The sequence below is a fragment of the Dipteris shenzhenensis genome, chromosome 5, assembly GCF_047967505.1.
Source record: "Dipteris shenzhenensis isolate YYH24624 ecotype China chromosome 5, Dip_SZ_1.0, whole genome shotgun sequence".
NCBI classification, from domain to species: Eukaryota; Viridiplantae; Streptophyta; class Polypodiopsida; order Gleicheniales; family Dipteridaceae; genus Dipteris; species Dipteris shenzhenensis.
Genome location: NC_141600.1, coordinates 2,650,990 through 2,795,168, shown reverse-complemented (window position 1 = coordinate 2,795,168; position 144,179 = coordinate 2,650,990). Strand labels below are relative to the sequence as shown.

General features: G+C 46.6%; 1 pseudogene; it reads right to left on the bottom strand.

The window, feature by feature from the left end:
• Positions 1-24,637: 24,637 nt before the first annotated feature.
• On the bottom strand, positions 24,638-138,828 carry LOC147901493 (endoribonuclease Dicer homolog 3a-like; annotated as a pseudogene).
• Between the last annotated feature and the right edge of the window lie 5,351 nt (positions 138,829-144,179).

Here is a 144,179-nt window from a genome sequence, read left to right as displayed (position 1 = left end):
CATGAGAAGTGAACTTAATCATGGGGTAATGTGAAGTGAAATGTAGATGCTCTTGTAATCATTACTCTATATGTGGATGACCTCATTATATTGGGAAATGACAATAAGTTGATCAAGGAGGCTAAGGTCACTCTTTGCAAAAAATTTAAAATGTAAGATTTGAAATTCTTGCATTATGTCTAGAGTGTTGAGATAAAACAAACAAAGGAATGAGCAAAAAAAGGTACATGGACTCCACGTTGGCATAGTTTCCAATGTTGGATGCCATATCCCTAAATACATCTATTGAGATTGGGCACAACGTGCAAAAGTGGGAAAGTGCATTATTTTTAGATCCTCTTATACCAACAAGTGGTGGGTAAGCTCACCTACTTAATGACATCGATATGGCCTGATATTGGATATGCAATAGGGCTTGTGAGCCACTTCATGGCAGAGCTGTATAGAATGAGCTTCTCAAGGAAGCACCATGAGCTATAGAATCACACAAGCGTCACATAAGCAAGTGAACTTGCCATACGATCCATGGTCCATGGACTCGAGTTTGTCCCAATTGACCCTCAAACTCTAGTTAGTCTAATGCAAAGGGAAGGGGGGCCTATAAAAGGTTAGCCTCCTCCACCTTGGGAAAACCTCTAGACTCTTAAATTAGCATTGATAGCATAATGTGGTGATCAAAGATGTTAGGGTTAGTAACATTCACTCTAACCCTTAAGACCTATCCATCTCGACTACGGAGGAAGGAACTGAGAGGGGAAACCTTTATGACCACTTTGAAGGAGGATCCAATTGTGGCTAAGAGTTGTGGTAAATCTAAGGAATATCAAGGAATCTAGAGTTGGTGGTAAACCAGAGGAATATGGACAAATTTGTGTTGCTAATGGTGTCATGGAAGAATGGGAGGCTCTTCCTACATCAATTTACTCCCACTATTTGGATCCCATTGTAAGTACTTTATGGGGACACCCCCATAGAGCTATAAGATCCCAGATGGATGTCCTCTAGATGGGGGTTTGAATACCAGCTAGAAGCTAAAAAGCACCACTCCATGTGCTCCACAATTTTGACTAGCTCAAAACAAGCATCCATGAGAATATCCTCTAGTGATTGGAGCCATCATAATGTAGACAAGAAAAAAGGGTTGGTTTCAACTAGGCTGTAATGCAAGCCAGACTCTGTCATCGGTGTGATGAAATTATTCCATAATGGAAAGGGAGTGTTTGGATATAATCTAGTCCTTGGTAAATTCCAAAATTATGTGCTGGGCAATATTTGGTGAATAAGCCACAATCCACAAGAACGCGTTGTAGCATGTTGAATACTATTATTACAAGAATTTGTCTACAGAGTTGTTCACCTAGAAGTTAGTACTCGATTGCTTATTATCTTAGCAAGTCAAAATTGAAAGAAGTTTCGATGGAAGGAATACCCAATGAATTATCAGATGCAGCATGTTTGAAGTGGAACCTATTCAAAGTATGCATTGGTATAATTGGATGATATAATTTTTGACAAACGGTGTCTTTTCAAAGAACATGTCTAGATTAAAGGCAAGGACTTGCTTGAAGCAGATTTTGAAGCTAACAGTTTTAGAGAATAGAAAGGATTGGAATATGAAGCTAGATTTCACATTGTGGGCCTTTATAAATGACATTCAAGGTTAGTATATGAATGACCCAATTTTGGTTCGTTTATCGGGTTTAGAGGCAGTTGTGCCCATGGAATTCATTTTAAACTAGCTTACGTATTGCGGCAAAAAACCTTAGACTGCAAGATTCATGGAATTCCAATTGTATCAATGGATCCTAAAGAAGAAGACTTGGACTTGATGTAGAAATTCAAATTGGGCAAATTTCTCAAAAATTTGAAGCTTAGATATGATAGACCATTCCAAATTGTCCAAGACATGGGACAAGTAACTTTTTGTATTAGCCTACATGGAAATATAATTGGTAAACTAGTAAATGGATTTTGTCGAGATCTAGAGTGATCTGACACAGTCCGTAGTTGTTAGATCTACTTTTAGAATCAAATATAGGTAGATTCATTAGAATTTTATAGTTGATTGGTCACACGTGTTATCGCATGTCCCATATTTTGATCTCTGTGTTCGAACTTCAACCTCAACTCCTATTATCTAAAAATGTGGGGCACCTATTGATGAACTATCTAGGGAAGGAGCCACAGGTAGTGTGTCATAAGCCTTTAGTTGTTATCTGAAACCAGTGCTTCATTAGTAGTGATGGGGAAGCACAAGGTCACATTTTCTGCTAGGAAGTGTCTATGAAGTTAGAGTGACCAGGTCCATAGCGAGTAACAAATCATTGTGGATTTGGTGAGCACTCTCCAAAAAGGTTGGCAACAAGAAATTTCAGTTTGAAGACTTTAGGTATCATCTAGATGAACATATGGCACAAATATCACCTGGCTCCAAAGGATTAGATTGTATGATTATCATATGTTACCATGGTGCAATTTGCAATAAATTTACACATTGTAGAGCAATTTAATAAAGGCTATTTGACACTAGTTATGCCAATCATAGCATAATTAAAATTGCAAGTCTTTAGATTCAAAAGCACCAATAAAAGTGGGGGTTAGGTTTTCAAATGAAGTGATGGACAATGAACTGGGTAGGCTAGTGCACACAAAAGAGTATTTCATGGTGAAGCACTATAGAAAGAACATAAGGTAGATTCATTTTCTTTGTTACTTGGAGAGAATACTACTTCTCACTAAATACAACTATATGAGTAAGGATAACTACCCATTGCTACATTAGAAAAATTCAAGTGGGCTCAGGTGCTACATGAGAGAATTATGAGTGAGATCCTAGGAAACTAGGAAAGGATAAAAGGAGAGCAACATACCAGTAACCACTCAAAATTTAGGAGTATTTTGAAAGCCTTATTTAGTTATGTTCAACATGCTATGAAGTCATAGAAAGCTTGTTGTATCTAAAAAAATAGACTCTTCAACACATAAGAGAAGAAATCATCAAAAATTACAATCAACAAGACACTATGAATGCACTAAAGAATGTGGTTATTCAAAGGAGGCAATTACATTGGCTAAGTCTGAAAAAAATATAGAGAAGATACATATGCGCTCAGTAGGGAGTCATAAGATCATACCCCAAGCAAAAGGAATATTAAGTTCTGCCTTTTTCTAGTCACAAACCACTACTTTAAGCTCCCGCCTATGTACTCCCTACTCTTTGCCCACTGCATTTCACTTCCTTCTGCTCCAGTCGCTAGTCTCTTGTAAGGTCTGATCTCGCCTTCCTACAGCTCCTTGACGCTCTTCTTCACCACCTCTTTGCTTTGCGCCTTCACCATCATGCTCCCCTTCTGGTAGCTTGACCTCATGCACCATGTTAGCTTTTTCTCTGACCTAATTTACACACTAAACTACGTCTTCTACGTAATGTCGTCTACCTTTACATCTTCTACGTAACTTCCCTCCTCACTTCTCTGTGCTAACGGGAAGAGTCTACTTCTCTTCTCCTCACACTAATGACAAGAGTTTGTGATCGCTGCTGCTCCTTTATTCACACCTCGCCACTCTAGTTGTGGGCCTTATTAAAAACTTGATTTGGAAACTCCTTGGCTGCGCCTAGCTCTCAAGTAAGTAAACCCTGACCTCGGAGCTTGGACTATCGAATGGATTCTACACTTTTATAAACCTACCTTATTTGGCTGTAATACCTTCAAAATAAAATTATATCTCATTTCTTTTAAATGTTTAAATCTCCATATTTGAATTATTTTTTAATTTTAATTGTTTAGTTTAAGGATGAATCGATTGTATGGTTCAATTATTGAGGAGAAAATGAATTCTAAACACACACACAAACACACACACACACAAAACTATTACCGCTTTGCTAGTTGTGCGTACGCATGCGCACACGCACACACACACATTTGTTTTCCTTTTTTCTAAAAGAAACCTCCATTAAGGAAATTTAACATTTGTAGCTGTCCCCAAGTGAAACAGCTACTACTCAAAACTAAACATGCATTAGGTTTAGCTAGTCTAATTGATGTTACATATTTATTCCAAGAAAGAGGTTACTAATTTCATGGGCTTTCAAACCATGAACTAAGAAATAAATCTTATTAGTTGGAAACTTAGTAAAATGAATGTATCTACTACTAGAGGATGGCAAGGGGTGTAAAAACATTAAATCCTTAGTTGTTTAGGTATGTATAACAACGTTACATTTGAAACACAATGTTACATCAAAAAATGATAACTAAAAGGATTTTTTTGGAAGATCCTCAAAAAAGTATTTAAAAACAAGCCATTTTATATATTTAACCTTTTCTTTGCATGCAAGTCTCTAAAAAATAAGTGAACTTGAAGATAATAAGACTTTTTGTATATGACAACATTGAAATTGCATTTAAAAATGACATTTTGTAAAATGTAAAAGCTTGTAAATAGTGTCAAAATCTTCACTCTATTCTGAGACAAACCAAATAGTTCTTCTAATGTCCTAAAAACACAAAATTATGTACATCGGTGTAAAGCATTTCTTTCATAGTTTTGGTAGTACGATGATGACATCAATATTTTAGTTTCAACCTATTTTTGGAAAAATATTAGAGGGGGATGGGGTTTTTACTCTCTTGGTTGATGCTAGCATCGAGCTGGATATTGCCAAACCTTTTCTTTTTGCCTGATAGAAGATTGCTACTAGCATCAAACTTATGATTCATAAGTTTTTCCTTATTTTACGTAGGGGATGCTAGCATCACCTATATGATTGCATGTGCAAGATTTTAGGTGATGCTAGCATCACTGATTTTATGGTAAGGATATGTAGTGCCAAAATTGTTTTTCCATTTTTTTGATTCATCATGCGATGTTAACTTGGTCCGAGGGATTAGATGTGTGCAAGTATATGTACCATTATAAGTGTTGTTTCTTGTGTGATTTGGCATGTGATTCTAGTGTCACCCAAAAGGTTACAGCCATGATAGATATTTGTATACATACAAGTTACCTATACTACATACTTATGTTCATATCATGCACTAAGCTATTCCATTCCACTTAGTATATTGATTTGCATTAATTTATGCTACTTTGCACTAATGAAATACTAAATAGTGATGATTTTACGTTCTAAAAGGCTCTTATATGAGTTTTGATATTTGAAAAGTCTCAAACATAAATTTTATCCAAAATATGTAAGTCATAAATGAAAAATATCAAAAACTCTTTGCTAGTGATATTTAATTTTTACTAGATTGGAAATACCTTTTCTATTTTCAAGCATACGAAAGTTAGCTTCTTTTTAAGATTTTAGACAATTGAAGGATAATTGTTCTTCGTATGTCAAGTTTTTTACAAAGAGCTGTGAATCTTTCAAACCTTTATGTACACAAGGGCTCAATGCCTTTGTAGTTCCTAGACAACTGGTTGTCGCTGCACCATCCCAGCAGTGGATTAAGTACAAGTAAGTTAGGATGATGCCAATGTATTGGATAAATTAAGCATTTATTTGACCCTTGGTTGGAATAAGAAAGAATCAATGAAAAACTTACGTCTTCAAAATTTAAGAAATGACAAACCACTTGAGAGCATACCGATATTGATCGTAATCGTCTTATAAAGGAGATATTGAATGCGTCTTTGCAAGATGTTGAAGCATTATACAAGGAATACCTCTGAATGTAGGTCATATTATATGAACAAAACTATTATAAGAATAATAATTCCAAAGGGACGTAATAATACAATTCCTCAAGCATAATAGTAAGGGTATTCTATAAACATGGATGCAATATTTTAAATTGATGTTATATGTGAAAATATAATAGAAAGAAAGCTCTAAAAAATAGAGCATGGATTAAATCTTCTTAACTTGAATACATTTTGGAGAAATGTATGTGTGAAAATGATTTTATTAAAAAGTCTCTATAAATTTAATATTGATGTTAACGAGAGTAATTCTGTGAATGTTTGGGGATGGAAAGATGATCTATCATGGTTAAGAGATGGAAAGATATTATGTTATGGTTAAGAGAACTATTTATGTACTCTGTTGCAACCACCTTCAAGTCATGTTCAAAATAGAACTTTTTAAAGGAAATTTTCCAAGACAAAACATAGTTGTATCAAATGATTACTCCAAAGCGTACTGGGAGTAAAGGAAAGTATTGATATCTTGCAAAGAAACTCAAATACATCAATAATCCAATTGAAAGAGAGCATAAGCCCTTCACAATACCTTTTGCTTTATTTTTGACGCCCATGAATTAACCTGAGTACCCAACTAACACGTTGACCATACTCAATAATGGTTTTTGAAGTACATGTGTCATAATTGTATCGTGTAGATGTAATGTAAGTGAAGTTTTCTCACCAATGATGTGATGTAAAGAAACTTTGTCTCAATAACATGAATTTTAGACTTTCCTTTTTGTAATCTCTCTAGGAACATAGAGCCATGAAAACTTTATTGTGCTTATAGAATATTATGTAATTTTTTTTAAAATTCTAAATTTTGATGCCTTTTACAGAATACGTTGTGCAACTTTGGATTCGTGGAGGCACAAGTACGTGTCCCGACACCATTAAGGTGCCACTACTACCCTATAAAGACCCTTAAGTGTTTTTGTTAAAATGATATGATTTCTTAGATTTTTTTGGGGATCTTTAAAAATTCAAAATGGCAACTAAGTAATGTTGCCATTTTAGATGTTAACAATGTCTGTATGTATTAAAAGGCACAAGTAAGATCTAATTTGAAGTAGGTATTGGCATAGCATTGAGACCTACACACTAGCAAAAGCATGCTAAGTTACATATTCCAAAATTGATTATATTAGGCAAACTCATAGTCTTAAGTTGATCTAGCCACTAGGATATCAAGATGTTGATACTATATGGAATATAACCTCATGACTTTGAGACACTTGTTGGCATCAAGTTAGGATAGCAAGCCTTCTAAAAAGAGACTAGAATTAGATGTGTACAGACAACATATAGGCCTTAAAGCAAAACTTCATAGCCATGTCACGCTTTTAATGAGGGCTTGTAGTATAGGATGCAAGTGCTTATTGTCGTAGACTCAAGTTAGAGAAATTCTAGACTCCAACCCAAAGCTTTGCTAAGCTTATGGCTAGTTGATGAGTGTCTTACCGATCGTGCTCATGTTAAGCTGGGGATTGATTGTAGAATTCTACACATAAAGTGCTTCCTACTCATTTTAATTGAGCGAGAAGCTTAGGTGAAAGCATCCTACAATAGATACTTCCGATTTGAAGTCCAATGTTATCAAATAAGAAGGTTGTGAGCATTGCTTCACAAGGTCGACAAACAACTAGGCTCTAAATATAATTCAGTATTGGATACCTATTCAAATGGTGTAAGGGCACCTTATAAGGTACATTCCATTGAAGATAGGGGATTTCATGATGACTCTTAATCATTCAATGCATCAAGTTTAGTTCAAAATCCTTTCTTATTATATCCAATTGGATTCACACACTTACATAAGGCTTTGACTATTCTAAAAATTCAACACCATGAACTAAAACACACTTAAATAGTAAGGTGTCTTACCAATGCATCAAGGTTTTTTCAACAAAATATGTAGGGGTCTTATTGATGCATCAAGTTTAGTTCAAAACGTGTTATTATTATATTCGCTTGGATTCATAAACCCATATAAATTTTATGATTACCCAAAAAACTCAACATCACAAATTAAAAGAACAACATTTTAACCTTCAGGGTTCTTATTGAAGCAAAACATATATGGAATGAGTTAAAACGGGTGCATTGTAAATAGCATAGCTTCATTAATAAACTCTATTTGAAAGCATTTCTAACAAAGTTCTTCCTTGCTGATCAAGGACAACTCTATATCATTCCTTAGCTCTTTAGCAGTGGTGAGCATGCGGCTCCACGTATCCAGGCTCCATGGCGGCTCTCTGATGTGATGCAAAGAGCTCACGTATCTGCACTTGTTGGGATGCCTCTCGTGGTGGTGGAGGGCGTGGTCTCGATCTCTGGATCCAATGGGCTATGTCCAAGGTGACGCCTCGCCTCAGTCGATTTCCCCTAAGGAGAGCTAAAAGGTCGAACCTCGATCGTGTGTGCTCTGGTCGCCTGTTGTGCCATGTACGGTATCTGTGTCCCTCGCCTAGCAGTGTTGTGTCGGATCTCTCCACCAATCCATATATCTCTCACTCACCACTCCCCAGACCAGAACCTCTGGAATCTGCATATCTTGTAGTCTCTCGATCATGCAGGATCGCAGGACAGTGTCGAAGGCCTTCCGAAAGTCTACAAAACAACTGTAGACTTTTTGGCGTCTCGACCTCGCCTCCTCATCAATGATAGTCCTCAGGGTGAAGATGTGGTCTAGAGTGGAGTGCTGTCTCCGAAAACCTGCTTGCCCTAGAGCACGCTGCCCATGTGCCTCTATATGGCTGCTGATCTCCCTCTCCAATATTGATCCATAGGTCTTGGCTAGCGTGTGGCCAATCATGAGAGTGTGATAGTTCCCAGTATCCATGGGGTCGCCTGCCTTGTGTATCGGTACTATGGTGGTGGTACTCCATGAGGGTGGGAAGCCATGACATATGGCGTGGTTGAACATCTATGCTAGTACTGGAGCCAAAACCTCCTGTCCATGATCGAAATGCTCATTCCGTAGCCCCTCATGGTCCTGTGCTCTCATGTTATGAAGCTGGCTGAGTGCAGCCCACACATTTTGTGCAGTGAACAAGTGGCAAGTGGTGGGCCTGGGCATAGTGGACATATCAGGTGGTGCTTGCATCGAGACATCATAAAGAGAGCATGCATAAGTGTGCCAAACACCTGGGTCTATGATGGGTATAGGTGGCTTTCCCTCCGATAGAAGCCCCCAACTATTGGTGGGATCCCCCTCTCGAAATGAACTGATCACCTCGTCCATTCTGTGGGTGAGGAAGGCCTACTGCTTACGACATGTCAATCGTCGTGAGATCCGTTGTGCCTCGGGTGATGTCAAGTGGCCAAGGGCTCGCTCGTGTGTGAGGTGAGATCTCATCTCTCTGCACTCATCATCATACCAAGGATTCTATGGCATCTTCCCTAGTGAGGCACGTGCAGATCGAGTCGTGGGGAAAGACCTGATGGCTGAGTCCATGACTACTGTGGCAAGAGTGTTTGAGGTCTATAACATCTCAAAGCAATAGGGCTACAACATCTACAAGCAATAGGGCTGGAAGTCCCTTCGCCAACAACATCTCTAGCAATGGGCAAGGTCTACAACATCTCCAAGCAATAGGGCTAGAAGTCCCTTCGCCATGTTGCTCACATAGATGGGATCTAGGGCACGATCAAAGTGAACCTGTACACAAGTGGGTGTGGGGGGGACCCTCCGTGTGACTGGCATAGTTGTAGGGATACAAAAGGCTAAGTACGAGTGATCAGCACTGAGTGGAGGAGGGGGCACAATAAAGTCGTATATCCGTGAGGTAAAGGCCAAGGGACCCAATAGGTAGTCCATTGTGCTTGTCCCTCCACCATGTGGGAAACAAGTGAGACCACCGGATGATGGCCAGCCATCTTTGTAGACCATTGTAAATGATCAAATCATGAACAACCCCTAGCTCAAGTAGATGTTGTCCATACTTTTTCACCTGTGGTGCATCTGCAGAGTGTCCAAGCTCAGCTGCATCTAGTTCAGGTACTATGAGGGAATCCGATGCAAAGTCCAATAGGCCCACTTGCCTATTCCCTGTGCGTGCATTGAAGTCACCAAGAAGGAGGATGTCCCCCTGCTTGGAGAATTCAGTGATATCATCCTGAATTGACTCATACGGGCTGTGCCCTTCTGTGGTGACCTCACGTGCATAGGATGAAGTATCTGGGGGGAAATAACTCACTGCTATGAGAATCGGTCGTGCGCTGGTAGCTGGACTCGTATCCACATGTGTCGCACATGCTCCTCTTTCTGTGCCACTGATATGAGAGGTCTCATGTGTGATCTAAAGAGGATAGCGACTCCCCCTAAACTCCGCACACCAGTGTCTCTCCTCGTCTGCTTCCTATGAGATGACTCCCATGTATATCCCGCCACAGTGGGCAGTCCCCAGCTCGCATGTGTCTCAGTATAGAAGACCATGTCTCTGTCAGTGTATGTCTCCGAGAAACCACTTGGATCATACCAGAGTGTGCCATTGCAATTCCACACTGCAATTCTCAGTTCACTTTGTGTCCCCTTGGCCCGACACCGTCATAATTCACCCTCTTCTTTCTCTTCCTTTTCTTCCTTCTTCCCCCGGTCCTGATCTCCTCTCTTTCGGATGATCACCCTACCAGCTCTGTATGCAGCCAATTTCCCTGCTTCTCTCGCTGCCATGACGTGTACCATACCTTCCCTCCGGTGTTCCTGCTATAGGAGGGTGAGGTCATCGTCTAGGTGGATCCGGGTTCCTTTCAAGGTCACCCTCGTGCTCATGAGGGTCTTCCTATCCATGGCTTCATCACAAGTGGCCTTGTGGGTGCGTTGGGCTTGCCAACTCTCCAAGCTATCTCACATGTCAGGTTCACACCCATTTTGGTGAACAAAGCATTTGCATCTGCCATAGGAGTATCTCCTACTGTGAGGCCTTGGACTAAGACATTTAGGGCTTTATTGTTTCTCCTTTTATCCTCCTCTAGAGCATCTGAAATGAACTCTTTGGGACAGCAGTACCTTTCGTGACCACATTGCTCCATTCCAAGATTGCAGACTCTTCCTTCTTGATTTTCTAGGTGAATTCAGCATGTTTATCCTTCATAGTGTCTTGCAAGAATGCCAAGTCTTTTATGAGTTTTTCATTCTCAGATTTCAGTTCATCTATGATCTTGCATCCTTCTTGTGAAGTCCCCTTTGCCCCTTTGAGCTGCTTCATTTGTTCCCTAATGATGTTCAACTCCTCGTGTAGGGATGGCTGAAGCTCCCCTTCATCTCCGTGTGTATTTGCCTTCAATTTTGCATTCTTGTCTTGAAGACTAATCACCTTAGCTTCCAAGCTCTCTATCTTGGATGTAAGAAGACTGTTTTTCACGTCCATATCTCGCATCATATCCATTTGCATTTTCCCAATTTGTTTTGACCATTTTGCATGCATTTCTTCTTGCCATCCCTTCATGTCGTGGGTAGAGATTTTGTATGAGGATTGGCTACAATTTTATTGAGAGTGACACCAATTCTCGGTCCATTAGGAGATATAGAGCAATGGATTTGAACTTACCCTATCAAAATTGTTTCAGTCCATGGTGTGGCAAAAATAAACCAATATGCTACGCTACTTGAAATGAAATAAAAACCTAGCCAAAATATTTATACCATCATATATTAGAGTCGTACTAAGTTTCATCTTCTTTCGACCATCGGTGTCCAACATGGTTATTGAAAACCAATGTTGGTGACCCACACATGTTCTAGTGTGTGCGACGAGGTTCTTTAAAACAAAAAAGCGATGTATAGACCTATTTATGGGACAAAGCTTGAGACTGGTAGAGTGTCCTCTCAACTGAGGCTCCAAAATAATCAATACTCATCTGAAGTGGATATCCCAGTGGAAACGCATACTAACCCACCTCTATCTAGATTCCATTCATCAACATTAAATCTATTAAACCGTGTGTGGATAGGCATCTACAGCCTCCTGTTTGACCACAAAACATGAGTGCCTATGGCTGAGTGTGAAAGGCATCATCAAACCATGCATCTCTGCCACTAAACCAAAATAGGAAGGCATCCGAGGCTGCTCTCTCCAAGAAGTGAATGCCACCCTCTCAACCCACTTCTTATCTGAGGGCAACTCCACCATGTTGAAGTCACCTCTAATAACCCATGAATCTACAATGGGGGTCCAAGAGAGCAACTCCATCCACATAAGGGAACGATCCCCTCCATTATTAGGGGCGTAAAGGTTGAGGAACCCAACCTTATGTCCCCCAATGAAAAGAAGGATCCACTAAGCTCCATAGGGGATGATGACTCCATATCCAGCAACCAAGGGAGAAAAGAGCGTGAAATCAAAATGCATATAGCTCCCCTAGTGCCTACCGCAGCTGACCAAGTGTATACTGAAAGCATCTTACATGACTTGGCACAATCTTTGGCATCCCATTTGTGTTCTTGAATAAAAAGAATATCACTAGAACCTCCAATAATGCCTGGATGAAGCTGATTACGAATCAACAGCATACGTGTTGGCTATGACAAGCAATGAAGCAAGAAGGAGAAAAACGAGATGCTGTAATAGATTACTCTGCAAAACTGAGAGTGGAGGCTCAAGGGAGAGCCAACATAACAAAACCCTAAGGCTAGCTGCACTAACTGGACTAAGTGTCCTAACTGACCTAGGTGGTACATGTACTAACTGTACCAATAGTCCTAACTGACTATAACTAGGCCTACAAGGCACATACCAAGGAATAAGTGGCACCTATGGATAGCCCATAGAATGGCCTACAAACCCCCCTCCATGGTATGGGCTGAAGTATCCTAAATATGGCTCAGGATACCTAAATATCTAATGTCATGGTTGCACATGTTCGTCCCATAGGGATATAGCAACCTATGACTGTATAGAGAATAGATCAAGTTTTCACGTTCTCATGCTTCACGGATGATTCACAGTAAGCCCTTTGTCTTACATCAGATAGTCCTGGCTGAGTTCGGAGCATTCCCTCTACAGCTCAATGCGGCCTTTTAGGTTATCACGTATCTATATTGCATTAGATAGTATGGCTCTTGCACCACAAGGCAACGTTGGCTTCCTTGGTTGGCCTTGTCCTCCTTCATGGCACTAGCGGCAGAGGGTGACCCAAGGTGCTGGTATGCACTCACATGCAAATGGGTTGAGAGCCTAGGACTCAACATAGATGGGTTACCTCCCTTTCTGTATAGCGTCAAGGCCGCCTCGATCCCACTTACATATCACAAGGTGAAACAGGTCATCCAAGAGGATCTCTTACAGCTATACACATTTAGGACTTTGCTAGTACCACCAGGACTAGAGACTCTGGATTTGGGAGGGTCGCTCCTTGACAGAGGTGGAGTGGGACCCAGGGGAGTGGCACTGGCCACCACTGGAGACCTCAGAGAACCCTACCCCCTTCTTCTCATACAGCGCGCGTACCGGTAGGCGTGCTCTTGGGGCTCTCCAGCGCAGGCTACCCACCCAGGCACATAGTTGGTATGCCCAAGGGATATCTTTGGTTTTTCTTCGTACATTTTGAAAGACTCTTTGGGCAAGTTGGCGGCCGAGGAAGATCTCTTATTTTCTTTGGATGGTGGTCCACAAGGGGCTACCAGTTGGGAGATGGCTGAGGTAGATGGGGCAGGAGGGGCACTGCCAGATGTGTTTTCAGGAGGAGTCGTCCCTGAAGCACTGCCTTTGGAGCTGCTCGCATGCTCGGACAGTGTGGAAGGGAGTCATGGGGATCTTAGCGAGGGCTGCACCTGAGCTAGGACCGGTCACTTGGGGAGCCGTTTGCTGGTGCAGCACCGAGATGGGACATCACTTGGCTTATGAGTTCTCCCGGTAGGATCCTGTTTTCTTCATCACGCAGGCCACCTGGGCATACATGGACAGCTTCCCTTGGCATCTGACAGAGACAAATGCAGGAGCAATGACTCGACACCTAGTTTGGGAGATCATAGGGAGTATTGTAGGCTAGCATATATGGACTTCCAGATGTGCGCAAACCCTAGGAGATCAGGTTTCCTCTGCTACCCAGACCCTAGCAGACATCTGGAGCATGATCATTCACATGCTCAAGGGTCAATGGGATCAGATTCAGGGGGAGACCCGGGCAGGGAAGGAGAAGCGACGGCGCTTCCTTTGCGACTAGGACCATCAAGAGTTATTCTTCTAGCACTCTGCTCAGAGTCTTCAGTGGCATTACTCCCCCCCACCGTGGCTGTTTGTCCACACTCAGATGATTATGCCCTGAGAGGCTTGTAATTATTTTGTTACCACGGGCTGTATCCGTTTTGTGATTACAGCCCGCTGGCCTTTAGGCCTTCTTGTACTCTCGTTTTCAAGCAATATAACTAGCACTACTTTTTGCGCAAAAAAAATCATTCAACTTGGTGCGTGTCTTCTGAAGGCACATGAGCATAAGCTAAGCATCCAAAAGTCCTCATGTGGGAAATGCGAGGCTTACGACCCATCCAAGCCTCATAAGTTGTGATAGTCTGCAATGCCTTTGTAGGACATCTGTTCAAGATGTAATTAGTACACATGACCACATCCAACCACAACTTATTAGGCCAATGTTTGCCTTTCAACATGCACCTAGCCATCTCCATCACTGACCTATTTTTCTCTGCTCAGCCACGGGATTCTATTGAGGAGTATAAGGCACTGTGCATCGATGATGTATGCCACGGGAAGCCAAAAAAACAGCAAACTCCTTTGACATGTATTCACCCCCCCTGTCTGTATTAAGGTGAGCAATGTGCAGCCCACTCTCATTCTCAGCCAAGGCAATAAAGTGCTTGAAGCATGAAGAAACTTCAGATTTGGATTTAAATGCAAAAATCCAAGTGTACTTGGTGAAGTCATCAATAAAAGTGACAAAATAATAGAACCCCCAAAGAGCTGTAACCCTCATGGGTCTACAAACATCACTATGAACCAGATAAAGCTTGCGTGAAGCACCAACTCTCCCATCCTTGGGAAACGCAGCACGGTGCATCTTACCAAGCAAGCATGGTTCACAATCATGCTTTGAAAGCATATGCATTTTGGGAAGATCAACAACCATACTATCCTTATATAACTTCACCAAGGCTCCAAAATTGAGGTGCCCAAACCTCTCATGCCACAGATGGGTATCTGCCATGGTAGAATCAAGAGCAAAGGCATGTGCATCTGCAAGTGTAGCATCATCATCCAAACATCTATCATAAGCATCAAGTTGATAAAGACCTCTAGTCAATGTGCCAGGCTATGGCTGAAATAGAGATGAGGTTCTTGCGAATGCCTAGAACATAAAGCACGTTCTTTAGAGTGACAACACCACCAGAGACAGAAGTAAGAGCAACTTGCCCAATACCTTTTACGGTATATGATGCATTATTGGCACATGTGACACTGCCCACCTGATATGTATGCTCTAATGAGCTGAATAACTTCCGGCAGGAAGTGATGTGCTTGATAGCATCACTATCAAAGAACCAGGCATCATGAACATCTGAAACTACCATACAAGCATCATGAACATCAGGATTATATAGACATGTAACCAAGAAAGCCCAATGCTGGTCTTGTGTGAAATTAGCGGACTCATGTCGATCTCCTGCACTAGAAAAACTAGATATTGCAAGACCAGACTCTTTCTTCTTCTTTTCAGATGCAATGTGTTTTCTGCATTCAAAAATATCACGCCTAGGTTTCCTGCAATAATTACATCTCTTCTTCTTTTTGTTATCCCCTGAAGAAGAGGTACCATGTGAATGATCAACATGGGAATGAGAGGGTTTTCTAGCTGAAACCTTACCGTTACCTTTGTGTTTGTGATGGGCAGCAAATGCTTAATCACTAGCCATAGAAGCATTGCGATTTGCACGACTTTACTCCTTCTGAAGAAGAAGAGCAACTGGCTAGTCAAATGAGAAATGATTGGCATCACCCCCTGCAACCAACCTCAATGTAGTAGCAAAGCTTTGATATGAATCAGACAACCCATCAAGGGTATTAGAAACAAGCTGAGAATCAGGCATAATCTCATCAATGTTGGCCAACTGCTCTTTCAAATCCTTCACATTAGTGAGATAGGCATCCATGTTACCACCCTCTTCAAGCTTCAAGTCTTTCAACTGCTTGAGGAGATAGGCAACCGTCATTCCGCGCCTAATACAAAGATGCAGGCTGATCCCATGCTTGCTTAGCTGTCTTGCAAGACCGGATATGAGGGATAATAACCCGTTTCACAGAAAGAGCAATCAAGGCATGTGCTTTGCAATCACGACCATCGCACTGAATCTGCTCCTGTGTAGGAGGCAAAGTACCTGTAGCAAGAAGTGCAGGTGTTCTGGAAGTAGCATTAGAACCATCACTTGAAGAAGAACCAGAGGCAGTAGGTGCAGCACCACAAGTGGCAGTACGTGTAGGCATGGCCTCAGAACCTGAAACAATATGCCATAGATTCTTGGCAACCAAAACATGTCCCATCATGTATGACCACATGGGATAATTGGTGCCATCGAGCTTGTCATCAGCCCCAAGCATTCCAAACAAATCATCTTTGCCACTAGACATGGTGATGAAATTCAAGACAAATGCACCAACTGGCAAAGCAAATGAGAGAAAGGCATCCTCTCAAAATCAAGTAACAAAATTCTGCCCAAGCTTCAAAGCTTATGCCTGCAAGAGACTCTGCTATCCCAAGGTGTACCTGTTGCAAGAAAAAACCCCAGAGGCAACACAAGGTCTTTTCCAAAATGCAAATGAAGGAGAAACCGGAAAGAACCAATGCAACAACAGCTTACCCAATGATGTACGAAAGGACAGTAGTGTAAGGCTTTGAATGCGAGCAAATGAGGGTTGGAAATGAGAATTATAGCAAAAGAAAGTGCTCCCACGAAGAGGAGAGCACTTAGAAATGGAGAGAAAGAGATCCAATGGAGGGGAATTTGCAGCCCGAGGCATAGGGATGCCAAAAGAGGAAGAATGGGCTCAAAGAGTAGACTCTAGATTGTTGGAGGTGCAAATCTCTCATGGACAAAGGGGATAAGAAGAAGGAGAAAGGGTTGAATTATCCCACATACAAAGGTGTGTGGAAGATGAAGGGACATAAATAGTCCAAGTTGCCCCTCCTATCTTCAATTCCCCCAAGCTTGCCTTTTGTGGAGGTTGGAGGGCTGGCTAGGCAAGGGTGCCTTATGGCAGGGGTGGGGACCTGCCATACACACATGCCAGAGCCTCCGTAGTGGCCATGAAGGTTGTGCACTTCCGTGAGGTGCTAGCGGTCTTGGCGGGGGGCACGCTAGGCACATGCTCTTGGATTCTAACATGGTATCAGAGCTCAGGCTATCTGAGTAACGACTTTATTGCAAGTTCAACGAGCTTTGTTAGCAAAGGCTACTAGGAGTGATGGCTGCACCAACCCCGTTGCGAATTCGTCCACCTGCCTTCAATGAAGGCAAGCTCGATGGGACGAATTATACTTTGTGGAAATTCAAGATCAGCGCGATCTTGGATTCATATGAGCTTCTGGATACTGTTCTGGGATTGGATCCAGAACCGGTTGGATCACCGAATCCAAACAACCCCAACGTCATAACGCCACCGAATGCAGATCTTCTTCGGGCATGGAAACGAAGGAACGCAGATGCACTCTGCGCTCTTGTTACCAGTTCAAGTGATTCTGTTTTGACTCTGATTCAGCATACAGACAAGGCAAGTGAGGCTTGGAACATACTGAAAGGTCAGTATGAAACGCGGAATCAGACCAGAATTCAAAATCTGGAGAATATGCTTGCTGCAGAGAGGTGCTCTGATGGAGAATCAGCTGAGACATTCATCACACGGATCAAGAATCTACGTGATCAGATGGCGGCGGTTGGGATTACAAAGACCAGCGAAGAGTTGGCCAGAAGGTGCATTCGGATCCTTCCACAAAAGTACGATGCGTTGGTCACGACACTCAACACGCAGGTAAGAAATCCACCCCTCACTTTTGAAGAGTTCAGCGCGATGCTTCTAGAGGAGGAGATGCGAATGAAGACCCGCGATGGCGGAAGTGATGCAGCATTCTCAACCACATCCAAAGGGAAGGGTGGAGAGAAGAAGAATGGTAAGAAGAAGAAGTTTTCAGGTAAGTGCCACTACTGCAACAAAAGCGGTCACATGATCAAGGATTGCAGAAAGAAGTAGCAGGACGAAAAGAATGGCACTACACAGTCTTCTTCGAAAGGCAAGGAATCTGCCAACACAGTTGAAACTGAGTTGGAGCTATGGGTTGCAATTGAAGAAATATGCTCCTCAACAGAAGTTTCAACAACGAATGATTCGTGGCTCCTTGATAGTGGAGCGTCCCGTCACATGACCAGAAAGAAGGACTGGTATAGCTCTTTCAAGCCTCTACAAGAGCCCATGAACGTGACGGTCGGTAATAATGCAAAATGCCCTGTGGAAGGTACAGGTACTATCTCTCTTTCCATTCAAGAGGGTGAAACTAAAGAGCTTTCTGATGTATTACTAGTTCCTCAGCTAAAGAAGAACTTGCTTTCGGTTGCTGCGATAACTGATCGCAACTTGGAGGTGCGTTTCACGAGGACCGGAGCAGAAATCCTTAATGCAGCGGGCAAGGTGGTCGGCAAGGCAGTAAGGAAGAACAATCTGTACGAGCTGACGGCACTAACAGTCTCTTCAGGAGTGGGCATCAGTAAGGTATGGCATGAAAGATTTGGTCATCTTAGTTATCCTATTCTTTTGGAAATGCAGAAAACAGGGATGGTTGCACACTTGCCTGCACTCTCAAAGGTGCAGGAACCTTGTGAAGCTTGTATGATGGGCAAGCAACAAAGGAAGGCTTTTCCACATGAGAGCGGCTATCGGGCAAAGGCTCCTCTAGAATTGGTTCATGCTGATCTCAGTGGGAAAGCTCCGACTCAAGCTTTGGGGGGATGTAACTACTACATGCTTATCGTCGACGACTACAGTAGATACATGTGGGTGTATTTTTTACGAGATAAGGCTGAAGCTCTTGGAAAATTCAAACAGTGGCAAAAGATGGTGGAAAACGAAAGCGGGCTGAAGGTAAAGAAGCTTCGCACGGACATCGTCAATCGAAGCTTCACAAAGGCCTTGACGGGCAAAACACTTTTGGAGGCTTACTCAGGTAAAAAGCCTTCCGCTTCTCATTTCAGAACATTTGGATGTGAGTGTTTTGTTCATGTTCCAGATAGCACCAGAAAGAAATTAGATCCAAAGAGCAGAAAGTGTATCTTCATGGGCTATAGCCAGGAGTCAAAGGCGTACCGGCTATATGATCCAGAGGCAAAGAAGATCGTGGTCAGTCGTGATGTGGTGTTTTGGGAACAGCCACATACAGTGGAGGAGGAGGTATGCCCTTCCACTTTATCATCAGCCGTAAAAGTAACTCACCTTGTGCCCGTATCTAAAGCAGAGTTGCAGAATGAGGAGGAGTACTTCGAGGAACAAACTCCACCAACACCACAACATGCCTTGGCTCCACAAGGTAAGCCACTTCCAAAGTGGGCAAGGCAGCTCTTTGATGAGAAGAATCCGGTTCCAGACTTGGCGGAGTCATCTGCAGATGGACTTCGACGATCAAAGAGGATAGAGGAGCAGAAAAGGGCTTCTGAACACATAGTCAATATGGCCTTGATGGCTGAGATTATGAAAGTTCAAGAGCCTATGAATTTGGATGAGGCAATGGCGGATCCAAATTGGAAAGCTGCCATGCAAGAGGAGTATGACAGCATCATGAAGAATCAGACTTGGGACTTGGTTGATCGTCCAGAAAAAAGGAAGATCATTGGTACCAAATGGGTATGGAAGGCCAAGTACAAATCTGATGGATCTTTGGAAAAGTACAAAGCTAGGCTTGTTGCACAAGGATACTCTCAAGTTGAAGGCTTTGATTTTGAGGATTCATTTGCTCCTACAGCAAGGATGACAACTATTCGGGTGGTACTTGCCTTGGCTGCTCATAAGCAGTGGCCGGTGTTTCAAATGGACGTGAAATCTGCGTTCTTGAATGGACATCTCAAGGAGGAGGTATATGTGTTCCAGCCACCAGGATTTGAGGTGCCCAATTCAGAGAACAAGGTTTGCAAACTAAAGAAGGCATTGTACGGGCTGAAACAGGCCCCAAGGGCATGGTACCAACGGATTGATAGCTTTCTCATATCTATTGGTTTCTCAAAAAGTGCTTCTGATGCTAACCTGTATGTTTGTAAGCAGGATGGCAAGTATGTGGTAATAGTCCTTTACGTGGATGACTTGATCATCACAGGAGATCATGAGAAGATGCTGCAAAAGTTGAGGGAGTCGTTGAGTTCCGAGTTTGAGATGACAGATTTGGGGCTCATGCACTTTTGCCTCGGCATTGAGGTTTGGCAAAAACCTGGCAGGATTTTCATCTCTCAGCAGAGATATGCTCGTGAGATCTTGAAGGCATTCGATATGACCGAGTGTAAGGACGTGGTCTCTCCCATGGAGGTGAATGGTAAGCTCTCAGTGGAGGATGCATCACCACTTGTCGACATCAAGGAGTATAGGAAACTTGTGGGGAGTCTCATTTTTCTGTGCAACACTAGACCTGATATCAGCTTTGCAGTTGGTGTACTTAGTAGGTTCTCAAATCAACCTCGAGAGAACCATTGGAAAGCAGGGATGCGTGTGCTAAAGTACGTGAAAGGTACACTGGAGTATGGCATTACCTACAGAGCAGGGAAGACCTTGGCGGGTTACTGTGACTCAGATTGGGCGGGAGATTGTGATTCTAGAAAGTCAGTTTCTGGATATTGTTTCTCACTTGGTTCAGGAGTGTTCTCTTGGATTAGCAAGAAGCAACCAACAGTGGCACTATCTTCGACGGAAGCTGAGTACAAGGCAGCATGCATTGCTGCTTGTGAAGCAGTTTGGCTAAGGAGGATCTTGCAAGACATAGGAGTTCCAATCGAAGATGCGACGGTTCTAAAATGCGACAATCAGAGTTGCATGGCCATTGCAAAGAATCCTGTGTTCCATGCTCGTACAAAGCACATAGAGATCCAGTATCACTACGTACGAGAGCTCATCGAGGATGGAGTCATAGAGCTGGAGTATTGTCCCACAGAGGACAATTGCGCAGACATCTTCACGAAGGCTCTTGGGAGTGATTTATTGTTGCGGCATCTACATCGACTCGGCATTGGTCCGAACACGTAGTTCATCTTCGGGTGAACATTGAGGGGGGGTGTTAGAGTTAGCTCAAATGTCCACCTCTCATGTAACCCACCAATATTCTGTGTACCCAATGTTGTAAGGCCCCCATATGAGGAGAAGCCATGATGGGTATCAGATATTGGGAGGGATCCCCAGTTTAGACACTGGAAGGGGTCTTAGAGTAGACCAGATGGTTATGAGACGGCTTAGGAGCCAAGAGTAGATACCCGTCTGCACAAAGGGGGGGTTCGGGGGGGCGATAGCCCCCCCGATAGCAGGGGGTCCGGGGGGCGCAGGCCCCCGGTGGGGGTCTGGGGGCATGTTTTCTTCATCTGCCCGACGGCATGTTTTCTGAAGGGTCGGTTGGTCTTCCAAGCCGACTGTCTATTAGGCCGACTGCCTATTACAGGGCCGACCGTCAACCACTTACACTATATAAGTGGCCACCCCCCCGATAGCAGGGGGTCCGGGGGGCGCAGGCCCCCGGTGGGGGTCTGGGGGCATGTTTTCTTCATCTGCCCGACGGCATGTTTTCTGAAGGGTCGGTTGGTCTTCCAGGCCGACTGTCTATTAGGCCGACTGCCTATTACAGGGCCGACCGTCAACCACTTACACTATATAAGTGGCCACCCCCTATCATCAGATCACCAGTTCTTCACGCTCATAGTCCTCCGTCCAGCATCTGTCTAGATCACCATCGAAGCTCTGTCTGTAGAGCGCACGGGTGGACAGCCAACCATCAGTTGTATCAGCAGTTTGGTATATCAGAATTTTTTGTATTCTCTCCAGCTTTCCATCGTGTACTTGCGTTTTGTTGTTATCTTCCGCTGCGTACTATTTTCTTACATGGTATCAGAGCCCGGGTCTGATCCCCGGCCACCTCTCTCCATGATCGATTGGAGGGGGGTGTTGGAGGTGCAAATCTCTCATGGACAAAGGGGATAAGAAGAAGGAGAAAGGGTTGAATTATCCCACATACAAAGGTGTGTGGAAGATGAAGGGACATAAATAGTCCAAGTTGCCCCTCCTATCTTCAATTCCCCCAAGCTTGCCTTTTGTGGAGGTTGGAGGGCTGGCTAGGCAAGGGTGCCTTATGGCAGGGGTGGGGACCTGCCATACACACATGCCAGAGCCTCCGTAGTGGCCATGAAGGTTGTGCACTTCCGTGAGGTGCTAGCGGTCTTGGCGGGGGGCACGCTAGGCACATGCTCTTGGATTCTAACATAGATCACTTCAACACGCTCCAAAGAGCTTCAACAGCCGGCACGCAGCTCGAAGCATCAAGAAAACTGCTCCAAAGGGCTTCAACACTGGCACACAGCTTGAGGCAGCTCCAAAATGCTGGCACGCACCACGAAACAGCTCCAAAATGCTGGCACGCATCCCGAAACAGCTCCAAAATGCTGGCACACACCCCGAGACAGATTGTACAGCTCTAAATATGAGTTCTACAGGTCCGTACGGTGCTGTGACAGTTCCGTACAGTCATAAATGCATTGTACAGAACCGTACAGCATTAAATGTAGAAAAAAATTATCCGTACAGCCTTCCGCCGGCACAAAAAACGATGCAGCAGGTCCGTACATTGGCACAGCAGGTCCGTACAGGGTGTATGGACCACACATGTGAAATTCTTTGCAATAAATGCAGCCTGCAGCATCCGTACAGTCCCATACAGAGTGTACGGAATCTGTACAGCTAGGTATGCTGTAGAAAAGTGCTCAAAATTGCTCCAAAATGCGTCTCCTTCGCAGTAAGGGCTCCAAAATGCAAACTCCTCACGCCAAAATCAAAGTTTTCGCGATGGAAAAGCTTGGAGAGGCCTCAAACGGAGTGTGAAAACCAGCAAGACCAGCAGGAATGAGGGTTCCAGAGGCTGCCAAACAGCTTGGGAAAGCTGTCAATGGCTGAGGGAATGGATTCCCAACCTGCTCTGATACCACTATTGGCTCTGACAAGCAATGGAATCTAAAAAATGGAAGCAAGAAGGAGAAAAACGAAATGTTCTAATAGATTGCTACAAAACTGAGAGTGGAGGATCAAGGGAGAGCCAACATAACAAAATCCTAGGGCTAACTGTCCTAACTGACCTAGGTGGTACATGTACTAACTATACCAATACTCATGACTGACTATAACTAGGCCTACACGGCACATACCAAGGAATAAGTGGCACCTATGGATAGCCCATAGAATGACCTACAATACGGAGGCAATGTGGCACACACCACCGAGACCTTGTTTTTTCCAAGTAGCAATCCTCATCGGTGGGAGGAGGTCAAATGGAAAACCTTATTTGTAGGTTTATGTTCAGAAGAAATTCTATGGGTTTATGTTGTTGGCTCTATAGCATGGCTTTCACGTCTTGCTACATGTTAAGACCTTTTCCCAGTATTTTCTTGATAGGGTTTGCCCTCCAGCTGTGTGAGTGTTTTCACATTATTTATCTATTTCTCTACACGTGTGAGGATGTTTGCAGTTTCTCTCAATCTTAATACTTTGTCTTCCTCATGCCTTGCTTCCAAATGTTCAATATTGCTGCTACTCTAAACCTGTCTATTGGACCTCAAGTCACCTCTAAAGGAAGAAAGGTTTAGTGATTTAGACGATGGAAAAGGGGAGGGGGAATGCAATTTTCTGCAGTCTGCCTTTAAATCAACGATACTGAAGCTCTTAAAGCAAATAAAGAATAAATGGTAAAACTACTGGGCGAGATGCACTTCAATTTTCCATCTGCAGTCCACCTTTAAATCAACGATACTGAAGCTCTTAAAGCAAATAAAGAATAGATGGTAAAACTACTCGCCTCCACTGCTAATTCCTTCTAAATTCTGGTTGGAATTTAAGCAGCTTTGGAGACATCGCCGTATTGCTGATGTTCAATTCATCTCCTGGTCTCGTTATTTCATTTTTGACTGCCACATAAAAGTCTCAATGTGCATAAGCTTAAAAGAATATTCAAAGAGCCATACTTATCTGATGAATAGCACAATGGTAGAATTGAAAAATGATGACCTTCTTCCAACTCAGGGGAAAGCCTCAAGTCTATTAAACTTGAAGGTATATTAGAGGCCTCGGAATGAATCGGATGCTCCTGGTCCACCACATCAAAACTTTCAGGTGCATTTTCTTCAACTGTCATACCTGTGACCACTGCAATGCAAGAATGCACTCATAACTACAGCCAGTATGCCTTTAAAACATAGGGCCTTTCTGTTTCCAAATCACTTCATTTTTAACATGTTAGGGCCAAAAATAGCCTCCCTGTCCATGAATTTCAATATAAACCAGGAAAAATGGTAGCCAGAAAAACTTTAGCAAGCTCCTTTGATCAGTTTCTGGCAACAATAATATTCGCATCGGAATTCTAGGCCTTTGGCATGCCTAAAAGTAAGAAGCATGCTTCATCTGTCACCTATTATAATACATCTGACATCCTTTTTATAGATATAATTCAGCAGTGACCAATGTAATTTAATAAGCTAGTTAGGGGCACTTTTCCCTCTTTAAGAGGTTTTTCTCGCTGGTAAATCAAGCCACAAAATCCCTGCAGATTAAATTTTCATCCTGACCCAGGTCCTACCTTCAGGTTGTATGGATGACTTTTCACCTTCTAGATCATTTAACAAGTCTTTGTCGATGTAAATATTTGTGTTCATGTGATATTCCTTTCTTCATTCTGGAGAGTTGTGCCACTGCAATTACTGGCTATGTTCATAACCCCACTACAATGCACCGAGGAGCTTGCTGTCTTCAAAAACATTTCCATTGATATTAAGGATATCACCATTAAAGTGGTTCTTTTCACCATCCTGATTTTCCTGTTTAGTATCAGAATCACTTGGTGGAGTGATCCTCTCTGCAGTGATACATTCCCTTGCTCCAACCTGTCGTTGAGGATGGTGAATTCCCCTACTCTGTAATTAATTGATTCTTTAATTGTATACTCTCATCATTGTTCAACAAAGCAGACCTTGAAAGCAGAAAAGCTCAGAACAAGAGATAGGAATTAAAGCACCCTATACTAAGAGCGTACCATCAAAACTAACAAAACCTTTTGGGCAGCATCCTTCTGAGCTGTTTTCTTGTCTTGCGCTCGTGCAGTCTCAGTGATAAGATCGCTTTCAAGTTCTACTTCAGCTGTAGCAAAAGCCATCTGCCCCTCTCTCCCTGTCTCCTTCCAACAGAAAGAAAATCCTTTGTACTGGATCAACTCATGCAATTCTCGAACAGGATGAAGGGGTAAGGTCAAAGGTGTTACTATGGGTGACAGAAGAGGCTTCATAACTTCCCATACCCTATCCAAATCAAAACCACTGTCAACTAATATTGCTCCAGAGATACTTTCAACAATGTCCCCGAGAACCTGCATTACCACGTAGCGGTCAGCAATCCATGCAAGCAGTAAGAATTTCAGGGGAAATCTTGATAGAAAACAGGTTATTTAACTTTGTTAGTAGACTACCTTTGGCCCTCGTGCACCTTCCCACCCAAAAACTTGGCCTTGGCCTTGCTTACTTCCTGTCTTAACAGCCTTAACAAAATTAGTTATCTGGTATAACAACTCCCTGGAACCATGACAAAGGTATCTCTGAAGGTTATGCTTCACAGCGCATCGAGCAAAACATTCATTATTAACTGCTGCAGAGCGAAGGTCTGAAAGGATGCCTGGAGATAGGCCAGGGTGAGCTGAGAAAAGATGGCGAGTGATAAGAAAGTCAAGCACTGCATCCCCAAGGAATTCAAGTCGCTGCCAATTGTACAGAGTTTAGACACTTCAAGTATAATTACTGACCATCAGCCTAAAAAAGGCCACACACTGTATATTCTCTAGCACTAAACTTGGCCTTAATGCAAATAAGGGACTTGTCATATTTTTCACATGTCTCCAGGAAGAACGTTCACAAAAAATGACCATCTCTTGCACAGTGGTGGAAATTGAACTTTTATATACAGTACCATTTGTTTGCCAAAGAGGAAACTTTCCTTTTTGTTTTTCTTATAAAAGGACCTATATTATGCTTTGAAATTCAATACAAAATTAGCTATGTACCAGAGACCTTGCAATCTGCTTCTCCGGGTTTGGCCTCTATGCCTGAGGTAACCGTAGAGCATGTGCCAACAACCAATGTGATGGCTAAACAACCAATCTATTTCTAGATCCATGTGAGGATACACAAAGAGGGCTGAGTTCTCTTACCATGCACGAAGTCTTTTTGGATGCAAATGGGTGGAAGAGTCAACAAGCACTTCTTCTCAACCTTGGGCACTTGCCGTGGTAGAGAATGCATTAAACATCTCCTTGACTCTGATGGCATAGTCTGAGAGTCATGCAGATTGCTACTAAGTACTATGCCTCTCTACTTACTGCAAAGCCTGACACCCCAGGTAAAGATAGGGCATGGTTGACGGTCTAGGACACTATCCCCTTGTTAGTCACTCGAGATGAATCATGAGCCTTATCAGTTTGAGGATGCCAACTTGTCCCTTGCTCATATGGTTTGAAACCCTCTTTCTTACTCTTCCGGACAACGTTGATAATTTTTCTTCATGATATTTGCGACTTAATAATATGCCTTTGGGTCTCTTTCAGGGTCTCTTAGTGATATGCCTTTGGGTCTCTTTTAGGGTGTCTAAAGGGAGGTGTGCTTACTTCCAGAGGTGTTACCGGAGGCCTAAGGCTACTGATGTGAGAAGCGTGAAGTGGGTGATGCATGGACCTATGACACTGTACTACACTACGTGATGCGTGAACCTATGACACAACACTACGTTGTGCAAGGATCGCGCGTGGTGACATGGGAGGTGCTATGGAGTGCTGTGAATTGTGGGTGGTGACATGGAGGTGCTACGGAGTGCTGTGAATCGGAACAGAAAGAACAAACTCTGAAAGGATACAAGAAAGAACAACACTAAGGACAGGTAATGGAGAAAATAGTAGACAAAGAGCATAATGCGAGCGAGGTTCATAACATAGGATGAAAGGGATCCTCGTACACCAATCTCTCTGAAGCAGAGATCACTCACGATAGCAATATAGCATAATAATGCAACAAGCGAGCTCGTAGCTCTCACTCTCAATCCCTGTACAATGCTGAATGAATCCCTACGCCCTTCATCTTTGCTCTTCACCCTCGCCTTCCCTAGTGGAAAATTCCCTCCCTCTCTCTATTGGCTGTCCCCTCATCCTAAGCCATCCCACTGCTGAGTCTCTTCATGTATTCTGCAACAACAGGCAGCTTGTGCCGAGTTGGTGCATCGTAACTACTCCATGTGCACCACCTGCAGCCATGCTATATCTAGCAAGGCACTGCCGGATGAAGCATCTATGCCACCTATCAGCCTGATAGAGGTTGGCAAAGGTCGACTGCGTGACATGAAGATCCTTGACGCATGGCCATGTGCTTGGGTGATATGTCCTCCTGATGACCATGTCCCATGTGACTATGCCATCCTGGTGACCATGTCCTCTTCATGACCCGTGTCACCTCCATGTGACTTGTGTCATCCTTGTGATCATGTCATCTGTGACCAATGTTGTCGCTTGACAACCAAGTGACTAGGACAACCACCTTTAGTTCACTTAGATAGTTCGTCCCTCTATATAACAGTTTCCCCCACCTCTATCATTCATTGTCCCAGTGAATAGGTCATGTAGGTGATTCTCTGTCTCTGAAGGGCTTGGGAAGAAAAAGTAATCACTGTTGCCGAAGAAATAGGCTGAAAATATAGGGCTAGAAAAGAATGATTGTGCTTAATATAGGAATGCTTATAGGTGAAGCAGAAATCCTATCTAAAACATATGAGAGAATGACCCGATTTATAGAAGTATCACCAATCCAGATCGACTGAGTTCTACAAAATGACAAAACCCCGCTGAAAACTCTATCAAATCAATCACTTATAAAACTTTCTGAGCATCCAACAAAAACCAACGCTATACAAAAACCACTTGAGAAGCCAAAAAGCCAACAGAAGCCTCTTGAGGAGGGAACCGAGCCAACTATATACAAAAACCCCCGGCTGAAAAAGAGATAGCTCTACTCATCCAGACAGTGTATCATCTTCTTCTTCTATGGTGTCCATCATGTTCCGGAGGTCTTCATACTTCCCCTTGTAGCGGTGGTATTAGATTTGTACAGGTCATGCTTTGATTGCGAAGTAACATGCTCTGCCTATAGGGAACTGCATGAACTATGGCATGGGTATGTTCCAAGGCGGCCTGTAGGAAAAGTAGCTCTGCATGAAATGTGGCATGGGTATGTTCCAAGGTGGAGTATCAATCCTGGATCCCCTTATGGTTCTGCTCCTGGAGCCTTAGGCTGAGACTCCAACTCGGCCACCCTTTACGCTGATGTAGCATGTAAAGTGATAAGAGGGTCATGGCTGGCTTGGAGTACACTTAGGCCCTACTCTAGCTTATTGTGCTTTGCTGTATGAATGCGAAGTATGTCTTGGAGTTTAGATTCCCTCTACTGCAGTTCGAGTGCATGTTGCGCTTTCAGGGTATCCATCTTCGTGTTGTAGGCTCTCTCCTTTTCTTAGAGCTGTTGTGTGCAGTTTTGCTCATGATCTCGTGCTTCCTTTTCTTTCTCTAACTGCAGGATACCCTCTCCGTGTTGTGGGCTCTCTCCTTTCTTGGAGTTGTTATGTGCGTTTTGGCTCATGAGCTCATGCTTCCTTTTCTTTCTCTAACTGCAGATGTTGTTTTGGGCACGGTAGCTTTTGTGTATGCCCTGTTGCATTGAAGAGAGCAGCCCCTAATTGGGCAAATGTGTCATCCATGATGCTCTGATGTAAGTGCAATGATTGTTTGGCCCGGGCATACCTGTCCCTAAAGGACATGTGATCATCCATATTGATGATGTTTCCTAACTCTTCAAATTTGGCCTGCATACCTTTTTGTTCCAATGGTTCCAAAGTAGCCACATGTCCCAGATCGTCTAGGCCGATGTAGTCTCAGGTGCCTGGTAGCATGGTTACTTCTTTTCAAGGCCTCATGCAGAGGAATGATGAATATCTGGTCTATATCCTTCTCTTTAGGGTTCATCGGAGACCTTTTTCTTTTCATCCCACTTAGAAGGCGTTTGTAATCTTCCTCCTGCATACTTGTCTATGCGACCGTGGAGAATGATTGCCCCAATGATGAAGCAAGATAAATGGACATCATGTCATTCTCATACACGTGAGGACACTCCATAGCCTTAGACAAATAACCACCCTCAAAGATATAACCTGAAATAGAATCGACCTGTGTAGCAGCACTGGTACATGTGACATCGGAAGTAGTAGGTCCTACGTAGCTAGTACGTGGTCGTCGAGGAGGCGTGGGAATTTGAGGGTAGTTGGAGGGACAAGTGGGGGGCTTGTATCTATGAAGAGGGACTCTGAAATGCACGAGGCCCATGAATAGCACTATCACTGCTAGGAGCGTCCATACCCAATGTAAGGTTGAGATCGAATGAATGAGTGAGCTATGGTGGACTAGAAGTAGAAGATACATGTGGTGTGCATGATGTAAGAATGTGTGAAACATGGGATGAATCCGCACCAACCTGGCCCTCATGTAATGGCGGATCATGTGGCTCCATAGAATCCTCTCCCTCCCGAAGAGTATCAATAATTGAATTAGTTACCGTGTTGATTACTGAGCAGACCACTGTGAGGAATAGATGGGGTCATTGAAGAAGATGCCAAACCCTCTGAGGAAGCATCCGGCAAAAGAGGATGACTCACAACCTATGCAGATATGACCACCAACTAGGCTCCGAAAGCCCATGAAGAAGTGGGATCCACATGAGGAGAGGCATAAGGAGAGCTGGTGGTGTGGTGGATGTAGCACTGAGGAAAAGAGGCTGTGATGTTGGAGAGGAAACAATGGCACTGGTAAGGGAGGTGGAAGAGGGTGGGAATGAAGATGCCATCACAAAAATAGAAGGGGCCAGGTGGTGAGATGGGAGCCGTGCTGCCACAATAGGAGGGGCAACTTGCCACTGATGGAGAAGTTGGGTAAGATGTGCATGTATGTGTCCTCCCACGACGTTTTCACAGAGTGGCACGAAAGGTGGAATGAAAGTGTTTGGAAATGGAGTCAATTTGAGTGACTTTTTTTTTGCCGAAAAAACAGTGCTAATTATATTACTTCGAGAACAAGATACAAAAGGTCAGCATATAAATAGCTGACGGGCTGCGTTCACAAATCGGACACAGCCCTAAAAGGTAACACAATAAATCACTCTCTCACGTCGGGATAAGGCGAGTGTGAATGAACAGCCATCGCGGTGGTGAGTAGCACCACCGAAGGCCCTGCGAAGTCTGCTCGAAGAAGAGGCCCTGAGTGTTCCAAGCCCGGAGGAAGCGTCTCCGCTTCTCTTGACTGGACCGGGAATCTCCCTGAATCTGGTCCCGCTGGCCTCTGAGGGTATGAATAATCTCGCACCAAATATCAGTCATGATGTGGGCAGTCGATAAGGAGGTGCCACCGAGGATCTGCGCGCAACGCGAGGTCCAAATGTGCCACCCTGCTATGCTGCTAATAATCTCCCAGACTGGCTGCCTCTCTTGAACTCCCGTATCCGCCTCTGCTAGGTGCTGCGGGATACCCTCGAGCGGCCCCCATGTACCCTGCGTGATAAGGAAAGTGGGGTCCTGCTGGCATGCCTCGAATAAGTGATGTAGACCAAGTGCGGTGCTGCACCAACAGAACGCGTCCCACGTGATCAAGCCTAGCTCTGGTGCTGCGCGAGTGAGAATCCCGAAAGTCCACCTCCACACTTCTTGGGTGCGAGTGCAGCTCCACAGGCAGTGTTTCGGTGACTCCTCAACCTCATGGCAGATCTGACAGCGTCCGTCCTGGCCTATCTGTCTCAACCAGCTCCCCACCGGAAGACCTTTGTGGGCGAGAAGCCACAGGAAGTAGGAGATCTTCCGCGGCCGCCAGCTCTCCCACAAGGCCTTCCAGAAGGCCTGCAAAAAGAATATGGAAATACCCTGTGCATACCAACTGGGCCGCTGGGTGGGGGGGCGGCTCTGCATCCTCCCAAGAACTCGCCTGCCCAAAGTCGTGCTGTAGGCAAAGAAGGAGGTCGGCCCCTGTCCTGTCACAACCTCTGGCCAGCTCCACTCTCTTGGGTCCCAATCAAGCTCTGACAAGGCCCGCCCCTCCCAGAGCCAGAGTCGCCAAAGCTGCAGCTGATCCTGCTCAATGCTAGGATCGGTACGCCAGACCTTCCCCAAAAGACCTACGATCCGAACCCTCTGCCATGGGAGTAGGGGGTCGATGAGTGCATCCTCTCTCCTGAGTCGTCCATCCCCCATAACCGCGAAGAAAGAAATAGAGGAGTCGTCCATACGTCCTGCGACCACCAGTGGGATGCCACGGGGGGTGAACTGTCCCAACCAACGGTCGTCACCAGGCATGAGGATCTGAGGCTCAGGTGGAACCAACCAATCAGCTGGGATCGCGCCGTCGATATCCATGCGTCTCGCCTGGGCTCCACGTGCACCTCCAGCTGCGTCTGCGAGATCAGCCGTCTCCAAATGTCTGTACGTGTCCCTCCAAACTCGAAGGGACCAGGCTGGCCCCCTCATCCAACCATCCCACCTGATATGTGATCTCTCCCCAAACTGAAGGCCCTCGGCATCTCTAACCTGATCATTCCAGATAAGCGGCTGGCGATCGATCTCCTCCTGACAGCGGGGAGGGGACTGAATGAGACTGAGGCGGAGCCGCCTCCAAACCATGAGGAGGCTACGAACGAGTGGGGAACGGGGCTGAGTAAGCGGGGCGGAAGTGAAGATCCACCCGAGGGACGGGAGCCACTCTCCACCTCAGCGCGGGACACAAGAACCGACCCCCTGCTGAAGTAGCATCTTCCACGTCTGCCCCCCCGGGGTCAAACCACGGATGACTAACTTGCCTAACAAGGCCTGACTCTGCAGCTCTGGATCGATGACTCCCAGGCCTCCCTCAGCCTGCGGAAGAATAACTGTCTACCAAGCAACCCTGGCTCTGGTATCTCTGAGGCCATCCTCCCCGGACCAAAGGAAGTTCCGAACCAGCCTCCTAAGCTGTGCCACACTGGATCTCGAGAAACACCAACAGGAAGCCACGTACCAAGCCGTGGCAAGGAGGACTTGGTTGACTACCAAGGCACGACCTGCAAGGGAAAGCTTAGCAGTGCTCCAGAAAGCCAGCTTCCGTCGAATGGAATCTAGCACCGGGAGAAACTGCTGAGCTGGCGTGATGTCCAGGCCGACCTGAAAACCCAGGTATCTAGCTGTCTGTCCCCGCGGGATCCATCTGAAACCCAAAAACCTCCCCCACTGAGAACGCGCCCCGGGGACTGTGAGGAAACCAACTAATTTGTTCCAGTTGATTTTCGCACCAGCAGCCGAGCAGAAGACCTCCAGGGCCATCCTCACCCTCTCCAGCATCAACTCATCGTCCTAGACATACAGGGCTGTGTCATCCGCGTACTCCGAGTCCAAGAGCTCCGTGTCCTCCCGGAGGGGAAGGCGAACACCCCTGATCCCTGTAGACCTCGCCCGGAGGTAGTAAGTCATAGCCTCGGCGAAGAAGAGAAACAGGTAAGGAGCAAGGGGGCAGCCCTGATGCACTGATCTCTCCAAGCTAAAACGCTCACCCATCCTGCCTCCAATGATGACTCTGCTAGAAGCTGTCCTGTACAAAGCTGAAATACCCTGAATCCAACCTGCTGGGAAACCTAGCCGCTCCAAAGTCCCCTCCAGAAAGGACCAGTCCACCCGATCGTAGGCCTTCTCAAAGTCGAGAAGTAGGATGGCAAGGTGTGATCCGCTGTGCTGAGCCCACTCCGCCGCCTCTGAAAAGATGAAGACATTATCCAGGATACTGCGATCCTGGACAAAGCCTGTCTGAGTGTCATGAATGAGGTCTGGAAGTAGAGGCCGAACTCTGGCGCTGATCATCTTGGCTAGGATTTTGTAGGCAGTGGTAAGGAGAGTGATCGGGGGCCACTGACGGATCTCCTGTCTATCTCCTCCCTTCGAGATGAGGCAAATCAGTCCCGAGGAGAGGCTCTCTGGCATATAACCGCTGCTGAAAATCCTCTGAAGAGCTGCTAGGAGGGGCTGATGGATCTGGTCCCAGAAGGAGGTGAAGAAAGCCTGGGATAGCCCATCCTCACCTGGGCACTTCTGTCCATTGATGGCCATCAAGGCCTCCAGCATCTCATCCGTGGTAAACGGTGCCAACAGCGTCGCCTGCATGCTAGGCTGGACCAAGGAAGGAGTGTGTCTCCACACCTCCTCATGGGCTCGACGAGTACGAGGAGCAAGCGGCTCCTGCTGGAAAAGGGTCCTGTAGAAGTCGGTGGCCAATCCCAAGACCTCTCCCGGATCCGTAACGATGTGTCCCTCCGCTGTCCTGAGACTCCGAAGCTGATCACCTGCAGCTCTCTGGCCATGTGTCCTGAAGAACTCCCTGCACATCCGGTCACCCTTCCGAGCCCAGAAGGAGAGAGGCGTGATAGGAAAACTCTGAGCGACGCTGGAATGTCTCCTCAAGAAGGGCTCTGGCTCGAAGGGCCTGGATCCGAAGCTCCTCCGAGCCCGTGGATGCCTGCTGGAGCCGCTGAATGGAGGCGAGGTCCCTCCGAAGAGCTCGCTCTCTACCCCACCACTCCTGTCGAACCTGTAGGGCTGCGAGCTGGCAGATCTGGCTGGACTCCTGCAAAGCCTGCGCCACCGAATCAACCAAATCCGCGTACTCGCCCCAGTCTCTATCCCAAAGACTACAAATACTGCTGCGCACGTCCTCCCTCGAGAAAATGGAGTCGGGAATCCGGCATGAGCGGGGGGGAAGGGCCTGAGCTGCCGAATCTAATGATAAGAGCACAGGCGCATGGTCGGAGAGTGTCGTCCCTGGAACTATACCGGCCTGACCGCCTCTGCTGATGGCCCAATCACTAACATAAAATCTATCTAGCCTCTCCAGGAGTCTGCCTCCTTCCCTACGGAAACCCCATGAGAAGTCCAAGCTCCCGTGCCAACGCCGGAAGGACGGGTCTCGCCAACAGTCCCTTCCTCCTGTCGCAAAGATAAAAGAGTCCCAAGCGGACTGCTCTGCCTGAGACAAACCTGTAAACTCCGGTCCTCTGCCCTGCTGGTCCTCCAAGGTCTCCAAATTGTTGAAGTCACCTCCAACAATCCAGGAATCCATGTCTGGGAGAATCCCTGTAAGTGTCCTCCAGAAGGTGGCTCTACAACGGAGATATGTGAGAGCATAAATGTTGAGAATTCCAACTCTGGAGCCCTCCAATTCCAGGCCTACCCAAAGGGCACGACCTGGAATCAACGTGCCATGACCGAAAACTCCCTGGGCTAGCTGCTCTCCCACGGAAGTACAGACACCACCACTCCTTCCCAGTGCGCCGATCGAGGGCTAATTTGAGTGACTTTTAGTGTGTTTCTATTGAGTTCTAGAGTAGTACTATACTACTTTATATCCTAGAGTGCCATGTGTCACTATGAGACTTATCCCATATGCATTGGACACTAAGAGTGTGTGTGTGCCTATCCTATAAAGACATTGTACTTTCTCATGTCAAATCACTCAAGCCTCAAGCCTTTCTTGGTGATGTAAGTACTTTACTTCGGTTGTACATTTCTTTCTAGCTTTCTTTCATTTCCATTATGTTTGGTTTTTTGGATTACATTAAACAACTCTACAGTCTAGGTGAAGTTATTTGAGAATAACATCAATGCATGATCGTGTTACATTTAATTGGGATGCGATTAAAGTTTGCCTAGATTCATATATTGAAAAATTTGACGTGTTAGCAGAATTGTTTTTGTCCATATGAGGTATGGGACACATTATGATTATTTTCCTGACATGACTGACACTTTGAAGCACTTTATTCAGGCCATCATTTCCTAGGTGTGTATTCAAATGAGATCATCATATGATCGATTTGTTTTATATAAGAAACTAGCAGAGGATGGTGCTCTTGGAGTACTATTATTGCCCTCTTGGTCTACTGTTTTCCGCAGCCTTCCATTTTGTACATTCTAAATTTTTGTGTATTGAATGAGACCATCATATGCTAGATTTATTTCAAACAAGAAACTAGCAGAGGATGGTGCCCTTGGTGTACTATCATATTCCAATTGGTCTACGGCTTCTCAATCTTACATCTGTACATTCTAAGTTTTTGTGAATTGCACGTTTAGCAAACTGCTTACGGATAACTTGATCTATAAACCTTGTGAGTTCACTTGTACGATTGACTTATATGGCAGGTTGTGAATGATGGTGATATGGTGATGTGGCGGCAGCTTGGTGTAAGTTAGTCTTGCTTTCACTTTCCATTCCATGGCTTGCATCTACATGTCGTATCAAAGCTAGGCTTCCTTCCAAGAGGTTGAGGCATTGTACTTTCTCATGTCCAATCACTCAAGCCTCAAGCCTTTCTTGGGGATTAAGTACTTTACTTGGGTTGTACATTTCTTTCTAGCTTTCTTTCATTTCCATTATGTTTGGTTAGTCCTGCTTTCACTTTCCATTCCATTCCATTCCATGTCTTGCATCTACATGTGGTATCAGAGCTAGGCTTCCTTCCAAGAGGTTGAGGTAAGAGATTGAGGACATTGAAGCCTCTCTCCCTCATTCCCGTTGGAGGAATGCCTTCTCCAATGCCACCTTGAGCCTCACCATTGGAGAGCTTCACCAACGTCCTCAATACTCTTCTCCAACAAAGCTCTACTCCAACAAATATTTCTTCAGCTTGTGGTTTCAGCCCGTGCTTCAGCTCGTGGGATTCAGCTCCTCGGGATCTCCTCGGCATTCAGCTTGCCATTCCAGTCTCTACCCAGTTCCTACACGTCGGCATTCAGCTCAGTTCTGTACATATCTACACATCACCTCAGTTCCATCTCTACTCAGTCACTTCTCTGCCTGCCATCAGTTCTGTCCGCCTACAGTTCTGCCCGCCATCTCAGACAGTAGCTCTTCCTCTACTACTGCCATCCATTGTGCCGGCCATCTACAGCTGCTTCAATCCTTCCATCACTCTTCTTATCCCTATGGGTTCGATTTCCACAAACTCTCTACTTGTGGACAAATTCAAGGGGGAAGGATTCCCCACATGGCAAACAAAAGTGCAACTCCTTCTCATGAAGGAGAATGTTTGGGATGCCATCGAAGATGATGAAGGACTTGAGAAATCAACGGAGCCTCAAATACGCAAGATTTGGAAGCAACACAACTCGAGGGCCGTCACAATCATCGGGCTTTGCCTAGATGATTCATTGATTCATCATATCAACTTCAAGTCCATGGCTAAGGAGATTTGGGCACGCCTCGAGAATATATTTGGTAACAAAATCACCAACCCCAAGGTTTTTTTGAAAATGCAATTTTATAAGTTGAAAATGAAAGAGTGTGATACCTTGAGTGCACATATAGCAAAAATTCAATCTTTAGTTCAACAACTCTCCAACTTGAAGTGTCCCCCAGATGACGAGGACAAAATGGCTGTCCTCATGACGAGTATGGAAGAGATCTCTCGCTTTGAGAATGCCCTTGAAGTGCTTCGAATTGCATCGACTACCTTCGAAGATATGGTGTCTCTTCTTCTTGAAAAGGATCGCCGCAACAAAGAATCTCCATCCTACTCATCGGATACTACACAGGCTCTTGCCTCCACCAACAAATTGAGACCTAGGTCATCACCTCCACCAACACGAGGAAAGACATTCAAACCGTTCAAGTGCACATATTGCAACAAGCTTGGTCATGCGGAGGACAGATGCTACCAGAAGCTTGCCCAACAACGATCGAAGGATCATGCCAGTTGGGTGGCATCCGCCACCACTAGTGATGATGCAGACGAAGATGACCATTCGACACAGAATCATGCTCTCACTACTCAAATCCGACATGTCTGTCTCCAACATCTAGAGGATGATGGAGATGATGATTCATTTGCTTTCTGAGCATGATGTGTTTGGGCTCTTTGCCCTGGGGGTGTTTCCAAAAAATGAATGCAATAAATCATGTGTGTTGAGTCAATAAAGGTACTCTGCCTTGGATAGTCCTCCTAAAATAATGTATTTCTTTTTTATTTTTGTTGTGTGGCTCCATGTTCCTCATTAGTCTTTGGAGCCAAGAGAGGATGTACTGTGGGAGCCATATGTTTTGGCTTTGATAGGTCTATTTGTTGGTGCATTGGTCTCGTAGACCTCTAAGTTGATCATGCATCCATGCATGATGAGCCTCTGAGCCATGCTAGATGAGCATGGGTCACTGGGGAGGGACGTGAAGGGGACCCCTGTGAAGTCATTTTTGCATAAAAGGAATAAATAGCTTGTCTTTGGGCAAGCGAGGTTTGAATTTGGTGTGTTTCTCTGGCATAAATAAGGGACAAAAGGACGAGATGGCAAGGAGGAGCCAAGTAGCATGAGCAGGTTGCTGCAGGAGGAGGAGGGGACCCGTGGAGGGTTGGCCCAAGAGAAGAAGAGGGGATGAAGATTGGAGGGGTGCAGCAGAAGTGGTGGGAGAAGATGGCTCAGGAAGGGCCAGGAGGAGGGGAGGTGCACAGGAGGGGAGTGGCGGCGGATGACTATAGTCGCAGGAGAGGGGGGGGGGGGGGGGGACTGTGGGCGCAAAGAGAGGAGGTGGCGAGGGGGGCTGTAGGGCAAGGGAGAGGGGGGGGTATAGGAGGTGAGGGGCTTGTAGGGGCAAGGAGATGTAGGCACAAAGGGGGGGCACTGGAGGAGCAAAGAGGGGAGCGATGGAGGGAGAGGGGGTTGTAGGAGATTGAGGGGGGGGTTGTAGGAGCAGGGAGGGGAGCGATGGAGGAGGAGGGCACTGTAGGAGATGTAGGCGCAAGGAGGGCTGTAGAAGTAGAGAGGGGGGCGATGGAGGGAGAGGGGGGTAGGGGGAGAGGCAATGATTGAAGGAGGGGGAGATTGAGTGGAGGGGCCGCCTCAAGGGAGAAGGGGGCAGGAAGGAGGGGCGCTTGAAGGGAGCAGGGAGGAGGGACGATTGCAGAGGAGGGCAATGGAGGGAGGGGGAGCTGAGGTAGAGGGGGAGGTATGGAGCAGCCAAAGTTGCAAAAAGCAACCGTGCGAAAAATAGCGGGTGAGGAGAGGCACTCACAAGAGAGGTGAGGGATGTAGAGAGAGGTGGGAAAGAGGGGAGAGAGAGAGGGATGAAGTTAGAGAGAGGTGGGGATGAAAAGCGAGAAGTGATGGGATGGAAAGAGAGTGTGCTTGTAAGAGAGAGGTGATGGAGTGGAGAGAGAGTCAATGAACACCACCAAAGCTAAGTGTCTTGAATTGACCTTTTGCATCCACCACTGAACCTAGAGGATACTGAACCTCCTTGTTCATCCACCACCGAAGCTAGAAGACATCGAGCCTCCTTGTTCACTCCACCACCCGAAGCTAAAGGACTTCGAGCCTCCTCATTTACTCCACGAAAGCTAGAGGACACCAAGCCTCCTTGTTTACTTCCAAAGCTAGATGACACCGAACCACCTTGCTCCCTCCACCGAAGCTAAAGGACACCAAATGTCCTTTTCACCTGGTGGAGAAAGAAGGCAAATGTCACTTGGAGAGAGAAGGGAGTTGTGCACCCATGGAGAGAGAAGATAAATGTCACCGTGGACAGAGAAAAAATATATCCAAGGTTCTTTGGCACCGGGGAGAGAGAAGGTTGCGTTTAGAGAGTGCACTAGAGAGATTGAGGGAAGGGATTTCTAGAAAGAGAGAGAGTGTGTGTGTGTTTTGAGAGAGAGTGAGGAGAGTTTTAGTAGAGAGAGTGTGTGTCTAGAGAGAGAGTGCATCTAGAGAGAGTGTGTGCATCTAGGGAGAGAGAGTGAGAAAGTTTTCTAGAGAGAGTGCGTTTAGAGAGAGTGAGATAAAGTTTTCTAGAGAGAGAGTGTGTGTCTAGAGAGAGGATGCATTTTGAGAGAGAGACTGAGAGAAAGTGTGGATATTGACACACATCTTCTTTCAACGTCTTCTGGCCACATGGGTAGAAAACCAACTTGAGTCATGAGATGTTTGTGTTCCCAAGCTTGTACGGTGATTGCTGTCCTGTTGCACCTAGAGTGACTGAGTAATGATATGTCATATTGTGCAAGTTGGCGAGTGACTGTGTCATGCTGTGTCCTCCGCCCAGAGTGATTGATTCATGATATGACATATGTCCCAAGTTGGTTGGGTGACTGCACTATGTTGTGTCCTGTGTCAAACAGAGTGACGGAGTCAAGATATGACATATGTCCCTAGTCATAGTATGGATAGGTAGGTCTTGTTGCAATATGAAGCCAAAGTGAGTCTAAAATAAGTGTTCTAGGTGGTCTAGGAGTGGTGGTTTTATAGTCTAGTGAGTCCTAGACATGCCACATGTCATATTGGGAGATATCCCATAGACATTGTGACTTTCTGGAGTCTAGTGACACTATATAGTGTTGTACTTGTCTATTGTCTATCAAATCAGTCAACATCAAGCTCTTTGGTATCATATGAGTACTTGTCCATTGCTTTCATTTTCTTTCCATTTCATTTCCATTATGCTTGTTATCTTTCCTTTCCATTCCTAGTGTTAGCTTGCTTCTCTCCCTACCACCATGATCTTTCATGTGGTATCAGAGCCATGTTCCTAGCTCTACTCTCTCTTTCCCTTTCCCTTTCCCTTCCCCTTCCAAGAGGTTGAGGTGAGGGAGCTCCTCCTCCTTGGAAGGCTGCCCTCTTCTCTCCTTCCTTGAGCTCTCTTCTTCACACCATGATCTCCTCTCTTCTCCTTCCTTCAGCTACATCTTTCTGTGACCTGCGGATCTAGAAGTAGTATCACGGATTTGTGTCTTCAGCAAAGTTGTAGAGAACATTAAGTACTACAAATTTCGTTTTTACATCATTGCAATCCGAGTTTTCTGTGAAAAGTTACAGCCCTTGTAAGAAGTGACGAAATTTTTTTCTGTGCGCGAATTTTGTTCTGGAGCTCAATGATTTGACAGCCCAAGCATGATGCAGCCAGCTCAATGTGGAGCTGTCCATCCTCTTCATCAGTGACCTTTGCTCCAGCCCGCCATTTGCTCCTTCTGCCCGACATTCTCTTGGAGCTGCTGTCCGCAAGTTGGTGCCTGTATTTTGTTTGTTATTCTCTTGGAGCTGATGTCCACGCTGCCTCTATCTTCTCTGCCCATCACTTGATGTGAGCTCGAGTCGTTAGACCCGTCATCGACAGGTTTGGGTCAAAAGCAAAAGTGTATCAACAGAATCAACAAATTGTAGTTCAAGGAGAAGGGGGGATGAGGAAGATGAAGGTGCAAGGAGGAAGGAGAAGGGAGGATGACAAAGAAGGAGAAGGGAGGATGATGAAGATGAAGATGCAAGAGTTTCTCTTGAAAAACTGAGGCTGGGTTGAGACAGGGCCTGGAAGGGGCATTCACTGACGTGGCATTGTCATTCATCTTCGTCATCCTCCCTTCTCCTTCTTCCTTGCACTTCTTCGTCATCCTCCCACGTCAGCGAATGCCCGTTCCAGGCGCTGTCTCAACCCAGCCTTAGTTTTTCAAGAGAAACTCTTGCATCTTCATCTTCGTCATCCTCCCTTCTCCTTCCTTCTTGCACCTTCATCTTCGTCATCCTCGCTTCTCCTTCTTCATCATCCTCCCTTCTCCTTCCTCCTTGCACCTTCATCTTCCTCATCCCCCCTTCTCCTTGAACTACAATTTGTTGTCAGCGAATGCCCCTTCCAGGCGCTGGAGGAAGGAGAAGGGAGGATGACGAAGAAGGAGAAGGGAGGATGACGAAGAAGGAGAAGCGAGGATGACAAAGATGAAGGTGCAAGGAAGAAGGAGAAGGGAGGATGACAAAGATGAAGATGCAAGAGTTTCTCTTGAAAAACTGAGGCTGGGTTGAGACAGCGCCTGGAAGGGGCATTCGTTGACGTGGGTATTAGCAGAATCAACAAATTGTAGTTCAAGGAGAAGGGGGGATGAGGAAGATGAAGGTGCAAGGAGGAAGGAGAAAGGATGATGACGAAGAAGGAGAAGCGAGGATGACGAAGATGAAGGTGCAAGGAAGAAGGAGAAGGGAGGATGACGAAGATGAAGATGCAAGAGTTTCTCTTGAAAAACTGAGGCTAGGTTGAGACAGCGCCTGGAAGGGGCATTCGCTGACGTGGCATTGCCATGTCATTGCCTCCTCATCTCCACTCCATACACGAGTCGTTACGACGGGTCTAACGACTCGTGTATGGAGTGGAGATGAGGAGGCCTTATCCTTCTTCCTTGCACCTTCATCTTCGTGAGAAGGGGGGATGAGGAAGACGAAGGTGCAAGGAGGAAGGAGAAGGGAGGATGACGAAGAAGGAGAAGCCAGAATGACGAAGATGAAGGTGCAAGGAAGAAGGAGATGCAAGAGTTTCTCTTGAAAAACTGAGGCTGGGTTGAGACAGCACCTGGAAGGGGCATTCGCTGACGTGTCTCAACCCAGCCTCAGTTTTTCAAGAGAAACTCTTGCATCTTCATCTTCGTCATCCTCCCTTCTCCTTCTTCCTTGCACCTTCATCTTTGTCATCCTCACTTCTCCTTCTTCGTCATCCTCCCTTCTCCTTCCTCCTTGCACCTTCATCTTCCTCATCCCCCCTTCTCCTTGAACTACAATTTGTTGTCAGCGAATGCCCCTCCCAGGCGCTGTCTCAACCCAGCCTCAGTTTTTCAAGAGAAACTCTTGCATCTTCATATCAGCAGAATCAACAAATTGTAGTTCAAGGAGAAGGGGGGATGGGGAAGATGAAGGTGCAAGGAGGAAGGAGAAGGGAGGATGACGAAGAAGGAGAAGCGAGGATGACGAAGATGAAGGTGCAAGGAAGAAGGAGAAGGGAGGATGACGATGAAGATGCAAGGAAGAAGGAGAAGGGATGACGAAGATGAAGGTGCAAGAAAGAAGGAGAAGGGAGGATGACGAAGATGAAGATGCAAGAGTTTCTCTTGAAAAACTGAGGTTGGGTTGAGATAGCGCCTGGAAGGGGCATTCGCTAACATGGCATTGCCATGTCATTGCCTCCTCATCTCCACTCCATACACGAGTCGTTACGACGGGTCTAACGACTCGTGTATGGAGTGGAGATGAGGAGGCCTTCTCCTTCTTCCTTGCACCTTCATTTTTGTCATCCTTGCTTCTCCTTCTTCGTCATCTTGAGGGGAGTTTTAGTAGAGAGAGTGTGTGTGACTAGAGAGACTATGTGTGTCTAGAGAGAGAGTGCATCTAGAGAGAGAGAGAGGGTGAGAAAATTTTCTAGAGAGAGTAAGATAAAGTTTTCTAGAGAGAGTGTGTGTGTGTCTAGAGAGAGGATGCATTTAGAGAGAGAGAGAGAGAAAGTGTGGATATTGACACACGTCTTCTTTCAAAGTCTTCTGGCCACATGGGTAGAAAACCAACTTGAGTCATGAGATGTCTGTGTTCCCAAGCTTGTACGGTGATTGCTGTCCTGTTGCACCTAGAGTGACTGAGTAATGATATGCCATATTGTGCAAGTTGGCGAGTGACTGTGTCATGTTGTGTCCTCCGCCCAAAGTGATTGATTCATGATATGACATATGTCCCAAATTGGTTGGGTGACTCCACTATGTTGTGTCTTGTGTCAAACAGAGTGACGGAGTTAAGATATGACATATGTCCCAAGTCATGGAAGTATGGATAGGTAGGTCTTGTTGCAATATGAAGCCAAAGTGAGTCTAAAATGAGTGTTCTAGGTGGTCTAGGAGTGGTTTTATAGTCTAGTGAGTCCTAGACATGCCACGTGTCATATTGGGAGATATCCCATAGACATTGTGACTTTCTGGAGTCTAGTGACACACTATATAGTGTTGTACTTGTCTATTGTCTATCAAATCAGTCAACATCAAGCTCTTTGGTATCATATGAGTACTCGTCCATTGCTTTCATTTTCTTTCCATTTCATTTCCATTATGCTTGTTATCTTTCCTTTCCATTCCTAGTGTTAGCTTGCTTCTCTCCCTAACACCATGATCTTTCATGTGGTATTAGAGCCATGTTCCTAGCTCTGCTCTCTCTTTCCCTTTCCCTTCCAAGAGGTTGAGGTGAGGGAGGCCAATGAAGCTACTCTACCTCCTCCTCCTTGGAAAGCTGCCCTCTTCTCTCCTTCCTTGAGCTCTCTTCTTCACACCATGATCTACCACCTCTCTTCTCCTTCCTTCAGCTACATCTTTCTGTGACCTACGGACGATGTGACGCTTCTATCCGGATCTAGAAGTAGAATCACGGCTTTGTGTCTTCAGCAAAGTTGTAGAGGACATTAAGTACTACAAATTTCGTTTTTACATAATTGCAATCCGAGTTTTCTGTGAAAAGTTACAGCCCTTGCAAGAAGTGACGAAATTTGTTTCTGTGCGCGAATTTTGTTCTGGAGCTCAATGATTTGACAGCCCAAGCATGATGCAGCCAGCTCAACGTGGAGCTGTCCATCCTCTTCATCAGTGACCTTCGCTCCAGCCCGCCATTTGCTCCTTCTGCCTGACATTCTCTTGGAGCTGCTTTCCGCAAGTTGGTGCCCATATTTTGTCTGTTATTCTCTTGGAGCTGATGTCCACGCTGCCTCTATCTTCTCTGCCCATCACTTGATGTGAGCTCTTGGCATTACATTGCGGTGACTCCTTCACGTGACTACTACAAACTTTGGTGAAGACTTCCCGAGCTAGATGTGAGTTCTCTTATACTACTCCGACACACTCCACTACAATGATCTCTCTGATTAGTGCATTACATCGAGCTTGATGTCCCCATGAAGGCAAGGTGAGAGACTACTGGAATGGAGCTAAGAACAGAACATGACAATGAAAGTCATCAAACCGTGCACCCTATGTAACTCAGAGGCTAAAGTCTAAGCGTGTTTAGAGGTCGATCCAAGCAGTCTCATGGCTTGAGTCAGAGGCTCACGTTATAGCATGGCTACATGACCAGCTCATTGGTGTAATAATACACCACCATCCTGGAACTCGGCCAGGCCTGATAACGAGACCTATCAAAGCCAATACATATGGCTCCCACAGTACATCCCCCCTTGGCTTTATAACAGGACATGTTAGGAAGCCACACACCAAAATAGGAAAACCAATACATCTTTTTAGGAGGACTATCCAAGGCAGAGGACCTTTAGACTCAATGAAAACCAAACACTCACTACATATCATTTTAGGGGGACTACCCAGGGAGAGGACCCCAAAATACATCAAGTTGTAGTAATAAAAAAATAGATCTCTTATGATAAGAGATGTCCTCCAAGTAGCCACTGCACATGTGTGCACATCCCTGCGAGTCGATGACGATGTCGATGAAGCGCTAGGTAGGAATGATCCAAAATATGTGTCGATGAAGTCCATGGAGCAGCTACATGGAGCACTCACATGATGACTCTCAAAATGCCGGAAGGAGAGTCACCAATGTTGAAGTAGAAGCCTCAGGTACCACGACCAATCGGGAAGTCAATCACTAGGTCTGCTGCCTCCGGGTATAGGTCGATGCGGCGCTCCCTTTAAATCTTTGTATGACCAAGAAAAGACATCCACAAATTCTTGGAAAAAAACAGTTAATGTAGCAAGAAGATACTCATGCTCCCAGACCCAACTTGCTACCTTCAAATGTCAAGGGTCATCCTCAGTCCAGATGTTGAGGTACCTACTGCCAAGCCCGTGCCTAATCCCACCTGTGGATTACTTGTGGATGTGGGGTGGGGGTTGCCCCTTCTTCCAACCCTACATGTGCGGGGGTGTCTTCGAGGGGAAAGTCCCCGCTCACTTCCCTCAACCAAGATGGAGGAAAGGATGCTGGTGTGATCTCCGGAACTGGTTGAGATGTACGAGCAAAGGATGCTAGTGCCCATCCAATACTCTTCAGGTCCTCTATCCATCCAATCCTCAAGAGCTAGGTCCAAGGTTGACACACGACATCGGCAGCACCAACCCTTAAGAGTTAGGTCCAATGTTGACACATGACTTGGGTAGCAACAACCCTCAAGGGAGCCATTCCAGGTCCTCTGCGTCCTCTATGTCCCTATCACTGGTCTCCATTGTACTATTAGAATCATGAGTCTACTCATCTGCAATGGTTGTGGAATGGTGGCTCCCTTGAGGGTTGTTGCTACCCATGTCATGTGTCAACATTGGACACAAATCTTGAGGGTTGGTGCTGCCGATGTCATGTGTCAACCTTGGACCTAGCTCTTGAGGATTGGTGACGCCCATGTCGTATGTCAACATTGGACCTACCTCTTGAGGATGGTTGCCGCCCATGTCATGTGTCAGCATCGGATCATCCTGATCATTGGCTCTGGTCATGCTAGTGATCTCAGCATCACCTTCCTAGATAGTTGTGGAGAACATCCTCTAACACATGTGAGGATTGTTGCAGAGATCGAAGGGCATTGTGTGATAGGGGTCAGAGATGTATCAGGGCGTTGGAGGCTGGTTATCACGCTCTGTAGAACTTATTTCCACCATGTTAACGGACAAGGAGCCCAAGGCACCCATCCAATCTAAGATAACAGCTTCATCTTCATCTGGGACAGCATGATTTAGCGAGTAGGTAAAGCTTTTGAAACCCTCCACCACTTGTGCTTCCTCTCCTCTGCTTGGTTATCCCCAATGGGCCAGTTCCAAAGAGCCCAACGCTCCTCTTCCACTTCAGCTTGCTCTTCAAAATCCTCTCCCCCTAGTTTGATGGGTCGGTGCTGTGCCTTTCCCGTAACTATATCTTATTCTAGGGACGTGGGTCCGAAGGGCAACCGAACTTCATCTGTTGACCAATCTTGAATAGTCTTTGCTGATCGCAACCATGGTCTACCAAGGAGTAAAGGATAGCTTGGATCAAGGAGTAGGGCCGGGTAGTTGCCTTTTGTGGCCTCATTCTCCTATTTTCTATCCGAGGGTCAAAGCTCACACGAGATGGAGGGTGCAAATGTTAATGCCCAGCAATTGATTCATATAATGGTTCTTCCATCACCTGTCGTACCATGTCTCAATGGCTTCCCTCCTCTATGTGAAGTGTCCTTCCTTAGGGAAAATTGAAAGGTCCTGCTTGCTCCTCCTTATCCTTGTTCTGTCCTAGGGTTGTCACCTCCTTTGCGAACCTCACTATTTTGAACTTTCGAGAAGGAAATTGAGGTGTGCTTCCCTCGTCCTCTTAACTAGATTGAAGATCTTTGATGACACTCTTAACCACCACCTGGTACCTTGAAGGCATAAATTGATCGCGTGAAGGTAGGCCACTTTTAGAGCTAGTGACAGGCTTGGAGGGATATGAGGACTTCAGGGTTCTTTCAGATCCCCTAATAGGAGAGGATGAGGGAGATGTATTTCTTGGCCCACTGTCCACCCTAGAGGGAGGCAGGGGATGCATCGCGAGGGACAGAATTGATACTAGTCGGTGAGCAGGCCTGTGGTGTTGAGACTGAGTCGTCCGTACAATTGCCACCTTTTGTTTGTGACCTTGTCATAGCTCCCAACACAGCACCAATCAAATGGGGTGTGTCACCCTCCCGCCACTACCACATCAACCATGTTGACTTAGGATGTTCGTTCACCTCTACCATTGGGGCAGTCTCTGCTGTAGTGATTGTTTGTGTTGCACTGTGTACAAGAGGGTCCTCCAAACGGCTGTGTACAAATCATCTTGGTAGTGGCTCTCCACATCGATAACACGTGATAGATCTTCGAAGGTTGGTCCCTCTATCAGTGCCTCCCCGGCCTCCTTGAAAACCACCCCATCGACGTCGTTGATAGTATGGTCCATACCCACCTCTTGGAGCAGGTGGTTGGTACGGTGCATAATAGGGCTGAGGATAAAAGTATGGGGCTCCAATCAGACTGGCTATAGGAGCTTGAAGCAAGGGGGGATTGGGCAGTAGGTGGAACAGTAGGAGGGCTAAGTGGTTGTGATGCTTTTAAGGGAGCAAGGGTGATAGGTACGAGGCCGGAAGTGGCCTGTGTGGCTCTTTAGAGTGTAGCAACTAGGGGCTCACTACTAGAATATTTGAGTAGAAGCTTCCGCAACCCCTGGAGATAGCGACACTCAGAGGCATCGTGTCCATGAATTTCACAGAAGATTGAGAAAGTGGGTACCTTATGTTTTGAGGGGCATTCCAGTGACCATGACCTGCCCCTTTGCATAAAGTCCACTTCTGAGCTGAGTCTCAAAGGATGAGGGACCCTCTCCCCTTGTTCTTTCTTTAATTCCTTCTTCGATCGTCTCCAACTCTTTTTTGAGATGCTCCCACTCTGATGAGCCTTAGCGATTGGGAGTTTGAAGGTGTTATGGTGCAAAACTCAACTGGGACCTCGCCTCCTACGCCTTTTCCTACCTACTGCCTTTGCTGGTCATTTTGCTGCTAGTCCCAGTTTCGACTCGCAACCAGCCAAATGCCTTTTTAGACAGTCGAGTGCTTGGGCAGCCTTTACCCTTGCTTCTTGACCATCTTTCTTTAAGCTTTCTTATTACACTCCTCTTCCTTCCGCGTAGCTTCGGGTTAATTGCTTACACCTCGGAGAAAGTAAGCTTGGTGGTGACACTTGTCTTGCTAAATGGCAACACCTTCGAATCCTACAGCCGTCAAGGTTATCCTTTCTCCAGCAGACAAGCAACAGGTGCAGCATGCAGTCCAGTTACTTCACGAAAAGGCAATTGTGGGCACAATAGTGGGCCTCACTCCCACAAGGACATCCTTTGATAGGGGTAAATCGCTTTCACTATTCGTGCCCATGCCTCACCCAAATAAAGAATGCTAGGGGCCTCAATAGAACAAGAAAAAATCATCCAATTTTGGCTTGCCATGGTCAATTTGGCTTGGTTTATTCAATTTTGCATCCTATCAATTGTGCTTGGTTTATTTGCAACAAAAACCAAAATCATCGAATTTGGCATGCCGTGGTCAATTGGATCTGTTAGCCCACTTTATGTCCTTATCGTATGGAGAAATCATAGGTTCTTCAGGAGCAAACCATAAAAGAAAACACATAGTAATGCCCGTGTGGCAAAGCACATGTATCCTATAAAGAACATGCCCTACATTGCTCTCAAACAAAGATTGAGTGCCAAGTCAAGTTAGAAGAGCGCTTTAGAGGGGTCATAAACATGATTACGTATGATTTAGGTATGTTTTTGTTGAATCAGGACCCAAGATCCCAGATATGGAAAAGACATTCAAAAACTGCTGTTATTAAGGGGAAAACACATTTTAAAGAAATGGTCCACTGTAGAATTTATTTCAAACTAGCAATTTTAATAAATATATTTTCAACGTAGTCCAACATGGGAAGATTCGAAGACTAAAATGTACTTTTAAAAGATGGAAAAGGAGGGGAAAAGAACATAAAACCTTGTACATTGCATACATCATATTATGTAAGCTATAGGATCAAGTTTGTGCATAGCTAAAGGTGCAACCCTATCTACTTAAGGGACTCTGATACAATGCCAAAACAGTAACCAAATTAATTTGGGTTAGGTCTGTTGGAGGGTGGTCAGATCAATTATTGCTAGCCTAGGTATGCAAGAAGCTAGTTCACCTGATTGACACAACACAAGTCCAGGACAAATGCTGCCCATGTAATGAGAGAAGTGCATGGAAGAGAAAGCACCAAGGAACTTGAACAGTGTGAATACACAAAGGAATGAAAAACTCTTTGCATTAGAAACCCAATAAAGCATTACCTTTAGGTGATCTCTTGGCTTCAGCTTGTAGCATTCTCCTCCTAATACTCACGCACCCATTATCCTCCCCTCCTCCCACTGCTTGTCCCCTTCTGCCCCCTCTACCGCCTCTTATGGTATCTATCTCCTACTCCATTGTAAGGTTGAAAATGCTCCTTTGTTGCTTAGCAAGACCTGCTTCCTCGTTATTGGCTACCCATTACGGCTACCACTAGTCTAGGATACAACACAAACGTACACTTCTCTATTGTATAACAATGTTGAGAGAATTGGGAGAAGTTGTGGGTGAGAGGAGGATGGATACAGCTACCACAACTCTAGGATACAACAAAAATTTACACTTCTCTATTGTGTAACAATGTCCTACCTTGGAAACCCTAATAGGCAGTTTCCACCTGATCTTTACATGTCGGACATGCCCATTTTTACCACTCTTGTTACATATTTCCCTAATGCAATTTACATCCCCTCTTAAATTGCAATTACAAGGTGAGAAAGAAAGAAAGAAAGAAGGAAGTCTATATAATGTCCACGGGAGACAACCAACAGAAAAAAAACCAGCTCATACATCCGTTTAGGGAGGGCACAAGGCATCTCCCAAGGATGCAAAATAAAAACTGATGCAAGAGCGAAAATTGCAAAATATGATACTGCTATTAACATGGCTGCAAAAAATTGGACCTTGAAGCAACTTATCATCCTTAACTCTCCCTTTTAAGTTGGCAAATACCAAGTCAATTTCTGAAGTAGAGCTTGTCAAAGCTCAAGGGCTTTGAGCAAATGTTTACCACCTTCTCATTGGTGGGGCAATAAACCAACTCAACTTCTCCAGAAAGTACCTTTTCTCGGATGGAGTGATGATGCACTTAATGTGCTTGGTACAGGCATGAAAAATAGGCTTCCTTGCCAAGTGAACACTACTCATAAAGTTAGAATATATGGGAGTTGTATTCCCATCAAACAAGTCCACAATTGTGATGAGTCTTTCTAACAGCACAGCTTCACAAGCTGTGTTTGTTGTAGCATGATACTCAGCTTTCTTAAGTTTATATATTGCGTCAGTTTGGTGAAGTGGCATATTGTGACAACTAGATGCATCACTCAGCTCAAAAGGCCTACAAAGAATTTTATATGGACTTGGGTAGATGGTTTGTCAGACACCAAAGCTAGGATGGCTTGGGAGAACTTGACCCTCCCCACGCGGGAAGGGGGCTCAATATCATAGATCCAAGCTTCTAGAGTAGGGCCTTGCTATGCAAGATGGTTGTCAAGGGGCTTTTGCCAAGACGAACCTTGGAAAGATTTTTCTTTCAAATGCATACAATCTCGTTCTCCTTCCATGAGTGGGAATTGGTTGATTAGAATACATGGGATTTTGCTTCACCCCATCTCAAGATTCCCTCCTCCCTTGTTATGGTTGCTATCTTGAAAGATTGGGCCAACTTCACGAGTACTCTTCGGAGAGTTTCCCCTTCCTCATGGGAAAAGATCGATAGGCAGCTTGTCATGTGGAATGACAATATTCTTGATGATCATGGTAGACCACTTGATACTTCTCACTATATGCAGTGGTCTAGATGGTTTAGATGGGAGAGAGGTCTCGCTTCATCTATGGACTCTTGGAAGGATTTCAAAATCTTCCAAATAATCGTAAACTCCAATTAGCAAGTCACCTCAAAGAAATTCAACAGATTGATGCAAACCTACCCTGGATTAGGTTGATATAGGTGACAAGCCGCTTTATTGGTCTACTTGGCTAGGGGCCTTTACGAGATCAGGTGTCCCACTTCAAGTCATAGCACTGCTATGTTCAGACAGGGATGCCTTGGTCTTTGATGTTAGAATGAGGGGTAGGTTCTCCAGGTCCACAAATGATATCCTTGTGGGCATTGTATTTCAATCTGTTGAGGTTGTAGGACATGTGAAGTAATATGCTTTGGCTTCAGGATAGTATCTAGACCCTAAACCGGATCACATTCCCTAGGGTTCATGGAGGATTTGGCTCTATGAAGGTGTCCCCATAAAGTATTTGTAGTGGGACCTAAGGGAATGGGAATGGATTGAAGTAGGGCACTGAAAGAAGAGCCTCCCCTTCTTTCACTACACGGTCAATAATGCCAAGAAATTTGAGCTCAGCATTGGATGTCGAAAGCCCTCTAGAGCTTCTGATTGGGAAGATTTTTCAGTCGTCTGCTAACTTGTAGAAGTACTTTTGGAAGGGATTCAGAAAATGCCTTAGGAATAGAAAAATCACTCTTTTCTTTTGGCTTTCTATCCAGGGAGGGATTAAAGTGAACTAGTGGAGGTCCTTATTCGGTGCAGCCTCTATTTTTTCTCATTGCTAATCTATTGAGGAGTCTATTCAACATTGTTTATGGGACTATAGATAGGCGAGGATCATCTGGAAGGGGATTGCTAGTGTATTAAGCATTTTTGTTCCTTCTCTCTTCTTCTACCTGGGGCTCTGTGGGCTTGGCTCTTTCTTTTGGAGTCTCAGGTGTTTTATGAGAGACATAATCTTCTTGGGCTCTTTTAATCTGATGACACATAGTTGAGTGTCATCAGAGTAAAAGAGCTTTTAATCTGATGACACATAGTCGAGTGTCTGAGGGTGACATTCCCAGCTCTGCTTACAAACCTGCACATGTTCTTGAGAGATTCTGGCAAACATTTCAGTGTGGTAAATAACAGCGCTCATCCAAGAGAGCTAGAAAAAATCCAAGGTTGAGGCTGAAATTGCACCTCAATCCTACAAAGGACTTCAAGAAAAATGGGGAGCCACTCCACACTCCAAGAAAAACAATCTTGTTGGTAGAAGCCACTCAAGAAGACCCTTGCATGTTCACCTAGATGGCCATCAAAGTGTGTGCAATATCTGTCACAATATTTTTTTTTTTTTGCCGAAAAAACAGTGCTAATTATATTACTTCGAAAACAAGATACAAGAGGTCAGCATTGCAGCTGACGGGCTGCGTTCACAAATCGGACGCAGCCCAAAAAGGTAACAAAAGTAAAGCTCTCTCTCACGGAGGGATAAGGCGAGTGTGAATGCACAGCCAGAGAGGTGGTGAGTAGCGCCACTGAAGGCCCTGCGAAGCCTGCTCGAAGAAGAGGCCCTGTGTGTCCCAAACCCGGAGGAAACGTCTCCGCTTCTCCCGACCGGCCCGGGAGTCCCCCTGTATCTGGTCCCACTGGCCTCTGAGGGTGTGTATAATCTCACTCCAGATGTCAGTCATGATTTGGGCAGTCGATAAGGAGGTGCCACCGAGGATCTGCGCGCAGCGCGAGGTCCAAATGTGCCATCCTGCGATGCTGCTAATAATCTCCCAGACTGGCTGCCTCTCCTGAGCTCCTGTGCCAGCCTCTGCCAGGTGCTGCAGGATGCTCTCGAGCGGCCCCCACGTCCCCTGTGTGATAAGGAATGTGGGGTCCTGCTGACATGCCTCGAATAAGTGATGAAAACCAGGTGCGGTGCTGCACCAGCAGAACGCGCCCCAAGTGATCAATCCTAGCTCCGGTACTGCGCGAGTAAGGATCCCGAAAGTCCACCTCCACACTTCCTGGGCGCGAGTGCAACTCCATAGGCAATGTTTTGGTGACTCCTCGTCCTCATGACAAATCTGACAACGTCCGTCCTGGCCTATCTGCCGCAACCAGCTCCCCACTGGAAGACCTTTGTGGGCAAGAAGCCACAGGAAGTAGGAGATCTTCCGCGGCCGCCAGCTCTCCCACAAGGCCTTCCAGAAGGCCTGCAAAAAGAACCTGGAAATACCCTGTGCATACCAACTGGGCCGCTGGGTGGGAGGGCGGCTCTGCATCCTCCCGAGAACTCGCGTGCCCAATGTCGTGCTGTAGGCAAAGAAAGAGGTCGGCCCCTGACCTGTCACAATCTCTGGCCATCTCCACTCTCCTGGGTCCCAATCAAGCTCTGACAAGGCCCGCCCCTCCCAGAGCCAAAGTCGCCAAAGCTGAAGCTGATCCTGCTCTATGCTAGGATCGGTCCGCCAAACCTTCCCCACGAGGCCTACGACCCGAACCCTCTACCATGGGAGTAGGGGGTCGATGAGCACATCCTCTCTCCTGAGTCGTCCATCCCCCATAACCGCGAAGAAGGAAACAGAGGAGTCGTCCATCCACCCTGCGACCACCAGTGGGATGCCACGGGGGGTGAACTGTCCCAGCCAACGGTCATCACCAGGCATGAGGATCTGAAGCTCAGGTGGAACCAACCAATCAGCTAGAATCGCGCCGTCGATCTCCGTACATCTCGCCTGGGCTCCACGGGCACCTCCAGCTGCGTCTGCAAGATCAGCCGTCTCCAAATGTCTGTACATGTCCCTCCAAACTCCAAGGGACCGAGCTGGCCCCCGCATCCAGCCGTCCCACCTGATGTGTGATCTCTCCCCCAATTGAAGGCCCTCGGCATCTCTGACGTGATCGTTCCAGATAAGCGGCTGGCGAATCTCCTCCTGACAGCTAGGAGGGGACTGAATGAGACTGAGGCGGAGCCGCCTCCAAACCATGAGGAGGCTACGAACGAGTGGGGAGCGGGGCTGAGTTTGCGGGGCAGAAGTGAAGATCCACCTGAGGGACGGTAGCCACTCTCCACCTCGGCACGGGACACAAGAACCGACCCCCTGCTGAAGTAACATCTTCCACGTTTGCCCCCCCGGGGTGAAACCGCGGATAACTAGCTTGCCTAACAGGGCCTGACTCTGAAGCTCTAGATCGATGACCCCCAGGCCACCCTCAGCCTGCGGAAGAATGACTGTCTGCCAAGCAACCCTGGCTCTGGTATCTCTGAGGCCATCCTCCCCGGACCATAGGAAGTTCCGAACCAACCTCCTAAGCTGTGCCACTCTGGATCTCGAGAAACACCAACAGGAAGCCACATACCAAGCCGTGGCTAGGACCTGGTTGACTACCAGGGCACGACCTACAAGGGAGAGCTTAGCAGTGCTCCAGAAAGCCAGCTTCCGTCGGATGGAATCTAGCACCGGGAGAAACTGCTGAGCTGGCGTGATATCCAGGCCGACCTGAAAACCGAGATCTCTAGCTGTCTGTCCCCGCGGGATCCACTTGAAGCCCAAAAACCTCCCCCACTGAGAGCACGCCCCAGGGTCTGTGAGAAAACCAACTGATTTGTTCCAGTTGATTTTCGCACCGGCAGCTGAACAGAAGACCTCTAGGGCCATCCTCACCCTCTCCAGCATCATCTCATCATCCTGGACATACAGTGCTGTGTCATCCGCGTACTCCGAGTCCAGGAGCTCCGTGTCCTCCCGGAGTGGAAGGCGAACACCCCTGATCCCAGAAGACCTCGCCCGAACGTAGTATGTCATAGCCTCAGCGAAGAAGAGAAACAGGTAAGGAGCAAGGGGGCAGCCCTGACGCACTGATCTCTCCAGACGAAAACGCTCACCCATCCTGCCGCCAATGATGACCCTGCTAGAAGCTGTCCTGTACAACGCTGAATACCCTGAATCCATCCTGCTGGGAAACCTAGTCGCTCCAGAGTCCCCTCCAGAAAGGACCAGTCCACTCGATCGTAGGCCTTCTCAAAGTCGAGAAGTAGGATGGCTAGGTGTGACCCACTGTGCTGAGCCCACTCCGCCGCCTCTGAGAAGGTGAAGACATTATCCAGGATACTGCGATCCTGGACAAAGCCTGTCTGAGTGTCATGAATGAGGTTTGGAAGTAGAGGCCGAACTCTGGCGCTGATCATCTTGGCAAGGATTTTGTAGGCAGTGGTAAGGAGGGTGATCGGGCGCCACTGACGGATCTCCTGTCTATCTCCTCCCTTCGGGATGAGGCAAATCAGTCCCAAGGAGAGGCTCTTTGGCATATAACCGTTGCTGAAAATCCTCTGAAGAGCTGCTAGGAGGGGCTGATGGATCTGATCCCAGAAGGAGGTGAAGAATGCCCGGGATAGCCCGGGCATTTCTGCCCGTCGATGGCCATCAAGGCCTCCAACATCTCGTCCGTAGTGAACGGTGCCAACAACGTCGCCTGCATGCTAGGCTGGACCAGGGATGGAATGTGCCTCCACACCTCCTCACGGGAGCGTCGAGTGCGAGGGGGGCAAGCAGCTCCTGCTGAAAAAGAGTCCTGTAGAAGTCGGTAGCCAACCCCAAGACCTCACCCGGATCCGTAACGATGTGCCCCTCCGCTGTCCTGAGACTCCGAAGCTGATCACCTGCTGCTCTCTGGCCATGCGTCCTGAAGAACTCCCTGCACATCCGGTCACCCTTCCGAGCCCAGAAGAGGAGAGAGGCGTGATAGGAAAACTTTGAACGGCGCTGGAGGGTCTCCTCAAGAAGGGCTCTGGCTCGAAGGACCTGGATCCGAAGCTCCTCCGAGCCCGGGGCTGCCTGCTGGAGTCGCTGAATGGAGGCGAGGTCCCTCCGAAGAGCTCTCTCTCTGCCCCACCACTCCTGTCGAGCCTGTAGGGCTGCGAGCTGGCAAATCTGGCTGGACTCCTGCAAAGCCTGCGCCACCGAATCAACCAGATCCACGCACTCGCCCCAATCTCTGTCCCATAGGACTGCATATACTGCTGCGCACGTCCTCCCTCGAGAAAATGGAGTCGGGAATCCGGCATGAACGGGGGGGAAGGGCCTGAACTGCCGAGTCTAATGATAAGAGCACAGGCGCATGGTCGGAAAGTGTCATCCCTGGAACTATACCCGCCTGACCGCCTCTGCTGATGGCCCAATCACTGACATAAAATCTATCCAGCCTCTCCAGGAGTCTGCCTCCTTCCCTGCGGAAGCCCCACGAGAAGTCCAAGCTCCCATGCCGACGACGGAAGGACGGGTCTCTCCAACTGTCCCTACCTCCTGTCGCGAAGATAAATGAGTCCCAAGGGGACTGCTCTGCCTGAGACATACCTGTAAACTCCGGTCCTCTGCCCTGCTGGTCCTCCAAGGTCTCCAGATTATTAAAGTCACCTCCAACAATCCAGGAATCCATGTCTGGGAGAATCCCTGTAAGTGTCCTCCAGAAGGTGGCTCTGCAACGGAGGTCTGTGGGAGCATAAATGTTGAGGATTCCTATTCTGGAACCCTCCAATTCTAGGCCTACCCATAGGGCACGGCCTGGGATCAACGTGCCATGACCGAAAACTCCCTGGGCTAGCTGCTCGTACACGGAAGTATAGACACCTCCACTCCTCCCCTGTGCGCCGATCGAGGGCTCCCAATAAGTGTGAGAACGTCCAGGGAGAATCTTCCCGCAGCTACGGGAGTGAGCCGCAGAAAGCTTGTGCTCCTGGAGCAGAAGTACATCCAAACGACCAATCACTGCTGGCTGAAGTTCTTGTCTCAAAATGAGCTTCCTAGGACCACGGGTGCCAGAACAATGAAACCCGTTCACATTCCAGGATACAAGGTGTAGGCTCATGGTGAGGACTGGGGGCTGCGAACAACTGTCTGCTCGCGGTCGAAGTCGATGAAGAAGCTGACATTTCGGAGTGGAGGCGCTGACGCTTATGAGAAGGTTTGGAGGGGGAGGCGGGGTCGTCCTGCCCATTCTTCAACACCTTCAGCAAAGGCGAGAGGCCTTTGGTGCCATGAGCAAATGCTTTCTCGAGCCAGCTCGAGATCTCTGAAGTAGTCATCCCGTAGAAGGCTCGGAGTTTCTGAGGGGTCCAGGCTCTGACATCCTGGGGGAGGGGCCATGACAGGGGGGGCCTGAGGATCACAATCAGTCTGAAGCGTTTGGCGGCGCAACGCCACCGCAGGCGCACGTCACCCTCGGACCACTGAGTCTCGAGAAGCTGCCCACCGGACGGGCCTATCCAGGAGCAAACCTGAGCGTGCATCTGCTCTCTGAGAGCCTCCCAGACCGAGTCGTCTGTCCAAGTCTCGGTGCCGTCGCTGAGGAACGTGAAAGCAAAGCTAGGGCCATCCCTAGGAGCCAAGGCGGCTATCTTCCCATCCGCCCCTTTGCGGAGCAGGAAGATATTGATGTCGAGACAAGCAGGGAAGGTCCCGAGGTCGGCCACATCCAAGTAGTCCCAGGGGCCAGATCTGTAAAAGTCGCGAGGAAGCTCTCTCTCCTGAAGCTGAGGCCCACCAGAGTCTGCCACTGAGGGGCTAGCGGACAGGGAAGCATGCTCCAGTGGTGGTGTAGACTCAGGGTGTCCTGCTAGTGGAGGGGGAGGGGGAGGAGGCTGGGGGGTAGGCGACTCAGACTCCACGGAGGCGACTAGCGGAGGAGGTGGAGGAGGGGGAGCGGGGGCTGCCCTCGGCTGAGGAGCCGTCGGTGCAGCTAACTCAGCAGGAGAGTTGAGAGAGGCGGGGGGGGGGGGGGATGGGGATGCATCTGGAACTGGGGCTGAGAAGGAGGAGGAGGAGACTGAGGAGGAGGAGGCGGGGGCTGAAGCTGCGGGTCGGGAGAAGGGGGGTGCAACTGGGGAAGGGGCTGGGACTGAGTGGAAAGGGGCTGGGAAGCGGAAGAGAGGGGGACCTGAGGCTGTGAAGGGCGGGCTACTGTCGAAGAAGAAGCTCTCCCAGGTCCCTGGGGCGGCTGCCTGTCAGGTCTCTGAGGTGCTGCTGCAGGTTGGGTAACCTCTGTCTCCTTGCCTTTATCAGAAATCTTCTTGTTCTTTCCTCTTTTCCTTCTAACCTCAGTCCACCAACCGCCAACTAACTCTGGACCGGACTCCCGGCTGCCTGTGCTCCTCTTGATGTGGCTGCCCGAAGGGGGGGGGAGGGGGCGGGGGAGGCCGAGAAGAGCTGGCGAATCATGGACAAACAGCCGCCAAGTGCCCAAAGCCGTGACACCTCAGGCACTGGCCTGGCTGTCCGGTGACTACCATGCTCTGGGTGATGTTGCCGGCATCTGTCACGATCTCGATCACTGTAGGGAGAGTCGCAGGATCCGCCACGGCCACACGGACTCAGGGGGCTCCTGCCGTAGTCACCGCGTCGGCGAAAGTGTCGTGCATAACCCAGCCAAAGTGGGAGCCCAGGTCCCTGAAAATCGGCCGCAGCTCAACAGCAAGACCTGGAAAAACTAGCGTCACTGGATGGCGAGGTATACGGAACCGAGCATCAAAATCCGCTGCGCTGAATCCACGGTACCACGGGACTATCATAATAATCTTTCCATCCACCGACGTGGGGGAAACAGCAATCAGGTTGCTCGCAGCTTTCGCATTGGAGAGTTTGAGCCAGAAGATGCCCCTTCCCATAAGGGCCACCTCCTCAATATGGCCGTCCTCTAGCATGAGAGTGGACTGGAGCCAGTCCCTGATGGCTGATCTGGAGGGGGAATGTCCAATGACTCTGCCATAAACAGAGGTAAGGGCAAAGTCATTGGCAACCTCCTGAACCCGAGACGATTGTTGCTCTGTCAGGATGACGGGGTAGGCATCTGGAGAGGGAGGGTCCGACTGGGCCTCCGGTTCCGGGCAGGGAGCCGCCATACCGCCAAGACAAACTGCGAGGCTTCCGATGAAGAAGAGGCTGCCACCCAGAAAAGGGGGGGTAGATGCGGGAGGGTGGAGCCTAGGTGTGAAGAAGACGGGTGAGGCGAGCCGGGGCGACGTGAGTCGGGCGGGGGAAGCAAAGGCGCAGTCGAGAGCGGAGGCGGAGAGCGGGAAGGATGTAGGGCGGAGGGCGGTGGAAACGGGGGCGGGAGGCTGGGAGGCAGAGGTGGCGCGGGGTGTGGGGGTGAGGACGGAGAGTGGGTGAGGTGAGGAGGCGGGAGCGGACGGAGGTGGCGCGGGGTGTGGGGGTGAGGACGGAGAGTGGGTGAGGTGAGGAGGCGGGAGGGACGGGAGGGGGCGGGGTGGAAGGGCAGGGCGGAAGGGGCGGGGCGGAGCGGAAGGGCGGGAGGGGCGGGGGCGGAAGGGCGGGGTGGAAGGGGCGGGGGCGGAGCGGAAGGGCGGAAGGGCGGGAGGGGCGGGGGCGGTGTAGCGAGGGGGCGGGGGGGTGAAGCGGGGGGGCGGGGGAGGAGCGGAGTGGGGCGGCGGGGCGGGTGAAGCGAGGGGGCGGGGGGGTGAGGTGAAGCGGCGAGGGGGGGGGGTGAGGCGTAGCGAGGGGGGGGCGGCGTGAGACGGGGTGAGGCGAAGGGGCGAGGGGGTGAGGGAGCGGAGAGGTGAGGGGTGAGGCTGAGAGGCGAGGGGTGAGAGCGGAGGGGGGCGAGGGGGTGAGAGCGGAGGGCGAGGGGGCGCGGCGGCAGCAGCGAGGTGAGGCGGCGGGTGAGGGGGGGGGTGAGGGCGGAGAGGCGGGGGGGTGGGGGTGGTCGAGGCGAGGAGGAGCTAGGGGGAGGTAGAGGTTGCGGGAGGGGAGGGGAGGCTCGCAGGAGCAGCTGCTATATCTGTCACAATATTGGCCAATGTGTGTGAAATTTGGACTTCGGAACTATCCAAAGCTTGTGTGCATCTAGATCCCACTCCTCCCGGGGGTCCCACTGCAAAGATTTAATGGGGATTCCACCATAGAGCCACCACCTCCTCGAACCCAAGGCCAAGAGAAGTGGGTCAAGGTTTGGGTACTACTGAGAATCCGAGCCATGCTCCATGTAACCAATGTCCCTAGTAGGCTGAAAAACCTCCTCTAGTAGAACATTGTTTGTAATCTAGACAGCTTTTCTCCCACTTGGACATTAAAAACCAAGGCATCCTCATGTGAGTGTCATAAAGCAATAACCTGAAGAGGGTGACTAGGTCAGCCAAAGTACACGAGTCATTGATATGGACAACAGAAGTCACAAGCCACAAATCACAAGAGGTGGCCATGTCTGCCAAAGTACAGAAGTCCGTACCCATAATGGACACAAAGCTACAACGGGCGAGCTTGTAGCTCAAGCTTCTATCTCTCCTCACACTCTCCTCTCGAGCGAGCTCTAAGCTCCAGCCTCTATCTCTCCTCACGCTCTTCTCTCTCACTCTCTTACAAATGCCGAATGCATCCCATAGTGCTCTCTCCTTCTCCTTTGTCCTCATCCGCTATGCCATGGTGGGTCCCTCTGCTTGCTAAGAATCTCCTCCCTTCCTCCTTATTGATGGTCCTTCTATCTCCATTAGCCATTGCGCCGCTCAATCTCTTGTTGGCTTCTCTTGTTGGCTTCGGCAACTTCCTGACTCCCCTCCCTCTTCTAGTCGGCGCTATGTAAATACCATATGAACTCCTAATGCATCTGAGTGCTTCATGTGCATCTATTATAGTGGCTTTGTGTAGTGAGTTGGACCACCTTAACAACACCCTTTGTCCTTTCTCTATTAATGTTTTGGACTACTCCATGTGTGCCGCTCAACATGAGATCGCCTTGTGGTGTGCTACTCCTTGGGTCAACATGTGGTCGACATATGTCCGACATGTGGTCAACAGATGGCGACATATGGTTGACATGTGGTGGACACATGGTCGACAAGTGACTGCTTGGGAGTGTCTTGTATTGTAACAGAAACTCTTTACAAGTGGCTCACGGTGGAGCATGAAGCTAATACAACTTGGATTCTCCATATAACTGGGAGCCTAGAGGCCCTTCTTTTATAGACTAGGCCAGCCAACTGGAAAGCATGTGCTTTCTAAAATATGGGCCTACTTTTCTTGTCAACAATAGGTGCTTTTCTCTAGATCGCAATAAATTTCTTCTCAAACATGCAATTTCCTTACTTTTAGCCTTGTGGGCCCTGTTTTAAGCCACTCACCCCCTTGCCACGTGCTTTCTTCCCAAAACTGGGCACTCCATTTCTCATGTGGGACCTGTTTTTTTGGCATTTGCCCTTAAAAACAAAGGCCTTTTTGCATTCTCCATGGTCCGGCCACAATATCCAACACACTTTAACCTAGTAAAGGTTAGCTAATGCATGCATTCTTGTTCTTAGACTAATCCTAGTCTCTTGGGGGCGTCCCCCATACTGTATTTGACCAATGCAACACAAAGGAAAATAAAACTTGTTCTAGGTCAACTTTTGACCGAATCTTAAAGATTTCTCTTTATTTCTTAAGAGAAGTATGATTTTGCGTCGCATGTCCTCTGGCTAGCCTAAACCCGAGCCATTGGTTTCATGCTGAACCAAGAACTTGTCAAAGTGCACCCTAGGTACACATACTATATGACAATATGGACCTGTGTCCCATAAAGGTGACTTAGTCGTGCCGGAGATGGGCATTACTAGTTCGAAGATCATAATCGTGGACTTCATGTCCCAAGTATCATAAAATGCATGTAAGGCCACCAGATGGCTCTGTAGACCTGTTGTTCTATCTAAGATCTCATGACAACATCATCTGCATAGAGTAGGATATAGAGCAAAGTCTTAGCAAGTGGAAAACCATTGCAGTGTGTCCACACCAACTTATCAATGTAAAGACCAAAGAGAGTGGGAGACAATGGGCATCCCTACTTCACACCAATGGTGCTACTCACCTCCTTAGACATGTCATGTGCATTACCTACTCTGCATGTGACCCTCTCATACAGTCCCATGACTTCCCAAATAAGTCAAATGCCTTGCAAAAGTTTACAAAGCAGCATTCTTCCCTCATCAATAATAGATCTTAGAGTGAAGATGTGATCCGATGTGGAGTGGTCCCACTTGAACCTTGTCCGACCCCCCCGCACACATGCATACTTACTCTGCCTACAAACTATTAAAGTCTGTGGAAGACCAAAGTGATCTATGGCACCAACAAAGTAACCATTACATAAGAGCTGCACATGGGAAGGGGTATAGCATCTCCATAGGAGGACAGATGGGCTGAGAGACTAAGAGAAGAAGAAGAAGAAGAAGAATATATTATCGTCCTCTGAAGACAAAAAATCGGCCTATGGGACCTGAAACAATACAAAACCTTACATACATAAAGACTCCTCCCTCAAAGGGGAGGGTAATAAGAGAAACTACCTTTATGTCTAGGTGAGTTTCTGTGCTTGAAAAGCTTAGATACAAATGTTCCTAAAGCTGAGGGTGACCCCTTATGTAGCAAATCAGCCAGTCTGTTATGTCCCTCAAGAAGAGAGCTGAAATTTTTCCTAATGTGTGCATAGTAAGGGCATATCATTACCATGTGTTCTTACGTTTCTGGCATACCCTGGTCGCATAGTTGGCATATTCTGCTCTCTTGGTATGTCTTTCCATCCTCCTATTTCAATTTGCAGCTGGTGTGATCGGGTGCGAAGTGGAGGCCAAAGCCCTCCACTTATGCATTGCCATAGGTGTGCAAATGTACTTCTGCGTGGCTGACTCCTCTGCCGTATAAGTGGGCCAATATTGGGGGTTGATAAATGTGCAGTAGTACTCGAACTTATCTATATTTTTAGCTGTTTGCCATTTCCTGTGTAGTGCATTCAGCAGGTTACGATGAAAAGCATCTTCATCTACCTTCTCTGGTGAGTAGTTCAAGTACTCCTCTACCTCCCACTTCTTGAACCAATTTCTCAGATCTAGTGCCCATTGAGATGCCAAAATCTTGCTCTTGTTTGTCTTTTGGGGCTTTTGACTTTCTCCCCATGCCCTCTTTGACAGCCTTTCAGCATCCATGCCTTTGACCTTTGTAATGTATCTGAGTACCTTCTTTAAAGCATGTAACTCTATGGGTAAGCATCCTGTCTCTAGAAGTAGCAGAGAGTAGGGTGTAGTAGCCTTGATGCCAAGGTGTCTCCTAATAAAATATTTCTGCATTTTTTCCAAATCATTCCATTTCGAGGATGATATACTCCCACCCCACACCTCTACTCCATAGAGCACTGTCTGTATCACATATGCCCCAAAAATCATGTTTCGTACATGCCATCTTCTTGTATTGCTATTACTGCAGTCATTTTCAAATTGGTAATACTTTCCCCATCCTGCATCAAGTCTCCATTGCACACAGCCGCTCCATTTATTATTGGCTGGAATTTCAATGCCTAGGTATTTGAATGAGTGCACTGTATCAACTGGTTGACCCATGTATGAGATTGAGGGGGGGTTGCTTGGCTATATAGTTTTGACTGTCATGAGTTTAGTTTTGGTAACATTAACAGCCAGCCCACTTTCCGAACAGAATATGCTGAGTATATCCATCATTTGTTGCATCTTGCTCTCACTATCAGTGAAAACAACCACATCATCTGCATAAAGAAGCAACCAATCTCAAAACCTGCTAGGTTAAGACTGGACAATTCTCTTTTACATGCTTCTTTGTGCACCAATTCCTCAAGTCTATCAATGCACAAACCAAACAAGGTGGGTGAGAGTGGGCATCCTTGTTTGACCCCCATATTACTGTAGAATTCTTGTGACATCCCATCCTTACATTTCAGCTGGCATTTTACTTTCTCATAAAGTCTAAAGACAGCGAACCTTATCTCCTCGGGCACTTCTATGCATTGCATTCTCTCCCATAGCACGTCTCTGGGCACTGTATCAAATGCCTTTTTAAAGTCAATAAAACAACAAAAGAGTGGCTTCCCCTTGAGGCAGCTTTCCTCCATCAAAACTTGGAGGGTGACTAGGTGATCCACTGTAGAGTATTTGGGCCTGAAACCCGCTTGTCCCACCGCCCTCTTCTTTTCCTTTTCTGCCCAAATACTCAACTTTGCCTCTACTATTGTACTATATAGCTTGGCTAGAGTGGAACATTTAGCTTGGCTAGAGTGGAACATACCATAATGGTTCTATAGTTTGATAATTGATCGCGGTCACCCCCCTTGTAAATTGGTTTGATCCAGTTCTCTTGCCATTCTATCATACTCTATGTCACATAGTATCATTATAATTAAAAAAAGAAAAAACTGATAAATTGCTATAAAAAATTGGAAGTTAAAACCATAGCTTTCAAATCATCATTAGACTTTCAGAAGAATCATTAAAATTACAAGAAATATGCATAGCTTGCTAGTTCACACGACAAACAATAGGGTTATTTGATTTAACAGCTTGAATGTAAAAATACATACAGGCAACTGGTGAGCTGCAGCTAAACGATGCAACGTTACATTGCAAATGGCTCGACTGCGCCTAGCCGAAAGCTGGCCCTCATGCTTGTTTTCATACACAAGAAATAGATATCGGCTAACAGCATACTTTAAATAAGAGTCACCTAGCAGCTCCAATCCTTCAAATGAAAAACCCTCCAAGCACCTTAAGGTTGTGAGAGCCTCCATCACCTTTCCATGAGCACAAAGGAGGAAACACTTTAGTAAGATGCCTCCCTTAGAAGTATATGCACATGTTCTTGATCTGGAGTGGCCTTACCAGTGATGCTGGGATGGAAGCACATTGAGGCATATCCTTAGCAATATTATACCTAAGCTGGCCTGCTAGCAACAGTGCATTAAATCGGTGCATGACGGATGGAACAAAATACAGAGAACGGACAACAGAATTTGATATCCCCACTAGCAAACAAAGCTCCCGAGGAATCTCCACAAAGGCAAATTGCTTTACTTTCTCTGTACAGTCCTTTTCTGGTATGACCAAAGTAAGACCACAAATAATTAGATTCCGTTTGATGAAGGAACTTGTACCATATTGGCATGCTAAATATAACTAAAGACATTAATGCAGCCAAGGCCATCACAAAATACATTGAAATTCCCCTCTGAAACAGAGACTAAGTGGACTGTGAACAAAGAACAGGCCTGAAGAGTTCGGAATGTGCTTCGTAAGAAGGTTATGTAAACGATGAGTTTGTTTCAGTTGAAGTAGTGACTGCTTGGGAAACTTCAATAGCTTTCCATACCTGATCACGTTGCAGATCAGAAGTGAAATCAGATTAATAGGAAATTGAATGAACCCAGAAAATTTCAATTCATACAGCTCAAAATTTCACTAATGGGTGAGCTGCTGCTCCTCCCCGCTCCCTTGCTGCACCCTCTCCCTCAGCCTGTCCCTCCCTCTCTCCCTTGCCCTCAGCCCCTCCCTCCCTTCTCCTCCTCCCCTTCAGCCCGCCCCCTTCCAGCCCGGCCGCTCCCTCTTCTCCCCCTCTCAGCCTGCTCCTCCGCCCCTTCCCTGCCTGCTCCTCCGCCCCCTCCCTGCCTCCGCCCCTTCCTCTCCCTCTCCTCCCCCTTCCCTTCAGCCCGCTCCCTCTCCTCCCCCTCTCAGCCTGCTCCTCCGCCCCCTCCCTGCCTGCTCCTCTGCCCCCTCCCTGCCTCTCAGCCCGCCCCTTCCTCTCCCTCTCCTCTCCCTCTCAGCCTGCACCGCCCCCTCCCTGCCCCTCCCTCTCCTTCCTCTCCCTCTCCTCTCCCTCTCAGCCTGCCGCAGCCCCCTTCCTCCCTCTCCTCTCCCTCCTCTCCCTCTCCTCTCAGCCCGCCCCCTCCCTGCCCCTCAGCCCGCCCCCTTCCTGCCTCTCCTTCCTCTCCCTCTCCTCTCCCTAGCCTGCCCCCTCCCTCCCTCTCAGCCTGCCCCCTCCCCTTCAGCCTCTCAGCCTCTCCCCTTTACCCCTCCCCTCCCCGCCCCTTCCCCCGCTCCCTCCCCACCTCCTTTCCCTGTTTTCTACCCCCCTATCTCCCGCAGCATTTTTTGGAGCGGAAGGAGCCTCCAAATTGTCAGAGTCGGTAAAGATGAGTTGCAGCAGCTCAAGAAAGATGTAGAGATTGAATGCTCTACCACGTTGCTAGCACGCATCTTCGGGTCTTACCCCTCCAGATCCCAAGCCAGAGACTGGATGCTTGCGGCTCTCCCCCAGACCTCACTCCACGATTGTTAGATGTTCGTCTTCTAGGACGAGGTTTTTTCCAGGTTGTTTTTGACACTCCAGAGGCTGCAAGCACTGTGCTCAAAGCTGAGTTTTTACACCTGGGACACAGGAAGATCTTCTTTGAAGCCTTTCATATTGGTTTCGACCCAGTGGAGGCAGATAAGGAAATCTTTGCGCTCTTCATCAAATTTCCAGGGCTTCCCCAGGTTTACCATCGACTTCTTTCTGTTATTGGGGAGCATTTTGGCACAGTTGCTGAGATCCCACCCCTCCCCAGGTTGCCATTGACTGCAGCAGAGGCAACCAAGGCTGATGGGGTACCTAGAGTTAGGGTTCTCTCTAAGGATCCTAACCTCAAGATGGATCATGTTATGATCTAGCGCCCGGATGGTTCCTTCTTTCGCCAGAGTAGAGATTTCAGGCAAACAGGACCAGTGCAGGATATGCAGAACCATTGGACACTTTGCCAAGGATTGCCCCAGGAAGAAGAAAAGGCCCAAGAAGCCCTCTAGTACAGCTACCGCCCCATTGCCTCGACAGGGGGGATAGGGGGGTGGTACAGGTCCAACACTTGCTCCTTGGCCTCGACAAAGGGGTGGTACTCCAGCACCTGCTCCTCGACCTTCGCATGGTGGTCCTCCTCAGGATGGTGGTGGTACAGGTCCAGCACCTGCTCCTCGGCCTCGACAGGGGGGTGGTACAGGTCCATCACCTACTCCTCGACCCCCACCTACCTCAGGGGCATGCGACGCTCTCTAGTGGGTTCCGGCACGTGTGCAGATCCCTCCTTCAGTTCTCGAGGGTACATTAGTGGACTCTGCTTCACCTCGAGCTGTCCCTCCAGTCTCACCTCGCACAGTCCGAGACACTGAAGCTTCGACCTCCTCCCCGGTTGCAGCTTCTTCCCTAGATCCAGTGGTGCCAGATGCTCCTCTTGAGGCAGTAGAGGTCTCCGCGGTTGGGCAGAGACAAGATAGAGAGCAATCCTCACTTCCTCCCTTGGATAGGGGGAAGGGGATGGATTACACTATTGATCCTCTTCCCTCAGAAGGGATCCTTTGCACTCCGGTGTCTGGCTTGCTTCACAGGAACTCTTTTTCAGCCTTGGCAAATGGTTCAGATTTCCCAGAGGAGGAGTTTGTGCCCGCTACTTTTGGGGAGCCAATGATTGGGTTTCTTGTTGACAGGGCTGCTTCTTCAGGTGGCAAGGTTCTTTCCCCTGTTGATTTTCAACCACTTGGTTCCATTCCTCCCTCCTCGAGCAGCAGGTCTTCCCCTATTGAGGGGTTTGTTTCTGCCACTAGGTCGGGTAAGGTGTTCCATTCTACATCCTCCCGTCAATGAGGATTATTAGTTGGAACATACAGGGCCTATGTGGCGTTCCACATTGCTGCCAAAGACAGCTGATCCGAGATCAGCTTCATCCAGGTGTTACTGGGGATTCCATTGATATCTTATTTATTCAAGAGCACAAACTGGATTCTAGAGATTGTGCCAAGTCAGGCAAGTTGCTTTCTGGCCATACGTTTTGGTCGCCTGCCTTGGGCACCAGGGGGGGCACTTCTATTTCAGTTTCGCAGTCAGTTCTCCCCTTAGTTGTTGGACACGGAGTCATTATTCCCTCTAGAGCTCAGTGGATTATTCTTTTGATTGGAGGGCGTAAGGTTGGTTTCCTTAAACTGTATGCCTCCAACATTAGAGGGGAACGTGTCCTTATGTGGAAGAATTTGCTCTCCTCGGCCCCCATTGCGGATTCATGGGTGATTGGAGGTGACTTTAACATGGTCGAGTTACCGTCAGACAAAAAAGGGGGTAGAGAAGGCAGACTTCACTCTTTGGAGAGAGCAGCTTGGGATACCTTCCTTTTTCACTTCTGTGGCAGAGATACTTGGTGGGATGATGCCTTTCTTATTCAGCCACAGTCCCTCCTGTTCTCTTGGTCGAACAGGAGGCAGCAAATGCCTATTCATGCACGCATTGACAGATTCTATGTAGATGATTGGGCACTAGACAGAGGTGGATCGGTATGCATTACTGCTAGGGTTTCCACTTCAGACCACTTTCCTGTTGTGCTGGCTATCTCAGAGCCTCACTTGAGAGGCCGGTCTGCCAGCATCAAGATTCCAGATGCCTTTTACACAGAGCAGGACCTTACAGAGGCAACCCTGCAGAGATGGGTTTCTCATGTCCAGGGTGGGCAGCCATATCCATCACATGTAGCTGCTGCCCTTTTTGGTATAAGCGACTTCTACCGCTCAGTTGCTTGTACCACTTTAGATGCTTGGATTCAGGAGCGCCTTGCTGCATCAAGGGCTCATCAGCAGATATTGCTTAATCAGAGAGCAGAGTATGCCTTTCATGCACGGGAGTCCATCTGGATTCAGATGGGTGGTAGAGTCAATAAACAATTTTTCTCTACTCTTGGCCCTAGATATAGTAGAGAGAATCCCAGCTTATTGACTCACATGGGGTTTTACAGACAGAGCCTGATGATGTCTTACACATAGCTTCATATTTCTATGCCACTCTTCTTACTGCTGATCCTGAGACACATGATAGAGAGGATGCTAGACAGGCTATTGGGTAGAGCATCTCTGTGTTGGTGAATCCGTGTATGCATGTTCTACTTGATGCACCTTTCACCAACACAGAGTTCAGGACTGCACTTTCAGCCCTTCACAAGGGCAAGTGCCCAGGTTCGGATGGCCTCACCCTGTCTTTTTTCATTGCATTTTGGGATATGATAGGAGACTATATTACTTCAGCCCTGCGGGTCATTTGGGACTCTGGCGAGATGCCTAGGTCGCTTATAGAGGGTCTCATCCACCTTATCCCAAAAGGAGGTTGCAGAAATTTAGTATCCCAGTGGAGGCCTATCACACTTCTGGGGACTTGTTACAAGATTCTGGCCAAGGCTATCAGCCTCCGATTGCAGCCCCTTCTCCCTGATCTTATTCATGACACTCATCCGGGATTTGTGCATGGCAGAAGCATTTTTTATAACATTTTCTCTTTCTGGGAAGCTTCAGAGTGGGCCATGCAGAGTGGCCAGAATCTAGCCAGTCTACTTTTGGATTTTGAGAAAGCTTATGACAGATTAGATTGGGGTTTTTTGGAGGACACCCTTCTACGCTTTGGCTTTACTGATGCTTGGATCAGAGGTGTTTCCTCTTTGTACAGATCAGCCCATAGCCAGGTACTTATTGGTGGGGTAAGGGGTGAGAGATTTCAGATTTCGAGATCGGTCCGTTAGGGATGCCCCCTTGCTCCTTTCCTTTTTTTGTTCGTGGCCGAAGCTATGAGTATCTATGTTAGATCTTAAGCTGACATCTTTGGGCTGAGACTTCCCATCAGAAGGGAAGAGGAGCTACTTGACAGTGAGTTGGCAGATGACACAACAGTTTACTTGGATGCCACTCCACAGACGCTCACTTCTTTCAGGATAGCATTGGATTTATTTTGCTTGGCGGCAGGCGCGCAGATAAATTGGCATAAATCCAATGGCTTTTGGATCAGTGATGAGGACACTCCAATTTGGGGGCTTGACATAGGATTCACTTGGGTTCAGAGGGGTGAGCCTATCAGGTATTTGGGCTGCTAGATCGGCTTGGTTATTTCTTCCACGCAGCAGTTTGCTCCCGTTTTGGAGAGCAGTAATGCCAGGAGATACCAGCTCAGTAGTAGAGGTTGGAGACCTTCTAGAGTTCCTCATTGGGAGACATTTGATATCACTGCGGATCTACAGAGGTGTTTTTGGAGGAGACTCTGGAAATCCCACAGGAATAGAAAGATCACTATCTTCTTTTGGCTTTCTATCCATGGTGGGATTGCAGTGAACCTGTGGAGGTCCAGGTTCGGAGCCGACCCTACTTGGCCTCGATGCCTCTCTACTTCGGAGACTATTCAGCATTGCTTATGGGATTGCAGACAGGCGAGGATGATTTGGATGGGGGTAGCCAAGATTTTCAGTCACTTTGCCCACTCCCTGTTCTTTATGACATGGGGCTCAGTGGCTTGGCTTTCTCTTACAGGGCCTCAAGTATTCTATGAGAGATTTGACTCCTCTCGGGCCATTTCGATTCGACGTCAGCGGACTGTTCATTGGATGTGGTACCACACCTTCCTTTTACAGCTGTACATGCCTCTGTGGATACTTCTTGGGAGATTCTAGCGAGCATAGCATCCTAGCATATCTGGAGAGCCAGATGCACAGAGGCTTTGGAGGGTACTCAGGTTCATCCCTCGCACACATTGGCTAGTATCTGGACAGACACCGTACATACTTTGATGGCCGTATGGACGGGTATGCAGGGAGACTCCCGTGCAGCCTCAGCTAGGAGGGCTTCTTTCTTCAGGGAATGGAAGGATTCTCCTTTCTTCTCTGAGACTACTACACGGTTGAGGTGGCACTTTCAGCCTCAGCCTTGGTTGTTTTCCACCTCATTCTGAGGGGGTTTTTATTTATCCTCATGATTTCATGATGTATTCCGCTTTGAGCTTGCTCTCGCAGGTTTTTTCTCTTACTTAATAGAAGTCTCTTTCTTGGAAAAAAAAAAAATCACTAATGGGTCTTTTGCCTTACTTTTCTTTGAAATAATCTGTGTAGCTGTGGTACTTTGAAGTTGTTGAATTCTGTAGCCCCTGCATAGGGCAGTCAGCATTTAGTCCCTCTAAAACATCCACAACAGAATAAACTTTCCCTGTATGAATTGTAATCACTGCCATGCCCTTGACTTTGGAAACGGGCAAGGGTCCACAAGCCATGTGAACTGTGTTTTCTTCATTAAATTCTTCGCTTTCTTCTGAAATAGGTGCTTCCTTCCTATTTTCCAGCAAGCTGGGAGATATGGAAGAAAATATGCTCGCAGTTGCAGCACAGTCCCTTATAGTTTTCCAGTCAATAGGAAGAGTGTCTGTTTCCTCTTCAACATAACCTGGTACCAATGGAAGCAAAAGGTACAGGCACGAAGAAATCCATGATGATTCCAACAAATTGGTTGAAGCAAACAAGTTATTCATTCTAAAAGATCCTCCGTCTCCTTCCTTGATACATGTCATAAGCTTTCCAAACATTCCATTAAAGACCAATTCATGATAGGCCTTGGCTTCTTTCAGCTGTTTTCAAGTTCAAGACAAGGAAGAACACACCTAATCAGTACCGTTCTAGACATCAGGACCTACCTTAGTAAGACTTTATATTTTCAATGATAGAACATACGATTAAAATCTTTTTTTTTTTTTTGTTTGCAAAAAAAAGGACTTCTATTAAGTATGAAAGAAACCAGAGAAAAGCTCAAGAGGAAATTACATCATGCAATCATGAGCAAATAAGGCAAAATCAAACTCCTGTGAGAGAGGTAGAGAAAATCCAAGGTTGAGGCTGAAAATGCCACCTAAACCCTGTGGGGTATTTTGAGAATAACAGCAAGCCACTTCATTCTCAGAAGAAGACTATCCTCTTGGTAGAGGCTGCCCGTGAAACCATCCAAATCATCTATGCATCTAGATCTCCAAATATGCCACACCTAATGAACATGACTCGACCAAGTGTCGTTGAATCGAAATAGCCTAAGAACAGTCATTTCTCTCTTAAAAAACATGAGGTCCAAATAGAGAGAGCCAAGTTACCAAGACCCAGGTCATGAAGAAGGAAGAATGCGTAAAAGTACTCGATAGTGTAGGGATCCCTTTCCAAATGGTCCTCGCATGGCTGCAGTCCCATAAGCAATGCTGAATAGAATCTTCTGCAGAAAGCAACAAATACATGTGGAATCTATCTTGAACCTTGACTCCACTGCAAAACTGTGGTATTCACCAATCCCTCTATGAATAGAAAGCCAAAGGAAAAGAGTGATTTTCAAAGTCTCTTCCAAAATGACTTCTACAAATCAGCTGAAATCTAAAAATCCTCCCAATGAGAAGCTCTGACAGGCCTTCAGCCTTGAGCATTATTGACTATGCATCAAAAGAAGGGGAGGCTCTTCTCTCGGTGCCCCACATCAATCGATTCCTATTACCTTGGGCAATCCAACTGCTAGTCTTTTATCGAGACACAACCATAGAGCCAAATCCTCCATGAAACCAAGGGAATGTGATCCGGATTCGGGTCTAGATACCATCCTGAAGCCATGAAGCATTGCTCCATGACCTACATTGACATGGCGACAAGGAAAATGCATAAGTATATCTTGTAGATGTGGACAGCTTGCCCCAAATGGATAAGTGTATCTCCGTAGATGTGGACAGCTTGCCCCCTTCAGTCAATTGCTCATTGCTTTGTCGTTCCTCCCCACCTTCCGCTTTCGCTTATGTTCCTCTTCCCCTTGCTCTTTCACTTCTGCTTCCACTCCTCTTAGTCTCTTTTCTATTGCACTCCTTTCTCCCTCATGGTCCCCTCTTCTGGTCCCCCCACCTCAAGTTGGGGCTGAACCCCTAGCCCACAACCCGGGGCTTATTCTCAGCTAGGGGATGCACTCAGATATAGGCAAATATGGAGCAGAGAGGCTTCTCAAAATCCCCTTCCCCCTCCTTCTCATGTAATCTTCACTCCAGCCAGCAAAATCCTGAACTCCCAGTTCCAACCTCGACAACCTCTCCCTATGCAAGGAAATACCAATGAGGGGGCCTTATCTGGCCCATCATTGGCCCCCAAGAACAGATTTTCTATCTCCAGCAAGAAGTACGAGAGCTAAGGTTGCGTGCACCTTCGACACATGCTACCAAACCTCTGACAAATCATCCTAGACCTCCGGCACCAGCCACTCGACCAGGACCTTCACTACCAGCAAATCCAGGACTTTGGGTACCAGTGAGGATTGGCGCTCATACTTCTGCACAGGAGGATGCCATTGGTGCCACGGATTATTCATCTTTACAGACAGGTGACATCCAATTCATAGTTTTTGGTGCTGATGTGGTGGCTCCTGTTCCCCCAACTGCAGAGCATGAGGGGTTACCTACTCATGGTTCTCTCATGGATAGAGTCAGAGCTGACAATCACACTGACAATCCCCTGACCTTCCACCTCAGCAGCCCCCTTCTTCTTCCCATCGTCATTTTACTTCTGTTGATAGAGGTAAGGAGGTTATCTCATCCACACCACCGAGTGCAGGGATTCTTCGCCCTTCGGTTCCTGACGGGGCTCACAAGAACTCTTTTGTAGCTCTGGCAGAGATGGAAGCTTTTGAAATGGAGGAGTTTGTTCCCTCCACTTTAGGGAAGGCTATTATCGAGATTTCTTTTCCCTGTTGATTTTCCTATTTCTGCAGGTGTTACCTTATCACACGACCACCTGTTGACAGGCGTTGACCACATATGACGACATCTGTTGACCACATGTTGACCATGTGTCAACACAAGTTAGCCACGCGATCACACGGGTTCATCCAGGAGTACTGTCCGAGGCTGTTAACCACAGGTCGACACATGTTAACCACAGGTCGACACAGGTCAACCACAGGTCGACACATGTCAACCACAGGTCATCAAGAGCTGCGCACATGGAGAGTGAGCTTAGCACATGGAGCAGTCAGGAGTATTTATATTACACAGTGGTTCAGTAATACAGTGGTGCAGTGGTGCGGTGAACCAGCTCACCTGCACATGGAGAATTTACACCATCGGGCTGGCGAGTCAGGGAGTCAGAAAGTCGCCGAAGCCATCAAGAGGTGCGGTGAACCAGCTCACCTGCACATGGAGAATTTACACCATCGGGCTGGCTAGTCAGGGAGTCAGGAAGTCGCCGAAGCCATCAAGAGAGCCAGCGGTGCAACGGCTATCCTCAACAGCTAAGGAGATAAGAGGATGACCAATGGGAAGAAAGAGGGGAGATTCTCAGCGAAGAAGGGACCCTCCGAGGCGGGGGATGAGGATGAAGGAGAAGGAAGAGAGAAAAGGGAGGGATTCGGCATTCGGCATTCGGCAGGGGAGCGAAAGAGAGGAGAGTGAGGAGAGATAGAGGCTAGAGCTACGAGCTCGCCAAGGAGAGAATGTGGAGAGACTTGTGTGTACCCTTTGTCTACTATGGGGATAGACCTGTGTATTCTGGTGATTTGCGACTTGTGTATTCTTGTGACTTGCGACTTGTGACCTGGGGACACGTCCAGTGATATGTACATTGGCCAACTCGGTCACTTTCTCATCTCTCTTGTCTCTTCCCGATATGGGGATTGTTCACCAGTGTAGGATTTTCTTATTTTGCTTATGTTGTGGAGTTCACCGGTGATTGTCATTTAGCATAGTGCACTCGTACGTCGTCGTTCACTGCAGTATAGCATACGACACTCGCACACTACTGCACGGTGCGCTCTGCACGATCCATCGCATTAGAGCATTGCACAACTCATGCTTCTCACACCAGTGGCCTTTGGCCTCCGGTAACACCTCCGGAAGGATAGGAACCCCTCCCCTCAAACAGTTTATGGCGATCACGGTGGGACACTGCTGGTATTGAGTAGCACGAGAGAAGTCGTGATCTAGGGTCCTAAAGAGAGGTCTTATGCCGAGTAGTTCTGAAACCTTTGAAGGAGCTAGTGAGAGAACTAGGAGGTACTTGAGGAGAGTGGAGAAAAGACTTCCGGCAGACCAAACTAGGTACAAGAAGCATTACGTGCGACGTAAGTTTGCGAAGCCTTCAACTCGAGCACAAAGTGAGCCCACTGGAGCAGTAGCCAGAGCAAGTAACTTCATCGACACTCTCATTGACTTGGATCAACAGGGACCCTGGTGGTCAGATCTGGACTCCGGAGAAGAAGAAGTGCAAAGCGGAGAACAGGTGAAAGAAGAGGGTACTAAGGACGAGGGCTCCTCAGGGACTCATCAAGGTCAAGGAAGCCCCTCTTCTCTTCCTGCAACGATGTCTTCATCAACCACCTCTTCTACCGGAGTGGTGACTCCATCTGCTCCTGCCTCAACCTCTTGTGGACAAGCTGCGACCTCATCTGTTATGCATAGCTCCGGGCTCCTAGCTAATCCTTCTTCTACATCTATTCCATTGGGGGGTACTTTTGCTCCGGCCATGCCTTTACCTGCCACGATGGTTTCATCTCCCTTTCCATCCACACCGGTGTTGCCTTTTCCACCACCTCCTTCCTTCCCTTCTGCCTACTCATCCATGACTTCAGCTCTGTCCCTCTCTTTCCCAAATGCTCTCCCATCCTCTTTCACCCCCACATCTTCCATGTTCTCACCCTTTCCCTCTGCAACACCGAGACCCCCCACTTACGCGCTACCATCTGGGTACACTCCCTCTATGACTACATCAGTAGTGACTTCCCCATTGTGGTCCTCCACAGGAGGAGTTGTCGGGGTGGTCTCCTCCTTGGGAACACCAACACTCATTACAGCCTCATCAGGACTCCCTCCAACTCTTGCATCTTCTCCAACCTCTCGGGTGGGGATGGCCGTTCTCAGTCCCCCAGACAGAGCTAGACTTCTTGAGCTACTCAACAAGGTCCACGTGAAGACTCAAAAGTTCAAAGGCCACCTCCATGAGGATGCGGAAGCTCATGTGAGGAAGTTCCTCACAGCATGTAAAGCTAAAGGTGTGGAGAATGAGCATGCGTTCCTTCACATCTTTCCTTCGTCATTGGAGGATGCAGCGGATGTATGGTACAGTCAATTTCCTCCGGACCACTTGCAGACGTGGACAGACCTAAGGGAGGAATTCTTACGCACTTTCAAGTTGGAAAAATTCGAACACATGATTGTCCAAGAGTTGTCCACTGACACCATGAAGCCTGGAGAAAGCATCTCTGAGATGTACACAAGGATGAGGGTCTTGGCGGCAAAGATGTCTGTGCCACCTAATGATGCTGTTATGAAGGGATGGTTTTTGAAAGCATTACCCCCTTCCATTGCTATAAGGTTGGTGGATAAACTCCCTGAACATGCCTCACTTCAAGACTTCCTAAAAGAAGCTGTCAAGATGGAACGGTCACAGTTAAGCTTTGCCTCATCAACGAATACGACCACCCAACTCCCAAGAGAGGAGGGATCATCCGCATGGCAGCAACTCAAGAAGGAGTTAGAAGAAATCAAAGAAGGCCTGAAAGATAGAATGAAGGTGGATGGCCAATCGTCCTTTGAGGCCCAAATTCGAAGTGGCCTTTGGTGCACCGAATGCAAGGGTTCGAACCATGGTTACTGGGAGTGCCCCTCCAAGCGAAAGGTACCTACTTCTACCTCATTTTGTACATTTTGTGAGATCCATGGACATGATGCCTCTGAGTGTAGGTACCTTAAAGGATTAAGGAAGCTTCTTCCAGAGTATACCTCGGGGGAACCTCTGGTTGCTGCAATCAACAGAACGGTACCCATAACTTCTGGTCCAGCAAAAGTATCTCCTGCTCCCCCTCTTGCACGAGCATCTGAGCCACCTCCTCCTCCTGTCATGCCACCTCCATTGCTTCCGACTCCCCCTTTGCTCCAAGCTCCTGCCCCCAATTCAATTGGTTCCCCTTATTTCTATCCTCAGCCATACTATGCCCCGTACCAACCACCTATGTCAGGAGGTGGCTATGGACCCTCTTATCAACGCGGTCGAAGGGGTGGTTTCAGAGGTGGACGCGGAGGTGCAGGCAGGGGTACAAACTTTAGAAGACCCATCATGTGTTACAGATGTGGCGAGTACGGCCACTACCAAGATGATTGTACACAGCCGTTCGGGGGACCCTCTTGTACACAGTGCAACACAAATGACCACTATACCAGAGATTGTCCCAATAGAAGAGTGGAACCCGCATCCCAAGTGAATATGGTTGATGTAGTAGTGGCGGGGGAGGGCAACAATCCCCATTTGATTGGCGCAGTGTTGGGCGCTGTGACACGGTCACATACAAAAGGTGACAAATGTAAGGGTGACTCAGAGTCAACACCGGAGACCTCAGCACCAATGAGTTCGACAAGTGTTCCCCCACCGAGGTCATTCTCCTCCTCCAAGGTACACAGTACGCCTAGGAATAGACCACCCATGCTGGCTTCTGATAGTGATTCAGAAACAAACTCGAAGGGCCCACAACCATTAAGGTCAACCACTAACTCTGGGAGTGCCTCATCCTCAGGGGATCACTCTATGCCTTTGAGGTATCAGGAGGTAGTAAAGGGTGTCACGAGAGATCTTCAAACAAGTTCTGAAGATGAAGGTAGCACACCTCAGCTTCCGTCCCGCGAGTCCAAAACTGTGAGGTTTGCAACAGAAGTGACAACCCTCGGACAGTACCGGGATAAGGAGACACGAGTAGGTCCTCCCACTTTGTCCCCAACAGCACTCAACAGAAAAGAGGCTATGGGGACAAGACCTAGTCCTGCCCAGGAAAAAGGGAAAGGAGTAATGGAAGAGAAACCACTGGAGACAATGACTCACAGTTCAGACCTACATCCACATCCTCGTGTAAGCTTCGACCCTCGGCCAGAGGCTAGGAGGATGAAGTTGCAGAAGGCTCTAATGCTAGTGTCCACCACTACTCCTTGTTTGAAGATCTTATGAGTTTCAAACCCAACCTCACTCTACGACAACTTTGCCTATTGTCCCCCCAAATCAAGCATCAGACTATTACATTTCTGAATCGCCTCCCAGGAGGTCGACACAAGGGATCTACTCCGAGTGGGCCACCACCAGAGACATTACCGGCTCAACATGGGTCTACACCGGACCACTTCTCTGCCTACGCTGCCCTCACTTGTGAACAAAGTCCCAAGCTCACCGTGGAGATCCATGGAGTGGAGCTGAAGGACGTCTTCCTCGATGGTGGGGCGGCTGTGAACATTATGCCAAAAGGTACACTCCAAAAACTAGGGTTGAAGTTAACAAGTGATGTTCACTTTCAGGTACGCATGGCTGATCAACGCAGAGTAAAACCAATGGGTGCAGTCAAAGGTGTTCACATGAAGATTGGCGGAGTAACTTTTCTCTCCAATTTTGTTGTCCTTGATATGACCGAAAATGAACAAACTTACCCTCTACTTCTTGGTCGGCCATGGTTGCGGTCTTCAAAAGCCATTCAAGATTGGTCAACTGATGAAGTTCGATTGCCCCTGGGATCGACATCCCTCGAAATAGATATGGTCACAGGGCAGGCAAGGCACATACCAATAGAACTAGGAGAGGAGGATTTTGAAGAACAAGCCGGAGTCGAAGAGGAGCATTGGGCCTGTGGGGACTGGCCCAGGGGTGGTGACCAAGGTATCAATGAGACAACCCTAGAAGGATTTGAAAGTTTGACCTACTTGTTGGATCGGGCTGATCAAGAAGACGAGGAGGCTGTCATTTTGGATTGGATGGGAGCCCTGGGCTCATTAGCGGTCAACATGGTGGAACTATGCCAACAAGAAGATCAAGAAGAACACCTACTTGCAGTATCAGAAATCCACCCAGAACGACAGGGTCTGGCTGAACTAGTTTACGAAAGGATGCCCTTTGGACCTTGCAATAGTCCACACATGTATAAGAGAATGGCCACTAGGGGTACTACAGTGGACACCACAGATCGTACTGAGGACAATGATGGTACTGTAGTAAACAACTGTAGTAAACATTGAGGATCGTCCAGTGGCCGACATGGAGGACATTGGTCAAAATGATGCTGACAATACTATAGGATACAATGAAGGATCTACTAGGGACGAGGCTAGTAGGGCACAACCCACCAATGGTACTTCAGAGTACAATCATGGTATTACAGTGCACAACCATGGTACTATGGTGTACAACCATGGTGCTGCTAAGTGCAATGATGGTGATAGAGAAAACAGGAACACTAATGAAGACGAGACTGATGATGATAGTGATTTAGACGAAAGTGACATAGACATTGCTGAACTTGAGGAGAATCACCACCAACAGCTTAAGGTCTTGGGCGGACCCAGGGTGCATACCGGATACAGAGATGAGGACATGGCCGATCTCACTTTGCTTGACCTTTTCTTATCAGAAGCCGCCGACCACCCCTCAATTCAAGACCGTCCGGAAACCACTTATGAGGTGGAAGGCTTACCTTACCGGAGCATGCTGAAACAGTCACCGAGGCATCGAAGGCACACAGCATCTGCGACATCTACTGATTCTACATCTCAGTCAATGCCTGAGAACCCCCCAGTTACTTACCCCTCATCTTGGTTGAGAGAAGTGGAGGGGGACTTTCCCCTTGAAGATACTCCAGCACATACAGGATTGAGAATGGGTGAACCAAGTACCTCAACATCCCAATGCATTGCCCCTGTTGATGAGGCACGGAACTGGCGGTATCTCAACATTGGAAGTGAGGACCAACCCAGGCATTTGAAGTTAGCCACTTGGGTCTGGGAACATGACTATCTTCTAGGTGCAGTCACCGACCTTTTTAAAGAATTTGTGGATGTCTTTGCTTGGTCCTACAAGGATCTGAAGGGGGTGCCCGCTGATTTCATGGAGCATAGCATCGACTTATATCCCGATGCAGACCCTGTGATTAAAGGTCCATACCGCATGAATCCCAACTACGGCAAGGCAGTCCAAACAGATATACAGAAAATGGAGCAAGCAGGATTAATCTACCCAGTGGATTACTCCGATTGGGTCAGTGGAATTGTCATTGTACCCAAAAGAGAGACCGGCAAACTTAGAATATGTGTTGACTATCGGAGTTTGAATGCTGCAACACGACGTGATAGGTTCCCTCTTCCTTTCACAGATAGAGTGTTGGAGACAGTGGCAGGACATGCTTTATACTCATTCATGGATGGATATAGCGGGTACAACCAAGTTCGAGTGAAAGAACAGGATCAGCCCAAGACTACCTTTGTCACTCAATGGGGAACATACGCCTACCGAATGATGCCCTTTGGACTATGTAATGCCCCGGCAACCTTTCAACGACTTGTAACCAAACTCTTTCAAGAGAATATCGGTAAGTTTCTTGAGGTATTTCTAGATGACTTCTCTGTTTTTAATGGTAAATCGGCCTCCCATCTTGATCCGGCCATACAAAATGATCATCTACATAAGTTGAGATGGGTCTTTGATAAGTGCAGAGAAGTGCGCTTGTGTTTGAACCCTGACAAATGTTTCTTTCTCGCACTCCGAGGTGTTCTCCTTGGTCATATTGTTTCTGCTGAGGGCATGACCACGGATCCCGCAAAGGTAGAGGTGATCATCTCATTGCCCATCCCTCGTACACCCAAGGAGGTGAAGTCCTTCTTAGGGCATGTAGGATATTACAGAAGGTTCATACGTTTCTATGCCGACATTGCTATTGCACTGACAGAACTCCTACATCAAGACCGATCGTTTGTCTGGGCCACCCCACAACAACTAGCCTTTGATGATCTGAAGCATCGCCTCGTGAAGGCCCCTATCCTCAGGCAGCCTGATTGGGATGTAATTTTTCATGTCCATGTGGATGCTAGTGGGTGGGCAGTAGGTGCTATACTGGCTCAACCTAACCAGGATACTAAGATTGATTTGCCCATCTACTTCGCGAGTCGACAACTCAATGGAGCAAAACGCAATTACAGTACCACAGAAAGGGAGGGCCTCGGCATGGTTTATGCCATGACCAAGTATCGTCACTACCTCTTGGGCAACAAGTTTGTGATCATCACTGATCATCAAGCTCTTAAGTATTTATTGAATAAGCCTACTCTTGGTGGCCGGATAAGCAGATGGATTCTTCTCTTTCAAGAATTTGAATTCGACATTGTGGTGAGGGCTGGGAGACTGCATCAACCTGCAGACCACTTGTCTAGGTTACATTCCGGGGAACCAGCCAGTGGTATCACCGATGACTTACCCGCCGATGCGGGCTTGTTCGGAATAACAGAACTACCTGATGAATGCCTATTTGCGGTGGACTGCTTTCCACCATGGTATGCCAACATCGTACACCTCTTGTCTACAGGTGGCTTTCCTCCAGGATTAACTCCAACAGAGAAACGCAAACGGATCCTTCAAGCTGCTCCTTTTAAGTTGATTGCAGGTCAATTGTACAAGCTTGGGAAGGATCAGATCTTGAGACGGTGTGTGCTTCCACATGAGACACAATCCATTCTTAAAGAGGCACATGCTGGCATAGGTGGAGGGCATATGGCCTCAGATGCTACTGCTCGTAAGATCATGCGAGCAGGGTTCTGGTGGCCCAAGCTCTTCCGCGACTGCCATGTTCATGTGACCAGATGTGATTCATGTCAACGAGCGGGCCCCAAGCCTACGAGGCGTGAGTACCTCCCTCTCAAACCATTCACTCCGGTGCCTCCCTTCTATCGCTGGGGATTGGATTTCATTGGACCCATCTCTCCTGCCACACGCCGAGGGAACAAGTATGCTCTGCTTGCCACCGACTATGGAACCAAATGGGTCGAAGCCAAGGCAGTCAAGAACTGTACAGCCCAGGTAGTAGCCACATTTCTATATGACCAGATCATCTCTCGGTTTGGTTGTCCTGTTGAGTTGATAAGTGATAGAGGGTCTCACTTCCTAAATGACACCATTGCTGCACTAGTTCACCTGCTTCAAATAGTTCACAAATTTTCATCTCCCTATTACCCACGTGCCAATGGTCTAGCTGAGAGCTCAAATCGCACAATGTGCGGGATCGTGCATCGACTTTGCCTAAATTCTCTAGCCGATTGGGACGACATACTTCCAGCTGCTTTATTCGCCTATCGAACGGCTTACAAGGCGAGTACTGGGTATTCACCCTTCGAGCTGGTCTATGGAGGCCGTTATGCCTTATGAATTTCATCTTGATACTCACAGGATTCTTCCAGACAAAAATGACAACCTTGAAGCCTGCACAATGGAACGCTTGTGGGATTTGGAAGCCTTGGCAGAGCATCGACGTGAAGCAGTTTTCGCTCAAGAAGTTTGGCAGAAGCAACAAAAAGCTTGGCATGACCGGAACCTCAGAAAAAGGAATTTCAAAGTCGGAGATTTAGTACTCTTGTATTCCAGTAAGTTTCTCAAACACAAACCTAAGTTTGTGAGTGGTTGGACAAGTCCATTTCTCATTGCCAAGCTTATCCCAAGTGGCGGAGTCTACTTGGCCACTTTAGAAGGCAGACTTCTACCTGCCCCGGTGAATGGGTCACGCATCAAGAGGTACCATGATCAATGAGAAAACACCCTCCTAATCCTTCTCCTTCCTGGTGACATCTTCTCCCTCTGAGTGAGGGCCACTTTCTCTTTCTACAAGGGTCCTCCTCTCTGCCCCTAGTGCCACTTTCTCTCTCTACATGGCTCCTCCTCTCTGCCCTTGGTGCCAATTTTTCTCTCTAAATGGGTCCTTCTCTTTCCACCCGTGTCACTTTCTCTCTCTAAGTGAGCCCTCCATTTTTCACCCCGAGCCACTTTCTCTAAGTGTGACCACCTTTTTTCATCCCGTGCCACTATCTCTCTCTAAATGACCACCCTTACAATGCGGCCTCCCTTTTTCACTCTGTGTTACTTTCTCTCTCTAACTACGGCCTCCCCTTTTCATCCTGTTTTACAAACTCCTTCTCCTTCTACCTTCTCTCCAACTCCTACCTCTCTCTTACAAACACCTTCTCTTTCCACCCTCTGTCCACCAACTCTCTACCTCTCTCTTACAAACACCTTCTCTTTCCACCCTCTGTCCAACTCCCTACCTCTCTCTTACAAAAACCTTCTCTTTCCACCCTCTATCCAACTTCTATCTCTCTCTTACAAACACCTTCTCTTTCCACCCTCTGTCCAACTCCCTACCTCTCTCTTACAAAAACCTTCTCTTTCCACTCTATGTCCAACTTCTACCTCTCTCTTACAAAACTCTTCTCTTTCCACCCTCTGTCCAACTCCCTACCTCTCTCTTACAAAAACCTTCTCTTTCCACCCTATGTCCAACTCCCTACCTCTCTCTTACAAAAACCTTCTCTTTCCACCCTATGTCCAACTTCTACCTCTCTCTTACAAACACCTTCTCTTTCCACCCTCTGTCCAACTCCCTACCTCTCTCTTACAAAAACCTTCTCTTTCCACCCTATGTCCAACTTCTACCTCTCTCTTACAAACACCTTCTCTTTCCACCCTCTGTCCAACTCCCTACCTCTCTCTTACAAAAACCTTCTCTTTCCACCCTATGTCCAACTTCTACCTCTCTCTTACAAACACCTTCTCTTTCCACCCTCTGTCCAACCCCCTACCTCCCTCTTACAAAACCCTTCTCTTTCCACCCTATGTCCAACTCTCCACCTCTCTCTTACAAACACCTTCTCTTTCCACCCTATGACCAAACCCCTACCTCCCTCTTACAAATACCTTCTCTTTCCACCTTTGTCACACTCATCTCCTTTTCTTCCATCTTCCATCATCCTATGCACGTCCAACCTATTTTTGGCACTTAGCTAAATGTGGCAAATATGCTAAATTTGGCAATAAGCTAAATTTGACGAATATGCTAAATTTAGTGGATATGCTATTTTTGGTGGATAAGGCTAAGTTTGGCGGATTTGCTTTCTGGCTTTCTCTCCCCTCCATTGGTTTCTCCACCCTTTACATACCACCCTCACAAGCGCGCTAGTTGGGTGGCCAACTATCCTCCTCCCAACTCTCCTCCCCTTGGCAACCAGCTCGCTCCCTCTCCACGCAGCTCCCTCTCTTCCCCTTCTCTCCCTCTACTACCCGCCACCCCGTCCCTACCTGCCCTCTCCCCTCCTGCGAAACAGCCCCCCTCTCTTCCTCTCCTCACCACCCCTCCCCTCCCCTCCTGCGAAACAGCTCCCCCTCTCTTCCTCTCCTCACCACCCCTCCTCTCCCCTCCTGCGAAACAGCCCCCCTCTCTTCCTCTCCTCACCACCCCTCCCCTCCCCTCCTGCGAAACAGCTCCCCCTCTCTTCCTCTCCTCACCACCCCTCCTCTCCCCTCCTGCGAAACAGCCCCCCCCTCTCTTCCTCTCCTCACCACCCCTCCTCTCCCCTCCTGCGAAACAGCTCCCCCTCTCTTCCTCCCCTCACCACCCCTGCTCTCCCCTCCTGCGAAACAGCTCCCCCTCTCTTCCTCCCCTCACCACCCCTGCTCTCCCCTCCTGCGAAACAGCTCCCCCTCTCTTCTTCTCCTCACCACCACTTCTCTCCCCTCCTGCGACACAGCCCCCCTCTCTTCCTCTCCTCACCACCCCTCCCCTCCCCTCCTGCGCAACAGCCCCCCCCTCTCTTCCTCTCCTCACCACCCCTCCTCTCCCCTCCTGCGAAACAGCTCCCCCTCTCTTCCTCTCCTCACCACCCCTCCTCTCCCCTCCTGCGAAACAGCCCCCCCTCTCTTCCTCTCCTCACCACCCCTCCTCTCCCCTCCTGCAAAACAGCTCCCCCTCTCTTCCTCCCCTCACCACCCCTGCTCTCCCCTCCTGCGAAACAGCTCCCCCTCTCTTCCTCTCCTCACCACCCCTCCTCTCCCCTCCTGCGAAACAGCCCCCCCCTCTTTTCCTCTCCTCACCACCCTGCTTCTCCCCCTCCTTCCTGCGCAGCACCTCCCTCCTCTCCCTCTACCTGCCCTTCCCCCCTTCTGCGCAACAGCCCCCCCTCTCTTTCTATCCTCACCACCCTGCTTCTCCCCCTCCTTCCTGCGCAGCACCTCCCTCCTCTCCCTCTACCTGCCCTTCCCCCCTTCTCTTGCGCACAGCCTACGTCCCCCTCTCCTGCGCAGCTCTCCCCCCTTCTCCTCCCTACACCCTCTGCATCTCCCCTTCTCCCCTCCTAGCTCCAGCCCCCCTCCTCCCCCCTAGTCTACATCCGTCCTTTTACTCTCCCTCTCCACCGACACCCCTTCCTCACTCTTTTCCTCTCCATCAAAGCCTGGGCCTGCACTGGTGGATCTGCTAAAGTATTCTCTCGTAGCAGATTCCGGGCTTAACCTCAACCTCAACACCTCCTCCTTCCTCCTTGCCTCTCCAGACCTCGACATCGACACCCCCTCCGTACTCTTTTACACCTCCTCCTTCTTCCTTGCCTCTCCAGACCTCGACATCGACACCCCCTCTGTACTCTTTTCCTCTTCATACGACGCCATCGTTCATGCCTATCCGTGCCTCTCGCCACAAGTTCAAACCCAGATTACCCCCCGATACTTTATTCGTTGACTTCATCGGGCTCGAGCAGGCCACACGACAGGATCGGGCCCATCTTCCATGGCATCACTTGGCAAGCGCACCACTGATGACCTGGGTGCCGGGTCTACACCACAAAGCACTTCGAAACGACCTCGAGCAGTTGCAGATTCACCTCCCTCCGACAGGATCACTATCATATCGGATGAGGAGCTATCCCCCTTTTCGAGTTCCTCTGATTCAGATCATGGAGGCTCTGACTATCTGCCCCCCACAGGTACAATTGAAACACCATCCAAGGCATCCAGTGGGCACAGTGGTCACAGTAACGGTGACGGTGATTTGGCCCCACAAAGTACGGCTTGTGATCTTCCACCCCCAGCTTCATCCTCCTCGATCATTCGGGTGGTTTTCAAACCTTTCCTCGATCCCACACTCAAGCTGTCTAGCATCTTGTCACCTGATGAGATAGCCCGCATGTCTCTCGTGGAGTTTGATGATGTCACACTTCCCCCGGTGGATGTCCAAATGTGTACTGCGTTCATTCAGTCTTATGACTTTGCAACAGACACATTCGGGTTCTTGAATTCCCGTCACATGTTCACTCCTAGTCTCGTATCCACATATCTCCGTCTTCCCACACTTCCCTTTTTGCCACCTCACACCGGCTCACCCACATTCCTGTCCTTCTTGTCTACCTGTAAAACTCATCGCAGAGGACATGAGTGCAAGAAAGTTCTCGAGGGAAACAGCCGAGAGGCGCTTCTAGCGAGGTATTTGTTCACACACTTCTACTTTGCCCCAGGCCACTTCTTCATCACCAAGGCGATCCATTCTGCCTTAGACTCCATTCTCTCGGTCACTCCCTATGATTTCGCCTCACTCTTCTACTCTGCCTTTCGTAACACAGTTCGCAAGCGTCGGGGCACATATACCTGTACTTGTGGGCCCCACCTCACCTTCTTACTTCATCAGTAGAAGGCCAACCCTCCTTCCATTGTCACAGGTCGCCTCCCTTCATCATCTCTCTCCCCTTCTATCACCCCCTTTTCCACATCGTTTACTGTCACTTCTAGTGTTCCTTCTCCCGGGACTGCCTCTTCTCCTCTTTCGCTCAGGAGGACACCTCGGCGAGCACCACCTCATGAAGTCTGCACCGGAGCTTCTTCAGTATATTCTGTTACCGGTGCCCCAGGGTTACCACCAGTGACATGTCTTGTATCTCCATCAGTCGTGCCCGTGCCAGGACTTGCCTCTCCATCAGTCACACTTGTCCAGGCTTCTCCAGGGATTGCACCAGGTACACCTCCTGTTGTACCCGTGACGATGACTGTTGTACCCGGGACTTCCTCGACAGGTGTATTGTTACGCAGGACTGCAGCTGTTTCGTCTTCACCCCCTACCACTTTCACCGATGCAGTCATCACCACAGTTCAGGCGACCTCTGACCATGTTTTGGACCAGGTATTGGACCTGAATCTTAGCCTGGGACCCGACTCCCACTCCCATGGGCTTTCTCAGGAGATGTCATCCCAGGGTGTACTTCACATTTCAGCCTCCCCAGGCACAGACAGGACTAGAGACGGGAGTGGGAGCCCCTCTCGCGGAGATGCTCCATCGGCCACTTCAGCATCAGATGAGGTATTTGAGGGAGGGATTTTGCCCAAATCTGTGGATTGCCCACCCCTTCATGAAAATGATATGTTCACAGCTTACATAGCTGCTTCATCGGGCCCCCCTATTTCAAATATTTCCCTGGTGGAAAAACAGAATGAAGATTACAGCCAACTACTATCTGTCCTTCACAAAAAACGCTCACCAGTATGTGGGGAAGAGGAGGATCTCACTCAAATCTTCACCATTCCCTTGCAGGACTGCCTCGCACAGAACAAGAAGATCTCCAGGGCCCCAACATGTTTTGTGCACTTGGACAAATTGGCACCTACAGGAAACCTGTCAACCGAGGAAGAGGGAGCTCTTCCTGACATGTTTGAGGAATTGGGGGACGTCATTAATTTGGCGGACAGGATGAATTACAGCGACAGGTATGCGTGGATCAAAAGGTCCCTGCATCTTGCTCAGCGTATCATGGATGACACCTTCACGCAGCTTGGGACAGCGGTCTTCAATTCCACAGGTTATGCTCATAAGCTCCTCTCTCAACAGCAACATTTAAAGTTAGAATTCGAGAGAGCTCAGGCAGCCCAGCAGCGCGCCACTAGCGTGACACTTCGACAACAGGAGGAAAGGTGGCAGAAAGAGAAGGACTCAGCAATACATGAGCGTGACATCGCTTGGAATATTCAGAAGGCTGCCCTTGAGGATCGCCTCCATAATCACAGGCAGGAATGGGAAGCAGCAATGACATCTTTACGCAGCCAACATGCTGCAGCTCTGGCAACTTTGCACAGCCAGCATGTCACGGAGGTGACCAGATTTCACCAGGAGATTACCAAGTTAAAAGAGTCTTTGTCTTCCTCCGAGATTGCCAAAGAAAAATCAGAATCCAGAGTGGCTGAATTGGAAAAGAAGCGTTCATCCATGGAGGAAGAATTCACAGCTCTTCGGATGCAGTTGGCCACCCTCCAGACTTCCCAGTCCACCTTGCAAGAGCAAAAGGATCATTACTACCGGCGATACCACCGATATAAAGACAAGTATGAAAATCTGAGAAATGTGATGGACACGCTTGAGTGTGAGGAGGAAGCACCCCATCCACAGAGACCTATGACTGAGCCAGAGCAAAGGGATGCGCAAAAAGCCACAGAGCCAAATACGAAGGCGGAAGAGGAGAAGGCAGAGGAACAGGCTGCAGAGGAACAGGCTGCAGCTTTACCACCCTCTGTAATCTCATAGAAGGGTTGATACATGGCTGTTGGTGTTTGGGTTTTTTTTTTTGCACTGTTAGATTTTGCCAAGCTGTTTGGCCCTCACTGTAAATATCAGTGTTTTACCTCAAGATGTACTCAGTTTTTTCTGCAATTTTCCATGCTGTCCCTTGTAATACAGCAGTTTATTTTTCACATCTCCACTTAATACAAATCTTGGATTACTCCCACGGCCAACCACATGGTCTGTACTCTTTCCTTTTCCCACTCCATCACCATATCCATGGTTTGAAAGTTCATCTTTATTTTTCTTTGACGGATTCGTCCAACCTTTCTATTCACCGGGACGGTGAATGATAGTGGCGGGGGAAACTGTTACCTTATCACACGACCACCTGTCGACAGGCGTTGACCACATGACGACATCTGTTGACCACATGTTGACCATGTGTCAACACAAGTTAGCCACGCGATCACACGGGTTCATCCAGGAGTACTGTCCGAGGCTGTTAACCACAGGTCGACACAGGTCAACCACAGGTCGACACATGTCAACCACAGGTCATCAAGAGCTGCGCACATGGAGAGTGAGCTTAGCACATGGAGCAGTCAGGAGTATTTATATTACACAGTGGTTCAGTGATACAGTGGTGCAGTGGTGCGGTGAACCAGCTCACCTGCACATGGAGAATTTACACCATCGGGCTGGCGAGTCAGGGAGTCAGAAAGTCGCCGAAGCCATCAAGAGGTGCGGTGAACCAGCTCACCTGCACATGGAGAATTTACACCATCGGGCTGGCTAGTCAGGGAGTCAGGAAGTCGCCGAAGCCATCAAGAGAGCCAGCGGTGCAACGGCTATCCTCAACAGCTAAGGAGATAAGAGGATGACCAATGGGAGGAAAGAGGGGAGATTCTCAGCGAAGAAGGGACCCTCCGAGGCGGGGGATGAGGATGAAGGAGAAGGGAGAGAGAAAAGGGAGGGATTCGGCATTCGGCATTCGGCAGGGGAGCGAAAGAGAGGAGAGTGAGGAGAGATAGAGGCTAGAGCTACGAGCTCGCCAAGGAGAGAATGTGGAGAGACTTGTGTGTACCCTTTGTCTACTATGGGGATAGACCTGTGTATTCTGGTGATTTGCGACTTGTGTATTCTTGTGACTTGCGACTTGTGACCTGGGGACACGTCCAGTGATATGTACATTGGCCAACTCGGTCACTTTCTCATCTCTCTTGTCTCTTCCCGATATGGGGATTGTTCACCAGTGTAGGATTTTCTTATTTTGCTTATGTTGTGGAGTTCACCGGTGATTGTCATTTAGCATAGTGCACTCGTACGTCGTCGTTCACTGCAGTATAGCATACGACACTCGCACACTACTGCACGGTGCGCTCTGCACGATCCATCGCATTAGAGCATTGCACAACTCATGCTTCTCACACCAGTGGCCTTTGGCCTCCGGTAACACCTCCGGAAGGATAGGAACCCCTCCCCTCAAACAGCAGGTGTGGGGTTTCTTTCCCATATTGATTTTCCTCCACTTGACAGGAGGGGTTTTTCGCAGGAGAGGATTGTCTCTGCCACCAGGTCGGGTAAGGTCTTTCACCTGACCTCCTCTGTCGCTGAGGATTGTCAACTGGAACGTTCAGGGCCGCCACATCGCCACCGTAGGCAGCTGATTCGTAACCAGCTTCGTCTAGGTGTAGCCAATGGTTCTATAGATATACTCTTTCTACAAGAACACAAACTAGATGCCAGAGATTGTGCTAAGTGTAACCGGTGGTTCTATAGATATACTCTTTCTACAGGAACACAAATTGGTCACACTTTTTGGTCACTTGCTTTTGGTACTAGGGGAGGTACTTGCGTTTCTGTTTCTTCTGCTATGCTTCCCTCGGTGGTTGGACATGGGGTTATTGTTTGCTCTAGAGCTCATTGGATTATCTTATTGATTGGAGGACGCAAGGTTGGTTTATTGAACCTAGACGCCCCAAACAATAGAGGGGACCGTGTCCTTCGATGGAAGGAACTGCTTTCTTGGTCCTCTATTGCAAATTCTTGGATTATAAGAGGAGATGTCAACATGGTTGAGATGCCTTTAGATAAAAAAGGAGGGAGAAAAAATGGAATTCACTCTTTAGAGAGAGCAGCATGGAATGCCTTCCTTTTTCAGTTCGGTGGTAGAGATGCTTGATATGATGATGCTTTTCACACTCAACCACAGCCACTCCTATTTTTTTGGTCAAACAGGAGGGTGCAGATGCCTATCCATGCACGGATTGACAGATTTTATGTGGATGATTGGGCTTTGGATAGAGATGGGTCAGTAAAGCATTAGCACTAGGGTGTCCACTTCATACCATTTTTCGGTTGTTTTGATGGTTTCAGAGCCTCGGATGAGAGGATACTCTACCAATATCCGGATTCCAAATGCCTTTTATGTAGAGGAGGGCCTCACAGAGGCTGTTTTGCAGATTTGGGATTCTCACAAATAGGATGGACAACCTGACCCGTCACATGTGGCTTCAGCCCTCAGTGATATTAGTGTTTTTTATCACTCAATTACTCACACTAGGAGACGTGAGGTTCTCATGTGAGAGGTTGGCATTCGTCAGCAATAACTGGCAGCCTTCAAAGAGAAGAGCAGAAACGGCCTATAGATGCTTGGGTTCAGGAGCACCTTGCTGTAGCAATGGCTCAGTTTCAGACACTTTTAGATCAGAGAGCAGAGAATGTCTTTCATACTAGAGAGTCATAGATAGAGCCAAAAAGCATTTCTTCTCTACCCTTGGCCCCAGACATAGTAGAGAAAGTGTCTTTTAGCTTATCGATTCAAACAACATTCTATAGACAGCAGATCCTGATGCTGTCATGCACATTGCTACAGATTTTTATAGCTTCCTTCTTGCAGCAAATCCAGACACGTAGGACAAAGTTGATGCTAGGGATGCTATTTGGCAGTGTATACCTATGTTGGTGAAATCTGATATGAGAGACTCACTTGATGCAAATTTCACCAATACAGAATTCAGGACTGCTCTTGCTGCCCTTCACAAGGGCAAGTGTCCAGGTTTAGATGGACTAACTCCTTTTTTCATTGCCTTTTGGGATCATATTGGGGATCACATTACCTCAGCCCTGCAGGGCATTTGGGACTCCGGTGAGATGCCTGACTCACTTACGGAGGGTCTCATTCATCTTATTCCGAAAGGCGGTTGCAGGAATTAAGTGTCCCAATGGAGACCTATCACTCTCTTGGGTACCACTCTATACAAGATTTTGGCGAAAGCAATCAGCCTTTGTTTGCAGCCCATTCTTCCAGACCTCATTCATGATTCGCAGACGGACTTTGTACATGGCAGGGGCATATTTGATAACAACTTCTCATTTTGGGAGGCTTCTGATTGGGCCATGCACAGTGGCATAAGGCTGGCCATTCTACTACTGGACTTTGAGAAAGCTTATGACAGGGTAGATTGGATCTTTCTAGAGGGAACTCTCCTTGGTTTTGGATTAGATCAGTTGTCAAGGATGCCCTTTAGCCTCCTTTCTTTTCTTGTTTGTGGCTGAAGCTATGAGTATCTACATTAGTTCTCAAGCTGATATTATTGGGTTGAGACTTTCATTGAGGCACGAAGATGAGCTCTTGGGACAATGAGCTGGCAGATGACACGGCAGCTATTATTTTAGATGCCATACCACAGAGGCTCACTTCTTTAGGACAGCCTTGGATTTGTTTTGCATGGCAGCAGGGGCACATATAAATTGGCACAAATCCAATGGCTTTTGGATCAGAGATCGATGAGGACACTCCAAACCGGGGAGCTGATTTTGGGTTCACTTGGATTTAGAGGGGTGTTTCCATTAGGTATTTGGGATGCCAGATAGGTGTGGGTATCTCTCCTGCACAACAGTTTTCTCATGTGCTGGAGAGCATAAGGAGGAAACTCCTCTTCTGGAGTTCAATCAAACTAGACTTGGCATCTAGGGTTTTGGTGGTCAACTAGGTGTTACTGGCCACAGCTTGGTTTGTTTGCTTGGTTGGTTTGTATCAGTCAGCTCAAGAGACCTATTAAAAACTTTTTATGGAGTGGACTTGATGGGACGGCAGATGCCATAGCCAGGGTGGCTTGGGAGACCCTCATACTCTCCACTAAGGAAGGGGTTCTTAATATCATCGACCCTAACTTGCAGTACAGGGCCTTGCTCCATTCACCAATACATAATTCATGACCTTTCACCAGATATGAGAGTCTCACTTGATGCCGGCTTGCAGTACAGGGCCCTGCTCCTTTCACCAATACAGAATTTAGGACCTTTCATCAACATAGAGTTCAGGACTGCTCTTGCTGCCCTTCACAACGACAAATGTCCAGGTCCAGATGAACTTACTTCCTCTTTCTTCAAATTTTTTTGGGATCAGATTGGGGATCACATTACCTTAGCCCTATAGGGCATTTGGGGACTCGGGTAAGATGCCTGACTCACGTACAAGGGGTCTCATTCATCTTATTCCAAAAGGGGATAGCAGGAATTTAGTGTCTCAATAGAGACCCATCACTCTATTGGGCACTTTATATAAGATTTTGGCGAAAGCAATCAGCCTACATTTTTTTTTTGCAAAGAAAGGAACCTTCTATTAATGCTTGAAAGAATTCATACAAAACAGCAGCCCCGAAGGTGGCTGAGTATGGAAAAAACCGAGAAAAGGCTGAAAGAAAAATCATACTGGAGAAACCCAGCTCACTACCTAGGGGATCTCTGGTACTGGGGCTAACAACCAAGTGGGGGGACTATACAACTAGCGAATCCCTCACGTGAAAATGTAAAAAACTCCTGCAGGCTAAGCCTTGCAGAATCGAGCATGCCTCGCAACAGTCGCCCTAGAGGGGTCCCACGCTCCCAGGTGGAGTGGAGGGTGTAGATGATATCCTGCCAGATGGCGACCAAGGTAGCTGGAATTGGATGCTCACTCATCACGAGATTGCAACCAGCCTATGTTTGCAGCCAATACTTTCAGATCTCATTCATGATGCGCAGATGGGCTTTGTACATGGTAGAAGTATATTTGATAGCATCTTCTCATTTTGGGAGGCTTCTAAGTGGGCCATGCACAGTGGCAGAAGGCTAGCCGGTCTACTCCTAGACTTTGAGAAAGCCGATGACAAGGTAGATTGGGGCTTTCTAGAGGGAATCCTTAATCGTTTTGGATTTACAGATGCTTGGATTAAAGGGGTCTCTGCTCTTTATAAATCAGCCCACACCAAGGTACTTATTGGAGGAGTCAAGGGAGATAGGTATCGGATCTCTAGATCAGTCCGTCAGGGATGCCCTTTAGCCCCCTTTCTTTTTTTGTTTGTAGCTGATGCTATGAGCATCTATATTAGATCTCAAGCTGATATTGTTGGGCTGAGACTTCCATTGACACAGGATGATGAGCTATTGGACAATGAGCATGCAGATGATACGACTGTTTTTCTGGATGCCACGCCACAGACGCTCACTTCTTTTAGGACAGCCTTGGATTTGTTTTGCATGGTAGTAGGGGCACATATAAACTAGCACAAATCCAATGGCTTTTGGATCAGTGATGAGGACACTTCGAACTGAGGAGTTGATATTGGTTCACTTACGCCTCAGCTCCCTACGCTCAGCAGCCCCTCGCTCAGCCCCCCCGCTCACCTCATCGCACCCCTCCTCTCACCCCTCCGCTGCCCCCCCGCTCACCCCTTGGACCCCTCCTCTCTCTCTCAGCCCTAGCCCTCCCGCTCACCCCCTCGCACTCCTCCTCTCACCCCTCCGCCCACCGCTCACCTCATCGCACCCCTCCTCTCACCCCTCCGCTGCCCCCCCGCTCACCCCTTGGACCCCTCCTCTCTCTCTCAGCCCTAGCCCCCCCACTCACCCCCTCCCTCAACCCTCCCGCTCACCCCCTCACTCAGCCCCCTCGCTCACCCCTCCTCTCACCCCTCCGCTCAGCCCCTGCAGCCCCTTGCTCACCCCTCCGCTCACCCCCTCCCTCAACCCTCCCACTCAGCCCCCCCGCTCTCAGCCCCCCCACTACCCCCCGCTCAGCCCTCCGCTACCCCCCCCCCCCAACCCCCCACTTGGGCGCAGCTAACCGCACCCCCCCCCCTTTCGCTCCCCGCTACCCTTTTTTTTTTTGGGGGGGGGGTCTCTTTTCTATAAGGGGCCAAAAAAAAAAAAAAAAAAAAAAAAAAAACCTCTCCTCCTCCTCCACCTCTTGACTACCTCTCCACTTCAGGCTTCCGCACTACCTCTCCACCACCTCGCACTGGACGTGCCTCCCATTATGGGGGGGGAACTGCTGCTCCCGCTCCCGGTTGAACATTAACACTACGATCTGCACCCGCACCCCAAGAGAATGGGGGACAAAGCCAAGAAAGACGAAAATAACAACAACAAAAAAAAGCAAACGACACAACTGAATTTGGAGGATGTGAACACATGTTACAACCGAAGTGGACTCGGGGTAAATAGCAAGGCAAAGTTAGGACCCGCCTCAGCTTCTTCAGCATCTATCTCTACCTCAACCTCAACCTCAACTCCTGCTACAGTGTCAGTTTCGTTTTCAGCTCCAACCTCAGCTCCCTCTATCTCTATCTCTACTTCGACTTCAGTCCCCGCTTCAGGCCCAGCTCTAGTTCCAGTCTCAGCTCCATCTACATCTACAATCAGTGACATACTCATGCCCATGGCGCCGGTTGTTGTTCCCTTTCCCTCTTCTCCTGTTACAGCTCTCACACAGCTTTTGACACCTACTTCCGAGGTGCCATACACTGTGCCACATTATGCTTCACTCTCCCCTCTCCCTCTCAGTCAGCCCATCCTCCCACACCCCGTTGGGACTGCCTCACCCATTCCACTGTCATCTCCGTTCCTCACTCAGCCACCGTCTAGTTTTCGGACTCAGTCTCACTCTTTCATGCCACAGGCACCACAGTTTCAGCATGGACATGGGTGGACTGACACACCAGAGGCGCGTGAGACCCTACTCACGGAGATACATAATTTTCGTGAGCGTGAGATGGAGCTGGCTCGCTTCGCACGGGAGCAAGTCCGCTTAACCAGGAGCAGAGCCGCATCATACAGGAGCAGGCTAGGGCCATTCAGGAGTAGGCGGATCTTATTCAGGGACTCAGACAGGATATCATGCAGCTCCGACAGGAGGTCACAGCCATACACACTGTCCCAGGGAGTACCCCGGTGGTGGAGGCACAGATTGCGAGCATGCAATCTGCTATTGAGGAGACTTCCAGATGGGTTGACGTGGCCAAACGGGAACCCGCAAGGGTCACCGTTTCGGCTACCCTCATGGAGCAGCAGCAAAGAGCCAGTAAGGCTCTCAACATCAGAGTACGCGGGATCCCACGCACTGAGGCTACACCGATGGTAGATGCGACTGCGTTCGTGACCGCTACCCTGGGTGTGGCTGAGCACAGGATAGAGAGGGCATGGCGGGTGGGGAGAGATCCCAACAGAGAGCAACCCCTGATCATACGATTTCATGACACTCAGGCGCGACTTTCAGCTCTACGACATAGGTCAGTCCTTCGAGATCAGCTAGCGATCTCTATGGATGAGGATCTCACACCTCTACAGGTTGAGGAGAGGCGCTCTTTGCTGCAGCAGCGGGATCAGGCCCGAAAGGAGGGAAAGTGGGCAGTGGTACGAGAGGGATGACTTCTTACAGGCCCCTGTAGGACACCTGCCCCCTCCCCTACATAGGGAAGCGGGGCCTATGAGACTCAGATATCCGAGACCCTGTCCTGCACCATTTGGAAATGTAATGGTACCTTATGGTCAGAACCAAGGAACTTCTCGGAATCCTATACAGGCCACGACATAGTCTTCTATATAGAGACACATCAGAGTCCAGAGCGCCCTCTCCCAATAGTCAGCGGACATACATGGGAGTCTGCCTACAGAGATGAGACAAGGGGTACAGGAGGAGTTCGAGGTTCAGGTGGAGTTGCAGTCCTTTTCAGATCCACACTTCGGGAGATCGTTTCAGTAGAGCAGAGAGATACACATTCCAGATTTCTTTGGATCCGGATACGACACATGGATAGCCAGGATTTGTTTGTCGCAGTTTGCTACTTCCCCCCGGAGACCTCCCACTTTGCCAGAGATATTCAAGGTGATGATGAGACATCCCCATTTGCTGTCCTTCATCAGCCCATTGTTGACTTTTCTAGCCGCGGAGAAGTCCTTCTAGTGGGGGACTTCAATGCGAGGACAAGGACCCGTCAGGTACCACTTCTTGATTTCAGAGATGATTCCACTCTACTGGCAGATGTGACCTTGAGGAGGCAGGTATGCTACGGGTTTCGGCTGACAGGTGAGGCCCATTTTCATCCTATGGGCAGGCCCTATTAGACCTGGGCAGAATACATGATCTCATTATCTATAATGGTCTTGACAGATGGCCCGCTTCAGGTGGTTTCACATGCTTTCCACATGGGGGGGGCTCTAGTGTTGTTGATTACATCATGGGATCCCCTGTCTTCACATCTCGCATTACTGACTTCACTGTAGCACCTCTCCCCCCAAGGGCTGATCACACATACCTTTTCTTTCGCATCTCCACCTCCCCTCGCACAGCACCTTCCACCCCACTCAGGGCTTACTCCACCTACCATGATATATGCTTTGATCGGGATCACTCACCTTCTTACTCTGGCTGTCTGTACATACTTCTCGCTTATATTGACTTCATACCCCTTTTAGAGGATCGTGCTGCCCTTGTCACCCGCTCACTACACAAGGCTTCCATTCACGCCTTTCCCCACACCACCCGCTCCACCCGCCCACCACCCCCTCAAACCGTACCCTGTAATAGTTGGTACGATGATGAGTGTAAGGCCTTACGCCATCAACTCAGATTCGAAACCAAAAACAGTCTTCTGAGTGCACCAGATACGCTACGTGAATATCGTAGACTGGTACGAAGGAAGAAACTAGACTTCGTTCGTCGAAACGAGGAGGAGCTACTGAACATTTTGTTTAGTAACAACTCTAAGGACTTCTGGCGGAGATTTCTAGAAGGACGGTCCCCTCCGCCACTCACTGACACCCAAATCTGGTTTGATTATGCACGCACACTTAATGACATCCCAAATCAGCCAGTCCCTAGCGCCTCACACATGCCTCGTCCCACATCTTGCACCCTCTTCACTAGAGGAGGGGTAAAGGATGTTATAATGAAACTTCATAATGGCCGAGCGAAGGATCATGAGGGACTATGTACTGAGTTCATTGCATATGGGATTAACCTCCTAGCCCTGATCTTAGCAAAGCTTTTTAATGAAGCGGTTTGTTTGGGATTTCCACACACTTGGACCATTAACACTATCTCACCCATCCACAAGGCAGGGGATCCCATGAGCCCGGAGAACTACAGGACCATTATGATTGGACATGTCATGTCCAAGATTTATGCATCAGTACTTGACTCCGAGGTTAGCAGACTTGCAGAGTGTCGAGGACTTAGAGCAGCAGGACAGGCTAGATTCTGGCGTGATCATGGAACCATGGACCACATTCTGATGCTCAGATGTATCATCGAGGAGGCGAGATCACGGAAGCAGAGGGTTTATTGTTGCTTTGTGGATTTTCGCAAGACATTGGACACAATCCCGAGAGCCCGCCTCATACGGCGCCTACAGGACTTGGGTTATGACCAGGAGATCATTTGGGCTGTCATGGCACTTTACGAGAGAGTTTTTGGCAGAGTTCGGGTAGGATCTGGGTGGACAGACGAGATCATGAGTACCATCGGGGCCAAACAAGGGTGTCCTTTGTCGCCTACCTTGTTTGGCCTCTACATTGACGAGCTTGAGACAGTGATGCAGACACAGGGGGGTGTAGGTTGCTCTCTTGCAGGCACGTTGATCCACATTTTGCTCTATGCAGATGACGTGGCTCTCTTGTCTTCCTCAGCAAAGGGGCTTCAAAGACACCTAGACGCACTACAGTCCTTTTGTGAGTCTCATGATTTGAAGGTCAACTTGGGTAAAACCAAGGTCATGATCTTCAATACATCTCGAGCCATCATGCGTCAGGAGCAGTTCACATTCGCGGGGTCATCTGTTGAGATAGTTCCATCATACACTTATCTTGGGGTTATCTTCTCCGGACCGAGCTTCACTATGAGACCTGTGATGCAGGCACGCTTGAGTAGAGGGTATGCCTCATTGGCCAGGCTAGAGAGGCAGTGCTTCCGCTCACACTTTCAGGATCCACACACCAAGGGGTTGCTTTTTGGCTCCTTGGCTCGCCCAGCGGGGATGTACGGCAGTCCTTGTTGGGGACCAGACTTGTCGGATACAGAGTGGGCCCGTGTGGAGCGGCTACAGGTTCTCATGCTATCACGGATGATTCATGGTAAGTCATCCATTCCTCACCAGATCATTCAGGCTGAGTTTGGGTCACCCCCTTTACAGCTAGATGCTGCATTTCAGGTCATCACATATCTGTACCGAGTTAGGGAATATGGGGATTATACCTCGGGGCGTAGCAGGCTACCATGGATAGCTTTATCCTCTTCTATGGCACTTGCAGCAGGAGGAGATCAGAGGTGCTGGTATGCACGTACAGAGAGATGGTTTGAGCGACTGGGGCTCCACATGGATAGACTACCTCCGTTCCAGTATAGCATAGATGCTCCGTTCTCTCCCCTCTTATCACACGAGGTCAACCAGGTTATCCGTGAGGATCTACTACAGCTACACACTTTTCGGACCTAGTTGGAACCGAGTGAACTCCCAGTGAAGCTTAGCTTCTACAGAGATCACTTCTTACATATCACAGCGGAGGGTTTCATTGACCCACCAGGATACACACAGATTCACCTACCCCACTCGATAAGGATCGCTCTTGGGCAGTTCCGGGTCTCTTCACACAGACTTCGCATCGAGAGCGGCAGAGTAGAGCGACTACCCAAGGAGCGGCGCATATGCACACTATGTGACATACAGGAAGTTGAGACAGAGGAGCATTTCATCTTCAGGTGTCCTGTGTACTATGAGATCCGAGGATGTTTCCACTGCCTCTTCAGAGATAGTTATGGGATTTTAGCCCATTTCCTCTCCTACCTAGACCAGCGGTGTTTGGCAGGTTTCATTCATGAGGCACTTAGACACCGCGAGAGGATACTCCGAGCACGGAGACAGGAGCAGACTTCTTCCTCGATTGATCCCTCTCACAGCTCTATCACGGAGTTCTTTCAGCTAGATCACATGGATCCCAACGAGATGAGGCCTCGACATGACCGTGACCCGGAACCTGTGACCCGACAGCTCAGACAGAGGGTCGACACACAGATCACACTTGGAGACATCCCCTCCTTGTTTAGAGTTGGAGCCCGACTGACCGGGGTCACAGTAGCCCTGGTTAGACGTAGAGCTACGACCAAGAGACGTGCCAGGACCGCACCTCTGAGTGGCCGACAGCACTCTATTGCCGACTTCATGCCTCCACTGCCTCATCCATCCTGATATCTTGCTGTTGTTGGGGATGATGATGATGATGATATTGATGATGATGCTGAGATTGATATATAGTCGACCACCGACATCACGATGTTGTACTTAGAACTTAGTACTGCCACTCTGCATTTTTGGCATTTTGCATTTTGCATTGGTATGGACGCTCGTTTAGTAGCTCCACTACCACAGCTCGTTGTATCAGGATTTTCACAGTCTCATAGACCCATCGGTCTTCCGAAGACTTTAATAAACTTTCTTTCTTTCTTTCTTTCAGAGTTTGGAGGGGATTGCCTTTCTTCTCTGATTCTGTCTCAAGGTCGACGTGACATTTTCAGCCTCAACCCTGGTTATTCGCTACCTCTTTTTGAGTTTTTACGTGGATGGGGACTTTCCCCTTAAGGATACTCCTGCACATGAAGGATTGGGAACACGTGAGACAAGTAACCCCACATCCCCAAGCATGAACCACGTTGATCAGGCACAAAACTAGCAGTACCTCAACATTGGGACTGAGGATCAACCTTGGCATTTCAAGGTAACTGGTTGGGTTTGGGAACATGATTATCTTCAGAGTAGTAACTGATTTTTTTCCAAGAATATGTGGATGTATTTGCCTGGTCGTACAAGGATCTGAAGGGGTTGCCGGCTGAGTTCTTGGAGCACCGGATGGACTCGTATCTTGATGCAGACCCAGTGGTTAGAGGTCCATACCACATGAATCCCAACTATGGCAAGGCAGTCCAAGCTGATATACAAAAAAAGGAGCAAGCATCTACCTAGTAGATTATTCCGATTAAGTTATTAGAATTGTCATCATCCCCAAAAGAGAGACCAGAAAACTCCGCGTATGTGTTGACTATAGGAGTTTGAATGCTGTCACACAACTTGATAAGTTTCCTCTTCCCTTTAACGACAGAGTGTTGAAGATGGTGGCTGGTCATGCTCTATACTCATTTATGGATGGATATAGTGGGTAAAACCAAGTTCGAGTCAAAGAACAAGACCAGTCGAAGACCACATTTGTCACTCAATGGGGGACGTATGCCTACCAAATGATGCCCTTTGGGTTATGTAACGCACCAGCAACATTTCAACCACTTGTCACCAAACTCTTCCAGGAGAATATTTGCAAGTTTCGTGAGGTCTTTTTAGATGACTTCTCTGTTTTTAATGGTAAAACCGCCTCCCATCTTGATCAGACCATATAAAATGATCATCTACAGAAGTTAAGATGGGTTTTTTATATGTGCAGAGAAGCCCGCTTGTGCTTGAATCCTGACAAGTGCTTCTTTCTTGCGCTCAAAAGTGTTCTCCTTGGTCATATCATTTGTGCTGAAGGGATGAGTACCGATCCAGATAGAGATGATAATCTCCTTGCCTATTCCTTGTACACCTAAAGAGGTGAATTGTTTTTTAGGGCATGTGGGATATTACAGAAGCTTCGTATGTTTCTATGCGGACATCACTGTGGCACTGACAGAACTTCTCCACCATAACTAATCTTTTGTTCGGTCCACACCTCAACAACTAGCATTCAATAATCCTAAGGATTGCCTAGTTAAGGCCTTAATTCTAAGACAACCAGATTGGGAAATCATTTTTCATGTTCATGTGGATGCTAGTGGATGGGCCATTGGTACTATACTGGCTCAGCCTAGCAAGGACCACAAGATTGATTTGCCCATCTACTATTTTTCATGTTCATGTGGATGCTAGTGGATGGGCCATTGGTACTAAACTAGCTCAACCTAGCAAGGACCACAAGATGGATTTGCCCATCTACTTTGCCAGCCGAAAACTTAATGGAGCAGAGCGCAATTAGAGTATCGCAAAGGGAGGGTCTAGGCATGGTTTATAACACAACCAAGTACTACCACTACCTCTTGGGAAACACGTTTATAGACATCATTGATCATCAGGCTCTCAAATAGTTACTGAATAAACCTACTCTTGGGGGTAGATTGAGCAGATGGATTCTTCTTTTTCAGGAATTTGAATTAGACATTGTGGTAAGGGCCAGCAAATGCATCAATCTACAAACTACTTGTCAAGGCTAAGTTCTGAGGAAGCAAACATTGGTATTAAAGATGAATTGCCCAATGTGGGTCTTTTTGGAGTGTCCAGGTCTGACCCCAATAGAGAAACTGAAGAGGATCATTGAGGCCGCCCCCTTCAAATTGATTGCAGGTCAATTGTACAAGCTAGGAAAGGACCACATCTTGAGACGATGTGTACTTCCCCAAAAGACAGTCTATTCTTGAGGAGGCACATGCTGGCATCGAAGGAGGTCATATGGTTCCGGACACTACTGCTCGGAAGATCATATGCGCTGGGTTCTGGTGTCCCAAGTTTTTTCAAGATTGCTACATTCATGTGCACAAATGTGACTCATGTCAACACGCATGCGTTAAGCCTACAAGGCGCGAGTATCTTTCCCTTAAACCATTCACTCCCGTGATGCCTCCCTTCTATTGCTGGGGTTCAGATTTTGTCGGCCCCATCTCTCTTGCGACACGAAGGGGGAACATGTATGCTCTATTGACCACCGACTATGGTACCAAATGGGTCGGGGCCAAGGCAATGGAGACATGCACAGCCCAGGTTGTGGCCACCATTTTATATGATCAAATCATCTCCATGTTTGCTATCCTTTAAAATTGATGAGTGATCGAGGAACTCACTTCCTCAATGACACCATTGCTGCCCTCGTCAAAATATTACAATTAGTTCACAAAATTTCCACTCCTACTACCCTTGTGCCAATGGTTTGGCCAAGAGCTCCCATCATACAATGTGTGGGATCTTGACTCGTCTATGCCTCACTTGTTTAGCAGACTCGCATGTTTTACTCCCAACAGCTATGCTTGCCTACTGGACCACTAAGAGAGACCCAGAGATGGGGAGGGGAGTCTTGATGGGATTCACTGGAAAATGATCAGAGTGGTGGGACGTTTGGGGAAGGAGTGGCACATTGACCCTCTTAGTATCTCAAAGCAGGATGCCCCCAGATGGCGCCTCTGGCTTTGGGAGGGTAGGCCTTTGAGGGAGGTCCAGTGGGATCTGGGAGAGTGGTTATGGTCCTCTAGCGGCGGCCTCGCTGCATCATCATCCTCAAGGCAACACCAGTCCGAGAAAACTGGCCCAACCATCTACTGCCCATCCACATGCGAAGTCCCTCCCACCAAAACTCAGGGATAGCTAGGTCAATCTCTCTCATCCGCTGCCCTGCGCCTCGCAAATGCGCTACACGCCAAGCTTAGCCTTTGCCTCCATGAGTAATTTGCTCTATCTGCCAAAGGACCCAGCCGGTCCACTGTCCCAATGTGCCCAACCAATGTGAATCCACTATCTGAGCATACGCCCCTCCTGATCTCGGATCTATGGGTGTCAAACAAGGGGCTAAGCTCGAACTCCTCTCTGCATCTAGGCTGAGCACGAATGAGGCTCCCTACTACTCTCTGCTAGACCCTATGGAGGCTCCTCATCAAGGGGAAACCCTTCCTTGTAAGGGGGGCTTGTAAGAAGATCCATCTGTGTGAAAGCTGCCACTGCACCCAGTGCGTGGGATGTTCTTGAGAAGCCCTCGCTGTAAGAGGAGCGCTCTGCACCTGGGGTGAGGCCACAAACAACCAACTTGCCCAAGAGGGCTCTGCTCTTCATCTCCGGATCGATGATACCCAAGCCTCCCAGTGCCTACGGCATGATCACCGTCTGCCAAGCAACCCGGGCTCTAGTATTCCTCGTGCCGTCTAAACCAGCCCAAAGGAAGTTCCGAACCAACCGTCTAAGCTGCCCAATGCACTCTCTGTGAAAACGCCAGTAGGAGGCGATATATCAAGATGTGGCAATGTTGTACTCAAAGTTTATGGCGACCCACCAAGAGTCACACCTGGGTCACGTCATGGTCACCTCAGCAACATGCCAAGTTGTTAGACCTTGGTCATACCTAGTCGCAGCGTGTTCACATGTGTTCACATCTTGGACTTGACATGGACATGACTTGGACATGACATGACTTGACATGGACATGACTTGGACATGACATGACTTGACATGGACATGACTTGGACATGACATGGACTTGACATGGACATGACGGAAGCAATACATGACTGAAGAGTGCCAAACCTCAACCTCGACTCACCATGGTCAAAGTCAATCAGAGGGAAGTATTGGCGCAATGGTACGCGGGATACACCTGTTGGTGCACATGGGAAGCAGTCCAACAGTTAAGAGGCATAGGTGGTGCACCAACCCTCTCAACCAACTAGTGTCAGGAGCGCAGGAGAACACATGGAGCACGGGATTCACTGACCCAGGACAGGCTGGAGTGTTGCAGAAGCCATCAAGGACAGAGCGGCCCACAAACGGTGGAATGGCTAAGGATGGCTAAGGGTGCAAGAAGACATCGAATAGGAAGAAGGTGTGGAGATTGGTAGCGGGGGGGTGGAGCAGAGGAGGAGAAGGTGAAGAGGGGGAAAGGGAAAAGGGGGAGGGGGACTTTTCTGGAGGGGCGAGAGGCGGGAGTGAAGGAGTGAGAGGCTAGAGTCAAGAGCTCGCCTCGTGTGTATCTTCTGGGAGTGTATCAGTCATCTTGCTTTCTAATGAGTTATGCTACTTCCCATCTCTGCTCGCTACTCTAAAATCTCTTTTCGTTGTGTTCTCCTCCCCTCCTCTCCCTTCACCTGGTACAACGGACCTGTGTCATGTGGTTGAAGTTCTTTGCTGTTCATGTCGAGGGATGGCTTTCATGATGTTGTTCCGCTTTGGTCTTCTTCTTGCTCACATCACTTCAGCACTTGTACCGCTTGCACATAGTTGACACCATCTTCCGCTTACACATAGTTGACACCATCGACAAGCACTCACCTACGTACCATCAGTGACACTTATGGCACGTCTTACTCGCTTCTCACACCAGTGGCCCTAGGCCTCCGGTAATACTTCCGGAAGTGTTAGGAACCCCCCCCCCCTCAGATAGTTTTTGGCGATCACGGTGGGACACTGCTGGTGTTGAGTAGCACGAGTGAAGTGGTGATCTAGGGTCCTAGAGAGAGGTCTTATGCCCAGTAGTTCTGAAACATTTGAAGGAGCTAGTGAGAGAACTAGGAGGTACTTGAGGAGAGTGGAGAAAAGACTTCCGGCAGACCAAACTAGGTACAAGAAGCATTACGTGCGACGTAAGTTTGCAAAGTCCTCAACTCGAGCACAAAGTGAGCCCATTGGAGCAGTAGCCAGAGCAAGTAACTTCATCGACACTCTCATTGACTTGGACCAACAGGAACCCTGGTGGTCAGATCCGGACTCCGGAGAAGAAGTGCAAAGCGGAGAACAGGTGAAAGAAGAGGGTACTAAGGACGAGGACTCCTCAGGGACTCATCAAGGTCAAGGCAGCCCCTCTCCTCCTCCTGCAACGATGTCTTCATCAACCACCTCTTCTACCGGAGTGGTGACTCCATCTGCTCCCGCCTCAACCTCTTGTGGACAAGCTGCTACCTCATCTGTTATGCATAGCTCCGGGCTCCTAGCTAATCCTTCTTCTACATCTATTCCATTGGGGGGTACTTTTGCTCCGGCCATGCCTTTACCTGCCATGATGGTTTCATCTCCCTTTCCATCCACACCGGTGTTGCCTTTTCCACCACCTTCTTCCTTCCCTTCTGCTTACTCATCCATGACTTCAACTCCGTCCCTCTCTTTCCCAAATGCTCTCCCATCCTCTTTCACCCCCACATCTTCCATGTTTTCACCCTTTCCCTCTGCAACACCGAGACCCCCCACTTACGCCCTACCATCTGGGTACACTTCCTCTATGACTACATCAGTAGTGACTTCTCCATTGTGGTCCTCCACAGGAGGAGTTGTCGGGGTGGTCTCCTCCTCGGGAGCACCAACACTCATTACAGCCCCATCGGGATTCCCTCCAACTCTTGCATCCTCTCCAACCTCTCGGGTGGGGATGGCCCCCTCTCCAACCTCTCAGGTGGGGATGGCCGTTCTCAGTCCTCCAGACAGAGCTAGACTTCGTGAGCTACTCAACAAGGTCCACGTGAAGACTCAAAAGTTCAAAGGCCACCTCCATGAGGATGCGGAAGCTCATGTGAGGAAGTTCCTCACAGCATGTAGAGCTAAAGGTGTGGAGAATGAGCATGCGTTCCTTCACATCTTTCCCTCGTCATTGGAGGATGCCGCGGATGTATGGTACAGTCAATTTCCTCCGGACCACTTCCAGACGTGGACAGACCTAAGGGAGGAATTCTTACGCACTTTCAAGTTGGAAAAATTTGAACACATGATTGTCCAGGAGTTATCCACTGACACCATGAAGCCTGGAGAGAGCATCTCTGAGATGTACACAAGGATGAGGGTCTTGGCGGCAAAGATGTCGGTGCCACCCAATGACGCCGTCATGAAGGGGTGGTTTTTGAAGACTTTACCCTCCACCATTGCTATAAGGCTGGTTGACAAACTTCCTGAGCATGCCTCACTACAAGAATTTCTGAGGGAAGCGGTGAAGATGGAACGGTCCCAGTTAAGTTTCGCCTCAACACCCGCTCAGACCGCCCAACTTCCGAGAGAAGAGGGCTCACAGGCATGGCAGCAACTCAAGAAGGAATTAGAAGAAATCAAAGAAGGTCTGAAAGACAGAACAAAAGTGGATGGACCGTCACCCTTTGAAGCTCAGATAAGAAGTGGTCTCTGGTGCACCGACTGCAAGGGTTCTGGCCATGGCTACTGGGAATGTCCATCGAAGCGTAAGGTACCCACCCCAACCTCCTTTTGCACATTTTGTGAAATTCATGGACATGATGCCTCCGAGTGTAGGTATCTTAAGGGGTTGAGGAAGCTTCTGCCGGAGTATCCAATTGGGGAACCACTGGTGGCTACAATCAACAAAGCTGCACCGACCACTTCAGGGCCAGTACCCCTAGCTTCAGCCCCTGTGAAGGCACCTGAACCGCCCACCCACCCTATCATTCCACCTCCACTACTTCCTAATCCTCCTAATCCTCCTTTGCTCCAAGCTCCTACTCCTAGTGAATTTGGGGCTCCATACTTCTACCCTCCACCCTACTATGCACAGTATCAACCACCTATGTCAGGGGGTGGATATGGACCCCCTTATATTCGCGGTCGACGGGGTGGGTTCCGAGGTGGACGTGGAGGCAGAGGTACCAACTTTCGCAGGCCCATCATGTGCTATAGATGTGGCGAGTACGGCCATTACCAAGATGATTGTACACAACCATTCGGGGGACCCTCTTGTACACAGTGCAACACAAATGACCACTACACCAGAGATTGTCCCAATGGCAGAAGGGAATTAACATCGCAAGTCAACATGGTTGACGTAGTAGTGGCGGGGGAGGGTGACAAACCCCATTTGATTGGTGCAGTGTTGGGAGCTGTGACTAGGTCACAAATGAAGGGTGACAGTAGTAAGGATGATTCAACATCAATATCGGAGGCCTCATCACCAACTAATACCAACTCAGTCACTAGAAGAGCATCCCCACCTCCTTCCTCCAAGGTGGACAGTGGGCACAAGACTACATCACCCTTGTCCTCTCCTGTAACTGGATTAGAAAGGACCCGAAGGGCCCCACAGCCATCAAGACCTATCAATAGCTCTAAAACTACCTCAGCTCCAAGTGAGCAATCTATGCCTTCAAGGTATCAGGAGGTGATCAGGAGTGTCACCAAAGATCTTCAATCTAGTTCTGAAGATGAAGGCGTCACACCTCAGCTTCCTTCCCGCAAGTCCAAAATAGTGAGGTTTGCAACAGAAGTGACAACTTCAGGGCGGTCTTCAATTCCACAAGTTATGCTGACTAAGTGTCCTATGTGGCCTAAAAGGCACTAACACTATAAGTGCCTACACTTATGTCTACAAGGCACATACCATGGCCTATAGGGCATCACTAGAACCACCAGAAGATGGCCTACAAACCCCCCTCCATGGGATGGGATGAAGTACTCTGGAAACGTCTCAGAATACCTGGTAGTTTTTGGTCATGGTGGCACATGTTCATCCAAAAGGATATAGCCACCTATGAATGTACAAGGAATGTCAAATCATGTAACAAAGGGAACCAAGTGTAAAGCCTGTCGGAAGACTTCGAACTTGGAACGAGAAAGTGCCTTTGTAAACATATCTACGATGTCCTCTGTGGGAAGATAGAAAAATACTAGGTTACGCGCAATGGCCAAAGCACTTTGGCTGTCAGTGTAGACAATAGTGGAGAATGTCTGGCAAATACCAAGATCTGTAAGTAACTGTCGAAGCCAAACACACTCTACTGTAGCGGTGAAAGCTGCCCTGTACTCAGCCTCACAGCTAGACGTGGCAACTGTTGGTTGCTTCTTGCTGAGCCAAGAGATACACGAATTGCCAAGCAAAAAACAATTGCCATTATGTGACACTATGGTGTCGGAACATCCTGCCCAGTCACTATCCGTGTAAGCATGCATGGTAAGTGAACCCTGATCACCATAGAAGAGGGCTAAATCCTGAGTGCCTCTGAGATATCTGAAGACTCTCTTCACTGCTTGCCAATGCTGTGAACTGGGCACATGCATGAATCTGCTGAGCTGAGATACTGCATAGTGCACGTCAGGTCTGGTGCGACATAAATAAATAAGGCATCCAACAGCCTGCTGATAAAGAGTGATATCACATGGTGGGCTCCCATCATGAGCTGAGAATTTGAAGCCAGGGTCCACTGGAGTAGAGATTGGCTTGCAATCCTCAAACTGAAAATGATCAAGGAGCTGTCCAATATACTTGGACTGAGACATCATGATACCCCCTCAACATGAGCAAACTGAATGCCTAAATAATAATGGAGCCGTCCCATGTCTAACATGTAAAAAATCTGCTGCAAATCAGCCTTGAAAGATTTGCTTTGAAAGCTGCAATTTGCTGAGTATCTGGGCCCTGGGCCCGTTATGAGCATATCATCCACATATAAAATCAGCACTAAAAAATGAGATCCACTCCCACGGACATAAAGAGTGGGTTCAGTGGGACTATTCTGAAAACCAAGGGATAGTAAGTGTGCATGAATTTTGGCATACCATGCCCTGGGTGCCTGCTTCAAACCATAAAGGGCTTTTCTAAGCTGGCATACCTTATTTTCAGAATTAACAACCTCAAACCTAGGAGGTTGTGTGACATAGACTTTTTCCTGCAGATCCCCATGAAGAAAAGCGGTCTTGATGTCACATTGGTGCACTTGCCAATGATGATGGGCTGCAATGGCAATGACACATCGAATGGTAGTAATCCTGGATGTGGGAGCAAATGTCTCCTCAAAGTCAATGCCTTGTTGTTGGGCATACCCTTTTGCAACAAGACGGCCTTTGTATCGATCTATGGCTGCCATCAGATTTCCTTTTTAATTTGTAGACCCACCGCATTCCAATGGCATGCTTGCCAGGTGGGAGATCTACTAATTCCCATGTGTCATTTTTGGCAATAGATTGTAACTCAGCTTTCATTGCATCTATCCACTCTTTGCTGTCAAAAGCATCTTTATGGCACAAAGGCTCTTCATTGCAAGCTGTAGCAAGGAGTGCAAACTCAAGAAAGTGACCATGCTGTCTATTCCCTGATCTTGTCCAGGCAGCAAAAGGCTGATCTTATTTGCTGTCCCTCAATGTATCAAGAAGCCATCTGGGAACTTGCCTGTGCTGTCTATTGACAGCTCTTTCTTCAATGACTGCATCATGAGTAGTGGGATCATTTTGTGCCAGAAGAGAAACCTGCAAATCAGCATGAGGTTGTGGCTGATTATTGCTTAGTGGAGGGCCTGCAGGAGGCTCATGTTGCTGCTCAAAATCCTCTTCTGATGATGGCAGAGGTAACCAAGATTCAAAGGCATCAAACATGTCAACATCTAGCTTTGCTTTGCAGTCCACAAGAGGAGAAGCTGAATGTTCAGCAAAGATCACATCTCTACTGACAATAATCTTTCCAGTATTTGGTTGATATAACCTATACCCTCTGCTCTCCTGGCTGTAACCAATGAATATGCATTTGATTGCCTTGTCATCAAGCTTATGTCTCAGCTGAGATGGTACACGAACATATGCAAGAGACCCAAAAACTTTCATGTGTGAAAGTGAAGGCTTCTTGCCTTTCCATGCTTCATAAGGTGTAATAGTCTTCAATGCCCGTGTAGGTGATCTATTCAGCACATAGTTGGCACACATTACTGCATCAAGCCAAAATTATTGGGCAAAGACTTGGCCTTAAGCATGCATCTGGCCAACTCCATTGTGGACCTGTTTTTCCTTTCAGAAACACGATTCTGCTGAGGAGTGTAAGGAGTAGTGCATGAGTGAATAATGCCCCGTGAGGATAGAAATGCATCAAACTCCTTTGACATATACTCACCCCCCCTATCTGTGTTGAGGGTGACAAGCTTGTTTCCTGATTCATTCTCAACCATATTCAGCCATCTCTGAAAGAATAAGAAAACTTCAGATTTGGCCTTTAAAGGATATACCCAGCAATACCTTGTGAAATCATCAATGAGAGTCATGAAATACTTGTATCCTCCAATGGCATTTGTCCTCATTGGGCCACAAACATCACTGTGTACTAGCTGCAATTTCCTTTGTGAGAGTTTTGGACAATTCTTTTGAAAAGGAAATCGATGCATCTTACCCAAAAGACAACCCGTGAACACATGTTTGGAAACTGTGTGAGTCTGAGGTACATCATTTGCCATCTGCTGTGAATGTAGCTTTGCAAGAGCTCTATAATTGAGATGGCCCATTCTCTCATGCCAAAGATGAGTTTCAGCAAGCTGTGAATCTGAAATAGCCAATGCTTCAATAGAAAGTACAGTTGGATGATGATCAAGGTGATAAAGCCCTTTTTACAAAGTGCCAATGAGAACTATGGCATTGTCATCACGAAGATCATATACTAGGCATCTGTAGCCATCAAAAATTACTCTGAAACCTGAAGTAGCAATTGCTGAAATTGAAATCAAGTTGACTTCAATGCCAGGCACAAAAAGAACATTTGTCAGAGTGACAAGATGGCTGGAAATGGATGTGAGCTGCACATCTCCAACTCCTTTTACAGCATATGAAGCATTATTAGCACATGTAACAGTCCCCCCTTGAGGTGCATCAGCTAGAGAATGAAACAACTGTCTGCAAGATGTGACATGCTTGGAAGCACCACTATCAAAGTACCAGGACTGAGCATCATTAGCAGTAAAGAGTGCATCAGCTTTGGAGGGATCAAATGATCAATGGACAGCCCATGCCCAATCATCCTGAAGAGCATGTGCATGTGAAGCATCTGCTAGCTCATGGGATTCAATAGCATGTGAGGCATTAACTGTCAATCCTGCTTTCTTTTTCTCCGAAGCAGTGCGCTTCCTGCATTCTGAAATGTCATGTCCAGGCTTGCGACAATAGTTGCATCTTTTCTTCTTTGCCTTATCTGCTGTATTTTTAGATGCATGGGAGGAATTGCAGCTGCTATGCGCAGAGGAATTGCAGCTGCTATGTGCAGATTTTGGCTTGCCCATAGGCTTGGAAGCCTTGCCTCTTCCTGTCTGTTGTGAAGCAAATGCATGATTAGGAATAATGGCTTGTCTGTTAGCTCTACTTTGCTCTTCCTGCAAAAGCAAAGTAACTAGCTGATCAAAAGAATAGTGGTTTGGATTACCCATGGCCACTAATCGAAGGGTTGTAGCAAACCCTTGATATGTAGCTGGCAGTCCATTCAATGTGGTACTGACAAGCTGTGAATTTGGCACCACCTCATCAATGTTGGCAAGCTGTTCCATGAGGTCCTTGACCTTTGTCAAGTATGCATCCATTGACTTACCTTCATTCATATTGACTTCCTATAATTGCCTTCTCAAATATGCAACACGAGCTTCATTGCGAATCTGATAAAGAGAAGCCAATTTATCCCAAGCATCCTTTGTTGTCTTGCAAGACCGGATGTGTGGAATGATGATTCTCTTGCATGATAAAGCAATGCATGAATGTGCATTTGCATCTCTTGCATCCCATCTTGACTGTTCTTGAGTTGGAAGAGCAGCAACAGGAGTGCTAGAGGAAGAGGCATCAGGAGGAGTACCCCCTGCAGAGGACCAGCAGTAGAGGCAACCACTGTAGCATTGGTTGGCCTCAGATCAGCCCCAGAAACAATATTCCACAAATGCTTTGCAACAAGAATATGTTTCATGAGATAAGACCACATCGGATAGTTGGTGCCATCCAACTTATCATCTTCACGAAGAACTCCAAAGCATAGCAAATGTGATACCCTGAAAACCCAAAAGCCTCAAGGCTATCACTGCAAAAAGCTGTCTGTCCCAAAAATGACAGCAAATATCTGCAAATTTCAGACCCAAATCAAAGGGCAAATGCAGATCTGACCCAAATGTGACTGTGACAGGCAATGTTCACCGCAAAAAACAGCAAATTTGGCAAAAGCCCCAAATTTATTGAGGGCAAATAGGCCAAAAAGAGGGCAAAAGTAGAAAAGCCCCAAATTTTGCTGAAATTTTTGCAAATGTGACCCAAAGTATGCAAATCTGACTCAATGTCCTGCAAAAGTGACTCAATGTTCTATAAACTGACTCAATGTCCTGCAAATTGACTCAATGTCCTACAAATGTGACTCAATGTACTGCAATCAAAAAGAAATTGCAGACCAAATCCCGAATCTCTAGTGTTCTTGCACGAAGTTGCAACTAGAGGAGATGAAAGGTATTGAAAGCTCCAAATTTTGCCAATGTCCTGCAAGAGACTTCACACGTGCAACACCTATACGGAGATCTCGAGAGAAGTACTAGCTGTACGGATAGCTCAAGTACGGTGTACGACTGTACGGTCAGCTCAAGTACAGTGTACGGTTGTACGGCCATACGTTGTACGGGGATCTGAAGTACTACAGTTGTACGGAGGCTCCCATGTGCAAGTACGAACGATCTGCGTAGATCAGTACGACGATGCACGTACTGATCTATACGGCAGCGCAAGTACGATGGCTCTAGTACGGAACACAACGCAATGAAGTACAGTACGGCGCAGTACTGAATGTAGGTGCGGACATAGTGCAGGTATAGATTTGTACGGAGTGCAAGTACGGACGCACGACGAAGGTACAGATTCAGTGCAAGAAACGTACGATATTTGTACGTGGCTATACGGACATCCGTACTATTGTACGGACAGTACGGACAAGAGGCACAGGAAGCAAAGATGGGCTCTGATACCACTGTAGGATCGGAGAGAAGAGAGAGAGAGTGCAGGTACGAAAGAGTCGAAGTAGAACAGCCGTCACGTCAAAGTCTTAGATAAATAAAAACATACAAGTACAAAGTACTTGTAGCTAGACCTAGGACTAAGTGTCCTAGGTGTCACATAGGACTAAGTGTCCTATGTGGCCTAAAAGGCACTAACACTATAAGTGCCTACACTTATGCCTACAAGGCACATACCATGGCCTATAGGGCATCACTAGAACCACCAGAAGATGGCCTACAACAGCAACATTTGAAGTTAGAATTTGAGAGAGCTCAAGCAGCCCAGCAGCGCGACACAGAGGTGACACTTCGGCAACAGGAGGAAAGGTGGCAGAAAGAGAAGGACTCAGCTATTCACGAGGGTGACATCGCTTGGAACATTCAGCGGGCTGCCCTTGAGGATCGCCTCCACAGTCACAAGCAGGAATGGGAAGCAGAAATAACAACACTACGCAGCCAGCATGCAGCAGCTCTAGCAACTTTGCAAAGCCAGCATGTCACAAACGTGACCAGATTTCAGCAGGAGATCACATAGTTAAGGGAGTCGTTGTCTTCCTCAAAGATTGCCCAAGAAAAATCAAAATCTAGAGTGGCTGAATTGGAAAAGAAGCGTTCATCCTTGGAAGAAGAATTCACAGACCTTCGGACACAGTTGGCCACCCTCTAGACTTCCCAGTCCACCTTGCAAGGGCAAAAGGATCATTACTACCGGCGATACCACCGGTATAAAGCCAAGTATGAAAATTTGAGAAACGTGATGGACACGCTTGAGGTTGAGGAGGAAACACCCCATCCACAACTATATATGACTGGGGCAAAGCAAAGGGATGAGCAAAAGGCCACAAAGCTACATAAGAAGGCGGAAGAGGAGAAGGCTATTGAGGACCTCCCTCAGTAATTTGATACATGGGTTTTTGGTTTTTTGGCACTGTTAGATTTTTGCCAGGCTGATTGGCTCTCAATGTAAATATCAAGGTGTTTTATCTCAGGATGTACTCAGTTTTTTTGCAATTTTCCATGTTGTCCCTTATCAAGCAGCAGTTCATTTTTCCGATTTCAATTTAATAGAAATTTTAAAATTACTCGCATAGCCAACCACATGGTCTGTACCATTTTCTTTTCCTACTCCATCACCATATCAATGGTTTGTAAGTTCTTGTTTCTTTGACGGGTTCCTCCTCCATTTCTATTCACCGGGACGGTGAATGATAGTGGCTGGGAAAATTGTTACAATAGAAACACCCCTGACCACACGACGACATGCATTGACCACCTGTCGATAGGCGTTGACCACATGACGACATGTGTTGACCACATGTTGACCATGTGTCAACACAAGTCAGCCACACGATAGGAGTAGTTGATCACACAGGCTCATCCAGGAGTACTATCCGAGGCAACCATGCGTCGACACATCAACCACTAGTTGACACATGTCAACCACGAGTCAACCAGGAGTATCATACCCAAGGCGATCTCATCGAGAGCTGTGCACATGGAGCAATCAGGAGTATTTACAGTTACACAGTGGTTCAGTGGTGCGGTGATCCAGCTCACTTGCACATGGAGAATTTACACCATCCTGATTAGAAGAGGCTGGCGAGTCAGGGAGTCAGGAAGTCGCCGTAGCCATCAAGAGAGCCAGCGGCGCAACGGCCATCCTCAACAGCTAAGGAGATAAGAGGATGACCAATGGGAAGAAAGGGGGAGATTCTCAACGAAGAAGGGGCCCTACAAGGCGGGGATGAGGATGAAGGCTAAGGTGGAAAGGGGAGGGGAGAGAGGGCATTGGGCATTCAGCATTCGGCACTAGAGTGGGAGAAAGGAGAGTGTGAGGAGAGATAGAGGCTGGAGCTACGAGCTCGCCAAGGAGAGAGTGTGGAGAGACTTGTGTGTACCCTCTATCTACTATAGGGATAGACCTGTGTGTTCTTGTGACTTGCGACTTGTGACCTGGAGACACTGGTCTAGTGATATGTACTTTGGCCATCTTGGTCACTTTCTCATTTTTCTTATCTCTTCCTGATATGGGATTGTTCACTAGTGTATGACGAGATTTTCTTATTCTGCTTATGTTGTGGAGTTCTCAGGTGATTGTCATTTAGCATAGCATTGCAACACTCATGCTTCTCACGCCAGCAGCCTTTGGCCTCCAGTAACACCTCCGGAAAGATAGGAACCCCTCCCCTTAAACACAGCAGGAGGTTTATTTATATTACTAGAATATGCTCCCAACTTTAACGGGCCTGCCAATCAAGTATTGAACCGCACATTGTCGTTAAAAAACTCATATCCATTAATGAAGTGGTATAACCGTTCATTTGTAGTAACATAGTCGTATAAAGAGAAACATGTTCTAGTCAAATGGAATATATAGGAAAGAAAAGCTTCAATATGAGCATTCTGCAGTTGAAGGAGAAACTACTGGATTATGTATGGTCAACTCCCACAACCTTTCAAGAAAAATGATGTAGTCTGAACCAGGTCTATGTGCTCGACCCCGAGATTGGATAGAAGCTACGCACTGACTTTGGAAGGTCAAATTGAATCACAGAGCTGCAACTCTGTATGTCCAGGCCTTCCTCAGCGATATTGGTAGCAAACAAAACATTCACCTAAAACAAATTGCAGATCATCCATAAGACCAAGATCTAAACCTGCTGAATACCAATACCGGAATGTTTTGAAAACTGCAAAATTCAACACAAGAAGTGCACATGCAGATGTGCATTTAAAGGAGCGCAACTGACCCTTCCAGAACGAAAATGCTCTATGGTGCGTTGTTGTTGTTTCTGGCCCATTACATCAAGCGAAGCAGTTATACCAGTGAGAAATTCACAGTTGATAAAAGATAAGCAACCTATATGGCTTGCCAATTTAGCAAGAACCATAGCTGCAACAACTCTCTCCACAAACACAATGCATCACATGTTCTTGACATCCCTACACAAGTCATGAAAGAAAAGATGGATCATTACAGCAAATGTCCTCTTTCATCAACGAATAACTAATTGCATTCTCTCAACCTGTATTCCAGAAGGGACTCCACAAGAAGCAGGATCTTTGGACTTAACAGACCATTCTCAACACCTCCTTCAACATCATATACACTGTTTATTGGCTCTAAGTTCCCTGCGATGCCAATTTCATATGTCATAAAGGCCTCTATCATACCAAATATTAGATTCAAGACAGCTTTCCTAAATTATGAGAGCCTTTTTCCCAGGCAATTGCGAGGATGCCATTATCATATGACAAGACTCTCTCATGAAAATGAGTAATGCTTTGTGAAAATTGGAGCCGGAAACATCACATGCCAAACCACATCTTTCAATTTATCATTAAAACAATTACACACACGATATAAAAATATTTAGGAGATCATCCCAGATTTATCATTCAGTCCAAATTCAAAGGTGCTCCTGCCTTGGGAGATAAGGTACTTCTAGCTTACCACATGTTCTTTCTTGAAGCAAGTTATAAAGTTATTTGCTCCTGCCTTGGGAGGTAAGGTAGTTATAGCTTACTACATGTTCTGTCCTGAAGCAAGTTATAAGGTTATTTGCTCCTGCCTTGGAAGATAAGGCACTTATATCTTACTACATGTTCTTTACTGAAGCAAGTTTCAACCAACCTTCTGAAAGGGCAGCCTCTAAAACTTGTGATGCCTCCCTAAGAAAGACTTCCTTCAAAATTCGAGCAGTATCATTATCTACCTCAAAATTTGCATTTTTGTCCTTTCTCAAAAGAAAATCAGCTGCGTGAAACGGGAATCTTACAATAATTGTTAGAAACCTGGGGATGGATTAATATAGTCCTTGAAAGTTTTCTTTTAAGAGCATAAAACATATAAACATGCAACCACAGCCATCTGGTGCAGCACTGTTAGTATTACCTTACAAGCAGACCACAGCCCCAATTCCTGTAAACGGTAACACAGAGAACCATGTAGCTCCCTAACTCTCTTCCGCAGCTTTTTTGCCAGTTCTTCATCATCTTTGAAAAGTCTATTATCACCATTGGTCTGAAGGCAGTTGTGGCGCTCCTCATACTATCTCGCCATATCAAAAAGGTCAGAGACATAATCGAGATGACAATGGACGTCATAAAATGTGTCTTTGCTTCCCCAGGTCAGTTATGCACCTTTTCCCTGATTGAATTTAATTTATGCTTCAAGAACTCAAAAGAGTGCCGGGATTTATCATAAACTTTAGTTTTCTGGATTGGATTTGGCACATACAACTCCAGCTCAACTCTGTCCTTCAAAGTATAAACCTGACAAAATAAATTCAGAAATCTATTTTTAGATTCCCTTGGATTAATTTTCATTAACAGAGGTTAAACAGCCTCTTCATCCAAGGACCTGTAATGCTGCAAAAAATTATCATTTTCTCCCGCTTGCAATAGGAATACCAAGAAAAGAACACAACAAGTATGTACCTATCTCTAGCATATACTTGTACGTTAAAGTCAGGACTAAATTCTAGGATCATGCAGGATTATTTTCAGAGAAGTTTCCAAACCAACTTGTCTAATAGATAGATCCTTGGTTTTGATATTCCAGGAGGCACAGACTATTCCCTTATGCACAAGAGCAATAGCCTTCTTTAGATGTTTCATGCACGCACCCCTCAATTATGAAGTCTTCCCATTGAGATATGCATCTGTATCTATCTTTGGCACATATATCTACATCAAAACCAGAACCGAATCATGAGGGATTTCCTCCAAAGTTTTGGTTTGTGAACACAACCTTTAGTACAACATTTATCACACAAACTCGCCTGTTTGAGATACCTCATTTGTCTTGCAGGTCCAGCAAAAAAAGGCAGGGAACATAGCCCCATGCAGATAAGAAATCACCCACTTAAAATGGTGCATGCATATAATCCCTCGACTAAGTAGTCCGTCTATTGGAATTTAGGGGAAAATCTTAATGTATATCATGTGTATAAATCAGATAAATTATGCATCAGATGACTTGTAAAGTTTCAAACAAACCTTTGCATCAAGGAGAGATTCCAGTTGATCCAGCTGCTCTGCACAGTCAGTACCTGAAGAAACTCCTGAGAAATTGCCACCAACAACCTTAATCATATAGCATGCCCGCAAACAAAAGAAAAAATAAAAGGAAGTTGGATTGACTACTTTGGTCACTCAAAAGAAAACTGAAAACCTTAAAGCAAAAATAGAAAGAATGGAAAACTGGTGAAAAATCTGCAGCACCTGCCCAATAGTATGGCAACAAGAAAGCTCATCAACCACTGACATGGTCAAACCTACCCTCATAATTTTTGCATATGGATGATCCTTCTGTGTATGATGGCACTCATCTAAAATCAGAAGCTCAATATTCTCCATTTTTATAAAGCTATGCCTCAAAGCATCCAGGAAGACTTGTGGTGTCATCACTAAAACCTGTAGCTCAAAGCAAGATGAGGATTACTACTACAGCTGCAGTAGGTCCTAGCCCAGCAATAAAACCAGACAGAATCATTCAAGTGAGAATCGCCTTGCAAAGTTAAAGCCATCAAATAACTTTATGCATGATGTTCATAGTCCCATCCGTGCTGAACTTTTTGAGAGAATAAAAGAGAGAAAAAATATTCCTCCTACATGATGGTCCCAATAGTTAATCTGTTGCTTCTACAGTGTTAAATATAATCGTAAATGCTAGTATTGAAAAGAGGAAAAAATTAAAAGGGATCACAACTAGAGGTCCAAATTCATTTCATGCATGTGGTACTCAAACAGAAACAATTTTATAATGTTCTTAATAAAACCACCTCATTTTTAAGAGTCTGTGTTTGCCACGTTTCAGCATTCCAATAATCAACTCCTTTCGCACCATAAAAGCTGTCCACTTTCAAATCTGTGTTGATTCTTAAAACTTCTGTTTGCTGCAAAGAAAGTGTTGAATCATCAGCAAAGAGATGAAGAAGCACTTACTGCAGGGAGCAACTCATCCATGTGAGGAACAAGAAACATTCTTTATACTCTGAAGGTATGCAAATCTAAAATAGTCCATACCTGCTCAACAAGATAAACAGTTGGTGCCAAGAACACAGCTACCACTTTTTGATTTCGATCTCGAAGTACAGGAGCAAGTTCTTTTACAAGAAGTACAGCAATGAGCGTCTTTCCACAGCCAGTTTCAAGATACACAATCGTGTTTTCTTGAAGAGATTTATTCAAAACTTCAATCTGATATCTGCATTTATTGTCGTTTACCATCAATGAAGCGATGTCAGAATAAATTAGTGACCAAATATGTCAGACAAAAACACTTTAAATGAAAGAAATATGCAAAGATTGGCAGCACAAGAGTACTCTTTATTGACCCGCGAAAAGTAGGTGTGTGGACATATGAAAACCACATGCATTCCAGTTGGCTTGCAACTTGCGGCAATCGGGCACATAGTTATCTTCTCATCTTGTTCATTGGTTGTATTATCTTATTTGCCACTTATAACCCTTTTCACAGCTTAATCATATGTCTTCCAGAGCATTCTTCGATGAAACATTATGAAATGTAAACTGGAATACTCTGAAGCATTCCAACATGTAGTCAATGGCACTAGACCAAAAAGATTAGAAGTGGAAGGGAAGCATGAGGGCGGGTGGAACATACAAAAATGGAGCCAATATGCTTCAATTACAAGTTGCAAAAGTTGAAAACAGCTGGAGGCCTTCATTAAAGAGGCTATTCGGCAACAACAAAAAATAAAAGAGAAAGTGACTCTATCTCTTTTCTTTATCCCCATGGGAAGCTACACAAAAAGAGAGAGAGAGAGAGAGAGAGAGAGAGAGATTATCAGGAGGCCCCACCAACTTATCCTCATGAGAAATGCATCTCCCAGATTCTAATTCTGATTCTAAGCCATTTTAAATGTATGCAGAAGCAACCATCCTAAAAAATTCACAGGCTATGAATGATATTGTACCAAACAAAAGTAACTACTGTCAATGCTTGGCCAGATGACGCACAATCCCCACTAAATTTTAGGAGTCAATTCCTGAGATGAGGACAACAAAGCGCCTCGGAAACTGGCCAAATAGTGACTGAACGTACGGGCATCAGCACCATGAGTTGTACAGACACCCCATGTTGAGGTTGTATGGGCTGTAGCAATTTTATGGAGGCACACGGCGGGCTATATGGTCAAAACAAATTCTATTTGTAGTGGCCCACGTAGAGGGATCGGGCTGAGGGAAGGGGGGTTGGGGGTGGGTAGAGGGAGGGGGAAGGTTGGGTACTCTACATCTTTATTGAGCACATGACAATTTTGGAATTAGAGTATTGCTCTTGGGACATTTTGAGGATTTTATCCTGATATTTGGAGCAGTTGTACCTTTGTTTACTGCCTATCCTCTCTGAACTTCATGACCAACCAAAGTGCCATCCTGATATCTGTTTATCATGACGCAATCTGAAGAAGGTTCCTATGTTTTTGCACTTGCCAATGATATCAGTTAGTTTTGATTTGAATGTATAGGTCAAATTTTATTAAGGTTCTTCTTCGATAACTCTGAGCTGAGATTCGTTGAGAAGAAAGCCATCATTTGCAACCAAGTTCAAGTATGGTCATCCTAAGGCTATTTCTGGAGCAGCATGCCAAGTTTGGTTGAAAAAGACAAAGTTGTGATTTATTTTTTAATGAAACACGATTCCCCCGTCATGCACCTATTTTGAATTTTCAGAGTTTTGTATTGGTTTGCATCAAGATTATTAATGCAATTTTCCCTCTCCTAGGAACTGTAAAACCTGAATCTTCTGTGGACTCTTCTGGCATAATATCATCCAAAGTCTCTGTGCGTTGTCTCTCCAAATATGCCATGCCATAATACTCGTCAGTATGGCATAATACCTGAGTATTACAGCATGGCATATTTGGAGAGCCAAAGCACAGAGACTTTGGATGGATTCCAAGTCCACCCTTCTTATACCTTGGCTAGTATATGGATAGACACTATACATACACCAATGGCCATTTGGGCGACCATGCAAGGGTCCTTGCGTGTAGTTCTGCTAGGAGAGCTATATTTTTCAGAGAATGGGGGGGCTCCCCTTTCTTCTTTGAGACTACTACAGGGTTGAGATGGCATTTTCAACCTCAACCTTGGTTGTTTTCTACCTCCTTTCGAGGAGTGTTTTCTCATGTTTTCTCATGCACCGCATGATGTATTGCTGACTTGAGTTTTTGCTCTTGCAGGTTTTGTTCATATTTAATAGAAGTCTTTATAGTGGGGGGAAAAAAACCCTGAATCTGGTCATGATTTAACATAAAAAACTCACAATTGAACTGATTGGTGAAAACTTTTTGGTTTTTGGAGTTGTTCTCTAAGTTAAGAGTACTTCACTTCTAGGGTTTTCACCCCCCTTTATGGTCCATCATCTATGAATACTGATGATAATGCTCCCCCTAAAATCTTGGAGAAAATATGAGCATGCCAAAAATGTGACAGTTTGATTACTGGGGCAGATAGGATTTTCTCCACAAGACTTGAGCATGGTTTGGTAGAAGTCTTCTTCAGCATCAAACAAACCTCTACAAAATATCCTTTTAAAGTTTCAATATTTGCTTGAAGATTTGCTGTTTTGCAGTGTTAGGATTAATGGGGTCTAATCTGGCACCTCAGCAAAGGGCTTTTTGAATCTGCAAATTGTCCTACCTGTAATTAACATCAATATACCAAGCCTGAAAATTTTGATGCACATCAGGTCTCAATTTTTTGAGATATGATATTTTTTAAAAGTTCAAAATTAGAAATGATATTTCTTGTACAGCAGTCAATATTCTAGATATGTATTAACGATTGCTCTAGAAGAGTAATGTCTTCAGTGAGCAATCCAAAATTTTGGGATTCTAGGAGACCAATCTTTCTATTGAATTATGCTACTTGCTCAATAGAAGACTTGAATCTGGGCATGCTCTAATTACATTGAACAAATACTTCCAAATTGCTTATTTAGATTGATGGGACCAAGAAAACAAAGAGAGACTTATAAAGATGAGAAAAGGTACCTTCAGGAAATGATGAGAGCAGTAAAACTTTGATTAGTTTGATTAAACAATATTGGGAGATCAAGCAAGAAGAGAAGTTGGAAGTTGAAAGAGCCTCCCTTGCCTGCTAAACTACACCCAGCTTCTCCCTATCAGCCCTTCCTGACTCAATCTTGTTTTTGCATGACCATGGTTACTCAACCTCCCCTCCTCTCTTCCACCCCCGACCCCCCCTCCTTCTAACAGCCCCTCCACCTTCCTCTCACCCCCCCGGACTTCCTAACCCACCTCTCAACCTCTCCCCTATCTTCCTAAACCTCTCTCAGCCCCTCCCACAGCCTCTTCCCTCAGCCCAGCCCTTATCTTCCTCTCATTCCGCCCCTCTCCTCTCAGCTTCCTTCTTTCAGTCTTGTATTTTGATGGACGGAGCTTTAGCGGTGTTTGAGTCGGCCCTTTTCTTTTGATTGAAAAATGGACACCAATTCATCTTTCACCCTTGATTAACAAATGGATACCAATTCAGCCAATCCTGAACCGCTTCCATTCACCCACGAGAACTGTTATATTATCAAAAGATGAGTTGCAATAGCTCAAAAAGCATCTAAAGCTTGAAAGCTCCACTAGTCCCATCCTTCCAAATCACAACGCCAGGGACTGGATGCTTTTGGCCTTACATAAAGACCTTTCTCCTCGCCCCCCTCGACTTTTGATTATTGGGGCGTGGATAGGACTAGATGTCACATCAAAACGTCCACAATGAGTGGTGGATGGGGACTTATATAGTCCCTCCACTGTTCCCACTAATTCTAGCTAAAGGGCTACTAAAATACCCCTTTTCTCCCTCATTAAGCCATCCCCTCCCATAGAATTTTTCCCTCGAAATTTACATATTGGCTGTTGCAAAAGGTGTAGCAAACAACAGCTAATGATCAGCCCGGTAGGAGATAGGGGTAGTCTTGGACAATGCTCTCTGGCTGCCAAGAGTTCTCATCCTCAAGGAGTCCCTTCCACCTGATGAGATACTCTATGTAGACCCTGTTTCGGAGTACGTGATCTCTGAAACCCATGATGCACTCTGGAACATAGAGGATGTGGCTCTCCTCATCCATAGGTGGCAACTCAGAAATCATCAATGAATGTCACAAAATATCTCTTGCCTGCATGTGTAGCCACATTGAATGCTCCACAAACATGAAATGTTCGAGTGCAAGTTTTTTTGTAGCTCTCACTACTCCATCCAAAGGGAAGGGCTGTCTATGCATGTTGCCCATAACACGTCCTCACAAAATCCATGTTTTGTACCCTGCACCATGTTATGTTTAGACAAGTATTGCAAGCTGCAAATATTTATGTGCCCAAACCGTGCATGCCAAAGAGATGTCGGATGAGTGACACTTGCTGCCATAGCTTGAGCGGAAATGGCTCAGCATCAAGTATATACACACCATTAGTGAATGTGCCTATAGCAACCACTGCCATATTTTTTATGGGATCCTTCTGCATTGCACATCCTGAAATTCGACGAGCATGCGTTGAGCAACTGCAAGTGTTGGCACGAAAATAAGATTCTCTTAAGTCCCCGCACATGCCACACATTGCAAATGAATTGTGCTTTGCCATTGGGCAACTGCACGGGAATATCACCAGTGCCAGATACCTCTTGCCTTGTATCATTGGCACATGTCACAAATCTGCCCACAGATGGAGAAAATTGTCCAAAACTCTCCCTGCAGGGAGTCATGTGTTTGGTAGCTCCACTGTCAATACACTAGGCATCCTGCACCGCAACCATGGCTTGATCACTAGTTGCATGTGTGTCATCAGCATCTTGCACTGCAACCATGAATTGACGACTTGTTGCATGTGCATCATGAGCATCCTTTGGCATCTCAGTGGCTGTTTTTTTGTTAGTGGCATTCCCCCCCTGCATAGCAGCTCTTCCTCAACACATAATCCTTGTCATCCTTGACAGTATGTCCTTGCTCAGAAGATAGCTGAATATCATCAAAACTTTTTAGCAACATTTGCCTTTCCTTTCTTGAGTGAATCAACATATTTTTTCTAACATTGGGAAGCTATGACCGGGCAGCCCATAGTAATGACAATTACCTTTAAAAGGTTTTGTATCAGATGAAGACTTGGCTGGATCTATTTTTGAGGCATTTCCCCCCTTTGGCTGCGATTTACCAGACACCTTTTGTGGCTGCTGTTGTGTAGCCTTGGCTGGCTTGTGATGCATTTTCTTTCCCTTACCTTTGTCTTGGACAGCATAAGCCTATTCAGAAGAGGCTGAACCTCTTGCAATGTTAAGAATACGCTGCTCTTCTTGCAACAACAGTCCTGCCACATCATCAAATGAGACAGGTGCAACCCGAAGAGTAATATTCAGGGAAATGACAAATATATGATACTAGGGAGCAAGACTATTCAATGTAATTGAAATCATCTTCCCCAAATTTTTCATCTATGGCTGCAAATTGATCACGCAGATCAGCCAATTGTATTTTCAGCTCCTTGAGCTGAGTTTCCAATGCCAACAATCTAGCCTCATTCTTGACATTTTACATACTGGCTAATTTATCCCATGCGTCCTTTCCCAATTTGCAAGATTTTAGAGTATGCATCACCACTTTCTTGACTGCATTCACTATCGCTGACATGGCTTGTCCATTGCGCTTATCAAAGTTATGCTCCTCCTTTGATGAGATAATAGAAGTAGTATTGGAGGAACCAGATGAATCTCCTTGCATAGGAGTTGCAAGCACATCAAGAGGATGAGTCTCCTCTCCCGTCATCACAATTTCCCAAATACCTTTGCCAATTAAAGCATGCTTCACCATGAATGCCCACATTGCATAATTCGTAGCATCTAACTTGTCAGACTTTGAAAAGTAAAAGAAATTCTCCTGTGGCATGATTGTGGAGAGACCTAAACAAATAGGAAATCGTATACCCAACTAGGAAGAATAATTTGTAGATGGCACTGGCAATCCAGCACTAGCAGTAGTTCACAGATGGCACTAGCAATCTAGCACTAGCGGTACACTTCAATCTGCTCTCCCTCACAGTGTGCAGGCAGATTCTTACAAAAGTTTCGTAGATAAAAGTGTTGCTACTATGTAACAAAGGAAGAAGAGATGTTGAAAGCATGTGAATATCCAGCCGCTTGCAAATCATCTTTCACCCATCACCTGTGCCGTCTCTCCTTACCAAGACTTTCGTAAGCAGCGCACTGTTTCCGTCACCTACGAGTTGTTTCACCCGTCACCTCACGTTGTTCTGAGGCAAGGCTTATGAGACTCTATTCGTCACTTCTCCAATGTGTGCACATCTTCCTTCCTCCATGCTCATAGCACCAGTCAATGCTTCAGAGGTTGAGCCTCGCATCAAGTATCTCTGTCACTTGCAATCTCAGCAAGTCTAGTACTCGACACCCCTCACCAAACTTGCTTTGATACCATATGTAGGAACACAACGTGAGAGAGAAAGAGCTAGACAGCAGCATGAGTATACATAGCAAGTATGAGAGAACCAAGAGCATGTACCGTGTGGATAAGGAATGAACACACTGAGTAACCATACATCTAGTGACCCCTGGGTATGTATATGACCCACAATGTCACATAACAAGAACAAGTCTAAATAAATGAAATAAATCTAGACTAACCTACATGTCCATACCAGTGACATAAAATTTCCTACAAGCCTAGTACACAGCCTCCTGTTGGTGCTTCCACTGGGGGCGCATGGGGCATAGTTACCTAGGAACGAGAATGTTCCAAAAATTTGGGTGCCGAAACAGGAACGTTCCGAGAAGGGGGGAATGGGGGAACAGGAACTGAAACGCCATGTCATACCCGACACATCATCATATGACATAAAACTACGCTAGAAAATGAAAGAAGCTAACTTTTTACAGCTTTAAGCTTTCTATATCAGCCCTAAAATATCCATTTAAAACTTTAAAAACAGCCCCCCCTTAAAAAAAGACGTTCAAGAGCCGTTCTGGTTCCGCCTTGCTTCCAGAAAGCATTCCAAACGTTTCTAATGTTCGAACACCATTCCATGGTAATTATGGTATGGGGCGCCCTAGACGCTTGGTACACTGGGCAGGATGGGATGGCACGCAGAATACTAGAGCATGGGTGGCATCGCAAACAATGATTATGCCACAGGCACGTGGAGGCTTGGGTATCATTGATCGAGAGATGCAGAGCAGCCCCAGATGCAGAGCCCTGGAAGCTTCTCCTCTAGCGAGGACTCTTTATGAACACTTCTCGCACAGATAGACAGTGGTAGTAGTCCCACAGGTGGATTTTTTGAACGGCTTCTCTCACAAGGAACCTTGAGGAGCCTCTTTAGGGTTTGGCAGCGGCTGGATGAGGGACTCGTCCGGGAGGAGTTCAAGAGGCAGCAGATCATATGGCAGCTAGAGGTCCAAGACTCCAGGGGCGTATGCTAGGCCAGCGGACGAACATTTTTTGGGCACAATGGGATAGTGGCCTTGGCCAGGTTCTTCAGGGCTTGGAGACAACTCACTAGGATGCAGAGACTAGGGTCTGGCTCTCTCTGTAAGAACATGAAGTCAAGTTGAGTGTGTATTAGTGTGTTCTACTAGGAGTTCTAGTAGATTCTTATGTGTGAGTGCCACGTGTCATATTGGGAGATATTCCATATACACTTTGGAATTCTAGTGTGTGTCTATCCTATATATGATTGTACTTGTGTGTCACATCAATGAGTCTACATCAAGCTTATCAATGTGAGCCTTTCCATTTTGGTCTATTACTCATTTGCATTTCCTTTCACTTTCATTATGTTTCCATTTGAGTATTCTCTTCTCTCTCCCTAGCCTACCCTCTCTCTCTCCCTCTCCCTCTCCACCATGTTCCTTCATGTGGTATCAGAGACATCCTTACTCCTCCCTTTCTTTCTCCCTCCATCCTTCCTTCTCCTAGTCTATTCCCTCTTGCTCCTTGCTCTTCCAAGGGATTGAGGTGCGAGAGGCCAAGAAAGAGGACCTACTCTCCCTCTTTTCCCTTGGAAGGCAGCCCTTCTTCCTTCACTCTTAGCCTCTCCATAAGTTGCAGATTTTGCTGGACATTGGAGCTGATTCATGGAGTTGGAGATGCTGTGGATTTTGTTGTGCCATCAGCCTCGAGCTTGCTGCACATTTGTGCTTAGATTTGGAGCAACTTGGTCACCATTATTGTAAGCATCGGTTGGCGTCTTCGTAGAGGAAACGATAGCTCTTTTTTGCTCAAAGACAGCTCGTTTTTGTTGTTTGGGGAGCGTTTTTGTAAAGGAAATAGTTGCTTGCTATTGTGGAGACGTTTCTACCACTATTCTACCTAAAACCAACCTCATTTGGAGCCTTAAAGGAAGGTGTGTGGAAGGTGGTTAGTGGCAATAGTGTAGAAGAGGTATGTATTGCATGCCCTTCAATGCATTTAGTTTGACTTTTTAGAAGAGGCGCATATTGCCCATAATTAGATTGGATTCTATGATCTAAGGGTTGCCACATATGGCGCCATGGTCTCATGTGAACCATTTGATCAAGAGTTGATCTCGGAGGTTCACATTAAAAAATCTTGTGTACCATGTGCATTCAAAAGGAAGTGTAGTTTAATTCACCTTTTGGAAAAAATTTAACAAGATTACAATAACAGTAGGGGTTTTTTAATTCAAATTTAGAAAAAATCCCATTAGTTCACAAGAAACCTGAGGCTTATGAAAAGAAAATTCAAACATGGGAAACTCTCAATGATTGATAGAGGTCTTTCTATCATTGGTTTGGGTTTGTCTGATGATGTTATTCATCACTTGGATTTTGATGACACTGCACATGAATTGTGGGACAAGCTAGAGTGCTTATTTGACAACAAAATTATCAATTCCAAAGTATTTCTTAGACAAGAATTCTGCAAGCTCCATATGAAGCATGAAGATTCTCTTAATGCTCATTTGAATCATATGAAATCCCTCATCACCTGACTTGTTGCTTTGAAGGCCCTTGTTGGGGAAGATGCTGTCCTCCTTTTCAGCATTGAGGATATTCCTCAATATCGTGATATCATATCAAGGCTTCGTGTAGCACATGATATGTCCTTTAATGAAATGATTGCAATGCTTCTCGATCATGAACGAAGGCACAAGGATGTCCATGAGGAGCACGCATTATATTCCAAGGGTAAGAAGCCATTCAAAACTTTCAAATGTACTTAATATAAGAAGCTTGGCCATACAGAGAACCGTTGTTTTCAGAAGCTTTCCAAACAACAATCCAGGGAGCATGCTAACTTGGCTACAGATGCCACTAGTGAAGAAGAAGAAGATAACACTCCTACACCATCTTTTGCTCTCACTGCTCATCTCCGAAATCTATCCTTCCCTCAAAAGGTAGACGAGGATGATGAATATGTCTTCTAAAATACGTCCATGAGCTTGATGTATATGGATACTCTGCCCTGGGTAGTCCCCAAAAAATTAAATGTAATAATCTCTTTGAGTCAATAAAGGTTCTCAACCTTGGATAGTCCTCCTAAAATGATGTTTTGCTATTTATGGTGTGTGGCTCCATGTCACCCTGTTTTGAAGCCAGGAAGGGGATGTATTGTGGGAGCCAATTATTGGCATTGATAGGGTCTCTTTATTAGGCCCGGCAGAGTTGGAGGATGTTGGTGTACTCCTAGAACCTATGATCTGGTCATGTAGCCATGCTAAGACATGAGCCTCTGAGTCATGAGTCTCAAGCCATGAGAGTGCTTGGATCAACCTTCGAACATGTTCAGACTTTAGCCTCTGAGTTACTTAGGGTGCATAGATTAGTAGTGTGTCATTGTCAGGTTCTGTTCTTGGTTCCATTCTAGTAGTCCCTCACCTTTCCTTCATGGGGGGGTGTTAGAACATGAAGTCAAGTTGAGTGTGTTTTAGTGTGTTCTACTAGGAGTTCTAGTAGAGTCTTATGTGTGAGTGCCACGTGTCATATTGGGAGATATCCCATATACACTTTGGTATTCTGGTTGTTAGGAAATGGAGTCAAGATGAGTCAGTTTTGTATGTTCTAGTGAGTTCTAGTCTAGTGTGTCCTATGGATGCCACGTATCACATTGGGAGTTATCCCATATGCATTATTGTTCATATGTGTGTGTCTCCTATATAAGAGCTATACTTATCTATGTCAAATCAATTAAGTATCAAGGTATAAGCTCTTTGGTCTACATGTGAGTACTTTCATTTTGTTGCTTAGTCATTTCATTATGTCTCTCTTTGAGTATCACTATCTCTCTCCCTAGCCTACCCTCTCTCTCTCTCTTCTTCTCCACCATGTGTCTCCATCTGGTATCAAAGCCTTCTTTCCACTTTCCCCTTCTTCTTGCTCTACCTAGAGGATGAGAGAAGCCTGCAAATGGAAGCTCCCCTCTCCTCCAAGGTAAAGCCTCCCTTCCCTTAGCCTCACCTTCGGGAGCTGTTGGAGCTACATCAGCCGTTCCGTTAGCCTCGCCATGGTTCCTCGCCATCAACTACCCCTTCACCTCCAAATGCCTTGCCAACAGCTGCTTCTTTAGCCTTGCCATCAGCTGCAAACCATGCTGTACAACCTGTTGTACGACCAGTCATACGGACTGTACGGTCTGGTACACCGTACAAGTTTGCCTGCTAGTCTGCCGTACAGGCCCATACCAGCCGTTGCATCTACTCGTATGATTGCTTGTACGACCTATCGTACAACTTGACCCGCCTACCTTACATCTGTTTGTACGTACGACTAACCAATTGCAGCTCAACTGCCCTCGCTGTTGCATCTGTTTTAGCCTACATCTACCTCAGGATACACTTCAAGAATCTGCACTTGATTCTGCCATAGATTGCCTCTGCTACCGTCTTCATTCGGGCTCCCATTGGTGGTCACGAAGTTGAGCTGAGCTGCCCTCACTTTGCTCCCAATTCGCAGGTAACCCTGATTCGTTGGTACCCACGATTTTCAGAGCCTTAGACCAGCCCCTCCATTTGCTGGTTATTCTTTTCAACCTGCTGCCTTATTGGTATGAGGCCAATGGATAACAAATTGCTTCATCATCTTGACCTCAATGCTTCAGCCACAGAGATCAAAGCCAAGCTCGAGAATCTTTACGCTACATCTATTGGACCTGACCAACAAGCTTTATCTATTCTATTGCATGATCTATCATTCTATGAAGTAATAGATAATGGTTAGTAATGTTTGAGTACTCTATCCTGGGTTGTTTCTAAAATATGAATGAAATAAATTATGTGTGTGAGTCAATAAAGGTCCTCTACCTTGGATAGTCCTCCTAAAATGATGTATTGCTTTTATATTTATGATGTGTGGCTCCATGTCCCTAATTAGTCCCTAGAGCCAAGAGGGGGATGTACTGTGGGAGCCATGTATTGGCTTTGATAGGTCTATTTATCAGGCCTGACATGTGAGTTCCAGGATGTTGGTGCAATGGTCTCCTAGACCTATGAATTGGTCATGCATCCATGTATGATGAGGCTCTAAGCCATGCTGGGTGAGCCTCTGAGTCTATACCATGCTCACTAGCCTTTGAGCCATGCTCACTTGCCTCTAAGTTAGCATGGGAGCCATGTCTAGTTCTAGAGTGTCATTGCACAGCCCGACGACTGTCATTGTCATGTTCTATTCTTGGTTCCATTCCAATAGTCACTCACCTTTCCTCCATGGGAGGGTGTTAGGAAATGGAGTCAAGATGAGTCAATTGTTATGTTCTAGTGAGTTCTAATGTGAGTTTTAGTCTAGTGTGTCCTATGGATGCCACGTGTCACATTGGGAGTTATCCCATATGCATTGGTGTTCATATGTGTGTGTGTGCTCTATATAAGTGCTGTACTTGTCTAGTGTCAAATCAATCAAGGTACAAACTCTTTGGTCTACATGTGAGTACTTTCATTTTGTTCATTGCTTAGTCATTTCATTTCCATTCATTGTGTCTCTCTCTGAGTATCACCCTCTCTCTCCCTAGCCTACCCTCTCTCTCTCTTCTTCTCCACCATGTGCCTTCACTAGTGTGTGTCTATCCTATATATGATTGTACTTATGTGTCACATCAACACACATCAAGGAGTCTATATCAAGCTTATCAATGTGAGTCTTTCCATTTTGGTCTATTGCTCATTTCCATTTCCTTTCACTTTCATTATGTTTTCATTTGAGTATTATCTTCCCTCTCCCTAGCCTACCCTCTCTCTCTCTTCCTCTCCTTCTCCCTCTCCACCATGTTCCTTCACTCGAGTTGGAGGTTCCTCGAGAGGTTGTCTCCCCCTTCTAGCCTCGTCTTGCATGAGACTACGAAAGATCTCCTATTTCTTTTGGTAGCTAGCTCATGGGAGATTGCCCATCGGCCCTTGGCTAGAGCAAATGCGGGTAGATGGCAGATGCTTCTGCTGCACAAAGGGAGTTCTGGAGACGATTCCGCCTTGCCTGTGGGGATGTCTTTCAGCTCAAAGGACCTAGCTAGCGGCCTTCAGGATAGTGGCTCACACGTGTGGATGCAACAAGACTTCACATGGGGGATGGTCGCATGGCTTATGGAGGGAGGGCATGCCTTCTCAATTGACCTAGTCTCACCAGCATAGAGGGCCCATGGCCGACACGTCTTTTGAATGAAGATGTACAACGCATCGCTGCCTTCTCGTGTTTGCACAAGGCCCTCCCCAGAGGACAGTGTTTGATGAGACGGCGTCCAACATTACTACCCGGAACATTTGGGTCACACAGTGTAGCTAGGTGATGGGAGGACAACATATCACTCCGACTACTACCCTCGTGGCTTTCTGGCAGAACATCATATTTACCTTGCGCGTCATTTGGGAGCACGGGTACTCCTAGATCGAGAGCAACTATCGAGAGATGGGAGCGTTTCTACAAGGCCTGGCTGTAGGAGTTTTCTACACCCTTTCTGTAGGGGAAATCGGCTCGATGTATAGACCACCACCCTGGCTGTTAGTCCTTGCTCCGGAGATTCCCTAGGCAAGTGAGCTGGGATCTCTGGACTCTCTTCTGACAGCTGGGTTCTTTCCCTTGTATTACCATCTTAGCTCCTCATGGAAGCTGATTTCTATGGACTAATAGAAGTTTCTTCTTTTTTTATTTTTTTACAGGAATACACTGAGCCTTTTTATTTTCCCACCAAAGTTTTGATGGTTATGATAGTTCCTGTTCACATGATAGACTGCATGATGATCTCTATGAGGTTTGCAATTCTTTTTCCAGAGACTCTAAAGGAGTCTATGGCAAAGAAATGGAATGCTTCCCCTCATAGCTATGGTTATGGTTATGGTTATGGTTATGGAATGCTTCCCCTCATGGTTATGATGATATACTTGAATGTACTACTTGAATGGAGTGCAATTCTATGAGCCCCCAATGGGTGTGTGTGAAGAAAAGAATCCTCCATGGAGAAGCTCTCCTGGCAGTAGTTGCCACGAGGAACCCTAGATGCTGCTCTAGGTGGCCCATGAGAGTATGTACAATTTCATGCCAAATGATACAAAGAGATTGATCACCCTTTCATTTTAACTTTGGAGATCAGTCTATCTTAGGCCTTAGTCTTTAGTAGATTATCTCATAATCCTCTCTCATGCAGCCCATGATATAAAATTATTAAATAGTAACAACAGTGTTTTGGAATCAGTGGAATCAGACCCCATAGAGCAATCTCCCTCTCAAAAGGCAGAAGAGAAATAAAAGCATGAAATCTCCACCAAGTTTGAAGATGATGTGATTGCAACAGACTACAATTAAAGGGACTAAGCAATTGGAAACTATCAGACATTCAGTACAATCGGTAGTGATGTGAAATTGGGGGAGAAACAGTCAAACAAATACTCACATGCTTTAGAAACAAAGTCATAGAAGAAGGAATCCTTAATGAATGGCAAGTTGAAAAAAGGTTTCAGTCTCTAAGTGAGAAAAAGATATAAAATTTACAAAACAATCAAATCACCACCTGACCATAAGGTAATGGATTCTGAGCACCATCTGAAGCCCGTTTCAAAGCAAGAAAATTGAACAGCTGAGCATAAAATAATGGGGTCAATGCACCATCTCAAGCAGGTTGACGGTAGTGTAACAATAAGAACTCCGCTTAAAGGGCCAAGGGTGAAAGCAATGCATTGTACTGGCTTTTGGTATTTAACACTACCTCCAAGAATCTTTAAGGAAAAGATAGCTAGAAGAATTGACAGAAGCCATGCTAAGTAGTTTTGGCTAGGAATTTGGTAAATGGATAAACCTTAATTTAAAACTTGTGGCAGGGACATTGAAGTTAAACGAGGGTATCCTCTATTGACAAGATAAAAAGAGAAGAGTCTTCTCATTGGATAAGGGGTCGAATTTCTGGATATGCCCTTCTTTTGCAATCCTCTTTGCAAAGGAGGAATGTGGATTACAAAGACAGCTGATGCCTTGAGTAGATTTTGCCGGTTCTCCAGCATCCGGGTAAACATCACTGAGACAAAGATTATGATCCTTGGGATTTGAAATGAATGAAATCTCCCTTGCATTTGAGGGAAAGAACTAGAAGTAGTTTCTTTATACACGAACTAGGCCTGTCATTTGAAGACAATTAGTTGTAATGCAAGTGTGGAAAAGAGAGCAATAGGTACTCTTTTTACCTTCCACAACAACTGTAAAAAGTGAGACCTATAAACCTAGGACATAAGATTGTTTTCATAACCCACATTGAAGCCAACAGACAGTCATAGTATCCTAGAAATCAAGGTCAAAGAGAACAAAGAAGCACATGGGGTATGATGTAGAAGACAAAATAAAATTACTACAACCAATTATTATGCACATTACAGAGTTCATAAAGATGCTTGCCCAGGAGGAAGTAGAAGGAGATAGCGCAAATGAAGAATGCCCATGATAACACCATTCAAATATCGAGAAAGAGTGAAGGTGGTGGTGGATTTTGTCAATACTCACCCCACAAGAATGGAAATTAATTTGCCTTGCAATTTTACTGAAGCTCAAAATACAAAATTATCCTAGAGCGTAGATTTAAAAAGATGAAAGGTGAAGCATGAGAAATCTGGCATGCTTAGTTACTGATAGTAATGGTTTTGATATCTTTCCAAATAAATCTAACTTTCCTCTTTAGGACAATGAGCATGTTACTTCATTAATATGGATAAATATAAGGAGGCGTCAAGTGTCTTTTTAATGTTTTGTCAAGTAGAATTGGAAAAGATTATTATTTGGTTTTATAAAGAGGAGAAAGACAGTTGAAAAATTAAAGGGTCTGTTAGACTAAAGAGAACTGGATACAAGATTGATATCTGAGACCATTAAAAAGCAAGTATTGAGACACACCATGGTGTCTTTGTGGAAGGATGCATGTAGTAAATCGTATCAGTCTACAAGAGGCCATGGAAGATCAATATTGAGGAGCCAATTGAACATTTGTTTATCTGTGTCAGGTATCTATATGTTTTCGGTCCAAGGCCATTGTATGGGGTCCTCTATTCATTGTCTGGGCAACCAAAGCCATTGGTTGATGGAGGATATCTCGATGGACAATGGCTCTGGGGAAGGTTGGCATTGTTAGGGATGAAATCAATGATAGGATGTTACTTGGTGGTTAGCCTAGGTAGCCTACACATGCCCTTCTCTCCTCTATGGGCATCAAGAAATAGCTCGTCGTCTAGCAAACCTAGTTGTCACTTGTGTCGTCTGTCTCCTCAAGTTAGAGAGTAGAGTGTCACCATTTGGGACTCCTCCTAAGAAACTAAAAGAATAAATCTTAAACAGGAATTGATTTTGGCCAAAGAAAGTTAAAGTGGTTAACCAAGAATAAGTATTATTGTTTTACTTTTGCGTTACATTAGTAAAAGAGAATTGTGGGGACGCCCACAAGGGACTAGAAATAGTCCAAGAACTAGAATGCATGCATTAGACTAACCTTTAATGGGTTAAAGTGTTGGATTTTGGATGTGTAGGTCGAAGAAGGGTGCAAAAAGGGCTCCAAAGCCAAGGGAAACCGCCCAAAAGCGGGATCTAAGAGACAAAAAGCACCAGGAGGAGGTGGCGCCCGCACATGTAGGGCCCCACAGGGCTAAAAGCCAGCGAAATAGCCTAAAAGCCAAGATTTTGGCCCAAAAAGCATGGGAATCAGCTTTTAGAAGCTCTAGAAAGCTAAAAGTGTAAAAGCCTAGTGTTTTGGGAAAGAAAGTCTAAAATTAGGCAAAATAAAGCTAGCCCCAGCTTTTTTAGAAAGCTCTGCTTTTGGGTTGGGGCCAAGCCTATAAAAGAAGAGCCTTTGAGCTCTAGAATCATTAAGAGTTGTACTCAGCCAAGCTCTTGTGAGAGCCAGTTGTACAAAAGTCTATTTCTATTGCAATAAAGACCTTCGGGGGGTCCATCCCTTTTTCCTGGGCCCTAGTGCAGTGTGATGCTTCTTCCCCTATTCTTCCAGCACTCTTTCTTGAAGGCGACTATGTCCTCATAGCTTCTTCCTGTAATCCAAGCAATCCCAACTCCAAGCTTCTTCCCCAGATGATTGCAATTTGTCCCAAAGTATTCCTGTTGTGATTAAGATTCAATTGCTGGCTTCCAGGAGCTGCCCTAGTGCTGTGATTTCATGCCAGGTGACCTTGTTTGCTGCGACTTGTGCTTTTGGCTGTGTGCTACGCCCGGAGGTGCCCAAGAAATATTCCTAGAATACCTAGAGACCACAACGATTTGATTGGGAAGGTGATCCTTTGCTGCCCTTTGCTGTCCAGCCAGTCCAAAGCATCCATAGTTGCTGAAATATTGTTCTCAAAGTGGACTTTTGAGGTGTAGTCCCGGTTTTAGTTGTGAAATTGCCCGACAGCCACTTTACCATAACCCCCTAGTTCGGTACCAAGGATCTTCCCTTGGTACAGAACTTAGGACTCCCTTGGCCAAATGGCATGCTCAGGCGGTTGTGACAGTCGGAGATTGGTTTAGGGAAGGTGTAGAGATTATCTTCACTCTCGCTTCCATTTGGGCAGAGATTATCTTCACTCTCGCTTCCATTTGGGTAGAGATTATCTTCACTCTTAGGAGTCAGCGGGAGAGGTGTACAGGCACTTCTTTGGCAGCTCGTGGGAGACTTCTATCCTTCATGAGGACATGGGACTGCTCTTTATTTTTTCACTTGACCCCTTTTGGGATGTCGTGGCATTTTAGACCACCTCCATGGCTTTTTTGCCACATCGTTGAGGCTAGGGATAGAGTACTTCTCTCCCACCTGTTGTATGATTTGTTTTGAATGGAATATATCACTCTTTGTTTTAAAAAAAGACACACCTAAACGAAATACTGTTTGCAAATATGCCAGACAGGTGAGATAGAAGATGAAGCCCACGTGCTCTTCCCTTGTTAAGCATATCCACACATCAGGAAGAAGCATAGCATTCATGCCATAACACCTACCAATTTGCATAACTGTCTTACACAGCCCACCAAGATAGTTCTCTAAAGGATCTGATGGACCAGTGAAGAAGGTTTTGAATACGGCACAAAATTTGGTCAGACTTGCTTTAGGCATTGACACCTGGCCATGCAAATCTCCTTATGTATGAATCTTTATTAGTATCTATGAGAGCTATCTACAGAGCTGCAATCGATGATAAGTGATGATGGAGTATTACTTCTGATCAATATATATTGTTGGGTCTTCAAGGGACAATGTGAAATTGCATGATCTCTCTCTCTCTCTCTCTCTCTCTCTCTCTCTCTCAAAATCTCTTGCAAAATGCCATCACCCTAGATAGCCTCCCCTGATACTGGGAGCTCCTGGATCCATGGGGCCCTCTCCTTGTGTTAAAATGTAACGGTCAATGCCGGAACCGTGAGCCCCCATATGAGGAGGAAAGGGGGCTTGACATGATGGATGTAGAAGGTGGCATGAGGGCAAATGATATTGGTGCCACATGGGCACATGTAGGTGGACGGAATGGAGCTGCCATGTGGGCATCAAGCAGGCTGCCACATGGGCAGCACACTGTTGTCTTTCTTAGGTTTCTCTTAGGCCAGCCACATGGACCACCCAGGGCAGCACATATGGCTGGCAATAGGCCCTGGTTAAGCGCTGGCCTGGGCCCTGGTTTAGGGCAGATAAATTGCCAGGAACAGGAGCAATAAAGGTGCCCAGCAGATGGGCCAGAATGGGACTGGGCAGTGCCTTAGATAGGCTTGCTGCCAGCCATACAGGCAGGTCGGCAGACTGAGGGTCAGTTGGCGAGATCTTGTCTGCTGAGCCCTAGTTCCCCGTTGGACAGATTAAGAGTCTTGCAGCATTTGAAAGGGCCCCTTGAGGGCATCCAAAGCAGTTCTAGTAGTGAGCCTTCTTTGGCACTCCAGTGTACAGACCAACAAAGGTTGGAGAGCAACTGGGAAGAGTGTGAGTGCAGCAGCAAGGACTTAACACATGAGCAGCCAGTGAAGCCTACGATGGGACATGGAATTTCATGAGAAGCTACAGTAGGTGGTACGGCAGCATATAGTGCCATTTTAGGTGCCTACCGCAGTGTTGGTAGTTTTTGGGTAGGGTACTTGGATCTACACACATATTTATATTTTCCCTTGGCTATACATCTCAGTACTTTCTCCTAGCTTTGAAGAGTCTTCCATCTACTTGTGTGCACTATTAAAACGAGATTAGGTGGTGGTAGTATTCTAGCATATCTTTAACCTATTAACCACGGACACCCAAAAAAAAAAGAGAGGACACGTGGCAGCTTGGAGGAGAAGAGCCTGCCACGTGTCACAAAGAAGGAGCTCTTGGATGGAGGCTTGGAGGGGGGAGGAGGTGGAAAGACAAGAGGTAGGCTTTGGGGAGGAGGTGGAAAGACAAGAGGCAACTTCAGGGACGAGGAGGAGATAGAAGGTCAATGGAATGTAAGAGATGGAAGGTCACCTTCGGGAGGAAGGAGGAGATGGAAGGTTAATGGAATGAAAGGAGGAGATGGAAGGTGAAAGGAGGAGATGAAAGGTCTCAGAGCCATGGGTTAAGCCAAATTTTCAAAATCCAATCCAAGTATGCAAGGTGAATTGATTAGCAATTTAAGAATCAAAGATCCACCTTCAGATGGGGAGTGGTTGAGGATGGTCATGCATCTTTGCCCGTGCATAGCACAGGTTCAATACTCGTCTTCCCAATTAGATGACTTCGTTCATCGTTGGTGATGCAAGGTCATTACTTCTCTACATGGTCTAGTTCACTTTCAATAACGCCAAAATGGAAGCTTCTTCATGGTCTTTGTCGTTCCCATTATGAAGTTTCAGTATGGCATCTTATTTTTCTTTCATCGAGAGTAGAGGTAGAGGTAGGAGCTAGGCTTAGGAATGATGGAGAGATCTAAGGAATGACTCTGAAGGATTTTGCTGAAAATTCTGGAGGACAAGTTACACTTCACATATCACAGGCCTAAACAGTTAGGCTGAGCACAAGGTTTGTGATTCGTCAGGTCTGGGAGAAGCTCCCTCTATTTGCAGTGGATTAGCAGCCTAGAGGTTAGATGTCCTTAGTCTTTTTTGGAAAGAGTTTGTGTACCAAGGATTCATGCCAGCTCTTTCAAGGGCTGCACTCCCTATAGGAGGTTTCTTGGAGGACCTAGTGGACTTTTTTGGATTGGCTTCATGGTTATTGCCAGCAGACGCACACTAGGTCGTGTTGGACGTGGATCTGGTATAGATCTCATGAGGTTACGGGCAGGACTCACGCGTACATGATCAAACTGTATGGTGAAAGTAAAGGTATGCATGATAAACTCAAAACTGTGTCATACTGCACCTTCCCTGATCAGAACAATGTATTGCTTTCCTTTAGCAAGCAGAAGAAGCAATTAAACTATCCCTTCTACCATTTCATGCATTGCATTGTAAGTCTTGTAAGCCATGTTGATGTTCATAACCCCCGCTCTCGTGCTCCCTCCCTTTGTCCCATGACCACACCCCCACACATAGAGTATGTGCCCGCATGGGTGCGTGCACCCATGTGCGCACACATTCACATTTCTCTTCCGTTGTATATGCTGGATGAATGTTTTGACAAGATGTAAGTTAAAATGTGTGACTATGCCTGAACGTGTAATAACACATACTTATGAGCCGTTGCCTAACTGACCTCCGTCACACAGCAATGAATATTGAGCTGATGATTTTTTTCCTTATCCCGTTTTCATAGTGCTAAAATTAAGCACCCTAACTCCTTGGTTTGACAGCTATACTCACTCAGCTTTTTTAACCATTATGTCGTGTGCACGTGTGTAGCTATATTGCATTGTAGACTAGCATGCATCTTCCGATATTGAGCATTTATCGGGCGAAAAGAGGCACATAGCCCAAAGCCCAAAGCATGTTAGATAACATACTCTTTGGGATGTTAACATGGAACATGGGTATGCACAGCTATTAATACTATCTAAGGTGGGAGGATCTGTCTCTAAGTTTGTAAGATGTAAATCTCATAACATGGGCTGTGGGGATAAAATGTATGTCCATGTTATGAGGGAAAATACTCTAATGCAATGAATGAAATGTCAACATTTGAACTATTTTGACGCATTGCCTCCCAAAATATTTAGTTATATCGAATTTTCAGACCTACGAGCAACTGTAATATGACTCTCCGGTAGAGGCTGCTCTACGCCTTTCTCGACAGCTGATCCAATATTTTTCGGAACCTGTTTCCCCTCCCTCAACTTCTTTTGAGCTTTTTTGGGTGCATCCGATTTGGGCTTCTTGTTTCTATGCTTCGGCTGCGTTACGATTAGAGGATCTTCAGCGTCATAGACTCCTTTCGAAAACGCTGTCGACTCTTCGTTGCGTTCTGAGCTTCGCAATTCAAATTCACATTCATCGCTCTTGCGCTTAAAACAACTCATCGTGACTGATGCCGAGTCTCTTCTTCTCAGATGCCAGTGACTCGATGTAGCGTGTATTCCAACTTTCTCTCGGAGAGATACACAAGTAAGTTGCAACTACTGAGGCTTCATGGGACATGATGTAGAGGACTGAGTAAATGAGCGTCGTCCCTTTGCTAGTTGAGAAGGCTTGTATCTTTCGTAATACAACCATTCGATACGCCAGGGGATGCTTTTAGAGAGGCATCTTTGTGAGACGACGCCGGCCAACTTTTAAGCCTCACTTTCACCGCGCCATGATGTTGATTTGCACCTTCCACTGTGTAAACTCGCTGCACACACTAGAGTACGTCTGCCACACAGTCGAGACTTGTACACTCTCTCTGTCTCTCTCTCTCTCTCTCTGTGGCTAGGTACACGCTGCGACGCCAAAACGTTCCATCTGCTACTTTCAGCTCTGACTCCTGATCTTCTCCTGGACGCCGCACATTCAGATGATTCTCCGCAATCAATTTTCTAGAACTACACGAAAACGTCTTCCGTTACCCGTTAGCCTCCGTCATCTTTCTTCCTCTCCACACACAGAAATGACTCCTTGCACCAGCCAAATCACGTGAACTCTCTCTGTGGCTATGCACACGCTGCAAGACGTTCCATCTGCTCCTTTCAGCTCTGCTCCTGATCTGATGATTCTCCGCAATCATTTTTTAGAGCTACAAGAGAAGTTCTTTGGGTATCCGTTAGCCTCCGTCACCTCTCTTCCTCTACAGTCTACACACAAAAATGTCTGGCAACTCTATCAGCCAAATCACGTGAACTCTCTAGCAGGCCTACAGCACGTTTACGTGACACCCACTCCCGGTCTCTCTCTTTCACACACACACACAAACACACACGCCATCGGAGCTCGTGCCTTCGGCTCCTATTCCTATAATTCAAAATACTTTGTAAGAAAATTGAGCCAAAGTCTCACTTGTGTGTGTTCTTGTTTGGTCTTAGGCTACACTGAAGATTTAGTTGATGATGTTAGGCATCTTTCATATTCATGAAAAATATTTGACCATGTGCTCCACTCCCTTTCCCTACCTACCCTACCTCTACCTAATGGCTCTCACCAATGACTCTATTAGTTTGCTATCTACCCAATCTAAAGGCTCTTAATCTCAACATATTATAACTTGGCCTCAGGAGAAACTTAATTGAAAAGGCTTTTATTAGCACTTCCTGCTTAGAAGGAGTGCTATAGTCGAGAGTTGGATTCTCCTTGTGTGAATTTCCATGATTACTTATTGTTATTTAAATAAGGTTGCTCAGGTGAAGGTTATCTCAAAGTAAAATTAAACCATAGCTCTATATAAGACTAGAAGGTGCACTTGTGGTTTTTCAGTGAGAAATTCAATTGATTTCTTAGGTGAAAAGATGGAGATAGCCAATTAAGCCAGTGTCAATGAGACTTTCAAAATTTCAGTCAGAGATGGGACTTGAACTCAAGACATACTTCAGCCACTCATAAGGTCTTTCCAATAGGCTACATGAGAAAAATATGTAATAAAAGGGTTCTATTTCCTGCCCTCACAAATAAGAGTGGAGGGAGCCCCTTCTGTTAAGAGGGATATTCTCATTAATCACACTCCACATGTAACTCCTCTTAGCACCCTCCTCTCCCTTTTTAAATAATTAATACATTTTGAATTCTTTCTATTGGGGAGACTTGTTTGGCCTCTCTCCCTTTATATCAACTCCTTTCTCTCCTTTCCTCTCCTCTCTTTTTAGGAGCCCATATGCATCCAAATACACTCCCATTCCTCTGGGAGAAGTCCAACCCATGAGAACACAACTCTATTTAGAGAGACAAGACCTAGACCATGAATTTAAAGCCACATACCCTAATGTAGTAAAGGAGGAAGAAGCTTGGAGCTAAATGACTTGAAGCCACTGAGTCTAAGACTCGAGACCATGGATGCATTACGAGCCAACTAAGTCATCATAAGACATCAAGGGCTACCACATCCATCCAATGTGTGGGAGTCCCAAAGTTCGGCAAGGGAGCCACTAGTTTCAATTCAAAGCAATCTTATCTTATCTTACTATTCTTTAAGGAAGGGATCCATGTGTAGCTTCAGAGGGAGGGTTGTGATGTGATGCCACATGGAGGAGAGGCAGCAGACAGAGACAAGTTGAGAACGTAGAGCACGCCACACTGGGCCCTCTCGCTAGCGACGACGAGCAGTGAGGAGTGGAGCAGACTCGCATGGTCCACACTCACAGAGGCGCCACGTATCTCAAATTCTCACGCACGTAACTGTCTCATTTTCTCTTTAGTCTTCGATTTGCGCGTGTCAGCGTGTTGAGGTGTGCTCTTTCACGGTCTGGTCGTCTGTGCCATGCCACGTGGCGAGTCTGGCTGATTTGAATTGTCAGTACACAGTCGCAATACACAGTCGCAATACGTGGCACGAGGAGCTATTACTGACATGCAGAGACTGAAGAGAGAAAAAATGCGGCACAGAAGAGAGAGTAGACATATATATATGTATATATATATATATGATATGATATGATATACAATATTGTGTATATAATATATTATATATTATATGTATTTTAACAATATATGAATTTATAAATACATACATATAAGTAATATATATGAAATATAAAGAGAAAACAAAGAGAGTAGAAAGAAGCAAGAGAGAGGAGAGAGAGTGACAAAGGGGGGGGAGAGAGAGAGGAGAGAGAGAGAGATATAAATATATAACAATGTGCATATATGTAATATTACATTATAATAAATATATCATAATATTTATCTCTCTATATATATTTTTATACTATGTTTTATATATATATATATATATATATAAAGAGAGAGGAGAGAGAGTGACAGAGGGGGGGAGAGAGACAGATAAATATATAACACAATATAATCTATATTTATTCTCTCTCTCTCTCTCTCTCTCTCTCTCCATCCCTTTGTTTAGACCCGCGTGGAAACATGTTTCTGTTCTGTAGTACCTATTACATTTCATGACATTTCAAGATACCCAACAAAACCATCTAAAGAAGCTTATAGGGGAGCCTTTGCAGTTTACAAGTGCTCCACAAAGCAAACCCATACAAGCGTCAGTCAAGCATGTGTATTGTTCAAGGAGAATAAAGTATTCAAGAATATTAAAGTCTGGCCCAAGGATGTTAGCATCCTTGTGGTGGATCACAGCTTGCTTAACCCGATGTCCGACATGCATGCATGTGTGTGTGCGCGTATGCGTGTGTGTGTGCACGTATGCGTGTGCATGTGTACACATGAGGATGGGTGCATTCACACACGACTCTTCTTAAGAACGGGGTCTTGAAATTGGAAATTTTGTTTGCCTAAGATTATGATCCCACCTTGAGCCCTAGCGGTGCAGGTCTCTAACCCATCGTAGACGGGTCATGCTACTCGTAGATGAAATGCACAAGGAAGCACGAGATCTCAAAGCCACTCAAGAACTACAAAGAAATTGACTATGCAAACTTTTATGAAACTATGGGAGAATTGAGAGTAGGACCAAGAGTACCTTGACTGCTAGTAAGAGGGAATTCATTGGGGAGAGAGTAGTAGAGCAATGGCTCTAAATGAGATAGTGCAACCATCCAAAGGAGTTGGGCAAAGTCTTCTTCTAGCTAACTCGAAAGAGGGAATTCATTAGAGTAGTAGAACAATGGCTCTAAATGAGATAGTGTAGCCACCCAAAGGAGTTGGGCGAAGGATTCCTATATCTAACTCGAAACTATCGAGTTGAAAACTCCATGACATAGTTGGCATGCCCAAATCTAACATGTCACAACTCTGCATTATCCATGGTAGAGGCAGAAGTAGTAGGGACACAAGCATTATGACCACTTCAAAAAATTATTGAGTTGAAACAATCCATGACAGAGCGTACCAAACATTACAAAGGCATATTCATTTTCTCTACCTCAAACCGTGCACTTATCCTTTAAAAATGACATGATGTCCCCTTTTTGTGGAAGAGGGGATGGCAAATTCTTCTTGATCTTTGAACAAACAAAACATTATAAAGAACTATGCTGACTTGACGTGTGTTTGCACATGAATAATGCAAATAGTGCTTAGAGGGCGATGTGTATGCTAAGATTGTAGAGAGATGATAATGCAAATCTACTCCTTACTACCCCCCAGCTAATGGGCAGGCTAAAAGCTCAACAAATTCTTGTGCCAAATCATGACATATAGGATTGAGGCTAGCCGCCGCAGCGATTGGGAGCATAAACTCACCGCTGCACTATGGGCCTATCAAATGGCCTACAAGGTGGCGACCAACTGCACATCCTTTATCCTCTGCCTATCACTGCAGTAGCCTCTCCTCCTCAGAACCTCATTACTCCAACTTCGCCCTTTACCTGCTCTCCTAACTGCATCACCAATCTTTCGCTTTCCTTGCTAAGTCGCCCTGCATACTCTCAAACTTCCTTGGCTGCCTTGCCCATCGCTACCCATCGTTTGTCGTGCCCATCTTGTCTAACTATCGTGCCCATCTCGGTTGTCGTGTCCATTGGCTCACTTACCTCTTACTCCCCTTTGATGGTCATACTGCTCGTGCTTGCGCCACAGTTAGCTTCTATGCCTTTCGCTTCGGGCCCTGAGCCTTTGTCCCCCCTTTCGACCTTTTCAACTTTACCTACAAAATGAACTCACAAGTCTTTGTATTTCTTACTTTTCCATTAATTCTCCTCCCCCCTTACTTCATTTATTGTCCTCACACGCTCCCCCCTACCTTTCTTCTCAATTTATATATTTATATATTTCTCTTCCTCCCCCCTCCCCCTCCCTATTTACTTATCTTTCTCTTTTTTTCCCTCCCCCCTTTCTATTTACTTATCCTTTTAGCAAGGGTTTTTTCTTTTTACTCCTTACCCTTATTTTTTCAAATTCTCCCTCCATTTTCTCTATAATCCTAACTTATCTATCTATTTATTTATGTTCCTAATCTATCTATCTCCCTTAAAACCCCCCCACCCACTATTTCTTTAGGCTTTAATCTAACTCTTTCCAAATTTCTCCCCCCTGCTTTCCTATTGCCTTCAAAATTTCACCTCTTACTTATTGTCTTTCTCACAAACCCCCCCCGGTGGCTATTTATCATCCTTCCCTTCTGGGGTTTTTTTCTTTCCCCATCTTGGTTTTTTCCTCCCCCTTCTCTCTATTATATAATTCTCCGTTTACCTTTCCCCCCCCCCCTTATTTATTTATGTTTGGAGCCTCAGATGATCCCGAATGGCTTTGTTTTGTGCACCGGTTCTATCGTATGGTCGGTGGCCTATCTGACCCCCAGTCGACTGACCGACTACGACTGGTGGCTATATAA